Source organism: Nipponia nippon, unplaced genomic scaffold, assembly GCF_047370975.1.
Source record: "Nipponia nippon isolate SJK-2023a ecotype South Korea unplaced genomic scaffold, ASM4737097v1 scaffold_5, whole genome shotgun sequence".
In the NCBI taxonomy this organism is placed as follows: Eukaryota; Metazoa; Chordata; class Aves; order Pelecaniformes; family Threskiornithidae; genus Nipponia; species Nipponia nippon.
Window position 1 is genome coordinate 97356872 of NW_028262369.1, and position 121896 is coordinate 97478767.

The 121896-nt window shown below is 38.2% G+C and overlaps 1 long non-coding RNA gene across 1 annotated transcript; it reads right to left on the reverse strand.

Moving 5' to 3' along the window:
- Positions 1-50703: 50703 nt before the first annotated feature.
- On the reverse strand, positions 50704-98977 carry LOC148052399 (uncharacterized). The gene is made up of 3 exons (XR_015699065.1): positions 98922-98977; positions 56912-57657; positions 50704-50877 (listed from the first exon to the last, which is right to left on the reverse strand). It is a non-coding gene; the product is annotated as an uncharacterized LOC148052399 (long non-coding RNA).
- Between the last annotated feature and the right edge of the window lie 22919 nt (positions 98978-121896).

The window sequence follows — 121896 nt, forward strand, 5'->3', positions numbered from 1 at the left end:
CAACAACCACCTGACAAACTTAGTTTTCACTGGTACATACCTATTTCATTGGGATCTTTTCATTACACTGGGGTAATTTCAGATGGCAGAAATCAAAGATACAAAATTTTTAAAAAAGGGTAAATTAAAATGTGCAGCCATGCTGAAGGCTTGCACAACTTAGCAGGAACTTTTATTTCATAGAGCATTTCACGGCTAAAACTGCATTTATGTTTTGCAGTTCACCTCTATGTTTAAATAATAATTATGGTTGTGACATACAGTGACAAAAGCCAGAAAATTCAAAATTAGCGGAGACATACTCTGTCCATTGTTTGAATGTGCTCAGCTGGTTTTGCTTTACTAATACCACCAAGACAGAAATTTTCATTTCCCAAAAACACAAACTTCTGGGAAGGGGTTACAGAGTGAAATAAATCTTATTCTTGGAAGAGATTTTTGTTTGACACCTGAATCATTTCTGCTGGTTTCTCTCCTTTTTTCTTTCTTCAAATGGAGTCTTAGAACTCTAAGCCAAAATACAGAGTCTTAGAGCTATCACAACAAAAGCTCAGCATCCAATTTCTCCTTCCAAATACACTGTCCTCCTAAAATGTATCAACAAAGCCATAGCCTTATTAGCCTGCACAAAATTAAGAAGGCTTGCCACAGCTAGGACATCTCCTCAAACATTTTGATATGCAATTGTTTTCTGAGTGGGTGTGAAAGCAAAAGTGTCAAAACACATACTTTTAGAGCTTTTTATTTTTGATTTAGAAGTTTTAAGATAGATGCACTTCATTTTCATTTATAATAGAGTGGCAAATGCATCTGACATCAGCGATAATACTATGCATTAAAATGGTGAACAACGAGTTTATTCTACTGTGTACCATTTTTTTCCCACTTGTTTCCTCTCACGTATTACTCCTCTTTTCCCTCCCTTTCTGGATAAAAGTGAGAAATCCCCTTTTTATACATTTATGTATACACATTATACATCTCCTGTTTTCTTTCACATTGAGCAATACAAGAATGCCTTATTATCAATGGACTGGTTTCACATTGTTATTCTAATACACCGTGAGTTTTTAAGCAAACATTTTTTTCTCCTTCTGATATAAAAGAGCTCCAGAACTTTTTATTTGCAATCCTAGAATATTCACAAGATTTTTTCCAATCTCTTAATTAAGTCCCAATCCTATATTTACTGGAATTGACTGGAAATTTGCCATGGACTTCCGTGTATGCAGGTTTACAGCTTTGGTTTAGTGAACTAATTCCAGTATAATACTATTGTATCTGTTGGGTTATATCCCACAGGAATTTGGCCCACAGCTTCGCTAATTAGTATATGCTATGATAGGACACTGAATCCGCCAAAGCTTTGAAGTGGATCTGCTGAAGCCATCACCTACAGCGAGATCCCTAAAGACCAGAAGTCTTTTAAACACAAGAAAGCCAGGCTTTATTTGAATAAAATCAGAAATTTAACTTTCAAATAGAGAGCGCTCAAAGTGACTAGGGAAGGCAAGGCTGAAGTAGAAAGGTTTCTGCACAGCTATCTGTCCATGTCCTTGCTTGTGGGTTTTATTTTATCTGACTCAAGTCACTTGCAGAAAATTGTGCCCAATTGTCTCTCATCCCTACAACATTTCTTGCAGCATGCTTTGGGATCTGGCTGATGCTTTCTGCTCCTTGCTGCTATCTGTGAGCCTCACAGCATGAGTGGAAGGCTCCTCCATTTGCACCTGTGTCCCACCACCCCAGCAGTCCTGCTCAACTCGCTCTCCAGCCAGGCAGCCCTGCGGGAAAGGAGCTGTCCCTTCAGCGACATGGCCACCTCCACCACACTGCTGCATTGACAACTCCATTGGGTCCTCAGGTCAACTAACTTTCCCTCTACTTTTAAAACATGTCTCCACTCTGTTCTCTCTTCCTGCCTCTGCAGCTCTTAGGGTGCAGGCTTTCATTGGGAAAGTAGGAAAAATGCAATAAGCTTTTCTGTTTTCTTTCTCGTTCCTTTTCCTCCCAGAATTGTCCTCCTTATCCCATTGCAAGGTCAGAGGGAGCTCTGCAGGCCTCTAGCATCTTGTGCTAGTGGCAGATCGATATTTGTCTCTCAAATCTATAGAAATCACTTCATCTCCTCAGTCCCCTGAAACCATTCTTCCCCAAAATCTCAAATGATTTCTTCCTGGTTTTCAGTCAGAACCAGAACTTCGTCGTCATTTTGATGCATTACCTAGTCTCTTTGAGAGTGCATGCCAGTGTCTCTTTCTGAAAGCCTTATTACCTCCAACAGTTCTTTGCTGTCGTTGCCTTTCTTGTTTAATGTGGACAATATTAGTGTCACACTGTACAAGCATCATTTGAGCTTCATCTCTTGCTTCAAACCAGGCTACCCTTGAGTCTTGCACAGTCTTCCTATAAATTTTATCTAAATTACAGTTTTCTTGAAGAGGTGTAACTTCCCAGGCTGTCACCCTTTTATAGCTCTGTACCAGGAACATTATTTCCTCTGAATTTGAGAAACACAATCTTTGTGTTTTAGAATGCGATTGCAAAGCTCTGTCAGCAGCGACTGCCTGGACTACACCAGCCCCTTTTCCCTTCCTCACCTCTTCTCCTTCTGCCACCAGGTGCATTTGCAAGGCCTATTACAATCCATCATTTCTAATTCATTTTCATAACCCCAAATTTCACCTCTAGTACACAACTAAGTCCAACTTCCTTCACCTATTTGCTACAATTTCAAAGCCTTGGGATCTTTTGCCTCCCTTACTGCCCCACACTCCTCAGATGTTCTTGCAAATGTGTTATTAATAGCCAGACCATCTAGTGGGAAAACAAGAAAGCTGGCTAGTCTTTGATTGTAGGGTTGTTGGGGTTTGTTTGTTTGTTTGTTTTAATACTTCTTCCAGCCTACAGGGAAGTGTTTTTACCTTTGTTACATTATTAGTTTTAACGACTGTATTATTTATTTTTGTTGCTTTTCATTCTGTAATTGTTAAAGATCCATTAAACTATAGTAACTGAATAATTTCAGATGATTTCTTTCCCCTTCTTTACACCCAAGAATCAAGAATTAACTAACAGTTTAATTAAAACAGATAAACTCAGAGAGATGTTAGTTCCCCCGAGAGGATTACATACACATCTGATATTTTCAGAATAACTGGGGGGGGAAAAAAAAAATTGAGACTTTAATTATATGCAATGCCATAGTTAGCATTTTTCCTCTTCAATAGACAAAGTGGTCTGTCTTTCCACCTAGATCACAGGCCTAACCTCCACCCAAGGAGAGCAGTGAGGTTCTACAGTGGAGGCAAGATCAAGTTTTTTCAGAGATGACTTTAGGTATATGTGGGTTGGCTTAAGGGAGAGGTTCCCCACACTTATACCTTACAAATGTCACGCTCACACCTGAATACAGCATTACACCTCAGAAGCTCTGGGACCACTGGCGAAGTAAGGTACTAATCACTTGGCACGTGCATTTATTTCTAGACATGGTGTACCAGTAATGAAAAATTCATATTTTCCAGAGTGGGGGTACTTGCAAAGCTCACATTTCACACCAAGTGGTCTATTGTCAATGGGCAAAGAGGTCCAGCTCTTTGCTCAGTGTTTCAGACACCATTGCTATGCCCAGCGTGGCTATAGCATGTTATGGTTATTACTGATATCTATCAGGGTCAATGCTGTCGGAAGCTCTACGTAACGCACGTACTACGAACGACGGTTACAGTGACGTGTGCGCAGTGACCTAAGCATTGCAACAGTAAATTGCTAACAATAATGCACCAAGGAGAAATGAAAAGCATACAGTGCCAAATGCCAATGTTTTTGGTGCTGTTTTGTGCAGAGCAGATGCTCCTTGATGCAGGACCCACAGCCCCACAGGAGGGCAGATCCTGACGTGCTTGGGGAAAGCAGCATGTTTGAGCACATAGGCATCATGCAGCAGTGTGGCACACACTGGGAGAAAAAAACCTATTCCAAACCTGCCAATCACACATGGTCTGTTTTCAGCATCAGCCCACAAGCTCAAAAGCTTCATACCTTCCTCCTAGAAATAGCTCAGGATGGGGAAAAACAGCTCCACACCATCTCCAGCCATTTCCCCAAGACCATTAGCATAGATAGCCACAGGATCAGGATCGACATTATATCCTCTATATTTGTCAAGCCTGTGCTTGCTCAGCTGAACTTGTTTTGGTCTCTAGTAGCACTAAGATTTGAGGAAAAAGGAAAACATTCATTTTTTTAGCTGATGTTACTGTGAAACCCTGGAATCCAGAAGATGTTGGACCCACCACAACCGCTTCAGGTTGGAAGGTTGCTTTCAGAGGCTCGTTACTGCAGACACCAATGACAGCAAATTACATGTTTGCCTTGGAAGTCCACCAGAATTTAAAGCTCCGGTAACACATTGGTCTCACTCTGCTCCCTACACACCAGACGGCATTTATCTCAAACTCAAAGCTTTGGCCCCTGAGAATGTGTCAGATACTTGACAGCTCCCCCTCATCAACCCAGCATAATGTGAAGGCTGAGAGCACACTCATGCTATGTACAGCCAAAGGTATAAAACTACGTGCTAAATAACCTTTAGTATATTTTCATTTCCTTTTTTTTTTTTTAATAAAAAAATTAAAACCCCAACATAATAGAATGCACATTTGGAAATAAGAACAAGATTTCCTTTAGTCCATTTTTAAGAGGTTGCATAATAATTTTGGTCATTCTCCAATATTAATACTAGATTGAGGTAATGCAGAAAAAGCTGAAATCAATGCTGAAAGCAAGTCCTTAGTTAAACTTCCTCAAAATTTTAAACTGCAGATGAAGTAACTGTTAAAAATAACCTCAGAAATCTTCATCCATTCTTACCAATTTGTTAAATTAAAACAGATTAGAGTGGCTATGCATTTTTCTTTGCTACAAATTGCAATGGCATAATACAGAATGCAGCTGAGAAGTTAAGGAATCTATGTTCAGAACAGAAATGCATGTGTTAAATGACAAGTTGAACTTTCATGTAAAGATTAAAAGTGATGACAAACATTTTTATGTTTACTTTCTCTACAGTAATTGTAAAAAAAGCTTCTGGATCATAACTAAGGTCCTTGGTCTTAAAAAAAAAAATCTTTAATATTTCACTCTGGTGGAAAATATTCCATTATTTTAATAGGAAGAATATGACATTATTTCTATTTGTATTTTCTGATTAATTCAGGATATATTTGAAGCAAAGACTCTGTGCTCTCAGCTACTAAAAGAACCCAAAAAACAAAAAACCCACCACAAAACATTAAGAACTTACAATTTTCACACTACCTTCCATTTCTGCACCTAAAATAACTACCACCTCTGCCAGTCAGTATTTTGGTCATGCTTTTTTTTATTTTAGTGAAAAAAAAAATAAATCGGCAATTAATTTACAGTGTAAAGTTGCAGAAGCACAAAATAAAGATGCAAAAACTGTAGTCCAGTTAAGAAATCGCATACTTTAAAGTATCAGTACAAGGCACAGTAACAGGGATACTTCTTTCTTATTAGTCAGCTTAGTAACCAGGCAGGAGAAAGTGTTAACTTTAACTTGTTGAAAATGAGCGTGCATTCTAAAAACCAAAATCCAAATATCTAACACAACTATTGTCAGATTGCTTGTCCATTAAAAATTAATTGGAATCAAGTTTTGATACAGTTATGTGCAGAATAAGAACTTCTGCATATTTGGCAGCCAGCCCACTTCTGTATGCAATGCATAAAAACTGTAAGAATGGATTCTATACTAACTACAGGGTGCTTACTTTCCTTCAACGATAATTGTCTTAATGCCTGTTTTAATCAGTATTAACTACTAGCAATAACATGCTTTTAATTATGTTTTAAACGAGTCCTTTATTGGGCTGTTTTGGGAAGCAAATTAGTCAAAAGGAGCTGTTAATCAAAAACGTGTTACTGGCACAAAATAAATGTTCATTTAAGGAGCCATTTGAAATAAACCTGGCTCATTGACTCTGACAACCTACAAGGACACTGGGGCCTCCTGAGGATAACTCCTTCAGTACTCTCCTAGATACGCCTTGCTGCTCAGAAGTTATAAGTAGAAACATTAAGCAGTTTAGGTCATTCATCAGCTAACTTTTACTACTGTACTCAAGAAAATGAGCCTCCTAGGAACTTCACAGCAGATCTATTCCTTCATTAGCTAAGTAATATTGAGAGAGATGTTCCTGTCATTATGAACGGAGAAATCTATTGCAGTGAATTTTACTAGTGTCCCCTTTGTCTATGAACTGTCTTTGTAGATTCCAAGGTATTTAGGCTGAAAAACTAGCATAATTATCTTTGAACATTATTCGTATGTGTTCATTTCCTTCTGCTGAGTGATATCCATGCCCGAAAATTCAACCACACGAGATTATATATTCCGCCTAATACACAGGCTCACAACTTGGCACTCGGTACGAGTACATAATATCACCCTCACAGCACAACTTTAAATAGAAATTTCATTAAATCTGTTCCATCGCCAGGTTTGAAAACTTAATTTTGCTGTAGCTGTTTAATTTGAAGCACTTCAGCTTTAAACAAACTGAGGATTGCTTGAGTTGCAGCAATAGCTAAGAGTCTGGGTTTGAAGTCCACAGATCACGGCTTATTGGTTGATCCTTTGACTTTCAAATCTTAAACTAATCTTGCTTCATGATAAAGAAAAAAAAAACATTAAAAATTAGGTGATTTGATTTTACTTACATGGCATATCTCAGTTAATTCCTTCAAAGTTCTTAACCTTCAGCTCCAAAATATATTATATATATATATATATTAACAAAATGGGTACCCTAAAAATGTCACTGAGATACCATTCTCCCCACCACGCCTGCTAAGACAAAAAGCATGCTAAAGCAATATAAAATGAGTTCTTATAATAACAAAACTGGGTTTTCCTATATCAAGAGCCCCTTCAGGATCATATTGGAGTAAGCTCTTATTGGGGAGGCAGGTGGTTAATTAAGCATCAGTTCACAGCATGTCCTTAAGAGACTGAGCCTAGGGGTAGGAATGAACTTGCAAGAGAAGTTATCACTGGATTAACACCACCACCAAAAAACAAACAAAAAAAAACACTGGGGGAAGGGTGCCGAAAATTTATAGACTGAAAATACAGGGCATGCTGTACATCCATGTTTTGTTTTCCAAAGACTGCTGTTACTCAGAAGATCCACTGGCAATAGTCATGTCCAATATTATTGCAGGAACAATGACACTATTAGCATTCAAACTCCCATCTTCAAAAGGCAACTGGAGATAGCAGCAAGCCAGGTCTCCGGGGTATCCTTGACACACATTTTAAAGGGCCTTTAATAGGAGTTTACACACCACCCTTCCTTCCAGCCCAGCCATACCTAGAAAAATCTTTAACCTGACTAATTCCCTGCTCTTTCATACTTATTCAAAACAGAAACTCTAGTCATGACAACGTCAGCCCGGGGACAACACCAGCACTTCATCAGCACATCAGCTTGGACAAGCAGCAGGAGGTGGCAAAGAGAGGAAGAGGTACAAAGACCTGGTGGGCAGCAAATTACTCAGGAATGAAGCTGCCTTCTCCTCCCAGTTATACTCTTCTAAGAAAATAGTGCCATAGCAAACCCCGCCTGGCAAGTATATCTATGCCATAAACTACAAACAATGTGACAAAACTAGCCTGCAGACAGACCTATGGGACTTCCAAAGCACTAGGAAAAAAAATTTGGCAAGTCCTGCCCTGTGACTCTGCTTTAAAACTCAATGTCCTGGGGTGGGGCGATAGGGAAAGGTGAGCTTGTTATATCTGACCAAACACAATTCCTTCTGCATTAGCAGCATACCATGTCATGTTTGAAATAGTTTTATGGTCTAATAAACACGTCCTGATTTTATTGACTTGTCTTTAATTCTTTCAGCATGTATCTAAGAGAACAAAATGTCCTTTAAACACTTAAAATTACAGCTTTAATCCACTCAAAGAAAAAAATTGAAATAAAAATTTTACTAAGGAACAATCCAGTAAAACACCTTAAGACAATTACCCTTAATGAAATACAAAGATTACAAATAGGTACTGACTACTTCCATTACAAAATCCATTATAAATTCTCTGTCTCATGGAGAAACTTCCCCCCTTTTTGAAGATTTTAACCAGACCATAATTGCAAACCTGATTTTTATTTTATTGAATTCAAAGCTGATTGCACTTTTTGATGGACTTCATAATGTTCCAAAAATAGCATAAATGCTTTCTAAGATGTGGGTTTAAGAAAGTTATTGGGACTGGCAACTTATTTTTCAAATTATCATTCATGGATCTATTTTCAACACCCTCTTTCTCAGTCCATTAAGTGTATTTCTGCAGCCTTCATCCGCAAGCCACAGTAAAAGGTTGTGTCTGACCCTGCTCCAGAGTAGCAATACTCTCCTGCTTCCAGTTAGCAGTATAACCACAAACATGGTTTTTATTTCTTCTTTAAGTTTCTGGAAATGCAGAAATGTGGTCTTTTCAATATAGTGTAATTGCTGCTCTTCCCCCCCCCCCCCTTCTCCTTTATCACACAGTTATTCCAGTCAACACTGCATGTATTTTGGTGTTTTTTGGCTTTAGCATTTCTTGATGCAAACTGTCCTTTGGGGATCCAGTTCCCACATTTTTATTCTTATATTAAAAATAATGGGGCGTAAGAAGATAACTCTCTTGGACCTGGTGAAAACCTGCAGAGATTTATGCTTTAAGCAATCAGTTCATTCAAATTCAGCACGGGCCTGTAACTACAAAGATGTTCCCTTAAACTAAACAAAATCTAAGGTAAGTAATTAATTCATTTTCTTGGCCCCCACAACAGAAAATATTAGATTCCAGCCTGGGTTTTGCTAGAAACTTGACAGAAGCTGAGAGCTAGAGACAGAGGCTGATGGACTTCAAGGGGGGGGAGGGGGGGGGGGGCGGGAAGAGAGAGAGAGAGAAAAAAAAGTCTGTTGAAGTCAGTGGAAGATTTGAGTGTTTTACCAGTCAGCCCAACACTTGAAAACCTCCATCACAAACACATAAAAACAAAGACCGTGCAGTGACATGAGAGCCAGCCCTGTCCTTCAATCACCTTCTTCTAGCACTAAATTCACTAAGTAAACCTCTAAAGTGCAAAAGAAAGATAATGCCTAGACACAAGCAACTAGGACAGGTGGTACAGAAAAATGATGCAAAAAAACCATTACAATATATAAGATTTTAATCTCTTATTTATGATTCTTCCATAAAGTTTATTATAAGTCATTATATACATCTCAAAGTATCTCATCACAAAATGACATTTACAATGTAACCATAGCAAAATAATTCTGCACAGAACAATTTGCAAAATATCACATCAAAGGTAATGTAGGAGTACAACATAATTGTAGCAATTTCACCATATTAATACTATACTGCTTATACTTTGGGCCCCCAAGCAAAATAACTTTACACACAGAATAGGTAGGCAAAAATACTTATCTCCTTTTATATCATTTTATCTCAGTTAGATCTGCATGGAACAGAGTGTGAAATACATAAAGTACACTCAATGTGACTAGTAGGTACCACTATTTCTTCCAGTGAAATCTAGAGATTTTTTTTTACAGAATTACATAAGTGGTCCAAAACCTGCTTCACATCTAAAAATCAACTAATCTGTAAAAATCTCTAAAGAGAAATGCCTCTAAAAACACAACAGGGAAAAAATTATTACTGAAATGTCTATTATTCCTATTCCATGCTAACAAATCTTTCAACGCCATAAGAGAGACTGAAAGCAACCCTGAAAATAATTTATTTAATGACGGAACAAAAAGGAGAGTAAGGGGAAGATAAAAATAGCTTAGGACCAAATTTGCACTAAACATAACATGAAAGTTTTCTTCTAGACTTGCAGAGCTTTCTAAGTTGGTCTGTTGCAGGGACATTCATCTAACCAAATATAAGGCCCTGTGGGAACTCTGAGGAGATTAAAAAGAAATAATGAAGGCATAATTGTAGGTTAGCTGGGAATAGTTCTTTCTCCTCCTCAGCATATGGAGAAGTGTGTCAGTCAGATGGTGCACACTGGAAGGTACAATACCTAGGGGGTTTGAGCGGCTGATGCTTCTTTATCTCTTCGTTTTGCTTTCAAATTTCTTTTTTCATCTGTTATTTTAAGAGATACCGGAGCTCGAGGTATTCTCCATGGATTTGTCTTGCCTTTTTTTTTTTTTTTTCCCTCAGGGTGGGAAATTGAAGATCCACATTCATTTATACATTGAAAAATATTTTATATCCTGTCCTTACAGGTGAAACATACCTGCTCAGACAAATGGATCAGAAATTATAAACCTGCATATCTATTACTATACCTTTTTTTAAAAAAGGAGTTTAAAAGAAAAAAGCTGAAACAACACTGCAGACAAGCACTTTTGATACTATTCTTTCATCTTTTTACATCTGTTCGTTCTTCGTTATGGCCTTTGCTGGACGTGAATTGCTTCTACTTCGTTTAAACTCCAAATTTCAAATCTATTATTTTCCATCTGACAAACAAAACAGCTACTTCAGAGAATGTGGACAGAGAAATTAAACTGGCAATGTTTTTAATGCCATCTTAATTGAACCTCAGTATTCATGCAAGCAGCACTGGTAGCAGTTTGTCTTCAAATGACCTCAGATTACAATATCGAATGTATGCACTTTTCCCCACCTGGTTATAGGTGTGTATCAGGTGAAAATTATAAGAAGTAGACTATTAATACAAAGGTGCAGATTAAAGTTCTGCCTGCACATGGCACAGTAAGCTCAGTCCAACTAAAAACACCATCCTGAAAACTAAGCATCAATGCCTACATATTATCTTCTCCATTATCTGCAAAGTGAAACACCCTGCCCTGTATAATCTTCAGCTAATGTAAAAGACAAGTTTAAGTCCCATTGCAAATGTAGAAACTTAAAACAGCGTGACACATCTTAAGGCAAATTGGTTTGGAGCTAGCTTGTGTCCCCTTCTGTTCTTCTCCTTACTCCAGAGAAATTATAGCTGGCTGCTTCCGCTGTTATGAGACAGAAAACTACTACACCTCCTCACGTCAGCCAACATTTCATTCTGCCTGTGCTGCTGTAATCCAGCAACTCCTCAGCTCCTTATGACTATGCCCCAGGGATAATAATCTGTATTTTGGAACGAGTTTTTAGCTATCGCACTGTACAATGGCATACTCAGTCAAAATTACTTGCTCAGTTTACCTACATAGTGCCTCGAGGACATGACTGTTATTAACAAGCACAAAGGGTAAGAGTGGAGCCAACTCACTAAATTTTCTACATTTAAAAAACCAACTAAACAAAAAAACAACCAGACAAAATAAACATAAAATTAACCACCAAACTGCAGTCCATTTCCTTCTGCCCAGTGAACATCTCTTTAGCTAAAGCAGAATAGCCTTGTCGGGGGTGGGGGGGGGAACACAAACCAAAAACTCCCTCAACCCAGAATATGTAACAGATAAGTGTTTTCTTGAGATTTGAGAAAGAGAGGGTAGGATCTGCCTCAAATCAGGCAAAACGCAATGTCAAAACAGGTCGGTACCTCCAGGTTGACATCTCCAAACCCCAGGCATGGAGAAAAATAATGATTCAGCAGCATATAACTACCTGGTTGCCACTTAGGTAATGGTTGATAAAGAAAGATCACTTGGAAAAATCAGACAATGTAAAGGAAGGCTTCTAGGTTGAGAATATTTATGAGACTTTTGAACTAATGCTGTGGTATGAGTATGCAAGCATTTTTGTAATGCCTATAAGGAGGAAACTCAGGTACTTCCATGGATTAAGGTAGCAGATGGGGCATGGATTTAGAGGTATTCTGTGATTACTTCCTTGGCAGACACATATGTGGCTCCTTTTGTGGACACAATCATGAAATGAGGCTGCAGACCATAATACGTTCTACCCAGTTTAGAAGAAATGGGTTTTAATTTCGCCCAGGGCTGGTAGGCTTGTGTTTGACCCTACTTTCATGTTGAACGGGCATTTAGCCTGAATCATAACCCGGTCCTTCGTTTGTAGAACTTCCAAAAATATATTTGAGCCCACTTAAGAAAATTAAGCAGAGCAACAAAATTATTAATAATTGCTAGAAAGAAAGGCAGGAACTAGAGGAGATTAAAAGAAGATGATGCATTAGACTGGAAAGCGCTAGTCTCCAGAAATTATCCTCATTTTTTTTTTAAAGTTGAAATGGGTGAAAGTATTTTACAAAAGTTGTTTTTAATGAGACATTTTCTCTACATCATATCAGGACAGAACTGTGAACTTTTTTTAATGGAATTACTTGACAAACTGATCAGTGCCATATCACTGCCTCCAGACACAGTTCTTTTAATGATGTCCAAACTACTTAACTATTAAAATGAAATTGTGAGCCAGCACAGTAGGAAGTAGATTGAGCAAGCTGAAGATCAAAGAAGATACCATCACAGTGGCCTTTGTGTGCCCACTGTAGGTTTGCTCTGACTGAAGGGTAAAGTAGTAGTGAATTGAATTATATTGGGTTGGTTCTATACCAGAGCATTGAAAGCAACATAAAAGAAGGGTCAAATAAAACAGTACAAGCCTACCGACCCTGGGTAAGATTGAAACCTATTCTGTAACGCTATGAGCCATTTTATCACTTCATGTAAACAGTGCTGGTGTGCTTGTGAACACAAACCTCAGCAATTTAAATACAATTTTATTGTACTGTTTTGTACATGTACTCTGTACACACACTTGACACACAAGTTGGGTGTGATATTTGGGTACATGCTGTACAGCAGACTTTATACCTGTAGTCCTACCAGTCTGCATTCTTTGTGCATCAATAATACCGCCCGAGAGATACGTTGAGTTTGGGTTCTTTTAAAATGAGTCTACAGAAGAAAATCATTGCAAAGAGCAATATTTCTTCTCTACCTTCATATCCTGAATCACAATAAATTCTGGGTACAACTTGTTTTCTGGGGACCGCAAATTGTTTATTGAGTTGCTGAGAGAGCAGCATGCCTGTGCAGGCTTTGTGACTATTCCCACCCAAAGACCAGGACATCTGTTGGACAAATACCATCTGAAGTATTGTATCCATAAACTAGGGTGCAAATTTCCTCGCCTAAAAGAAAAGAACAGCTGGGTCTTAAAGCCCTCAACGAATTGGTTGCATTTGAAATCTCAAATGTTGTGCCTATGTAAAGCATTAAGAGAAAATACTGTCTTCCCGTGATATTTCCTCTGGTCATCTCATTTTATCTTCTGCGTGAGCTATGCGTTGGCTCACTGCTGGAGCTGATGTATAGGGAAAAGCAGTGCTAATCAACTCCACTCTGCTTGGGGAGTGCACTGGTCCTGCCCCAAGCTAGCTCAGGAATGGATGAAAAAGTTGTTTTTCTCTGGCTTTTCCTTTTAGATCACCATAACATCAGGGTCCGAGCACCCACACTTGAAGAGCTTAACTTAGCTGGTACTGGCGATAAGATTAAATCGTATGAAATGCACAGCATACCTACACAGCCGTACTTTTGAGAAAGTCAAGTGCAAAATGCAATCCAATGGATAACAACACTTGAAGACAGCAAATGTTCACTAACATACAAAGAGCTAGATTTAAGTATTTTGTATTTGCACATCCTAAAACAACACCAAAAACACTGTTACTTTTCTTTTTTTGTAGTTTTTTTGCTGGTTTACTTACTTTGAACTTGCACTATTTGGGATTATTTTCTGCTACTTTTAGACTCTTTTTAATAATCCCAGGCAAAGCAGTGACCAGACTGCAGGAGAGGCCATCAAAGTTGCAAGACAAAACTGGTTTATTTTTTACCTTTGCATTTTATTCCACAACCGTCCCTTCTACAGAAGCGGTCCGTAATACATATACACAGTACAGATATGCAAGCACACAGAGCTTGTGCTGCAATTTTAAAATTTATTTAAATGAAATGTAAATAAATTTTAAATATTAGGAAGAAGTTACAGGTGCTCAGGGAGAAGTTATTTGTATTTTATGGGATTCATTTCCCGCACAGTATGTGCAGGGAATTAGCTACAAAACTTTCCATTATTACCCAGGGAAGTTGCCTGTTTAATTCTCCTTGTGTTGTTAAGAAGATTTACCTCTCTGTGTTGTTTTAATATTTAAAATATCAGAGTTTGAGTTTGGGCAGGGGAAGAGGGATGGCAGTGGAGTCTTGGGCTGTTCTGGACGAGGTGTACTAGTGTGGCTGTAGGCCGTACCCAGCACAGGTGTGCCGGGGGTTACGAGGGGCAATCCATCCCTGCCAGGCTGTCACCTTGCAGAGGGTGAGCCTAGGCAGGTCCAACAGAGGCATAAGGGGAAGAGGATGGAGCTGTACTCTTGCAATCACATTGCATGTTAAAGAGTGACCAGAAGCCTAACCAGCCCTAACAGGAGCAGAGCATCCTCCCTGCCCTCTGCTCTGATCCATCAGCCTCCAGCTCAAACACACAACAACCCATATCTCCGTGAACAAGAACCCATTCCATCTCAATGACCTTCTTGTCCTATGTCCCAAAAGACTCAGCTCTCTCTCTTCCTTAAAATGTGTCTATAGTGAAAAACAGAACCAAACAAAATTTACTGAACATGAAGTGCCTTTGTATCTAGCATGTTCTGGGAGCAAGGTTTGTGAGCCTTATGCACTTATAGTGAAATGTGAAGTCAAATTTGCAAGCACACGCAAACAGCAAATTAGCTAAACTAGCCATTGCACCATAGACAGTTCAGCCAAAACCACAGGGGTTAACAGCACCATGTGCACTTCCAATCAACTCAGCATCTGTATGGCAGGCACATAATGACACCTGTAAGCGAGTGCAGTATTTCCTCAGTAATACAGCAGCAGATCCCCGCTTACAAATTCTTGAAGCGGACAATATCAAAATAAGCATGAGTTGGGCCTAATGCAGCAGACACTTATTAATAGGACCTGGATGATTTATCCACCACACCCTGGAAGCATCGCATTCCTTCTCTTTGCTTGCTAGTTACAGCACCTCATCTCACCCGTGAAGGAATCATAGGTTGATCCATCCCAGAAACATGCTGCACCAGCAATGCAACAAACAGCTACTGCACAAGCTCAAGAAGTGTTCTTTAAGAACACGTCACACATTTTGCTTCAGCCTAGATACACTTTTACTATAAGTATTTTTGCTAAATTCCATGGAAAATTCTTATTCTGAATTTTTTCTCACTTACAATGAGACAGAAACAATCCTCTGTTTGACACTATCCCTCCATCAAAATTCAAAGCACTGCTACAGGAAGAACTCGTCACATGAGATAAAAATGTATAAGACACAACAAGTAAAGAGAAACTACTAATATGGTAACTATTAGTTCTCCCTAAAAGAATAAAACAGCCAAGCAGCCCCAGAAACAGAACAGTCACAGAACAAAACCTGCCCATGAGCTCTATCTTTGCGGGCCCTTCTCGAAGTTTTTTTGCATGGGACATTTTTTTCTATTCCTCATTTAATTTTGGCACGTAGCCTCTCACAAACCGAGGAGAACAACTCATTTTATAGCCCTGATGAGTTTGTAGTGAATCACTTGGTTAGATCTCAAGCAACAACTCTGATCTAAGATAATACAAACTTGTATGTCAAGGAACCCTTGGATCTTTGGTGATGGAACAGAGCCCTGAGGCACACACAACATTACTAAAGCTTCTGTGTTTTCATCCACTTCATAATTACAAATGGAGATTTTTAACATATGTTTTTGTAGAAGTGAAAAAACCCACACTTTTTTTCCCCCCCTGCAAATTTTGCAGACTTTAAGTCACATCATGAATTAAAATGGTTTCATTAACAAAGACTAATTGAACAGCAGGTCACATGACCAAGTGGACTATGTTCTCAGTTTCAGTATCACAATAGGAAATCAGGGAGCAGACTCAGGCACAATCCTCTAAAGAAGAAAAGTCAACAACTTTGAACTGGAAGAACTGAAAAAGGACGATTGAATAGTTATATGCTAAACTTAACCAAGACGCTTAAAGAACTCTGATGAAATTTGATTTGCTCACATATTTTTCTACTTCCATGCTATTACAAGCTTCCCACTTTACCAGAAGATGTGAAACACAGAGAATAGTACCTGCATGCAGAGGGAAGGTAGTCCACCATACCCAAACAAAGTTTAACCAGAAAGACTTAACTTACAAAAATATTGAATATTTATAAAGCCATTTAATTAAGGCTTTCATATATATCTCAAAGTAGAAAAAGGCTGGCAGTAATTAACATAAATAAGAAACTAGATTCCATACAAATCTGGTAAGGGGAGCCAGAGACACAGAAGACGACCACTGCTGGAACAGAAGTAGTCTTTTTTTTTTTTTTTTTTTTTTTTTTAAAAGTTGTAAGTTATAATGCAGCAGAAGAAAAAGTGCTTAATATAGTTTTACTTTATTTATGAAAAGTAAAATGAGAAAGCAATACCATAAGTAGATGGTAGAACTAGAACATAGAAATAACTAGAAGAAAGCTAACGTGTTAAAATAAAATAAAGAAAAACCCCCATGCCCCTGTAAAAGAAAAATAGTTGTGTCAACCTGACCTGTATCTGGGACAAAGTAATGCAATGGCTAATACAGGACAAGATTTAATAAAGAATTAGGTGTAGTACAATTAATAGGTTTTTGGAGAACTAATTGTATCACAGGAACTTGATCTTTTTAATGAGATTATGAGCTTGGGTGATAAAGGTAATACCATGTTTATGTAATATACTTCAGTGAAGCATCTGACTTCCTTACACATGACATTTTGATTAAGAAACCACAGTAAAGAACAATCAACCCCCCACACATTAAATGGATTAAAATTTGGCTATGCCTCAAAACGCAGCTGTGAATGGGGTATCCTAATGAAGCAGTTTTAGAGAAGCCCTGCAAGAGTGAGGTCTTGACTCTGAAATATCAACCAAAAATATGGAGAGATATAATTATGATTTTATCAAATCCAAAAGTGGCGAGATTGAAGAAAGGGAAATAATGATTAGGAAATTTGACTAATACAAAGGCTGTCAGATTTTTCTGGGAAACCAGCCTTTTCAAGACAGGCAGTGCTGGGGCTAAAAAGATCCCCAGATGCGTCAAGCCTGAGCAGAGCACAGGACACACACCGACCACCGACACTGAAGTAAGTGCACATACAGCAATGGCTCAAACATTGCACACGCAGTTCTGGTGTCAGCTCCTCACAAGCAATCAGGAGAAACCGGAGAGTTTGAGAAGACTCCTGAGAATGGTCAAGTGACTAAACAAGAAAAGTTTCATAGTTGTAGGTTGAACTAACCACAATCATTAAACACCTTCCATGGGGAGAAAAAAAAACACAACAAAAAAAACAAACAAAAACCAAAAATCCACAGACTAGAAACTGTGGTCACTTTATATCAGCCAAGCAGGATACACCACCCAACAACTAGTACCCCAGACTAGATTAAGACTAAGAATATGGTGATTTTTTTAAAACATATTTCATTAATTAAACTTTCAGTGCAGACTACTGCTAGTGGACTTCCTAGCATCAAAAATAGTAACATCACAGTTCCATATCTTTCTAAAAAATATACACTACAAATAAAACCTGGTTCTTAGATTTGACACGGAAATTAATTCAGGGAATAACCTATGGCCTATAAGATGTGAAAAGACAGATACCACCCGAAGAGATGATGAATTCCTCTCCACTGATTATGGAGGTAGCCTAGTTAGATAACTAGACCAAATGCTTTTTCAGGTGGCTGAAGTTACATGAAATGAATCTCGTCCTAAACTATTATTTATCTTCCCAAAGGTCTGTGGCAAAACTAAGAAAATAGATGACATACAACTCCTAAATCTTAAGTTTAAAGCAAAAATGGTCTCCATCTTTTTATTCACTGAGGTATTTTTATATTGTGGCATACAATGGCTCCTTTCCTATATTAATGCAGAAATTGGTGTACAGCTCTACCTATAACAAATTCTTTTGATCCACCTTCAAGCCGAGACACTTCTGAACACAGCATCTACTGAGCCACAAATGCAGTTCCAAAACCTTTGCCAGGAATTTGCAGTCTCTAAGCCAATAATTTCCTTAATATGTTACAACTTTAACAAAAGCATTGGGCAACACCAACACCCTCCCCCCATTTTCCCCATCACGTCTTGTCTTTTGTGACTATGGGGGAAAATGCAAAAATGAAAAGTTTTCATTGGCTTGGATCTACCAGGAAATCACTAATATTATTTTTCTCTACAATTTAATGTTATTCATTTGAACTACATTTTCTCACTTATTGTTACCTTGGTTCCTATAATTTTAATTATCAGCCTCGACAGCACATTAAATGAAGGTGCTGTAGTATCTGCGCTCCTTCCAGGGCAGGTTCTTTCCCAAATGATAAACCTCCTAATATCCATTTCCTTAAGCTTAATATGATCCCATTGGGCAACAAGGCACAAAGACAGAGTGTTTTCCCTTTCCTCATCTCATATGGCTTTTTGGAGGATATCTACCCTGAAGTAGATTTGTATTTTCAGCAGCACAATAGCATTTAAATCAGGTTAAAAATCTGTCCTGACCTCTGTCTTTGCCCTGCTTCCACAGTTATTTCACTCACCTGATTGCCTGCTTATAATATATCTTGGCTGAACCACTAACAGGACAGAGGGATTAAACAAACATAAACCTCAGGTGCAGGAAGGAGGATTTAAAACCCTGCAAGTAGTCAGGAATTCAAAATACAGAAATCAGAGTTCCAGTTTAGAATATATTCTCCCACAGTAATTTGCTTTATTAACATTGTGCCTTCTTGTTTTCATTCCCTGTTACAACCTAATCACTATAAACACTAATACACCAACGATAATAGTGTAGATAGACATGTGCAGATGTGTACTCAAGGCCAGATTCCCTTCTTGAGTAGCATTGGATTTCACCCATTATACATCCAGTAATCCCAGTTTCAGGAATATTTCCACACTCCTGTGAAGATATCTGTTTTTCCTTAGCTCTGTAATGTCACATGCACACTAGACTTTTTTTTTTTTTTTTTAAAGTTGTAATCTTACTTGTCTCATCATTTTTGATCCAGCATTTTTAATTGTTATGGTAATATAAGAAGAAAAAAGAAAAACAATACTGTAGGGGAATTAGACTGGCTTTTCATTTGTCTTTTGGTATTTGTATACATAAATGAACAGTGGCGTTTGTCTGGTTTAAATTAATTGTGGTGGCCCAGTCACATAATCCAGATCTTTTCTGTAGAGCAGGATGAAGAAACAAGAAAGAAATAAAAGCCGAGATTAATGCAGAAAAAAAGGCCATTTTCCACTCCTTCACCTATTCCTTATGACTTCTCCTACTTTTCTACCGTGTTTATGAATCATGCAGATGATGGGCTTTTAGATGCGATGCTCAGTTTTGTAAATTGCAGAGTATCAAAAATATTGTCACAGCTCAAGAGATCTCAATAGGCATCATGACAATGTAAATAAAACATTAATTACACTGATAATAAGATTTCAGCTACCATTAGAAGTTTGGTAATTTGCCAATGGTAAAAAGTAGCCCTATCCACACTCAGGAGATACTTCAGGCTACATGCTGAAAGTGAACTGAGACTTTCCTGCACAGAAAAAAACCCAAACCTTACACCTCTCAAGTTTTATTTATCACAACATGATAGCTGGCATTATGGCACAAGGTCTATTTTTATTTTAACCTCCTTTAGCATAAGCACCTTAGCAACATGTCTTCACCTACATCTAGCTGGAGAATACATCTCATATTTTTTCCTCACCAAAATACATGAAGCATGTCTCCTTCCCAAGGCTTTCATTATAATTATTGACAGTCCAAGTCAAAGCCCAAAGATAATATTTGCCAAAGTGCTTAAATACTGAACCATGGCTTTACCCCAGACTATACCAGGTTAAAAGAGACCTTATGTTCCCCATTTCCCATATTAATTTTAGAAATAAATTCTTTGGCAGGACTACGCATCTTGAATTTGTCTTTACTACAATGGTTTCTTACTTCACAGATGTCTTCCAAGGGCGGAAGAAGACTTTTGTCTTGAACAATTCAAATAACCTTGAAAACATCATCTTTTGTGTGAAGATGAGGTGAAGATCGCTATGTAAAGATCAAGTGAGAAATGTTTTCCTTGTGGGCATTTTGAAAAGATCCTCCATTTATATAAAAAAATTTATCCTTTTCAAATAAAACAGAATTCTCAAGAAATAAACTATATCATAAAATTAATAAAAGCAATCCTTTCTCACAGTCAACTCCCCTTTTTCCTTTAAATCAAGTAAGCCCAAATTCACCACACTTAGCCATAGCCACCCCTCACCACAGGACTTACCAAGCACACCAAAACATCTGCTTTGCAACTCTCCCTGCAGAGAAAAGCCAGCTGCATGCCATGGCGGGCAGGTCTGGAAACCGGTGAGGACACCACATACCCAGAGACGTGAGTTTTGCAGAAGGGCTCCCTGAGCCTGGATTTTCAATTACTGAAAACACCTGAAGGAATGATGTTAATGAGCTATATTAAATAAAGCAAAGAGTAGCTAAAGGCTCCTTTGCCTTGTGAAACATTTCTGTTCCTCTTTTAGGGAGAAAAATGTGGAAAAACTTTTTCCTACCTATACAACAGCTGCAATTCAAGTCCCCACAATTCCCTGCATGGCTGAAATACCTTAATCAGCTTCACCTAACAGCATTTTACTCCATCCTCAGCAGATGAAGCAAAGCACAACAACCTGGGAAAAGCCACATGCCCTTCGTAAACTTCAGGGCAGGAACTTAGTGCCCTCACTACCTGACAAGTGCTGCATGTGATATTGCTCAACATCTTCTGAAGTCTTATCATCCAGCTCCCCAAAAGCAGGGCTTTAATCCTATAGCCTCTCTGTATGGCATACAATCATACTGCACGTGGTCACGTTTTATTGTTTCAAGGATAAAGATTGTTCAAGGCATCTGACACTACTACTTAAATTATTCATCCACTGGTATTATTTATTCATTAGCTCTTGAGTTATCTTGCTTTGCTAAAGTACCTGGTTTCTATTGCTCACAGAAAAAATCATGCCATTTTCTTTGTTTTAATTGAGATTTTGTGAATCTTGCAAGCAGCTGATTGCGTAGCACTAATAGCCCATAATGTGTATTGCCAAGTGTTTGAATGTAAGTGTCATTTCTGTATGCGGGTATTGAAAGGAAAGCACATGCTGCCAGGTCCTGCACTTGACTCTCAGAGGCCTGGCCAAGGTCTGAATTTCTGGGGACTCTGGGATGCCCTTCCCAGGGCCACAGTCCGTATTTGGTGCTGTACAGGGGGATTATTATCTCTGATGGCTGTGATATTTAGGCATGTGAGAGATACATCTCATCTAACCTACCACCAGAGTAACAATAATTAAAAACCTTCAGTTTGAAACAGCTCCTTGATCTGGAAGTGTAACATAGAGCACCCTGAGCTCCTTGCATGTTACACTTTATGGGAAATACTGGATGACTTTTATAGCTTATGGCTATAATATTTTCCTCTAGGCACAGCCAACCAGCAGAAGCTGTGCTGAAAGAGCAGGAGAGTTGTTTGTCAGTGCACAAAGCTGGGAATGACAAAACTTCGCAGGTTTCTTGAGCCTCACCTTCTGGAATAAAAGTGTATTTTTGGACTACAGTATTTTATTACATTTTTTTCATTCCTTGATTACACACTACTTCTGATATTTAACATCTCAAAGAAACAGAATTACTAGATGACCTTCAAAGGTCCCTTCCATCCCAAAGCATTCTACTATTCTACGAAAATGTTGACTCCCCACCTGTGAATGGAAACATTTCTGACCACAACTCTCATCTTCTATATCATTGTTCTTCTGTATGAATAAATAATGTGAAAATGGCAATCACATATTTATTCATGTTAGATGGGGAAGCAAAGAGGATAAATCCAAAATTTCTTCAAAGCATGGAAATTTTGAGATTTTTCATTATGAACATATCTAGGACTGCAGCATTAAAACTGAGACTTTCTTACTTATGGAGGTAATATGTACCGTATGATACTTTCTTGCAAAGAAGACCCCAATACCCCAAGATATATTTAAGGGGAAAGTTAAACTACAACAGGGAGATGATCCTACTTCCCAATTTTGTGAAGACGCCACACTGACAAAATCCCCACTTACTGCGGTGGTTTTTGCACCATATGACTGCGCACTAACGTTTCCAGCATCAAAAAAAGATCTGCAAGGCTTAACTCACCAGTTCAGACATTTCTCTTGCAGTTAAAAGTTGGCTTGTGATGAAGGCTTCAGTCTGGGAACAATCTTTACCCACTTGAAGGGGAAAAAAACCCAGCATCTCACTACTAGGCACTGTCGTTATGGTGATATAAATTGCATTTTATCAGTTTCAGCTGTTTTTTTCCTGGCCTGTACATAAAAATCTCTTTTTAATCTGAAGTCCTTCAAGGTTTACTAGGCAAATTTTGCTATCTGTTACACATGCAACCCTATTAATGTTAATGAGATGGTTGAATTTAAGCAAGGGTAGAAATTGATCTTTACCCTGTTATGTTGTAGGCTGTCTAGATATTTGTCTGTTTTAACTTAAAATCTATTTAGCAATTTCTTCTTTATCATGAGGAAGTCTTACAAAACCATATCACAAAATGCCAAAGATATAACAACACCAGGTCAGAACCATATCTTCTCTCCAAAAATGGCCACTGCTGGGTGTTTCCCAGAGAGAACACAAAGCCTTGAAATGAGCTATTATAAAATAGTTTGCCTAGAGAAAAATGTTCTTGACCTGACTCTCTTCTGGTTTATGCTCTGAACCATGGGTTTTTCCATTCCTTCCAGACTTTTTTAAAAAAGGTTCTTGTAATCAAACCTCTGAATGACAGTCAAATTTTGCAGCCACAAATAGGCATGTGCAGTGTGTGCACAACAGTTTCCATTAATACACAATTACTAGATATATTTACAAGCCATTTACTTTGTTAAGATTGCAATTCTTTCTGCAGTAGTTCAAAAGCAAACCCTCCTTTTCGGATCATCTCACATTACAACCCTGGCCACAGTTTTTTAATCATTTCTAATTTAAGAAAAATTAACACTCAATTACAATGAGTTTGAACTCAGGGAGAACTGCAGCAATAAGAGCCTTTTTCTTTTTTCTTTTTGCCTGTCTCTGCCTTTCTCTCAGGCCCACGTTTCTGAAAGAACACCAGCACTGAAAAATCAAGTGGTTAGACCTCAAGAACTGTAGACTGTCTTAACTCTGTACCCTGATGCTTGTTATGATGCAACGTTTATTTGCCTGATTACTTCTTTACAGGCCTTTCTTTATTCAGTTCACAACAAACATTTGCTCTGAGAAAGTATTAAGATTAGATGAAAAATAAGAATTATCAGTGATAATTGTATAATCTGTATAATTATATAATAATAATTGTATATAAATATATTTAATATCTCTGATCGCTATCAATCTCAGTTGTTGCACAAGTTGGACAGTATATAACAAATGCGGAAAGAAAATGCATCATCTCTATCATAGACTCTGGTGGGATGTGAAGCAAGTTACCTAACCCAAACTACTCCCAGTAGGCTGTTATTTCTGTGTGCCTAACTTTCTGGAGCAGTAAACACGACCTCCTTCCCAGCTGTAGCTCACGTCAATGGAAGTGTTCTCCAAACATGGTGACTACAGTGTCATGATCTGCGTGTTACCTGGAGTATTCAGGGAGCTGGTCTTTGATAACGTTCCCATGCTATAGCTCCTAATCTATTAGCAGAGAAATTGCTGTCCCCACAAGGGGGTTGTGACAATTAACTAGCATTTCTAAAGCACTCTGATATTTTACAGATATACACTGCTGAATAGCAAATGAAACAAATTAGTAATGACGTCTTCAGAGTCAGGTTTGAAGAGTGTGCAATATGCAAGACACTCAGGTATACAGTGAGCTGCGTGGATAATACATTGGCTGAAGAGCTCCTATTCTGTGCACTGATCGAAGGGAACACATTACACGATTGTGTGATTTCAGCCGGTGTCATAATGCAGAAGCAGAAAAGGCAAAGACTGCTTTAATTGTATGAGGTTGGAAGTATTTGACTTTGCAGCCTGAATGTTTTCAACATAATTTGTTTTTAATAAATTGGATCAGTGGTACACAAGTGGTTCCACAAGAAGAAGCATTTATGAACCATGGTTTTCTCCTCTCTCCAGCATGGATTCCTCACTTTGTCACAGCTGAACTGATAATGCAGCTTTTTCCTCAATAATTTGAGCCTACCTCACCTACCCAACTGTCTACTTTCATGAAATTTATAGGAAATTAATAACATTATGACTCTTCCTCTCAGTGGCTAAAATTGACCAACAGTTTTGGAAGCTATCAGGGAAGGGCAGACACATACACAGACTACACAGTTATATACATCTGGTTTCCTTAGGAATGGATTTACAAATCCTGGTCGTACAGCATCAGAACTGCTTGGCATGTTCCCTGCTCTCGTTTCTCCCACCATTTCATCACATCTTTCTCTCCTGTCACAGCCCTTTATTCATGTACTTGCTGCTCCTCTTCCCAGGCATTTCATTATGGCCTCACCAGGCCTGAACCCTTGTCCGTCCTTCCACACTGGTTCCTGTCCCAAATACTAACCCTGTTGCCAAAATCTCATTATTCCTCCGTGTACCACTCGGCCGGCTGCTGCCAAGTCCATAACTCCCTTGTTCCCACCTATTTCCAGTTATTAACCCAGCGTTCAGCCTCACCATCTTTGCCTGATCAACCTTCTCCCCCTCTCAGGTCTCAAACTTTCAGTTCTGACTCCCAACCACTTCTGCTGCTGCACTCCCAGACAGGACTTGTCTCATGAGCGCATCATCCTTAAACAGCAGATGCAATGGGCTTGGGCCCACCAAGCTTGGGCAGATCTAGGAGCTGTGCAAGTTACAAATATGCTCCCTGAGGATGGACTTTTTGGATATCCTACCTAGAAAAAGTTCCTACCTTGGACGTTCAGTAGGTTTGTGATGGTTTGGGTGAATTTTCACAAGGCCAAGAGCAGATAAATTTTAACACGTTGAGTTTTTCAAAAGTTGTGTTAGAGACTGAGTTTTGAGATGATATGACGGTAAAACTAAATTGTCCATAAATGGAAGGTATGAATGCCATTATTTTATAACTCTATGGTCAAAACTGCAGACCCATAATTTACGCATCTTGAGGATACTAAACCTGAGTTTCTATATGCCAAAAAAAAGAAGGAAACTTGGCTTCAGTCTATCGGCATAAACACTGTCATGTCTTTGTTTCTTGGAAATAAACATTATAAGCCATGATACTGTCACTAACAAAAGGAGTTCGTCAAACAAGTTCCACAGTAACTTTATTTTTTAGTTTACAAATACGTGAGAGGTGAACTCAACATAAATCTGGGAAAAGGTTGATGATTGCAAGCATACTCTCTAGAGCCTTTGGGAAAAGCAAATGAAGCAAAGTTCAGAGTTAGATTTTATAACGTATCTATGTGTATATATATGGCATATATATAAACACAGACAAAAAGAATTTATTCAACAACTGTTAAAAGAAGCTTGAGCTTTACTATATTTTGCTATAAAATTTGCAAAAAATTCCTGGTTACTATTTCCCCAGAGCAAATGCCTTCTGTATATCATTCAGGTGGTGTCAGATCAAATGTGGACAGTGATTTCCTGATTCTGGTCACAGCCCAAGAACCTGGAAAAGTTATTAAGGTTTTTAGCATTTTGCAGGGACAGAGTGTGCTCTCCATCCTACAGCAGATGGAGAACGTGTGAGCACACGCGACCAGGTAAAACACTGGGCTTTAGACAAACAGAAACACTGTGGAGACATGCGGGCTTGTTGGATATGCAAAAAAATACAAGCCCCCTTATATGAAAGAGCCAGTTTTATGGCAAAAAAAAAAGTTTTTGCAGCCATTGTCAAATTAAAGGAATAAAGCTGAGCTTGTATTGCATGAAAAGAAAAAATTAAACTGTGCAGTGATCCTGGACTGCTCTGCTCCCCTCCTGGGACGACCTGCACCTGGGCCCGAGCCTGCAAATCCACACAGCAGGGCTGGCTTGGCCATGCTGCAGCTAAGGGAGGAGCAGCCTGCAGCTGAAGATGGGTGTTGAGAAGCAAGAGGATCTCCATGGTCTCCAGTCCAAGGCATTGGTAGAAAATAGTGTGTCAATAGTAAAAGGCCTTCAGAAGTGAATGTGGTGCTTGCCTCTGGATGGTATTTAGCCCGAAGCACATGCGTCTCCGTGCTGCTGTGAATTGCCTGTACATAGAAATTCACAACTTTAAAAGGGCAGAAGTTATCATGCCATCAGATGCTCATCACATTTATATTCATTTTAGCAAATCCAGGATTGGCCACAGACTCCTTACATATTTTATGATTTACCGGAATCTGCTTTAGTCTAGGAGACCTAATTCTTCCATTACACATATCACCCATCTTTCTGGCAGCATAATTTACATCTCAAACTGGAATAATTTTGCATACTTTTCATTTTAGCATTCTGACATCTTAAAAAAAAAATGCCTTAATTCTGTGGAGTAAATTATCATCAACCTTGGAAAAAAGTCCTGGAAGTTATTAATGCTCTTTTTATGCATAGTTGTCTGTACAGTTTTGGTGTCTTTCTCTTCTCAGCTCTGTGTAGCGCTGTATTAGCAAGAGGGTCGTAGAGCATATGAAATTCAAAACAGGACCAACATCGTGAGGTTTATAAGAACATTTAACACACGACATGTAACTCAAGCGCTTTCCCAAGGGAATCGTGCAACCTTTGTTTACTCTTGAACTTTCTTCCACAGACAAGTTTCTAATCTTTCTGTATTCAAAGAATGTGTCCTTTACTGTTGAGTTCATTCACTGGACTGACACACATCGGTGCTATAACAACCTAAAAATCTTCAGAAAAAAAATAATGTACTGTTAAACAGGGACTTTGAAGGAAACCTGTGGTTCTGATCTTTTGTACTTCTGATATCACAAAAAAGAGGTCTTTATTTAAAATTTAACACTGTAACAGTTATCACATAAATACTGATGTTTCTGGAATGTTACTCTAAAATTTCAGTGACATCTTGTTTATTCCCTGTTAATACTGCCTGAGATGAATGCACTGGAAGCACTTAACCAACAACAGCAACAAACTTCTGGTATATTCAAGCAGAAAAAAACCCAGAGGTTGTCAATATACACAAGACAGCAAATTTTCAACATTTTTGAAGGTGTTGGGTTTTGAATCATTTTAAAATAAATTCCCTTCTCTTCTTCCATTTTTTAAAGCCCAAGCTTTATGAAAACTTCATATTTGTGTGTTTTGTCATTATTTTTAATATTAATTAATTACACACATAAAAAACAGAAATGAAATGGTTTTTACAAAAAATAAATCAAGCTTATACTTTTTTTTTTCTCCCAGTAAGATGTAGTTGGTGTATATACACAGAGGTGGAAAAAGTAAATCAAAATAGAACTGTATTTAGTAGTAGAAGTCAAATTCATGCTGATTTGTGACTTGTTCACACCCAGCACCAGAAAATTCCTGGAAAGATCCCATATTATTTAAACACAGGAATCAGGACACCCAACTTCTGGCAGGGCCTTGCCATAGCTGAGTGCCCCGCAGCCTGGCTGCAGCCATCCTTTCCAAAAAAACAGGCTATTTAATGATTAGCTGGGATATGCAGTAATGGCATACTGGGAGGTAGATGCCCTATATACCCTTCTGCTGGTATAGAGGGAAGGGCAGCAAAAGGGCAGGAGAAAACCATCCTGGTAGGATGATTCCCGTATGTCCCACATCCCTGCAATGTGCCATTTGCATCTAGCTAGAGCCCAATGATGCCCATGTGTGAAATAAGGTCTGCACCCGGGCTACCCCATGCCCCAGGCAGCGAGAAGGCAGAGAAAGACGCCGTCACTTCCCACAGCCTCCTCCACCCTTGCTAAGCTACAAGCTCTCACAGAGACTCATGTGTTAAGGAAAGAAAAAACAAAAAGTCTTTCTCAATGCTAGGATTTCCTCCTGATCTAAATTTCCCCCCCTGCACTTGCGAGAGGGAGAAAGTATTTGCTGCTAGTCACCGTTACGTCCTTCAGGTTTAAGGTAATGTGCACTGAAATCCCCAAAAGCCCCAAGAGAGGCTTCAGCAAAAACTCTGGGACCTTTGCAGGGTGCAGCACAACCACTTTATCAACGCTACACTGCTTTGTGTGGTGCAGGAGGCAAGAAGGAAAGTTTTGCACTCTCTAATGTACAGCCCATAGAAAGACTGCTCTAACTGTATGTATATATAAAATGCATCCTGGCTTCGTTAATCCTTTTATTCCCGGTACAGCCAGATCTGAAATTTCCTCAACGGCTGCAAACTTTTTAGGGGTAGATTTTATAATGGTAATCAGTGATTTTAGAGGAAATAAATCTATCCCGTGGCCCGTAGCTCTGTATAAAGCATCCCAAGAAATAAGTCAGGGAGACCGTCAGCAGTGAAGAGTGCTACATTTCATGTGCTGCCATAGAAATGCTTTCTGGCTGAGGTCTAATATTAATCTATTTTGTCCCTGACATCCAGTAAAACTACAGTGTAGCAATGCTTTTAAAACATACATATTCAATAGCAGACGCAATAAAGTATTTGGAACTGTTGGTATGAAGAAGGTTCACACACATACAAATATCTTTGAAACTCCAGTTAATCAAGGTGTCAAAGTAACTAAAGCAGTTTTACAGATTTTATTGAAAATAAATCACTTTATTATATACTGAAATATATATTATTGTTTCCCCATAGAGTTTTACTATCCAGTTGCCTGCATTTATTTTTTAAATAGAGTATCTCCTGCCCTCTTTAGTCCAGTTTTTATAACTACATTTACAAAGGAAATTCAGCATTAAAACATATCTTTAGCCTGCCTTCTCCTATTGCCCTATGCAAATAGCCCATTATTAGCCATTTTCTGGCAGAAGTAGCTGAGAGGAAACAGAAGAGGAAATGATATAATGGCTCCAGAGCCGTGCGTTTCCTTTCTGCCCAGCTGGTTGCAGGATGACCTTACGGTTAACTGGGAAGCTGCGAGGTGGCATTGAACCTCAAAAGATTTACACCTTTGTCTTCTCATTTTTCAGACCGAAGCTTCCATGCAAGAATACATAAAACTTCACAGAACTCAGCCTGGGGAAGGTTACAATGAGTGAAAGGAAATATTTGATTCGATCTAATGGACATCCTAATAGATATTTATAGACTTCACAGAGCAACTTTTCACTGAACATTTTTAACTCCCACTATTGAGTAACTGCTTTCTTTTTTTAAGTATGGGATCTGGTTCAGATCTAAAATAGCCAGCGCGTTGTTAGACAATGCATTTCTTTAAAATTCACTATTACATGAAGACTCCTATTATTTCATTCATTGGATAATTCTTTTTTTTTTTTTTTTCTGGCCATAATGCACTGTTTCTAACAGCTTAATGCTATAAATGCACAAATAGTCACATGTTTATAAAGATATTGCATCTACAGGAAAAGTTTCTCAATTACTTTTTTTCAGCATTTCTCCGTAAAGTTAAAGAATGTCTAATACAGTCCATGTATACAAAAGCAATGCTTTCAGCATTTTGGACTGCTTTCTAAACTGATAAATTTCACGCTGATAAATGTAAATTCAACAGCAGTTCTCTTGGAATCACACTTTTTCTCCCCAAAACTAATTTAAAGTTGAAGCACAATATCTAAAATGAATTTTAAATATTAAAAAATTGCATCTATACTCAGGAATTTTATACATTTTGCCAGTGGACAGGCATTATGAATGCAATATATTGGTACCCTAGGTCATGTAAGTGGTTGTTTTACCCATATACTATATCCTAACTACTAAAACCAAAATTGCTATACCTAAATAAGCATAAAGGTGTTTCTTATTCTCCACCCACAACATTCAATGACATTTTCTGGTCAACAGAGTGATGAGGACTCGTCCAGGGCTCTCTATCTCTACTGGTTCCCCAGTAGGGCAGTCTGTCATGGGGTGACCCCGGTGACTGAAGAGGGTCACCTGCAGCATCTTCACTTAGGTACTGAATTCAGAGTCACTGCAACTAGAATTCAGGTTCACCCCTGGGCACTTCTAGGCTGTATGTCATGTTTTAACACTGATCTTTATAGATCTTTACCTACGTAAACCCCAGTGACTTTTAACACAAAACTCAAACTCTATGGTACCTTAGCAAAGAATTTTATCTTCACTTCTTAACCTTTAAGCCATGAACATGCCAAAAAGTATCAGTTTTCCTGAGAAGGTACGAAGAGGTTTCACCTGGATTCGTTACTCATCACCAGGAAGCTCCCAGGGAATTTCCACCACAGAAAAAAAAGGTGCCACATTTGTAAGTAACATATATGTGCTTTCTTTCCAGCTGCTCAGCCCTGATAGCACATCAGATTTAAAGGATTGTGTCCAGCTATTACATTAGTTTCTAATAGCAAAATGTGAGTGTGCCTTCCACACTGTAAAAACTGACTGTAATCAAAATCTAATTAGCATTCTATTTTACTAGTGGGAAAACTGGGAGAAATTCACACAGACATACACAGTGTTAGATATTAAGCCAAAAGATGTCTCCAGAAACCAGCCATTCATCTTTTGCCTTTTTTTTCTTTATCATCAACATCTTGTCTCTTGAAATATAGACATCACTAAATCAAAAACACTTACCTTTTCACATCATTATAGAATTGCTCAGATTAAATAAAAGCTCTGTACAGCTTTTCAAATCTCAGCTATGTTTTCAAACCACCAGGGAGGGCTAGTTCTTCCTGCTCAGACAATTATCAAATTGTTGCCAATGTGAGTGTTCCTTGTATCAATCTCATTATTATTAAGTAGTCTAAATCACCTATGGATCTCATTACCATCACTTTGAAAAAAGGTCACAAGGTGGCATCTGCAATTTACTTAAAATTTATCATTAAACGTAACCCTTTTTTAAAGAAGATTCAGGCTGCTTTAGTTTATTTTTGATGTTAACAAACAGAACCCAGCCTTAGAAGTCTGCTCAATTTTGTTTGGTTGTTGCGGGTTTTATTCTTTTTTTACTTTGGAAGTAACAGGGACATCATCATCCGTCCTTTGTTTTCCTGGTAGAGCTCCTGAGGTTATTGGGTGGTTCATATTGTAAAAGAAAGCTAGGTCAAATCACTAAAGATGAAGTCCTTATTGAAAAGTTAATTAGTCACTGAAAATGCATGAGCATTAAGGGGAAAAAAAAAAAAAAAAGCAGTTTTAGCAGGACTTTCTCTTGGCAACTGCTCAGTTTTCATCATTTGATCTTGTGAAGATATTGCTTTATCAATTTTCCAGCCATAGTACTAGTATTAAGTAGTTAAGAAACAATTTTTCAATCTGAATAAAAAGTATAAAAATTCCCTTCCTTATTTTCTTGGAAGAAAAAAAAAAGACTGTCAAAAGTTGTTTATAAATTACAAGTAAATACAAAAGAGAATAATCCTTGCTGTCCATCTCCCACTCACTTTTAAATAGATCACTCCACAAAATATTATGCAGTTGGTTTGATATTTTTAGAGGGAAACATTTTTGCCCAGTAATATAGAAATAAAAATAATTGCTATCACTTCCTTCCTCTGAGAAAATGACACATAAAATTTAATATTTAAAATTCAATTGAGAAAGAAACTGTATTTTTTTACCCAAAGTCTTGTAGCTATGCATTCTATTTTTTTTTTCCTGGTCTGTACAGCTGCATTTTGGATATGAACTTAATAGAAGATGCTGCAAAAAGTAGCAACTTTGAGTAGTGACAGAGGCTTATCAGACAAATATGCAAGGGCAGAATATACAAGACGAAAGGAACAACACTTCACAAGTTCAGAATATGATTGCTCCAGATAACGATATACTCTCAGATATTTTCATTCCTGTCTCTCATTAATTCCTCTTACTCCTGAAATGATATCAAGTGTGATTTCTTTCTAAATAGCAGATAAGATCATTCAGCTTTTTGGGCACAAATCTGCTGTATTTCAGCTGTGCAAATCAGTCATAAAAACACAAAAATGATCCCTATCGACATTTTCAATTGTTGCCATTTATCACATTATTTAAAGACCATTTTAGATTTCTTCACTTGCTGTGAAGAAAGGGAAGGTGCATATTTTTATGCATCTCACAGCAGATAATGCAATACAGCTTTGCATCAGGCTCTTCTACCTGAAGACTTGCAAAGTACAGGCTCAGTTTCTGTGTCCTGTAATGACTCAACCCGTTCTTGCTACAGACAAGCAAATGCCTGAAAGAGTTCAGACCAAAATACAAAGTCTGCAAATACTTTTATGAAACAATGGATTTGTCTGTTTCAGAAATGTGAAATGTCTTTGTGTAGATACAAACATTTCCTTAACAAACCATTTATATGTCTTTTTATTTATACTTACTCATACAACTCTACATAACAGCTCATAAATGTAGGTCTTCTAGTACAAACATCCATAAATATACGACACACACACATGCTATATATGTATGTATATTAATATTTGTAATAGAAATCATATCTTTATATCTTCCAAAGGCATCCTTTGTAGCTTTCTTGCCTTTTAAATTCAGCTATTCTTGAACAGTTTGTCTTTGAAATATGTCAGGATAATGCATTATTGAAGTACTGTACTGCTTCCTTTTTGAGACTGTACATAAAATCAGTCACGTTCAACAAATTTCCATTTTACTTAGTTCTTTTTCATAATTATTCCTCACTTCTATCACAGCCCTGTCCTCAAGAGCTCTCTGGTTACGCCACTAAAATTAACCGCACACTACAGGTTATGCCTCCAAGGGACTTGCCATCAAGAGAAACCTACGGTACAGAAAGAAAGCAAAATAAAATCCTTTACTTTTTCTGAAATGGATATGACTAATACATGATCCAGGTTGCAAAATTAAGCACCAGATAGATGAACTAGATCTGAAAAAAAAGTTTCTTATTTCACCAGATCCGTCAGAAACATTTGGTTTATTTCTTAATACATAGATTTTGAAAGCTACCGGGCATAACATATCAGGTATTTAAAACCTGTCTTAAAACTTCTGGCTTAAAATGGTATCATTTTGTTCAAGAAAGAGTTAAGTCTAACAAGCAGAAAAAAAGAAATTAACTAAAGTAAGGCCCTTGTGATACAATGACACTTGCTCTATGCTCTTACAGAGAAAAACACGATGATAAAACACCACAAAGAGGAGTGTTATGAATTTTATTAATGACTAGAAGACAGTGTGCAAAACATCAAAGGTCTGTGGAAAAGATTAATGACCCCGTGTGAGACTGTTTAATTACCTCCAGCTAATTAGATTCTTGACCAAATTTTTAATATCTGCATTCCTTCTAAAGCCTAATTGAGATTCCACATTATTTATCAATCTTTCAAAAAGCCCTTAGTGTGCTGCTTTTTTTAGGGTTTTTTTTTCCCTTTGCACTTTGACTCCATTTATGGTCAATTATTAAATAAATAGCAAAGTAACTGTTCTCTCCAAACTGTATATGTGGAACACTTTATGCCTGTTTATTTTGACTAGGAGACTATCATTGGCATCTTTTATACATAATGAAGCACTCCAACTAATAAACTGACTGACTTCACTGTAAACAACGTCGATAATATTTTTGTTATCTGGGCTGTGCTCAGGAACTCCTCATGTGGTTTCTGTAAATTAGCCTTTGCTATTGTCAGTTAATCCTTATTTCAGTTTACCTTGGTCCAGTCCCAGGGCCGGAGTGGAGTGTTATCATGCAAACTGAAGAAGACAGCCCTCACCGTTTGATTATTTTCCCCCGTTCATTTAGAAGTACTTTAGTGCTATAAACCACCTGTATTAAATGACTTGCCTTTATATAAGGAAATTGATGTCAGAAGGCAAGGGACACATGCAATAATTACTTATTTTTTATACGCCTTCAGATGTCCCTCTATCCCCAGTTAGGCACTGGCATGAAAGGAGAGACCGATGTGTCAAGCACATCTAAAGACTGAACTTGCTTTAGGGTTTTCCGCAGAAGTTTTACCATTTCAGTTTGGAGTGTAGGAAATGGGGAAAAGTCAGGCGTTTCAAGGTATGAGATGGGGAACACAGTTTTTGTGTAAAGTTTTAAAACAAGATACTTCCTAGTTCAGAGGAGGTAGGGGACCCCCTGAATTCCTTGTTTGTTTTAGCTATAAAACAAAGTACATTTGCTTTGAAAATCTTTTTGTCATTTTTAATATAAATAAGAAAAATAAAGTGTGCACATGTGAAATTATATATTTATAATGCGGGTATAAAACAAAATGCTTTGGGAAAAATTCTTTGTAATTTCATATAGATTTTTTCAAATTATCCACTAGAGTTTAATTCATAAAATCATGCCACATATACAGAAATATATGAGATAGCTTAAAAAAAGAAAAAAAATATTCTCTATTAAATTTTAATAGGGTTTATGTTATTTGTATAAAACATTGTAGGCTGTACCCCTACTAAAATACATAGGATTTTTTTCTATGAGGTAGACATGAGTGTCTGTGTGTACAGCCATTGAAAAACTCTACTACATGAGGATCTATGTAACTGTAATAAATATAGAGGGGACGGGGCTTTGAGGGAGGGATCATTTTTTTCATTATCATGTTTGCAACAAGCCTTGTCCAATGGGATAAGAACATCTATGCAGTATCACAAAACACATCATTTAATAATATAAAAGTATATGCCAAAATAGCATACAATGTAAATCAATACAAAAGTATAATGAACCAGGCATTAGAGAGACACGTAATACATTATGCTTAATTTCTTGAGAGCGACAAGAGTATTTGGTTAATTACTAAATCATGCAGAGGAATACTGCAGCAATGAACTTATTTGGGATGCAGTAGCCAGAACTACTTGATCTTTCCAATGCAATAAAAAGTTTAAAGTGCCTAAAATCTATGTATCCAGATATGTATACTGTGCTCCAGTTGGTGGAGGAGTGCTTCAAACCCATTAAAGATTTTATCCTTATAGGTATGAATAATAATATAATTTGTATCGTATCAGTGCACTATAATTGAGAGTTATGTTTTTTATGTTAGGAAGTAGGTAAGCAAAGAATTAGAAAAAACAGGCCCTGTTTAACAGAGCACCCACATTTTGCAAAACTGGGGCTACACTTGACGGTTTCCAGTGGAAAAGGAACTCAGATTTCCTATGTCTCACGCTCCAGACTACCCTTATTTCTTTCTCCCATCCATCAGGCTCAGCAGGGTCAGTGGTTTCTCTCTCACAGCCTGTACGTACCTGTCTGAGAGACTCTGCCTGTGCCTTTTACATCTGATCTATGACGCGAGCCCCAAATGCATGACGGGTGACTGATGCTCCTCGGTTTCCAGAGGACCATAATGGATATTGGTACTGAAATAACTGATCTGGACAGACAAGCTGGTAATGGGATTAATTCAAAAGGCAATACAGGCCCAGTTTAATCAAATGCTGTATGGATGTGCTATAGATCAAGCATTTAAGTCTGGTGTTAAAGCCTCCGTCAACCCAGGGAGATTCTGCTTTAGTCCACATGGGCATCCCCTGCCCAGGCCACCACCAGGCATCCTCCAGCTCCAGAGATTTCCCTTCTCCTACCTGCCATAAGCACATGGTCCTCCAGGGAATGTTCACACATATCACATCATACTCTGACAAGCTGAGCAATTTTATATTTTCCAGTCCTCCATTTCTTTCCAACCGTATGGATGCTGGTGACGGTACAATAATAAAAACTAACCAAACAAACAAAAAACCAAAACAACCTAAAACCAACAAACCAAATAAGGCAAACTAAAAGCTTTGTCCAGCTTGGCTCAGTAGGAAAAATATCTGTGATGAGGAAGAAAATTTGGGCATTTGTGTAGCACCCAGAAAACATACAGCTAAGCTCTATGGGGAGGGCACGAGGCAACACAAGCATTTACTTACTTTAAAAAAGAATTTATTAGCCCAGTCTTGCCCCTGTGGCCTTTGAGAGACTCAATAACGAGCTTGTCTCCTTCTGCATCACCCTGCTCTTTCACGCAGGACAGCCAGGCAGGGGCTGGCGGATACCTCCCCTGTGCTGATCAATAACCTGCTTCCCCTGCGGGAGGGACGGTCAGCCCACAGGAGGACACATGGGCAAGAGCAGAATTTCTGCATTTTCAGTCATATTTCTTCTCAGTATTGTTCTCCGAGAATCTTTATTCCATCTCATATGGGATATTTAAAATAACAGAATAATGGAAGCCAAATAAATATACTGAAAGTATATCGTGAAACAAATTGTGTTGTTAGAGGTTTTGTTTTGTTGCATTTTTAAGTAATTTGTTTTGTCCTAATCTGCTATATTAGTGTTTGCCTCTATACCAATATGTTCTTGTATATCTGGAGCTCTTTCATAATTTTACATCTTTCTACTCCGAGCCTGCCCAGAACGAAGATCACTTCTAACTTAAAGTGCTCCTAAAAATTTGAAGTGGTCTATTAATTTTAAATTGCTCTACATCATGTCTGCTTAGAATCCCAACTGCTTTTTCACGAAAAAAATATTCAACTATAAAATGCACATCTGCAACATAACAGCTACCCAGCTTTTTTTGATTTCAAACATCAACTTTCTCTCCTTTTTCTTTATATTTGAAAGAAAAGAATGCTCTGGGAGGAAAATAATAGAACAACTCATCACACGTTTTATTGCGAGCCTCCCCCTATTGAAAACCTTTTAGGTATGTCACAGGACTAAATATATTTTATGTCTACCAATTGGTAGCACATAGCCCAGCCCATTAACCCGTTGACCTCAATAAATTATGATTTCCTAGCAAGAGCGGTATCGCTAGAAGATTGACACATCACCAATCGCACACTGAGGGTTAACAATACTCCCCAGGATTTTTACAAGACAACTTCTGATCTGAGACTTCTGTCTTGCAGGCAGTTCTTTTGAAAATGCAAACAAAAAATGTTTTTAAAGCCTTTGGTGTTTTTAGAAATCTGACTTTATCCTCAGCAATGAGAAAAAATGGCATCGTTTCCAGCTGAGCCCCGTCACATTATCTGCAGAACAACAAAGACACCGCGCAACACCAGCACAGCCTTCCCCACGGTGGACCTTTGCCAATGCAAACCTTTGCTGCAGCACTGCACACTCGTCTCCCGCTGCGAGGTCGCGCAGAGACGTCTCTCTGCTTCCCTTTGCTCACATCAGTATTTCCACGGAGCAATACTCTCACCTGACCCTTAAAGATCTATGGAATCCGGTCCTGGTTAGTGATTGCTGGCTATCTCCTGCCACCTCCGTCTTCTCTTTGATGTTTTTAAATGGATGTTGTTAAAAGGAACTTGTTGAGTGAAAGACAAAAAACTCTGTTTACTGAAAAGATAGGATTGACTCAATATAGCAGTGTACTTTGGTGACCAGGCTGGTTTTAGGAAAGATTTTCAAACTGAAGGCCTATCGTTTCTTCCACTTGCATAGCAACTCAAGTTCTAACAAGAGGATTCATTGTCAAAGTCTTTTTCCTTGCGCTATTGTATCTGAAGTATGTTATATTAATCTATCAAAGGGTCACTGATCCTTTAATGAGTGACCATAAGTATACACAAATACAAAAAAAAAAAAAAAACCCCATGCTCTGAATATCCTATGTATCAAGCACTTTCAGATCCATAGATATTTGCTACTTTGCCATGCAGGTATAAAACCATCTCAGTGATGTGATAAAGCAGTAACCCTTCCCGGCTATCACGCTTTATCACGGGAGTAACTTGGGAGGTGCTGTTTATTTACACACAGTCTATCACAATAAGCTGTTCTTGGGATATTTTCCAAGTAACAAATTCAAGCAAAGTTTCTTGACTTTGAATTAGAGCTTGGTCTCTACATACGTTCTGCTCTTCAGAGCATCTCTAGTACCAGAGAAGCCGGGATCCTTCTGGGGACACAGACTTCTTGTCCAGAGGGGCAGGTCACCTGTCTTCCAACATTAGGTGGTACATTCCCAGCTAACAGAGGAATGATGCCCCTGCCTTGACCAAAATCCAATTTCTTTTCTGATTCGGTTGGATCTCATATTCTTCCCTGTCCCATTTTACACAGCTTGGAACTGAGATAATCCCAATTGCATCTGCATGCTTCTCTGTAGGAGGGAAGCATCAGCAAACAAGACTCATACCTCGAAAAAGGATGTGATTCTGGTTTTGGTACCTGCTGTAATACCTTTTATCCATTTAAACAATTTCCTTTTTACAACATCACAATATAACTTGTATTATTGAATGCTGAATCCTATACTACTAGTGCATCCATACATGCATCATGGTGGGGTTTCTGCTCCTGAAGACTTCTTTGACATTCTCATTTTTTCTGTGTTTGAGCACTATCAGGTGAAACTTTTTCAGTCTTTAACCAGACATAGTAATCTAAAAGTTACTTAAATGTTTGTTTGTTCTACTTAAAAGACAATTTCTATGGCAAATGCATTGGAGGTTTTGTCTCAAATGAGATTAGCAAGTCATTATCCACTGGACCGCAACTTCCTATCAAGGTAGAGGCAGCAGCTATATTTACGCAATGTAACATCTTGCAAATAGTAAGCATTAGACCAGAAACACTGCAACAAATCAATAGCAACAAAACTAGAGGATGATCTTGGCTTTCAGTCTGGGAATTACATCTGCCCCAGCTGAGGAGGAGCCAGCTGCAGCCACCCATGATGCCTGCAATGGTGGAGCTGCCTCCTGCAGTGATTAACAGTCTTCTGCAAGACAAATAAATGCTCCTACCTGTAAATGTGTAACTTTTAGTTATAATTTACAGCCATATTGCATATTTCTTTTTCCTTACGTCTCAAGGAAGTTATGGGAAAGTTATGTTTTGGGAAAGTTGTATGAAATTAAGCATTTCTTTATTAGCGGCAGCAGTGTGATGTTCTCGTGAAGGCACCTTTGCTACAAAACTTGCATCAGTATTGCAATTTCTCCACTCTGCAGCTCTTTATCAGGAAGCATTGAACTCAAATTTCCCCTTTTCCCGGCTGCAAGACATTTAAAATAAAGGGACTATAGCTGCCGTATCAAACCGCCCATCTCTATCCCATCCCCTGGGAAAGCCTCCACTAACTTAAATGTTCTCAGTCAGAACCAAGGGAGGTGAAACTTTCCTGCACCAGCCATTGGTTCAATAAAATACTTGCTGGATGCAAAATGTGGTTATATCGGGTTTTGTTAAGCAGCTTCCTAATAAAGGGCAATGCATGTTCAGCCTTCATAGTAACTCAGATGTGACACAAATAATACAGCAAATAATTACAATGACCTTTCGCTCACCTCAAATTTAAACAAAGGTTAAGCTGCCCTTTAGAAAAGTAAATATTTTCTGTAGTCAAATAAGTGTAGACACCTTTAGAAACAAGGATATATTGCCAAACTAAATGAAACTGAAAATGGTGACAACAGAATAATTTCAAAATGTAAAGGATGCAGAGCTGCTCAGCAGAAGCAGCAGGCAGACATCCTGGCATCGTGGCCAGTCCCTTACCTTACAAAATTCCCAGCCTGATCTCCATATGTTTTCCAAGAACTGTTGCTTGAAATTTCTGTCCGGTCACAGCAGATAGGAGAGAGAAATATTAAAAATAAGAAAGTGCATAATCTCCTTGCCCCCTTAAGTCTGGTAAACAATTTATATTCAATTTCATACAACAGAATGAATCCAGGGACCTTTAAGTAATTAAGAAACAGACACTGAGGCTTAAAAAATAAACTTAACAGAAAATCTCACATAGTGGCCAGGAAATGGCTCCTAGGTTTTATTTAGTTCTCATAGCCCAAGGTTTAACTGTTAGCTAGATAAGAGCCAGGTGTGTTTTACACATCTAATTTGTTTAGTCTGAAGCTAATTCAAACAGCGCTTTTTAACTACAACTCTGCAACCGACTTTTAAAATCTAAATCCAGGATGAATGGGCGTCATATATATTCAGGGTCTCTAAATGAGAAGGATCACCTTTGGGGAAGGAAATTCTCACTTATTTCTGGTGTGCTTGGTTTAAGGGGCAGGGGGCGGTCAGGCATCATTCTGTGAGCTGTGTTAAGATGAGGAGCAAAAAGTCAGTGTTGCCCAACGCAGCCTCTCACACCAAAGGCAAAAGGGAAAAAAACCACACTAAAGGCCACTTCTGAGGATTTAGGGCAAAATAACATCTTTTTTCTGACCTGTCCGGCGAATGGATGAGAAATGCCCAAAGATGTCTGATTTTTTTTATTTTGACACGAACAAGCCCCTCCGGAGGCGCGAGGGGGAGGTGGCTGAGTGTGCGGAGGGAGCTGGGAGCTGCAGAGAGCTCTGTCGGGAGGAGATTCTGTCGTCTCCGGGGATGCACAGGGATGAGGGTCCATGGATGCAAAGCTTCAGCTAAACATCGCGTTGGCAGGGGTGGGTAGAGGCTATATAATGCATGCATAGATGTTAAAATCTTAATGTTTTGACCTTCAACCACCTCTGACAATAAGAGAATTGCAAAATATTTGGTCGAGAATAACTTTATACAGGAAAAACAATGGGGTAATTTATGGCAGTAACATTCATAATGCTCTAATACAGGGCAAATCGTAAGAAAACAGTCATAATATCCATCATTACCAGTATAGTGCTGACTAACCTGACTTTCAGACGCTGATTCAGACTTCCAATCCTATTGGTATAAGTAACATTCAACTTTAACTGTACTTTCATTTTGACAAGTATTAATCATGCCCTTCTCTGGTTGATCTACTAAAAAAAATAGTCAATGAATTTACACCCTGTTACTTATTCATGAACAAGTTGTGCCCCTGAATTTTAACATGCTATGCTTTAAACTATTAGCTGTATATCTGCTTTATGTGATGTTCCTACATAAGCTGGCAGTCCATCAATTTAGTGTCCATACATTTCTTTGAAAGCTATATTATAATTAGAGCTTAGGTTAATACTATTCAGTAACCATAAAACAGACATAAAATAATTATAACTCATTTAGTGAAATTAGAAAAAGAGCAATTATTAGACTCCCATTGTGAGGCTTTGCTGTGAGGGACAGATAATCTATCTGCAAGATGTACTTTAAGAACACCATTTTGAAAGAAATAAACTAGATAAATTACTGTTTTGTTTTGGTTTAAGAAAACTTAGACCAATAAATACAAGTTCAACAAACATGAAGGATGTGTGTAAGGGAAGTGAAAGTTCTACTGCAAGAAGAGAGATTAAAATATTTATATGATGTTTTCCTGACATTACCTCTCAGGATGTTGTGAAGCTAGATTTGTTAATATTTGCTAGACAGAAGATACTACAGTGATGCAGACACAGGCCTATAAACTATTACCATTAAACATGAGGACGCGCAGTGTGATCAGGAGGGAGTGGTCTCACGGATGCTAATGCTCGCCTCAGCACACTTTCAGTACGGGATTTCTGCTCACTTTATTGAAGTTTTTCTATATCAGGAAACCTGGTTTCGAAATTTTCTGTTTCTCATTCTCCAAGCTCCTGGTATGCTGAGATATCCAGTTATATGGGAAGAAATTATTTTTTGCTGGAAATACACCTCCCTGGCTGAAATACAGCCTGGGACTGTATTGAGCTGACAATTTGCCCATTTTTTCCTTCTTTTGTTAGAGACTAAGATAGCAATCTTTCTGATGAATCAGCAACTAAATAGTGTCCCTTTCTGATGGACTATTGTCCAGCTACTGTTTGCACAGATGCAAATCCACCAATATCTGTATTTCCAAGCCTTACAAGGACAGAACCTTCTTCAGATAAGAGGGATTTTTTTGCCCAAATACAGGACCTTTGCACATCTGAATTGTGACTGACTTTCTTTTTAGGTCTTTGGTCATATGGGTCTTTCTTTTTTGTACACTTTTTAGTAATAGAAACCCATATATTGGTCAATCTATGCCATTTGTAATCTAAGCCAAATGTTTCTTTGAGAGTTCCTATGAGGGGAAAAGGAGGACCTGAAAGAAAATGCTCCACGTGGTACTCGGAGCCCAACCCAAGAACGAGAGAGAGCCAAGTCACAGGGAAATTAATGGGTTCATGCTCATGTGTAGAACACATTGCTATAGCACAGCTAAACAAAACACAGCACATAAAGACTACTACTGCTAACTGCTAACTTTAAAAACCATAATGAATTAAATACCAATTGGCTTTAAAGTGTCCGTAATTTATTCAAAGCAATACTACACTGATATTTCTCATTGCTTTTAGGGTCAGCACATTTAAGTTTCATATTTTCAGTCTTATCTCTATAGTCAAGAGAGAAAGAAGTCTCTACTATCAGGCTGATTTCAAAAACTGAAGGTAAAAACATCAAATGTCACACAATATGGCAAAAATTTATCACTCCATTAAATTCTTTATTTCTTTAGAATAATTTCTCTAGAATGCTTTTGAACTTTCAAAGAATCCTATAAATTCCTCCCTACTTAATTTACAGCAATGCTAGAAATGAATCACAATTAAAATCAAGCTATTTCGTATTAACACACAAAAAAAGAAAAAGCACATACAAAGGACTTATTTTTTTTAAATGCATGTGTGATTTCATTAAGACTTTACTATATTCATGTAAAACCTTATTTATTGGTTTATATGGAAACATAATTTCTCATTAAATGAACCTTAGGAAACAGAAGTCTGATGAGAGAAATTCATCACTACCAATATTTGTAAAAGTGGAAAGGGTTATGTTATGCTTCCTGTTTAAATAGTGTAAATGTACTGTTGTAACTGTAGAAATGGGAGAATGACATGACTTCATCACTAATTTTACTTTCCAAGTGACTAGTAAATTCTCCTATGCTTCCTGTTAAACAAAACAAAAGACAAGTTCAGAGAGCTGGTACCTCTGACAGTTGTGAAAGACAGGAAAAAAATGAATGACATTCTCCAGAGAATATTTTTCTGTCACTTAAGCAGTTTACATATTTCTCTATTTTTACTGTATTTTTCTTCTTCTGATCACCAGGGATCGTATGTGAGTTTAGGGTCATTAGGGCTATGTCTAGTGCCAGACAGATTCTGCTACAGTTAGATTTTTATGATGACAGCATGAAATTTTTGGAATGCACTGGTGAGTTGTGTGACTATTGTTAGACTGTCATTAAAAAAAAAAAATATATATATATCTTTCCCTTCTTTTACTGCGAACAAGCCCTTGATTTTAAGTTTTGCAAAATATAACAGTATTTCTTAGAAGAGATGAAAAAATTAGCAAGTTAGTTTAATAATTAGTATTCCAAAATATATTGCAACTGATTTTTTCCATTTCCATCAAGAGAGAGTGAGAGAAGATAAGATTTGTTCAGCATTGAGAGACAGGGAACAATAATTGGGAAGACGCAAAATAAAGAAGCAAATGAAGAATTTGACCTTTTTATTTAATTCTTTCTTTCCTTCTGTCTCCTTCCCCTTTCTTTTCAGTGTTTCAATCTGTTCTCCCCATCCTTGGGGAACACTGCTTGAACCTGCATTTGTGAATTATAAGCTCTCTGTACTGTACATAGCAGTTGTTAAGGATCAACTGATTAACCATTTTATATAAGATTTAGAGGACTCATTCCAATTTTTACAACTCCATGTGGTTTTTAAATATTGTAATGTTTTGAACCAATATGTTTCCTGCCTCCCAGCTGTAAAACAATACCTATTGGCTTGGGGGGAGGGAATTTATTTTTATACAAATTTGTTATAATACAATTTTCTCATGCTACTAACAGAATCTTCTGGGAAAAACTAAAAAAGCCTCAAGATGAAATACTGTGCTCTTGATTCTTCGCTCACTCACTTAGGTCAGTGAATTACAATAGTCCAAACATTAAGTATCACAGTATACACTGAACAACCTAGAAAGGGACAGATTATGGGATTCATGATTTCACTTGGTTTTGTTGGTTTAGTGAAACCCTTTACATTCATTCTTATATTTAATATCCTATGTATTTTTTAATGGGGCAATAAAGGGCTCACATAAAATATGTCAAGCTCAAAAGACTTCTCTGCATAAGCACTTATAATTGTATTGTTGTACATGTGGATTTGTATCAAGACACTAGCGACAACAGACATGATCCCAATTCATCCCCTCTGCAGCTTTTAGCGACAGTATTTTCTCTTAGAGTAACTATGGACCTCTTTACCTTACAATAATTCAAAAAGCTGCAGAGCAAAAGCTGGCAATTGACCTAAACAAAGCGATAAGTAATTTTAACACTGGTGTATTGACCTGGGGAGGTGTTCAGAGCACCTTAGTCTTTGTGTTCTAATGACCCTAAAAGGAAAGCTTTTCCTTCAAGGAAGTTCAGAAGTGTTTTCCTGTGCATTTTATAGATCTAAAATTATAAGTGGTGATTTTCAGTAGTGATTTTTAGATCTTTACTCCTTCTGCTGAGCTCACTGCAATTGTTAAAGTCTTTCATCCCATCATGTTCCTACCATTGCTTCAGCTGTACAAAGAATTTACCTATTTACAGAAATGGACATGTATCACTACCACCATCACCAATAATGTTATAATATGATCATATTATCACAATATAACAGTTAATACAATGTGAACTATAATGATTGTAATTATAATTTTAGTTAATGCTATTTAATGTGGTATAATAATGCTCTAACAAGTATAATAACAAAAATAATACTTAAGGGCCTGAGAAGGAGCAAACATACCGCTTTGGCTAATGTAAAATGTATACTTAACTATTGATTTCACAATAAAATCGAAATACTATCAAAGAGTACCAATTTACCTCACATGAACTAACCAGGCAGGACAAATTTAAATTGGTTTATCCTGCTTTCTCTGTGAGCTAAGGTAAACTAAATAAATTCACATTTGCCACAGAGCACTTACGTGGACATTCACTGTAGAGCCATCGATGCCCAGTTGACTCATGCCTGAGCTCTAAATCAGGAAGGCATTTCTATGTGGCTTAATAGACCTTTCTTAATTGGCACTGGAGCACCTTCATTTCACTAAAAACAGAAGAGTGGCTAATTAAGACATGATCAAATACATGATCGGATCTGGGATTCTGCAAGACACCACCTCTCTGACTGAATATTGCTCGGAGTTACAAGCTACCGACTGAATTTACCTCCTGCCCTGATCCAGAAAAGAGAATCTCCTAAGGAACAGCCTGGAACTGGGGCCATTCAGTTAGGACGCAAAGACCCACATTCGGTTTCAAACCTGAACCGCAGCAGGTCTCCTGCAGTTTTTAGATTAGGAAGAGCCTCTCCCCTCCGGACTCTCTTTGCCGCACATACTCCATCTGGTACCTGGAAAGTTTTCCAGATGAAAATTCTTTGAAACTGGTATTAATTAATAATTTGGCTCCTGACAAAACAAAAGCCTTTACACAAATAATACCCAATAAGCTCTACAAAGTACTCCCCAGGGAGACAATGGGAGTTGTACAAGCATTGTACATGTAAGGGAAGAACTTCGATCTGATGCATGCTAGCACTTACACTTCTACGCCTGTCACTTACAGATTTTCTTTTTTCCTCTACATTAAATGATGACATTTTCTTCCTAATATATTTCTCCACATGGAACTTGGAGGTTCCTGCAGGTACCAATCCAGAGGGCACCACAGAATAGAGAAAGAATAGTAAATCATACAGAGCTGCAAATAAAAAGGACAAGACACTCTAGAGATATTAGCTTACTAATACTTGTGAATCTTATAGAATCTGTGTAAAACATTTCATGCCAGGATCTCTTCATTCTTTCTGTGATACTCTGCTACCTCTAGAATATTACTGCAGTACTTCTCCCAGCACTCGCCAACTTAAACTTCCCATTACAGAAACACAGATTGCACATTTAATACATTCTTAATTTTTAGTTGATGATATTGTAAGCACCTGCTGTACCTTTCAGAGAAAATCACCAAAAGCTGTTTTCTTAGGCAACAATTTTTCTTATGCAGTTTTCTTTTGCAACAAATTTCTTCTGTGTGAAATACCACAAATAATTTCTATCACACAATTTTTTACTGATACGTTGTTCCTAATATTTTTACACTGCTAGGAATTCAACAATATTTAAACTTTTTGACTGCTGCATTTGCATATGTGCTAAAAAGAAGTTAACATGACTCTTAACTGAAAAACATGAAAACTTCCAGATACAATCCCATGAGCTTTTGATTCAAAGCATCACCCACTCTGCTACAAAGATTTTCACAATAGATTTGGTGGGTTTGAGCCTTCAGCTCCCTTGAGGTAAGTAAAAGAAAACATCTTGTAAGGTGTACATCAATTTCACACAAGCCAACTGCTACCAGGAACAGGTAAATCTGCCTTGGTCTTGGAAGTGTACTCGCAATCCAAGTCATCTGCTTGATGGCTCCATTACTGCTTATTTATAAAGTATTTGCCGCATATTTACAAAGGAGTTACATGATTATAGGGATCTTGAAATAGGAAGCACTGCCAAATTATATAGCTATAAAAGTGAAATGAGAATCCAAACTAAGGTCGGGATGTCCGTGTCTAAATATAACAAATACTGCACGGGACTGGACGACACAAGTGGTACTTTCACAGTCAAAGGCATTGTCTGTCCTGTTTCTACCAGATAAATCACTCTTGTATTTCCCCTCTTCAAAACTGATCTATTGTGGTTTGCATAAAACTGAGCTCAGTGTTATATCTTGCAGTTACTCTATCTCCAACGTCAAACTTATATTAATCCGCTTATTAGACGTGGCTTAGATTATACTTCAACTTCAAATTTATTCACAATTTTCCTTGACTTTATCTGGAAGACTTGGTCCAATCCATATTATGTCTTACCTTTTGGCTGTTAACATTGATAGCATCTCTTTTTATTGGACTCTTGATGCTCACTGATGTTTTATGCATAATGATGCTCAAGTTTAATTGAGCTGTAAGCTTCAGTTTAATTATGAGCCTTCATGATACCTTCAGCACTTTTTGTTCTCTGATTACTGTAACTGGTTCTTTCTAACCCCTTTAAAATCCTTAATCTATTAAACCACCAGTAGACAAGTCATTTTTAGGAGAAAGTCTAATTAGACTATTGCAATTATCTTAATGCATCCTCAGTATTTAGGAAAAAAAAAAAAAAACAACCTGAGTGAAATGCACTTTGTGGAATATTCCAAACATTCACATTTAATGATCTGATTCACACTGCATGTGTCTTGTACTTGAAATGAATTTATGTGGAGAAAGAGAAGTGAGACTCAAAGAAGTCATCTCTTTGGGTAAATTTCTGTTCATTAAATTTCCTACAGATTTTATAGCTGTGACTTTCAGACTTACTGTGTAATTCTGATTTTTTCCGTGTATGAAATTCTGCTTCTTTCAGTTTCAGAGTAAAAGGGAGAACTAAAAAATGAAAAAAATCATGGCAGATACATACAGATACATAAATTGCATTTCTTTTACATAAATAGTTTACATGTGCCACTAATGTAATTTCAAAACAAACCCCAACCATGAAGTATTCAATAAATCAGCTTCACCAAAAGTCTGGTGGTTTTTCAAGGAGTTGGAATGATGGAAACTAAAATGATCCATATTTCAAGAAAAATAATGAAGTAAAATAAGCCTGGACTCATATTAACTGCTTTTGTATAACCAGATATATCTCAAAAAATGGCACATTTGATCCAGTCCATTCTTTCAAGTACAAATTCTTTCTATACTTTTTATACTTATAATTTTATGTATTATATGCAGAGCCTCTTCTTACTCACTATGAATAACTAGTACACACATAAAATATTTTTCCCAAAGTTTTGAGCAGGAACCTGGATGTCATTTGACTATCATACACTGTGAACTGTTAATGGTAAGAAGTGTTACTCATATTGGGATCCATAAACACTTTCTGGGATCAAGTTACTGCATTTACAATAAAAAACATCCAAAAAGAGACATGGACCACTGGAGGTACGATTTTCCTGGCTCCATGCCAACTGAAGGCAGCAGCTTATTTATTGCAGAGTATGTCACTCAGCAAAAAAATTATATTTGTTAAGTATACAGGCAATATTTAATCAATTTTGAATTATCTATAAAAATTAACACTTTACAATAAATTTCTTACAAAAAAAGAAAATAAGCAAATTAAGTAGAAAATGCTATCACCTAAGTCCTTTTGGATCCAAATCCTATGGACTGTTACTGAAACTGAGATTCCTAGTTAGTCAACATACTTTAAAATGCTTCCTGAAAGTTTGAGTATAAGTAACAAAATAAGCCAATTACATATTATTCAAAAACCCAAAGAAGAGATATCTGACCTTGAAATTCTTTTGGTAAACCTTTTCTTTTTTTCTTCCTTTTTCTCCTTTTAAAAATATCTAAGGAATTTTGTAAGTTTTATAGCTATGCATCTAGTAATTAAACCCTAAAATAAAAAAGATGTCACACTAAGAAAAAAAAAAAAACACAACAGCCTAACAAATGGGGGGGGGGGGGGAGAGAGAGAGAGAAGAGGGAGCTCTACATTTTCTGGTTTTGTTCAGTCAGACTTGAAAATCAAATAAAGTCTAAGCTCTCTATTTTTCTATGTTTTAATGTTGCTTGTGTTAATAATGCACTGTGATTTATATTGACACATGCATTGTGAATGTGGAAAATAAAAATAAATTAATTTTAAAAATTAGAAGAGCAAGGTTCAGCATTAATGCGACTTCTCTCTTTAGTTCCAATATCCTTACTTCTCACTGTATAAGCATAACCTTAATGTTACACAAGTTGCATGCATGAAATAGTACTTTATTTAGTATATTGCTTTCCTCTTCAGGATTCGTCACTTGTTCCCTAATTTATATACTTGTTTTCTGCAACAGGGATCTTGATGGTTTTTTTTTTTTCCCATTTTTTCACTTGATGGCCATGTAATTATCTGCCTGTTTGGTTAAATTCCTGAATTTGGGATCAAATAAATTTCTTGCATATAAATGAACATATCAAGTACAAGGAACATATCAATTCCAAATCAGTGATTTGTCTTCTTGCATTATAGGCTACTTTCTCTAAAGGCATCACTTTACATTATGCACTTCACCAAGTGCAAGACTGAGCTTGCAGTTCTGGAGATTGCTAAAATTTTCTGCTATGCCTATCCAAACAGCATGATTTGCTGAAACAATCCTTATGGAGGACAATTGTGGTTGCCTAAGGAAATGCAGTATACAAAAGTTTACAGCTTATCAGCAAGTCATGATTATGGTTTTTTTCTTTATTAGAGAAAAGGGCTGATACATTTCCTTGTCTCTTTCTGCTTCTGTTTTCTTTTTTCATTTAAGCTTTCTGCAACTTCAACACTGTAATTCAAAGTACCGACCAAACGTGCCCAGAGTATATTCATATTTTCATAAGAAACATATTTAAAATATTTAAAATCTATATGACCCCTCTTAACTGGCAATCTGATTTTATATCTGAGAAAGAGATATAATTTCTCATTTACAAAAGAAATGTTCCCCGTTTTTCTTTATTCCTTCAAAACAGTGTATATGACTTTCCATAATATATTTATAGTGTTTGTATCATACCACAATTTTTTAGGCAGGAGGCCTGTTTTTGTTTCTTCCAGATCCACAACACAGAACACTAAATCTTACCATGGGGCTACTGAGAGTGAGTTTCAGCACTGCTCAAACTGAGCCCAGACCAAGAGGAGAGTGAACAACGGTGGGCTGACAATTCTCAAAAGCAGAAGCACTTTCCTGCCAAAAGCATTCACAGCTGCCTTCTCATTTCCTGGGAAAGTCAAGGTGTTCCCCTGGACCTACTTTACAGATTTGTGATTGTGCAAGTATTCTGGTCTTCCTTTGTAATATATGCAGATCAATTCAGTCTTGTTAGTATTACCCCATCGTCATTCCTGCAGTCTCGTGCCAGCCTCATCTGCGAGGGTCGGCAGCTCTTAGCAGCTAAATATGCCAGCATTCACAGCTGCTCTCACTTTGCACGTCTCTCTCTCTGCAGCAGGGTAGTCCTTGTTTAGTGCTGTCTGCTGCTCGCTGGATGCCTACGCCCGTGCATACCAAATGCCAGGCAAAGAGGGACATCAGCAGTTGTCTTTCCTTCTGCATGCTCGTTGTGCTTTGGGACGCCAAAGAATTTGCCTTACTCACTGGCATCACTACTAATCCTGACAAAACCTAATTAATAAGCCTCCCCCACTGTGCTGATAATGCTTTTGCACTCTCCATTAATGTTGTTCACCAAAATTTGCCCCTTTACCACTTTCACATTGACTATGCTCCAAAATCCAGCCCCGGAGTAACCAATGTAATTTCCATTCTGTAGCCATTCTGGTTTTTAGTACTTAAAGCATCAGCTCAGACAATGCATAAAGAAGAGCTACAATCTGAATATTGCAACTTCCAGCACACAAAAAAGCAGTATTCAGGTACTGAAATGTTATCATAGCTCAAATTAACCACTTGCAGGCTGCCAAATGGTTCTCATGCCTTTTTGTCTGTCCCAGGTCTTCCCTTCTTGTATATGTAGTTCACTTCCATCATCATTCCGTCTTTGGAAGAATCAGGCAGGAAAACATGCATCATCTTCTGCCCCTTTCTACTACTTCCATGTCACAAACCTGCGAAGGGTTTAAAAAGGTGTTTCTGAATTTTTTTTCAGATACGTCTTCCTGGAGAGAGACTTACTAAGTTAAATCCTTCTTAGTTATCCCTAGTAAAGGTTAAAATGTGCCTTGACCAGAAGGAAAATACAAAGTTCAGTCACTATTAGAGAAAATGGCATAAGTAGCTCCAAAGTTTGGCAAATGCAAATATACGCTCTCAAATCCAGAGTAGAAACACAACACAGTTCTCTAATAATTAATCACAGGAACAATTCATGCGGGTCTCCTTAACTCAAGGTCTTTAAATCAATTCACAATATTTTTCTAAGAGGTTATGCTCTAGTTCAGCAGAAGATACATGCATGATGTAGAAATGGCTGAGATCTACAATTTGTATGGTACAGAAAATCAACCTAGATATTTGCAAAAGTTTATTGTGTTATTAGAGGTATGATATTCTGTGCATAAGAAAATATTTCACTCTTCTAAGCTATAGTGAGCAAAAGGTAAATGTTCCCATCTATGTATAGTATATATTGGGGAAAAGATTCAAAAATTATATTTGCAGTTGACCATAGTTGTTCAAAGAAGTGTGTTAGAGGAGATCAGTTCACACCATCAGCATGAGTGATGGTTGATATACCTGGAATGTGTGCACTTTCCCAAATGTTCTTATAACTCCATTAATATTTTGATAAAAATGTGGGTTTTGACTAGGAACATAAATCTGTAGGAATGAAACCAACTACCAATAATTCATAATTTTGATGGAATATGAGTTGTTGTATCTAAAACCTGGAGAAAAATAAGATCAATAAGTTGCACATTTATTATAAATTACTTTTCTTCTGGACAATGACCGAATCTGATGTGTTTACCCTTTACACTGTCAATGCACTGAGAAGCAGAAAACAGTTCTCATTTGACCAACACCAAAAACTGAGATTCAGTTACCAAAACCAGGGTTTTTCTTCTTGCTTGATTCAGTGTTTTTGTAATAAACTCTTCTACGCTTCAGTGAAGAGTCCTAGTGACCTGTTGGAGCATTTATGTCAAGTGGTCAATGCTAATGGCACCAAAGACCAATAAGGCAAACGATTTAAAACCTAAGAGCTGAAACACTAACTTGTTGCAGTTAACATTTATTGGTCAAACACAATAGCAGAGATTCAACAGGAGAGACAGAATAGTTCACCTATGACTGCTCTCCATGGTGTTCTACATCTCTACGTCTGTATCTATACAGATGGTAGGAAACACAGACACTAGGCGCACCGGCAAAGAACGGAATTGCATTCAACCTTCTAATATTTTGGCTGAGCTTGACCGTTATATTTTCTTCTCAGCTAGAAGTATTTTGCACACTCACAAGTTTGGGGATGACTACAACTGCATTTCTCTACCTCCAACTATAGAGTACCCTCCTGCAATCTGCTTTATACTTGCTGTGCCCCAGAGCACCTCTTCCTGTGTGAATGTTTCTCATGGCTTGTATGAAGCACAGACTTTAAATATAATAGATGCTAATATTGTATCAGATCAAAGTAAAATTAAATAATATTTCTCTGTTTCCATATCAAACCTGTGAAAACTGGTAATTTGGCAAAACCCAATACATTTGTATATTTTAAGGTCAACAGAGACTAATACTGCGCCCTTTCTAACATGCTAATGGCGTGGCTAAATGCATTTTATTCAAGATTAGATTTTCCTAAGCAATATACACTTCATAATTTCCCAAGAAAATATTTACTTAAAAACTCATAGGGAAAATATATTTCATGGGGAAAAAGGCTGCTGAATTTAAGTAGCATGGCAAAATACCATGTTTTGACTGGCATTCTACAGTTATTAAGACACTGTATTTTTTCATAACTTTTAATAATGTGTTTCACTTCTCGTTTATACAATAAACCTCTCAATCACTTGATACTGAAAACACCCTCAAAATTTATGTCCTTCCATCAGGCCTATGAACCAGTTTGTTATTTATAGGATAAACGTTATTATCGTAGGGTTTTCCACGGATGTTGACTGCCCACTACTGACTGATTGGCTGACTTTGGGAATACAAGATTACTATGATTTATTTTAAGACAGTATATTAAGAAATCCATAATCTTTATAAAGAAAATGTGAGAAAACACATCTAAATGAGTGGGTTTCACTTAAGAACTCATTTCAGTCCATTTCATCTTGTTTCTTTTTTTTTTTTTCTTACAAGTGGTCAGAAGCATTTAAAAACTACTAAATTTTATACCTCTTTCTGCCCATATACATGAATGACCTCTGACAAAGGTTCCCTGGAGATCTCCAGTGTCTATCCTGCTATCCTGCAGCCCAGGATCTTGCGGCATGCCCAAGTCCTCTTGGTCCACTAGTCAACGAAAGACACTTCTGCTTCTCTTACTGCCTTACTGTCCTCTCCTGGCAGTCAGGATCTCCTCAGTGTATACCTTCTGCCTCGTCAGAAAAAGTTCACTTTCAGAGACCCTCTACCAAAGGATGCACCCACCCATTAAAGTGAGCTTGCCTTTGAAAATCTTACATCATGTAACAGCTCCAAACCCTCATTTCAGCTGCATGAGACAAATGGAAAAGAAAGGCAGAAGTTTTTGTCCAGGGACAATCAGGATGTGTCTCTGACCCACAGCAAGATACTGAGATATATGCCTGACCTCCCAGGGGAATCCAGAAACTATGACATGATCCCACTTAGAGTAAATGCTCTGTCTTTGCATAACTACTCTTGTATTGGGGGGGCTATTTCAGACCCATACTTTTATTTTTAGGACATGTAAAGTTACATATGTCATACATGCATAATGACTGTAACTATGAATATATTTACAGTAAATTCATGCCAAAGAATGGATGCAATAAGAGAAACTGATCCCACACAGCCAGAAGAAAGAAGAAAAAAAACTACAAGAAAATTAAATAATATTGTTGTTGGAGGAAAAAAGAAAAAAAAAATGACAAGACCCTTGCAGAATTATATTGTTTCTCTTTTTCTGCTAGAAATACTTCTCTTGCTAGGGTCTAAGATTGCATTTTCTTTTTCATAACAGTTTTGTATTGGTAGATCTCAATCATTTTGTAATACCCATGTGCAATCAACTCCTTTTTTTTCCTCTTTTGTTCTCTTTTGAGAACTTCCAGTTCATAGAAAATTTATTTCGCAAGTAGCTGAATTTCCACAGTGCTAAATTTAATCCCATATAAACTTCTTCATGGTGCATTCAGCATGGTCTAGTTCTTCCTGTATATCTCAAATCAGTTTTGAACTGGTGATGTTTCCAAACTTTGTGCTAAAAAAAATACCAATTTTTTTTTCCCAAAGATCATTCATGAAAATATTATATAAAATACGTTTTAAGGCTGATCTTTGGTACCCTCTAATTTTCTTCCAGTATGTCTCTCCACCTTTTACCACTCCCCAACATGTATTTGCTATAGCTGGTCCTAAAGCTATATCATAATTTGCCCAATTCTTCTTACCACTTTCCAAATGGTACCAACTCAAATTATTCACTGAAACAGTTCAAGTTGTAAATATTAGGTTTTGCCTTAGAGGTCCTACTATTTTCTGTTTGACTGTTTGCATATGTTAGATGTATAGAGGTACACCTTCCACCTCTTTCTGGTTATTTAGTATTTTGGCTATTGGAAAGATGGTCTTAAAACGGGTTGTTGGAGCTGAGCCTGTATTGCTCCTCCAATTTCTCACACTGAAGTACCTAAGCTGAGGGACTTAAAGTATCACAGATTAAAGGTTTAGGGAATGGATCCTGAAAAACATAACTGTTAGACTACAAAGTCCAGACCACAGGTTATACGTATTATAAATAAACTGAATAGATACAACCAAATGTACTAAATTTTAACAAATTAACATCTGAGTTAATGCAATCAGAGTTTCTAAAAAGATTATTCAATTCACAGAGGAAAAGACTGAAATGTCTTAGTGCCAACCTCCAAAAGCTATGGAACTACATTGAACTTTGTATTATAAACATTTCAGACACTAGTTAAAAACTTACATGTTATGTGTACAACTCTTTTAAAGTCTAATTGCTGCAGTTTACATTTAGAAAATGCAAAAACACTCCTGATCTCCAAAGCTAAACCTAATCACCTCTTCTAGCAGTTACAGGCTCCAGCTTCAGAGGCTGAGCTTCTAAACAAGGCTCAATTTTTAACTACCATCCACACAAAGACAGAGGTGTTTCGTGACTGCAGCACCAGCACACAGCGTTTTCTAGTCTACAATTTGGCCACCTAAGTTAATTTTTGGTCTCAGTCCCATATACAATGGAAATTTCCCCATGTACAACAACAGGTAGAGCAGATATTAGCTGGTACACTGAGAGCATTGCTTTCCAGGCTGACCACATTTGGTCCCATTGATGGATACTGTTATGGGATGAATGTCATTAATAATTCTTAAGATCACTCGAGTTCATTGTCAGAGTGCATGCCATCAGTTTACTCTTCAAATTCTGAAACGTTAAAAATATACATAAACCTATCATACACTGGGACTTTTTTTTTTTTTATTTCTATTCTACAGATCACTATTATAGAAACAGACTGCTGACTAATGAAGTTGTGACTTCAGCAGCAGACTTCCAGATAAAGAAGGATTCTGTATGTGGAAATCAAAACCTTTAGTCTCTAACATTATATAGACTGCTCAACATTTGCCAAATTCTTTTCTAAATCAATTTATACCAGCATAAAACAGACGGCTAATAATATTGAGTAGCAAGTCATTTCTGTCATTCATTTCACCTTATGGTAAAGGAATATCTGAAAACAGCAGATTTTTCACAAAATGCACCATAAAGCTATAAAGTCAACAAATTCACCAATTATTCACTATTTTCCCTATTTTATTATCTTACTTTAGCTGCCCCATTTTAAACAGAGTAATATCTAATATCTTTCCCTTTTCAGTAAGAAAATGATGAAGCCTCTTTCCATTGGGACCATTTCAGTAGCTGGTGTTTAGAGCATATTGACCAAGAAGGAGGACTTTCTGGACTAGAAAACTGTTAATTTTTTACAAAGTAAGAAAATTTTAAATTCTCTGCTTTGGAAAATGACAATTTCTGCCACCAAGGTTAGTGACAGAAATCTTCAAATCACGTCTGATGCAAACAGGAAAGGCATCCTGCAAAAAGAAAAAACAAAAACAAAACAAAACAAAAAAAGACACATTTGGGCAAGTTTGCCTTGTTAGTTCCAACCGCACAGAGACGCACGATGCCTAATCTTTGGCTATGCATGAGCTTCATAAACTGCCTGAGGGACTGGCAGAAAGGGACAGAAAAAACAACAGCTACAACCATTTTCACATAAGAACACAGCTGGAGAGAGAGATAATAATGATGCCCTCTTTATGCATAGCGTTCCTGTGTTCGGAGCACTTAGGAAAGAGTTTACTGCTTCTCTGGAGACTACCCACAAAGTCAAGCTACAGATTAAGTTGGGAAGGGGATGTCTACTCTTTCAAATGAACTATGGACCTCTTCCTCTTCCAGATGAACAAATGTGGATAAAGAAAAAGGACACGCACAGGACAAGAAACAGAGTATGCAAGAGGAAGTCAAGCTTTGTGTCCTAACAATGAGGGCATTCAACCTTTGGGGGACAGATAAGGGATCTTTTCTGTACTCTTCTGTTATCGATGGTTTCACTCTAGTGACTGAGCAATGGAGAACTGGCTAAATCACACTCCAGGAGGCACATCCTCAGTGCTCTGACACAAGATTCATCCATCACTGCAAACCCTAACAGGTCAAAGCTTGTTTGTCTTGCAGGAAGTCAAAAGGCTTTATCAATAACACAGCGCTATTCCATTCTTTATCTCCAGAAAATTAAAATTACACCCAGTCTGTCAGGTTCGTCTGAGTTCTCTTTTACAGACTATTCCACTTTAAAAGGCCAGCAGTTAGTTTTTTAAATTGAAATCCAGAGGGAAAATTCAAGATAAAATTATGGAAATAGAGTAATGCAGAGATCAGTCTCTTATTCTAGTTATCACCTGGGCAGCTTCTGTAGGTCACAGCAAAGAGTGCTGAATCCACACCCTGAGTGCTCCATTTCAAGAAACAATCTGGGATTTCGGAGCCAGGAAGGCAACAAAAATCACATTCATCCTGGATGAATCCACTCCAGTGGTACAGTGTGGTCTTCGGCAGCAGGTGCTTCTCCCAGCAGGTCCACTCCCACCACGTTGCACCACTTCTTCATAGCCCAAGCTAGGAGAGCTGGGGGGTCCCACACCCCCAGCGCTAGTGTGCCATTAGGTTTCTGTGAATACAAATTTACCCAAAAGTTCTCGCAGGTGAAGTGACCTTGTTAAACAGCACTTACAAGAAATACAGAGGCCCTCGTAAAATTGCCCTTTACAGATAGGATGGAAACTATCCCTCAGTCACTAATTACACACCTCGGATAACCGGTTCTATTTCAAGTCTCCCAGCGGATATTCTTGTGGTACCTCAGGCTACAATTTTATTTTTCTTTTTTTCTGACGACTCTAACATTCTTCATTAATCATTTGGATGCATTTGGCATCAACACAATAGAAAGACTATGTTGACCAAAATATAAGCCATTTATGCCTATGAATAGAACTTCCTGGATTTCCTTAGCTCATTCTTTAATTGTTGGTTGTTTGTTTCTTCTCATGTAACTATTGTTGGTTTTCGGAGCAAAGCTGGTCACTGCATTCTGCATTGAGTAAACACAAGTCTATCTGCTGTTTCAAAATGCTTGAGATTTCTTCTGAAAAAAAAAACAAAACAAAACAAAAAAAAACAACACCAAGTTTAACTTCATTTTTTTAATAAAAAACAGTTTCTTCTGATCTTCATATGATAATAAACTTTCCTAATATTTTCCACTGAAGATTAATACACTTCTCTAGAAAGTTATATCTAATTTATGTGACTTTAAGGGTCATGCTTTAATAACAATGATGAAACACGATTATTACTTCCTAATGCTGAAATTACAGTTTTTACATTGTAAATTTTTCCTGCTATGCGCCCTGTGGCACTAACATTTTTATCACTCCATGTGTTTCTAGTTTTAAAACCTTTACCCCTGCTGTTTGAAAAATATTTCTCATTTTCGTCCCCTATGGAGTACAGAAATCCCTAAAGGCAAACCATTAGTGATCTTTCTGCCTTTTCCCAAACACTTATTATGATCACCAGTGTTGCTTCCACTGCCTCATTGGCTTTTGGTAAAGTATGCAAATGAGATGTTCAAAATACACACTTTTTGCAACTGTGCAAGTTCATACTGATTTATAAAATGGGAAGGCTATTAAAGTGACTGAAAATGTCAGCAAGATTTATGCATGGGTGACGAATTGTATTGGAAATGCTCATTTTTATCATGCTGGCCTGGGTTCCTTCTCTTTTTTAAAAAGTATTGTATGTGATACATTTGCTTTAAGGCCATTTGCCCCTCCCATCTCCCCATTTGTTTTGAATATACTCTGACAGTGACTTTTTGACCAGGAAAATAAACAAAACTATTCACATTGATTGGTTTTATCATGGAAAGCAGAAATTATTTTTCTTCTTACTTGTGCTTTTCCATGAAGCTATTTAAAAAATGACTTTCACCTTTGCTTTGTGGTGAAACACTTGTGGACCACACAGCTACTTTCCTGGAAAAAATATGCACGCTATCTGAAACAGCACAATTCTTCAGATACTGGCATAGCCATTTGGGTACACACACACACACGAGTAACACTCCATTTGAGAACGCAAAGCTTGTATTTCAAGGCAGAAACTGCCCTGACATATGTAGGACCCAATCTATGAGAGCAATTCCATATCCAAATATCATAAAGGCCATTTAAAAAAATCAACATGTGCCACGTACAAACATTATAGCTCTTAAATTTGCCAAACATGGATAAAGCAGACATGGAATCATGCAAACACTAGTAAAGAAACCTTATTTTATAATTGTATGATAAAGAAATATATTATGACTCAATGAAAACACTATAGTACATTTCACAATAGCAAGGAAATGATGGAGAAATTCATGAGGGTTCATTTCAATTCCAGCACCGAAGGCAAAAGGAACCTTGTCATTGATGTTAAAGAGAAAAGGTTTAGGCCCATAATCACACATCATATTATCAACATATGTAAAGGCAGAAATGTTGTAAAGAAAGAAAATCAACAAACTATTGAATGTCTTGAAACACTCATACATAATCTCAGATGTATAATGAGAAATGCTGGTCTGATAGCAATATATTTACAATTTCTGTCAACATGTACAGTATTATGTGAGGTTTTTTAAATAGTTTAAAGCATAGCGTGTTCTACGATACTAATATTAAGGAAGAGAAGCTGTGCTTTTGTGATTACTTTCTTCTATTCCTGTGCATTCAGTCTGGTGCAAATCCCACTTTAAAGCTTAAACCACTGTTTGGGTTTATGCAGCAACCCCAGTGTACAAGGTTTCATGTCACCAGCCTGCAGGATCAACCACCTAAGCTGTCTGCTCAAGGTATTTAAGCACCTACTGACCACAGATATCAGTAGTTCAACAGTATTCAGGGGCACATAAATGCAAATGAAGCTTTTAATGATCTGGTCCTTACTTCTTGGTTTTTTTTAAATCGGTACACGTGAGTGTACTTATACAGCGAGTTCAGCACATGAAATAGCAGATCATTTGGGTACCCACAGCAACTACAGATGCAATCCTCCTTCTCCCCAAATTCAAACTGCTTTAAAAGTTATTATATAATCCTGTGTATTGAAAAATTCAATACTGAGAACTTAATTCTACTTTTTATATTCAGATCAGTCTGTACCAGTACCATTATTGCTCTGATTTTCCTAATTAGTTCATTAAGTTGCATAATAATTGGTTTACTGCCACCCACTTTTTATGATGCTAGAACTGTGAAAATAAAATTGATTTAGGGCCTTATTCTGATCTATTATGCTTACTCACTCACATATCCTGGTGCTTGCTGCAGGTTTTTTTCCCTTTCATGTCTCAAAGTTTGCATATTTTTCCCTGGTTTCACTTAAAATGCAACCCATATTCCAGTTTTATATAGGTGGATTTCAGATGTGCATTTTACAAAAATAAACAAATAACCATAGCATTGCCAATGGAAAACATCTGTCTCTCACCTTAGGAGGTCAAGATAAAACGCAGTGTGTGAAATACAACGTATGAGTTTGAATTTATTTCCATTGTGTTAATGACATACATCAATGCCTTGACATAAGTATCTGGCATATTATAATAATGGGGTACCATCCTAGAAGAGATGGCTCATCGCTGAAATATCTAAAGAAAAACACAATGCACTAAATGGAAAAGAATAGGGCAACTATCTGTTGCTACCCTGTCTGAGTAGCATGGTGTACGGTAGCAGTACAACAGAGAAGGCAGCATGTGAAACCCAGCACGTTTCTCTCTGGAAGACAAAACGATGTGGTTGTACAGAGTGTCCATTCAATGCAGATGCCTCGTGCAATAAGAAACATAGAAAATTCAGGTCAGCAAGGTGGTTTGGATTTGGAAACAATTTAACAGGAACCCAGATTTAATCAACACTGACCTTGTATGGATGACTGGAAGAACACTCATTTCTTTCCAGTATATAATAAAGTCACAGCGCCCTTGTTCTGGGTGGTCACAGCTAGACCAGAGCAGCAACACCACACCAAAGGATGCAGAAAATATGCTGAGATACAACATACAGTCAGCTGCAGATGTCACTATTTTAGAATAGAACAGAATAGAACAGAACAGAAGTGAAGTGAACAGGTGAAGTAAATTGCTCTTATGTCAATTCTGTTGCTTTTCCAAAAGCTACCTTGCCAAAAGAGAACAAGGAATGCTTCATCTCTTCATCCACCATGTGAAGCAAGCACAGCAAAAGAAAAAAAAAGAAGGAAAAACTCTGAAAAGTTATATATTTGCTTACGACTTGAGGCAGTTATTGGTTGGAGGCACTTCTGTACACTCTCAACACCAAAGTTTCAAAAAGAACTCCTGCCATCTCCTCCTGTGGAAAAAAACAAGTGAGGTCCACACCTTGCAGCTCCCAGTGGCCCGATCCAGAAGCCCAACCCCAAGCTGTAGTGATAAAATGAGTAAAATGGAACTGAAAAACAGTGAGCAGAGATTTGCATGAGTTTTTGCTGGTCTTGGCCTGCTTTTATTTTTGGCTGTTGACTTTGCAGCTTTTGGAAATGGAAGTATACAGACACTATGTAAATCTGATGTTCCCTCCAACAGCAGCAAGGAACTGTCCTCTGTGCATGTGTTTCAAAAGTTAAAAGTTTATTGAGATTGCAAACAGTTTAAAATGTTATTGGGAGTGCAATATGGTGCATTATACTCTCATGTTTACCAGATGGCTGCCTTAAACAAATGCCATCAGTTGTGCCACTAACGCTTCCAAATGAAGAGACACTGGTTTAGAGGTGGCTAAGACCTTTCTGTCCTCCCTGCCAGAAACACCTTTTTCCTCCCAGGTTCCAATACACAATCACTGCATTAATTGCTCTGGACCATCGAGCCCCCAAACTTTGTTCCAACTGTCTGCTGTCCACCCTCAAAATTTCTCTCAGACGACAAAACACTCATCTCATCAGAAATTTAGTTAAAAACACTTCTGAAGACACAGTTGACTGATTCTGACTGTAACCAGTGGTTAAAGCGTCTAGATAAGTGTCTTCAGACTACAATTTGAGAACCACTGTCAATCCCATTTAATACGATCATGACAATCCTGAAGCACAAGTTTAAAAAGAAAAAGCTTCATCTACCAATACTATGCTGCATAACAAGTTCTGGAACTTCTCTCTATGCTGATACATATTCATCTTACTGTACTGATACTACCATTTTCCAAAAAAGGGCTATCGAGTCAAGGGCCAGTTCTCACCATGTAATATTTCACTTACGTTACTCCAGTTTCCCTGTTCTCCCAGAATATGGCCTCAATTGATGAACATTTTTTCTTGCTGATGTAAATATTTTCAAACACTGCAATAAAAATTTCATTACAAAAGTGATTGAGATGTTTTGGGTAGTTTTGCTAAAAAGAGATGATTTGCACATTTTTTCAAATATACACTTGAAGGGAACTGATGTGAAGTTAGTGCTATAATAAAAATGTAAATAAAATTCATTATAGTTCATAGATTTCCTGATATCATCTTTATTGACTCAATATTATTGAAATACGTAAAAATAAATATAAAATTATTTTGAGAATGCATCAGTATACCTTATTTTATCATCATAAAATAATAATGGAAAATTCCTTCAGGAAAAAAGATGACATTTACAATACATGAATTTTCCTGTGTTTTCCACAAGTGTAATGTTACATAAAATTAAATGTATATAATTAATGTTCCTCTGTTTATGAGCAGTATTGCTTTATTCTTACTGCATACAATGTCTCAATGCCAAGATATAATATAGACCCATTGGAGCCAATTTCCTTGCAATATCACAACATTTTTATGGTTTCTTGTAACCATCTAAATCGTACTACTTGAATGATGTTTGTCAATGAATCTTTTAGCTTAATTGCAAGATGTCGTATGTGCTTCATGACCTGTTTTTGAGGTCAAGTAACATTTATATCTCACTGGAGCAAATATAAGTGTTAGCATTAAATTGCGGTATTCAGTGGGTTATATGCTGGAGCTGACAGACGTCAGAGATGATTTTGGATTCTCATTACATATTGTAATTTACTCTTAGCATGTAACTCAGAGCTGACAAAGTGTGGCTCAGATTTACAGATTTGGATTTTTTTAAACATTTCCTCACATCCATGGGATCACAGAGTAATTTGGGAGGTTTAAGGGAGGTTTCTGCCCTGATCTCCTGCCCCAGCAGGGTCAGCTCTGGAGTCCAACCTGGTTGATCAGGGCTTGATCCACTCGAGCCCTGCAAACCTCCAAGGATGGAAATGGCACAACATCTCTAGACAAGCTGCTCCCCTGCTTGACTGCCCTAATGGGGAAAAAGTTCCTCCTTGTATGCAGTGTGGATCTCTACCTTTCCAACTTATGCCTGTTGTCCCTCATCCTCCTGCCCCACACCAAGTGCTGAGTAAAGGGACATAATCACAGCCCTCAGCCTCTGGCCACATCCCTGCTCCTACAGCTCAGGATGCTGCTGGCTCCTGCACAGCTTGCTGCCCACCAGCACCTGGGCGTTTTCCCTGGACCTGCTCACTAACCAGATGGTCTCCAGCAGAATTGCTCACAGGAATTATTCCTTTCTAGGGCAGAATTTTCCTGTAGTTCCTACTGAACCACTCCCCCAACCTGTCTCGGTCCCTCTGAAAGGAAGCCCTGACCTTGAGTGTATCACCTAGATCCCTAGTCTGGTGTCATCTGCAAACGTCTTAAGAGTGCATCCCATTGCCTCCTCCAGGTCATTGATAAAGATGTTAGCACACAATAAGTCTCAAAGCACCATGCGGGTTCTATCACTTCTCACAGACATCCAGGGGTTAGGATTTAATCCACTCATTAACTACTGCCCTCTCTGAGCCTGCTCATCCAACCAGGTTTTGGTTGGTTGGGTGGGTGGTTTGGTTTGTTTCCAGCTTCTGTTGAAACCACCTGAATTCCTTCCTAGCCCATATCCTTCAAATATTGCCCTATGTGCTGAACTCTGCTAGCACAATAGGTTACCAAATTTTATGAAATTTCAGTGAGAAAGAAAAGCTGAAGTTTTAATGTCTCCACAAACGGAATAAGAGGCTTCTACTGCTTGGATAAATTTAAGAGCCTGACTAGGAGTACTGTAAAGCCCTATAGTCTCTTAGTCATTCTGTGGTTTACGTCATATGGGAGAAGTGTGGTCTTGCGAGCGCCAACTGAGCACAAGTTTGGAAACTGGGGAATTGAATTCCAGTTCCTTTTTTAACATCAATTCGTCATATGCGTGGCCAAGTGAGAAACTAATCTCTGACGAGGGTTCAAGAATATAATACATAGACTTAAGGAGTTGTAGTGCCAGATGAGAAATGCCATGACTGCACAGCACAAAGCCCTGATCCAGTAAAACGTCTTTCTGCTGCTTGAAAACTGTTCAATGCGTGGCAATGGGTCAGCAACCCCTTAACAAGCTTTGTGCCAGAGCAGGTACCATCAGCCCTCCTCCAACCAGTATAAAACCAACAGAAATTTCTCTGAACTATACAGTTCACCAGCAGTCAATAATATGTACACGCCGATTGAGAACAAATTGATATTGCTGGGTAACCTGGCCATGGCCACCACCAGTATTCATAGTCACATCACTGCTCCGCAGCCTCTGTCTCCCCAGTCATAACGAAACGAGTCACCAAACAAAAGTCACCGCTTTGAGATTGCCAGTGAAAAATGAGAATACTTCGTTTCTGAAGAATTATTTTAAATAAGCTCTGAATATCAAGAATGACACTCTTCCCATTGCTAAAAACTCCATACAGCTGTAACATTTTACCCAGCCCTGTAATCAGCTCTGGGTAGAATTGAAGAAGTATGACACCAAATCCAGGGATAAACATTTTGTTTTTGTACAATGGATAAACAGGCATCCTTCCCTGTGCATTCCTCACTGGATCTTCAAGCCTTTGCCAACTTGATTACACAATTCTTAACTAAATATTTGCCAACTGCAGCTGCAGTACTAAGTGGTGCTGCTTGAAAATTCCTTTAGCAAAAAGAAGAAAAACATTAGTACAGCACTTTTATTTTTAACATTTTTTCTTTTAATGAAAAAAATCCTTTTAAGAGTATTAGATGGCATGTTGAAATGAACAAGAACTTAAAAAAATATATATCTACTAATAATTTTATATTTATTGCACTTAATTTAACAAATTATTGCACAAACTACATAGACAGCATTTTTCCTGTGAAATTATTATACTTAAATGAACTTTTGACAATGTATTAATTACAAGGACATGACCACATTTATTCTGCTGATCCGGTAATTACATGCATTAAAGAAATATTTATTCAGAAACCATGTAGTGTACTTCAAAACAGGCTTTTATTGCCAAGTTACATTTCCTGTATACAACAGCCTTTTTGCCATTTATGAGCCTTTTTCAAACTTTTGCAGAGGGCAGAAAGGGGAACAGAAATGCTTATTAAACTCTGGGCTGACAATTTTCTCTGCACACTTGAAAGGACCAGCAGTCTCTCAGTCAGACCTAAATCTCAGGCTGGATGGAGAGGTTGGGGCATCTCTGTACAGATGTGTCCTACCTGGGTTTTACACTGCTGTTTTATAAGAAAAAGACTAGAAATAGGTTCAATAATTTGCATTCTAGCTGGCACAAAATTAATTTTTGTTCTCTAGACATTGAATTTATGCAACCCAGCATACCTGTTATTTCAATACTAAAATCGCATAAGATTTGCTTTGCTAGGTATGCAGATAGCCCTGATAATAAAGTCTTCTGCCATCATAGCATGCTTGACCACTCAATATGCACAGGAGAAATGCAAAAGCATTTCAGACCCTGCCCTTGTTACAGAGAGAGATACCGAGGGATAACCAAATTGACCACCAGGCTTATTCTGCAGTTTGTGGTGCAGCCTTTGAGTTTCACTCAACATTAAAACCTGTGAATGACTAAAATAAGAAAGTCAAAGGCTGAAAACCATAAGTCTCATCTCCAAAACTGAATCTAATTTTTTTCCTTTTAGCCAGTGTACATAAGCATTCAAATTTTCAATTATTTTCTTATTTTCTTTTAAGGCCATCTAGTTCTGCTGTATTTGATAGCCAGTGTAAAAAATTGAAATATTCTCACTTGCATCACAGTCTTTCCATTAAGCAAAGGAGAACATCTTTACAAAAGTAGAACATTTGTCTAAATAAAAATAACACATTTCTGTCCTTTTCTCTAAAAGACTGTTTCATAATGCCAGGAAACATATTTATGGAGTCCTCTAGTAATGAGCTGTTCTTGACTATCAACAACAGCCAAAGGTTAGAGCCACCTGAGAAAACCACTGCATGTTGAAATAACTTAATTCTGCTATATAGTTGTTCTTAGCTGTTACTATATAGACATGGGTTTGGATTCTTCTTACCATATCATTATTTTTATTTTAAGGAAAACTTATAATACAAGTGAGGAAAGAGTAAAATTTGGAATTCTGAAGGAACAGTCTTAATTATCATACCCAAGCCAGCCAAAAGAAACAATTTGTTATAAAAGAAGGGACGTCACCTACTATAAGTGGTCTCCCACTAAGAAAATACAAAAGAAAGCACTAAGGAAAACGGGCATGGTGGTCCAAATATTCTGAATGGAAAAACAAGGGTTTATGTTCATTCATGGTTTAAGTCTCTAAATTAATACATAGGGACATTTCCTACCCACGTGAAAAGATTTACTCATGCAACTTTTTGTGCAGAATGTTATTCTAAGGCAATTAGGACGGTTCCATTCTATTTCTGCCTTAACTATTTTAATGAATATTTTTTTCTTTGACTGACTGAGAAATCCTTTGAATTGAAGTGTAATGGATCAAACAGTTAGATGGAGTTACTGTACTCAAAGCAAATGAATATTGACATAAATAATCCTCGTTTACTTTCAACTAGTCCATTTTGATAAACTGACTGCCACCATAGCATGGTTACTTCATAACCTCTATAAACCAGTTTAGAGGAAAAATACAGGCACTTTTGTTTTAAAATGTAGACTTATTTAATTATTTATTTTACTCATTACTAGCATATAAATACATATATATATTCCACAAAAATAAAATCACTAAAATAGTGGGTTATTTGCTAGAGCTGACATCGAAAGAACTCTCTGGTGGAAAATACATCAAGCTGATCGTAACTTTACAAGCTCTTTTCCAAAACAAATTTCAATTTTTATGGTTTCCATGAGTTCTGGCAATTGATTTTCATAGCTGGCTAAACTCGACTGCTATTTTTTTATAAATAATTTTCTGGATAACATTTAAAACAGTGACATAAATGTCAAACTACTACTCCTCTCCATGCCCAAGCAACAGTTTCTGAAAAAATACAATTATGCAAAACCCAGGTGGAAGAAAGCTAATGAAACTTCTCACCAAGGTCTTGACTGGCTGATTTACCTCTCCTTTGCGATGCATGGTTAACCTGCAATCCTTTCCAGCAAAAGCGCTGTCTAGGCCACGTGCACTATATTGCCACCAGGGAAGGAACCATTTTCCACCCATTGCTATTGCCAGTCATAACCGTTTGTTAGAAAACTGTTACTTCTTCTAACCACTTGCCCTGAAGGCTTTCCTTTTAGAAGCATTGGCAATGAAGAAGAGTAAGTAGAAGACAGTAAAAGGCAATAGAAGTAGGCACAGTAAAAATATTGTTCGACTTTTGTTTTCTCAAGAACCTGTTTTGTTTGATTAAAACCTTTCTGTTTTGCCCCAACACCTCACAAAGATAATTGTTCAAGCTATGGTACTTCACAGTTCCACTACTACTAATCCCTATTTCTTCTTTGATTTTACAGCCACTCCTCAAATAGCATTCCTGATAGCATTCTGTCCTTGAAGCAATATCATCCCAACACTCCACTTAAACTAACCACCTCTTCTGCGTACAACTAGAGTATCTCTGCCCAAGACTGCACGCTGCTGCAAAGACATAGCTGAGCACTTGCAGGCCAAGACAGTGAAGACACGATAAAGAGAGGGGTGCAGATAGGAGTTGAAAGAGGCTGCCAAGAAGGGTAAAGTAAGTTCTCAGGGAGATCTCGGTAGGAAGGCTCTCAAGAAGAGGTGTTTCTGAAGGAGTTCAGAGCAATGGAAAAGATCAGTGAGCAAAAAATGAATGGATATGAGACTTTTTTTTAAAAAAATTGAATCTGATGAGAAAAAAAACTGTGTAAAATAAATATGTAAAAGAGAAAATGACTAAAATCTACTTGGAAGCTGTGATATTGGCACTGGGGAAAGAAAAGCAGAGCAGCCTGCCATGGTAGTTTCAGGATGGGAAAGGAAAACATTTTGGGGAAAAAGTTCTGTATTTTGTTTATTTGACTTTATCCTTATTCAAAGCATGGAAGTTTACTATGTGTGCTGAGACTGCATGGGCTGTTCTGGCGCAGGACCGTGAGCCATCCTGGGGGTAGTCACAATCTGGCAATCAGCTCTTTCCCTAAGGAAGGAGCCCCACAGACGTCCCACTGGCTGCCACAACTTTAGGCACCTTGCGCCTTTCCTGCTCGGCATTATAAATTAAAAGTGAGCTGGAGTCATCAACCTGGAGCAGCAGCAGCTCCACACACCTCTCAGAATAAAGAAAATATAATGTATAACTTCGATGAATTCTTCACTTATATTCACTTATATTTATCTGGCAACTGTGTTATACATAGCTGACTGAAACCTTTCATTTCTCATAAGGTTTTCCCAATAATGTACACACTTAGGCTCAAAAATACCTCATTAGTGGATTTGCATATGTTAAATAACTCATTCATCCTTGCTCTAACTCCAACTTCTTTTGTGACCTTGAGAAAGTGACTTTTTGGAAATGATGGCCCTCTCTTGTTCATCCACAGGTTATCTGACCTTGATGGAGATACTACTTAGTGATGCGTGATGGTCTGTGCCAGAACATGTGACCAAAAGGTCTCTTTAGGCCTTAAATAACATACTAACTCATGCCACTTTTTCCTTGTTTTTAAATATTTCGGCAGTAAAGTGCCTGTTACATACCTGACAATAAAAGGTATGGTACCTGTGGATGAGGTTAACCTTTGCTTTTCATCACTTTGCAAGAGCAATAACCACAACTGTCAGACTGGACAGATTTTATTTCCCTCTCTTAAGAAGAACCAACAAAGTCGAACAGACGTATGTTTGGTTTAAGGAAAACAGGCCATTTGACTGGAAAACAATGTCATTGTGTGATTTTAGACCCTTTTACTACCATAACAAACATCAATTTTGAATATAGAATAACCACTGCAAGGTGGATCTAAAGTGGATGCTGCTAAAGGTTATGCAAATGTAGGAAATTATAATTCTATCTCAATGTCATTACATGTGTCTACTTAGATGCACATTTTCTGCTATGTTTAAGTTAAACAAAACACTAAATGACTGTGTAGTATGACATCTCATTAATATGTTTCCATTCACATCTGTGCCTTTAGTATAAAAAAATAAGCTGTTCTAGTGATAAGAGATTAAGTCCTTTAATTAGAAACAAATGACAAATCACTGTTAACCCCATGTGATGCTTTCTAAAACTTCCATCAAATATTCCCCTTAAAACATTATTAAGCACAAGTTCGGCAGATCTACTTCCTAGAAAGTGCTATTTAACAAAACCTAGGCAGGATGTTAATACTGAGGCTGAATTACAGGTTGCCAATGCATTTCCTGCAAGGGGATTGACAGGGGATCATTTTGTTATGGGGCCACCTCCAGCGTGTTGTGACAACCAGTCATTACACCTCTGAGCACAGCACTCAGCTGTAGGTTTCTACAGGATGCAAATAGCTCCAAATGGGTTCAATTTAGAGATAGCAGATAATGTATCATTCACTTCTTTAAGGTAGAAGCTTTTAATTTTCAAGGAAAAAGAAAGAGGAGTACATTTCAGTCTCTGGAAATAAAGATCTGCTTAACAAAGCATGCCAGAGAAATTGAGAATAGAAATAACTATTATAAAAATAAAAAGCTTAACTTGTTTTTTCCACTTGTCTTAGAGACATACAGCCTTTGTTAGCCAGCATCCCTGTTTATTCAGGATGCCATACAATTGTTCAGTTAAAATCCGTGCTTTTGCAACTAGTAACAAATACTAGGGAATAAGATTTCATATTTGCATAGCAACCCTTTCATCTTGAGTAATCCCAACAGATTTTGCAAAGTACCCCTACATAAGATCAAAATGGAGAGTAATAAGTAGTAATGACAACTAATTCATGGCATAGGCACAGTAAGAGTTAAAAAAATAGTTTAACCAAAAGAAACAGGGTTAAGAAATGTCCAGCCTGTTTAAAAATGGCCATGTTCATGAAACACAAGAAAGAATTTGCTAGTCCAAAACACAGACATACTCCCAGGTATTGTAAGCTTATATATTTTTAAAATAAGTGCTAAACATGTAATAAACAGACAGAAAACACTAGGGATGTAACAGGCAACAGGTTCACACAGTTTTTATTGTAACTTTTGTACTTCTGTTATCTTACTGCTGCCGGTAAGCTCCAAACACATACTTTAAACAGTGCTATAGTTTCTCAAAGTCCACTTCTTTAGGAAATATTCCACAGCTGATAAATCAAGAGGCCTTAAATGTCTGTGATTAACAGATCTACTCTCTCTTTCTTTTCTACATGTATATATATAGATACATGTATAGCTATATCCACCTAACTATCTGTGTGTGTGATATACTTTTAAGTATCATATATATAATAACAGGGGAGTTTGATTTGTTTTGGGGGAGTGGTTGAATGAAATAAGGGTACCTACAGAAGGACACTTCAGTGGCTAATGAAAACTGTTTTCCACAACTACCTGTCCATCACAGCTTTTAGCAAGCACTACATACAACTTCAGGAGTTTGTGTGTTTATTCGTTTTTGGTTTGCTTTGGGTTTTTTCTGATCATCCTCAACACTGATTTAACAAAAATGGAAGTTCGCATCTGACAAAGCCAGAGAGAAGAGGTTTGTGTACTGAAAAATGCTGACCAAAGATGCAAATGTGGGTGCACTTCTGTAATCTTACTGTAAATACAGTCCACAAGGGAGGTACTTGCTATTACATGATATATTAGAGAGCTGGAGATTTGGTATCAAGTATATTTCTCTTTGTCTTCAAAGTAAAGGAAGGAATATGCAAATCAAAAGCCAAAGCAAATTAAAGGTACTTTGTAACTGACATTTTAATTATCTTGTTTGGATATTATTCATTTTATTTATTCTTCTAAATGCAAACAATTCTGGACGACTGTATAAATATTATCTCTATTGGAAGTCTTCAGTACCTCTAATAAAAACGTACAATTGCTTGGCTACCAAATCCAGTGAAACTTATTCTAAACATACTGTATTCATTATAACAATGTATTTCTGAATAACACACAAAAGACTTTGGAAAGAGGGGACAGTTTAAAACAGGCCAGTGAAAAGATGTAATTAGAGCTGTGTGGGCTTGGCAAAACCGTCTCAACAAACAAGCTTGAGGTTACTTTTGCCAAAGCACTCCAGGCTTACTGAGGTTTTATTACGGTGAAGAGAGCTTAATTCTGGTAACTATCAGATACAATACGATGTAATCAAATATAAAATAATAATAAAAAAAAAGCCAGATGGGAAAGAAGAAACTAAACCCTACTCAATAAGAGAGTTAAAATACAACCAGCATATTAACTGGCTGCGTTACAAGTGATTTCAGTTGATGCAGGTTTGTTTGGAAAGAGGAAAACCTGCAGATGAATTAGTAGGTTTATCATGAGCAATTTATTTTCTGAAAACACTGTCAGGGCCCTTGTCTGTACTTGGACTTTGCCCACAAATACACAGAGAGTTTTGTATCTTTTGATCACCGCGCACACAGCGTGCACACACAAACACATACTCATGACTTGCTCACGTGGCAGCCATAAGTTATTCGGGGTTGTTTCATCTTCAAGGGGGAATGAACCTTTCCAAAAAGGAGCACATAAACAACTCATCCAGCTTTGATTGCCGTTGGATGAGAGAGAGACCAGAGCATGTATTTGAAGTATTTCAAAAGCTTTAGAGCTTCAGAGGGAAGCATGCAACTCTTGGTGCTCAGGCACAGCAGACAAGGACCTTCCTGTCCTCCACCAAGCACCCTGCTTTCTGCAGGAATATTCCCACCCATGCACAAGCAACATCCTCAACACTGAGTAGCAGCATTGGAAGCTGGCTTGTCCTTGTAAAAGCTGGCTTCCAGCAGTTATTCTTTAGAAATGCCCCAAGCTGGATCCTATACATCTGGTGAAAATGCACAGCTGTCCAAACCAGGATCCTTTGTCTCTCATTTGGTCCATGTAGCTAAATCAATTCCCCCCCAAACGAAACGCAAGGTGCCATAATTGGATCTCCCCCTGTCCCCAGCTGTAGGTACACAGCTGTCGTGTTCTCTTGTCTTGCTCCCACTGGTGTCCTGAGCAAAATGGTCCCTGTTAGGAAAGCAGCCTCTGCACAACCCGTCGGTCTTTGCAGCAGGCCTTGCCCTGCTCTACCTGGGCTGGAGAAGGACCAGCCGTGGCAGTACCCTCTGCCACTTGGAAAAGGAGCATTTTCCGGCATCTGACAGAGCATAAAAGCAACTGTAATAGCTGTTGGTCCCCCTCTGCCTCGCCATTATTACCAGGAGCTCTGAAATACTGCATCCAGGCAATAACCCATGAATACGCCAACAGGTAAGCCCTATGTCAGACATCCATCTCTTGCAGACAAATTCTCCATTAAATGAAACTGAATTTAATTTCTCAGAGAACAGACTTTTTCCACATCAACTATTAGCAAGAAACAACTAAAATTCTCCAACTCAGTCTGCTATAATTAGGCTTGAAACCCTATATTCTGAATGTAAGTGAGACATGAGCTGGAAACGTGCAGTGTGCTCGCACACCTGCTCATTTTGGTGGCCACTGTGTGCAGCTCATCAGGGTGCCGGTGGGGGCATCATACCACTTCAATTTGGATGCCTAAATATAGACCTGGGAACCTAAATTTACCTTCATGGCCCTAAGTTTTGGCTTAGACTTCATTTGCAAATGAAACAGCTAAACCAGTTGTTAAACCACAACCTCCCACCCCGGGGAAAAAAAAAAAAGAAGAAAAAAAAGCAAAGTCCTGTATGATGTTACTGCATTACACCTTTCCACAGGAATCTGTGCAGTTTTAGCAATTTCCTTGATTCACTCCGCATTTCTGCATCACTGGAGAAAGGCTTGGGCAGCCACCGGTGCAACAGCGTGACAAGTGCCAGCCCACAGCCTTGTTGCACCGCCGCTCTGACACCCCATAGCCCCGCACCATGGACAATCTGGCAAACAGATGGGCAAAAACACCCAGGGATTTCCATCCTCCCAAATGCCGTTGGGGAAAGCAGGGCTGTGGCCAGCCCAGCACCACCAACCCCGCACCATGGCTTGATTTGCCCCAAACCAGGTCCTATATGCATGTTCCTGTGGGGCAGAGGAATTGCTTTCAACCCTTCACAGCCCACAAGATATTTTGTCATTAGGGACATGTCAGGAAGGTGCTGTATAATCACAGTAATCACCTTGGACAGCTGTAATAATAACAGTAATGAGAATATTTAGATATTTTCATCTTCAAATCACTTTTAAAACATCTGCTAACAGATCTCCCCAGCTGCTGTTTAAAGACCACAATAATTATAACCCTGCCAACACTCGGGGGTGGCAGAGATTTCTGTGGGGGTGAACGAAGCCGTTCTCATCACAGCCAGGCTGCCTTGCTGCCATTTTACAGATATGAAAACCAAGGTTCAATGGAAATGGGCGGTTCTACCTGTCATACCAGGAAGATGTGTGGGGACCCACATTTTGGTGCTCTCAGACCTGTTCCATCCTCCAGCCCACTAGGAAACACTGCATTTGCTAAAAGGTCATAATTTAGGAAAGACAGAGGAAAATTCAAGAATCTATGTTTTGTGATTTTTTTATTTTTTTTTTTTTAAATCTGATTTAGCATTTGCTGTACCCCAGGATTTTATTTCCCATGCACTCTCACCTAGGGGCCAGGTGGGACATCTCAGGGAGAAACAAACCATCACTACAGCTCATAACTTCTTTACCTCTGGTCCAGGAATGCCTCCTGCTTCTGGTGGGAAATCTGCAAATTGAACCCAAAAGGAGAGTCGTAACCTGCCTTTGAATGGACTTTCAAGTTTATTACAATGGCTTCCTACAGGTCTAGTCTTCCCTTTAAATTTAATTAATAGTTTAGAGTTTGCAAGGTCTTTTATTTGCCTATCCAAAACCCAGCCATTTATTTCTAAGGAAACTCTTGCCAGTGTTCAAAATCTGCAAGGATGTCTCCAAAGCAAGCCAATTTAAGGTTGACAAAATGGCTGTGGGTGCATACAGCAACATACCAAATTACCTTCTGGGCATACAAGTTGATTTTAATTCTAATCATTAGGTTTTTGGACCTGAATCTTAAAACACTTGAATCTACATGAACTGCATCCCTGGAAACTGAGTCTCAACCAGGTGGATTGCTCGCAGCCATCATCTTCCCTAGCCCTGACTTGGCTCCACCATGTCCCCTGATAGTTAAGTTCCCATTCTAGCAGGCAAAATAACCTGATTTAAAAAAAAAATAATTATTTATTAAATGTTAATAAATAAAATTGTTCAATTAACTCAGGTTCTGGAGAGGCTTTTCTTTTGTAGAAGGTTGTAGTCCAAAGCCACAGCCTGATAAGAACCTGAGATCCCAGGGGGAAAACACTATTTAACCCCTAGTTCAACTTCTAATGAAAGGAAACATAGAAATGTAGCTATAATTCAAGATATTGTATGGAAGTCTGTTCAAAGTTTTTTCAAAAATATAAATTACAAGAGATTATTGATTTTTAAAAAGCTTACTTCAACAATCAGCTTTCTATCTCATTCTATTTCACTCTCTCTCGTTTATTCATTTCCTTATGTAAAAGAATTTAACCAAAGGAAACTAGCATTTTAATTCAATTTCTCCTATAAAATATATAATTTTATTTTGTCATAATGGCTGCTTTTATTTCCAGAGTCAGATTTTATTTAAATTTCAGTCCATTAGGAACAAAACTTGCCATTTTCTGATAAACAAAATCAGCAGGGAAGCCTCTTCAAACTAGGAATGTATTTTCTATCAACCTTTGTTCTAGCTGGTCTAAATGACAGGTATGTTCCATTTTTCCTGCGTTTAGTTTTAAAGATTCTATGGGGAGGAGGGCAAATACAGAGAGTGACATTTTTAACAACAAAACTAGCAATCAAAAAAGCAGACCCATGACAGGCATATGGAAGAAATGGGGAGAAAGAAAAAAAAAAATATATATATATAATCCATCGCTTTGGACCACCAAAGAGGACTAATATGAGTCATTAACAGAAAACCGCTAATTTTCCTCCCTGTGACTGTTGTTTGTAGAAGTACTAAAACCTTTGAGATTCAGTCATTTAACTGTTTCTTGGTAGGCTGGAAAATAGACTCGAAGGAACTCATTAAAAAAAAAAAAAAACACACAAAACTAAAATAAATGTAAATGTAGAGTTTGTTAAAAAATAAAGATTATTGCTTAAAGCTGCACTTAGTTTAGCCAAAAATCAAATGGTGAGATGACAGCTTTCACGAGCGAAAATAACATCCTGCGGTGTCATGTTCTGTTTTAGTCAAACCAGCATCGCCAAAGTCAGCATTCAACCCGATGTGCTGAAATTTAGGTCCCTGGCCCACTCTGACAATTGGTTTTCCCTCAGAACTACCTTTCAGCTTGGTGTTTGCCTTGGAAGGAGGCAGTAATCTCAAGCACAAGGGTAAAGTGAGCAGCTGCAGTAAATGCACATAAACCCAACCGCTCCAACAAGCCAGGCAGAGCTTTGGAGTTCACATTAAAATGTTTATTGGGTCCATGGGGTCCCCCATTCAAGCATGAGGCCATGCAGCTACTTTTGGGGATTTTTAAAAGTTGTTTTCTTAATTTTCAACTTTGGCACACATCCCACAGCACAGAGGTGACTCTCTGACCGCCTCAGAAACAGCAAACACTGTACAGCCTGAAGAGTTTCACCATTTCTTGCAATGCCCAAACTGGAGGGGAAGATGTTACTGAAACCTTTGCTGGAGAGCAAAGGCACAACCTCGTGGAGGGAACGGCTGTCCCGAGGATGCTCTGCACTGGGGTCCAGCATCCCCCTTCCATAGTGACAAGGCATTTCGGAGCAATGACTCGACAGATGCTGAGCGGTTGCATGGCAAGGACTGAGAGGAACGACTGCGTGTGACTGTTATCATCAGCACTTCCCACAGTTGCTCGATGACTGCAATTTTAAAAATCCTTAATCCACATGTTGGGGGAGCAAATAAATTAGGCATGCTTTGAGCAAATCTAAGAAATTGGGTGATGCAGGCAGAAGGACCCTCCCTCTGCAAACCTGAGCAGTTTAGGGCAGCAGCATCCAATGGTTTGGAAATAGAAAACTACTGCAGGAGCTAAGGAGAGCAGCAGTGAGTGGGTATTTCGGTGCATCGAGCTCTAAAATGTTTCCTGACCTCTGAGCAGCACTCCTCCTGGGCAATATTAATGATCAAAATTATAGATTGAGCCTGTGGGCCATAAGCCAGTTTCTTTCAGGTTTTGTGCAACCAATATAGTTCCTCTGCAGGTCATTACTCCACGTTTTCACTACGGGAAAGGAGAAAGCCATCTGGACATATCCAGACTGTACTCAGCACCTAGAATATAACTCTGCAAAATCCAAGCACCGGCAGTCAGTGTGGGAGGGAGGCATCCCAGCAGCTCAGTGTCCGACTGCACGGGGGGTTTTTTTGGTCACTGCTGGAACATTTTCTGCAATCTCTTTTCTAGCACTGACATTTCTGGTTGAAAAAGTCCAGATTCTTCTGATCTTTAGTTTTTTTACTAATTCTGACATGAGGATTCACAGGGTATTCCAAAAGGGGAGAAAAACTAAGGCGTTATTTCAGTCCTAAGAGACTTAAAGGATTATTTCCTTGTAAAATACAAATGACAGTTTTCCTGTAATGTTTCTCCTACATAACACAAATGTTAATCCTTAATTTCCTTTGCCAGATGCAGTGTAATCCTTCTCCTGCAGACACCACAGCACAACTGCTGTTGAGAAAACAGCAGCAAGAGAAGTTCATCCATTCAAAGGCATCTTCACTGACCAACTTTTTGGGTTATCCTTGACGGCAGGCATGCAGCCCTAATACAGAAAGACACAATTCTCTGCATTCATATTTCACTCCTCTTTAGAAAATAGCTAAATTGCTTTTGGTAGCTGATTTCAACCAAACTCCTTCTTTAAAGTGTGAGACAAGTCAGCCAAAGAGCTGTTATTACTTCAGCCACTGCAACAAACTGCAACAAAAACTACATCAATATATAGAAGGGGTTTTCCATGAATGTGCCACAATCCACCTGTTTAGCAGTTGCTTTTTGTCACTTGTTAATGATTTGTCATGCAAAGAGACCATGCTATTCATCTTATGCAGGTTCAGTAAATTAGTTTGTAGACAACATTTTAAAAGTCTTTAAGTAGAAAAGGAAACCCAACACATTTAGAAACAAATCTATCGCATCCCATTAAAAAAAGGGGGGGGGGGGAGGGAACGGGACGGACACTGGATGAGTTTGTAGAAAGGACAGAGAAATGACTGGTAAATGACACAAAAGTCCATTTTCAATTTATTGTGGTCTGTTTTCATTAAGCCTCTGTATATGATTGGGTTCCTCAAAATAATTATTCCTCAGCCACTCTGGTACATCGAGTCTTTCTCCCAGCTATGACTGAAGGGATAATTACCTTCCTCATTAGTTCTACCTACAGCATGAGTGCCCATTAATCTGGTAATGATATTAAGAGTGTAACCAGTTTGGGGGATTTGGGCTATTACAGAGAGTGAACATCCCGAGCTGTGTCCGTGCACTTCAGCCTTGCTTTTGTTGCACTGAAGTGTTCAAAGTCAGGTAGGACAGGGCTTTGAACAACCTCATCTAGTGAAAGATGTCCCTGCCCATGGCAGGGGGGTCGGACTAGATGATCTTTAATAGATTATATCCCTTCCAACCCAAACCATTCTGTGATTCTATAAGAGTAGTTTCTAAGCAAGGAGTTAATGCACCCATACCAGCCTGCTGCTGGAGATTTAGAGAAGAGAAACATCAGTTTCACAACCACATATGGGAAAAAGAAACATGTTCCCTTACATATTTCCCATGAAGACCAAAATTTCTTGTACACACAGTGCAATATCTTGTATATTTTGTATCCATAAATGCATGCTCTGTTTTTCTAAAGACACCTTACAGAAAACAGAATGACCCATCTCCTGACTCTCCCTTTGTATATACAGTAGAAAGTTTTCTAGTTCATTTTATGGTTCTTTGCAGATTTCCTCTGTGTCTTTGTTTGTTTCCTTTTTGATCACTATAGAGAGAAAAGCATAAAGATCTCCGTAGCAATCATCCTGTCCAGCTTATTCATTTATCCTCTGCTGAAGTCAGAGGGAAATTTTCTGGGCAGCACAAAGCATGGGGCAAGTTGCCTGTTGCTGCTCTGGTCTGTCCTTGGGACGGACCCTGTGCTGGGAGGGAGCTGCAGTCCCTTCCCCTGCCCTGCAGCGGGTGCACCCCTTCGCAGTCCCAGAGGCCAACAGGTTTTTCCCTGTTATGGGTGGTTATTGTGTCCAGGGCAATTGGCCTGGCTTTCATTGCATTCTCACTGTATGTGTCTTTCAGTGGTAATCACCCTTTTCACATACACTGTGAAGAACTTAAATCTCATCTGCTTTTCCTAAAAATTTTCAGAGAGATTGAACAGTGAAGTTTCAAAGTTCTGCTTTCTCCTGCTCCATCTTCTTTTTTTCCCTCTACATCTTTCTATATGAAGTGACCAGCAAACACCCAGTGCTAACAGAACTGAGAACGCCTGTACTGCAAAGTGCTTTAAAGTCATCCGGGTATTTGTGTCCACTCAGAAAAGGAGTTAATCAAGAAGCAACATAAATTAGGCTACAAGTGCTAAGTCTAGCAGTGCTTGTCCCACCTCTCCAACTCTAGGACCCCAGAGGCTGCAGAAGAGAAACTCCAGAAGTTTGATTTCATCAGGCTCTTTGCAAATGGTTCCCAATGGACTCCCTAAAGCCTCTGTTTCCCCACAGGTTACAGAGACCCAGAGGCAACACTGAGCTTTAAATTTTAAAGCGTGTGATTATTTAAGCCATGTGGAAGAGTTACAATAGAGACACAGGGGCAGCGTGGCACCAAACCCTGCAAGAAGCAAGCATTCAGCATCTCCCTCTCCCCCCAAATGCAGTTCTGGTGTGCGTACACACACCCCACGCACACCCCCAGACCTGGAGGCAAAGTCAGGGAGATCTGCACAGAAGCTCATTGGACTTTGTGCATTCAACAGCTGAAGCTTATAGACAATAAATAATGTAGTTATGTGCATACAATCGGTCCACCCAGTTATCCAAGAGATCCTGGTGATATCTATATTCCCACTCCATCTTTACAAAATATACTCAAGCAATACGTATTGCAAAATAGTTGTCTCGAGTAATTAAAGTGTAAGTGGTAATGCTCAGACACTGTATTGTCTAAAGCATGAAATTCAAGAGTTCTCTAAGATTAATGTCCTGTTCCTGTAACTTGGTTGTTCTTGGCTTAAGTATTCAACATAATGCTACTCATTACAGAGAGCAGTGACATCTATATCCAAGGGGGAAATATGGTTCAAGTCAGCTTTCGTGTTTAAATATTAGTAGTAAATTCAAATTCAATTTCACATGATCAGTGTATGTGACACTAACTACATCAAGGTAGACTTGGGGATTTCTCAACTCTATATTGAAGAGAATTACATGACTGAAAACTAATTAGGGAAGCACATAAAGTGAATTTATTTAGTATTCTCTTGTATGTAGTTAACTTAAAGTAATGTATCAAATTTCCTACAGAAAAATGTGGCTACATAACACTGAACAAAATGCATCAGAAATCAGATCAAGCAAATTATCTTTTTTTTCTTTTAAAACTGAAAATGTTTAAGCTGTAATGAAAAAAATTATAATAGCGGGGATTTTTCCTCTGGAGGAGGGTTTTGGTACCATGTCTCACAGAGGGAATAAGAAACAGCTGCAGTGCAAATAAGAAAAAGCAGTCAAATGTTATTTGTCTCTCCTGACCAAATAGCACCTGAATTTTGCTCCCTGAAGCTCCCGGGTGCATCTCTGTGACAGCAGTGCCCTACGCACAGCCAGAGCAAAGCCCGGCGGCTGCTGTGCAAGCAGGAGCGCTGCGCTGGCATCCTGCGCAGAGCAGGATTGTTCCACAACAAAGTAAACAGTCAACAAACGTGTGCGTCATGCTAAAAAACATACTTAAATCTTTTATCTCATCCCTCACACAGGCCTTCCCTCCTGTCTAGATCATATTTTAAGATGAACCCAGCTCCCCCCGCCTCTCCTTCTCCCCTCCGCAATGCTGCCCCATGATGCCGCGCTATCACAGTTGGGCTCTCTGTCTTCTCCCTCTTCCCCCGGTCCCTCTGCAGCAGGCAGGTTACCTGCCAGCACGCCAGAGATGAACGCTGCATCCCGAATGCATGGCGCTAGTGACAAAATGCTACCTACAAATGCATAATAAATGTTTTATAATGCTTTTGCTGCATGTTATAAATGATAAATAGATGACAATACATGTCTTATAAAGTATTTATATCCTATTGTTGTTATTGTTACGCTACAGCTTTGCACAAAGCATTAAAGCAAATGCAAGTCTAAGTGCTGGTGATGATATGTATTAACAAAGCCATTTATGATAAATGGACAAACCTTTGAGGGTCACTGACACTTTGACAAGCATTACATAGGCATTTTTGCCCGTAATGTTTTTGCTCCATTTTTACCGCCCAACTGAAGTAATTGCATTTTAACAACAATAACAAAATATTTTATTAACTGGGAATAAACAAATAAACCTGACTCTCCTGAAGGCGACGGCACTGAAATAAGAGGATGATGTGCCTGCAATGGCAAAAGGATTCATCCCATTCACTACCTGCAATATGGTCCTGAGGAGCAGAACAGAGGACCACATCATGTCTAAGAAGTTTCTGCACAGCAAGAGGGTATTTCATTTAGCTTCAGCCTGGGTTTGTGGTTGCTCTTCTTAAGGCAAAACACTTTTGGCAGCCTATCAGATATTATATCTACAATAGGCACTCTGCTGAACTTCAGTTATTGACACATTCCAGTGGCATTTGCAGTTAAAAGATGCCTGTTATGTACAAGGACATGGGAAAAGGAATATTGTACTTTTTTTTTTTTTTGGGGGGGGGGGGGGGGGAACCCCAACATGCAGCTGTTGGCCCCTGGATCAAGACACTGTTGCTCCAAATTTTTGTTCTGCCTATACATTCAACAGAAACATTCAGGTTCAGATGTTGATCAAGTCAGATGAACCAGACCAGGTCAGCACCTATCTGCAAATCTGCTTTAAAACAAGTAAGGAAAACCCCAAACTTATCTCCCCATATCATAACCATAGCTGGGAGTATAAGAGGAAACCTCAGCAAAAGTTGATGGGAAGAGTGCTCGGGGTGCGCCCATTTCTCTCCCTGACTCAGAGGGCAGTTGGGTGATTAGCTCCGCTGTAGAAGTCTGCGTTGCAAACACCAGAAGTCAGATAAGGCAAATCCTATCCTGGGGAATAATCTATTTTTTACTTAGGCATGCTCAAGGAAGACTAAAGTGATGAGTAAACAGATTTTTGAGGACGCAGTTGTAAGCTGTGTTGACTGTGGAGCGGGGAGACCATCCTCTTGCATCAGAAGATGAATTTGCCCACGGTTGGGAGGTCAAACTCTGTTCCCTGCCAGTCTGGGAGTGTACTGCAGGGCATGTGTGTCCCAGAAGCTGGGTTTCCTTACTCAACTAGCACATTTCTTGAGGGACACAAGGCTAAAGTTTGCAAAATAAAATAGAGTAACTTTCCAGTTTCTTACATGCACTTTTGGTAGATGTAATGCTGCTAATTACTCGGGATTTTCCAGAAATGGGACACTATCAGTCTTACATGCCCACTCATTTGGTACGAGAGGCAGTGATACAACTTTTAGACTCAATAAAAATAGCAAAACCTAAATTTAAATAGAAAAACAATGGCGAAAAATAGATGGTGAATGGAACAGGGAACTTTGAAAAGAAAACCAAAACAAAACAAAGTCCTATTTTAAGTACAATTATTTAACAAAACTCTCAAAAATCGTCTCAACATCTAAGAGCTTGTCTGATAATTTAAATGCGTGTGCCTGTGTTAAATAGTCAAAAATGAATGGACCTTATTTTCTCTCTAGGACTGGAAATGTACATGAGATTATTTTTTCTGGTTCTGACAAATTAATTTTCCTGGGATTTCTTTTGTCTCAGATCATAGCTTTCACTGCATCACTGTGATTAATATGTGTGAAGTAATATTTAACCATTATTTTTCCTTAAATATGCAAAAATATTGCAACTTTTCTTTTTTTTTAGTTCATAGTCTGTCATATATATGAAAGTGCAAAACAAATTTTCTGCCATGAAGTTCTCTGCTTTCTTTTTTAAACAAAGTTGTCAGATCCTAAAAATTATGGGCCTCCATAGCTTTTAGGACATGGGTCTCAGCCACTATGGTTTCCTATACAAAGTGGCAGGAGAGGGGAAAGCAAGAGACAGAGGGCAAGTGTCCTGCATTCTACTCCTCCAGCTCTGCTGTGAAGGTCCTCTTGCCTTCCACAAAACAAGTTTACATTAAAAATATTTTTTTTCAAAATATTTTCAGAGAGATGTTTCGAATGCTACGCGATTCAACATTGAGTTTGTTGACAGAATCAACAAGTTTAAGGACAAAAGCTTGTCCCCAATTTCAAAATACTCCATCCTCATCCCACATAACCAAAGGATAGATTGGGGTATGATGTTGGACCTTATAAATTCAGGGAAAAGGCTAATAAAAATAAACAAACCCACCCACAAAAACAAACCCCAAATATCAGCACTCATTTCTAATTATTATATTTGACTGCTTGTGGCTTGAATATTTACCTACTCATTTTTTCATAATTTTTCACCCAGTAATTGTTCCCTTGCCTTAACTCTTGAGATAAGAAACAAAACACTGGTTGGCCTGGAAAATATGATCTGTATAAAAATGATAATAATTGAGGTGGTTTAACCTAAAGTGAAGAATAAGCAGTGATAAGTTGGTACGTAGATGGTTGGTAGCTGCAAAGAAATTGCTCTGTGTGTTAACTTCAGAAAGAATAACTAGTAACAGGCTTGAACTGCTGAGAAGGAGATTTTGATTGGACATTAGGAAAAAGGAGCCTATAGAGACTGTGGAAACTCCATCACCAAAGATTTAAAGAGCAAGTTAGACAAGTATCTGTCATGAAAGATTTAGGTATAGTTGATCCTGCCTCCCAGCTCTATTTCCTATAATATCTATGCTCTTCCATCTCTACTTGTACTGTTAATTCATACCTTGTTTTACTGTGACTAAAGTGAAAGTATTTTTGTGTTCTTATGTAACCTGTAAATGAAACACATTCAATATTCCTATTTTTCATATTGTTTGCTGAAACTTTAGGCGTCTAAGAATTCACTAAGTATTTTAAAACAATCTTCAGTAAAGCAAAATAGTGGTTACTCTTTATGTATATATTTCATTTAGCTAATAGCACACAAGTTAAATATTTTTCAATGTGACACACAAAAGACAAATTAAAAACTGGATAAAACCTGAATGGAATGAGTAAACGACACTTGCTAAAAGCACTATAATACAAAATCAAACTGACATCAAAGATCTCAATGCCTGAAGAGTAGACTTTCCTTCCTCCGATTTTTCAGATGATGCTGGGGAAAAAAAGAAAAAGAAAAAAAAAATCTTGCTAAGGAATGTTCCCTCTATCCTAACTTAAACCAAGGATTAAAATGAAGATGCAAACACGTAGATGAAGTAGTTTTGGTCAAAGGACAGAGCTATTCGTTTCCATAAAGATTACACATGAATTTATCTACAAGATCTATTGCTTTTCATCAGAGATGGCTAAACCAGTCTCGGAAGTAAGAGACAAGTGAAACTGCAATGCAAACTGAAAACTACCCAGAAAATTTTCCTGAGTTTTGAAATAGTTTGAATGACCTTCTTGGGGCATTTCCAGAAATAGAAGTGCCCAGTACTCAAGTACAGCAAAGAAAGCAAATATTCCTGCTGCAGCAAAATCAAAAATAGTCATGGAGCTTTCAAAACCTCCTATCATCATTTCTTTAACCTTGTCCCTGTTGCCTGTGTGAATTCTCAGTCTGTGTTCCTCCAATCCACCCAAAGTGTTGGCATCAAGCAAAATTACTGGCACTTTAATGATGCAGTCCTAGCCACACAGACCTCCTTCAGCTGGAACTACTTCAAATCAAGCTCTCCATCCTTCCTTTCTAGGCTTTTTGAAGCCTGTCTCACTTTCAGATTTTTTCTGCTTACCTAACACATTCCATTTTGCAGTCAGTGCTGCACATTGTTTCCTTCCTATTTTTTTCTGCCTATGTAAAAATAATAATTTTTTTAAAATTGGCTTTTGTCTATACAGCCCATTATACTTAGATTTCTTCTGTTATTTCTATATACCATTTAATCTGTCTCCTTCTTCCTACCTACCCCATCCTTCCTCAAACTAGCTGGCTACTGCAAACACTCCAATCTATTGGAACAAAAGCAATAAATTTAAGCAATGTATTTCTCCTAATTTTTGTAACATGGTCTACCATAGAAGTTACACGTCAGAAGTGACTATTAAAAAATGTGAATTTGATGGATAAATCAGTAAAACACTTTTAAAATTCCTCTTTCTACTGATACTTCCAATTCCAGCATTTGCTTCAGGAACTGCTTGTTGGAGCCTACTACTCATGGTATTTAAAGTCATATAGATCAACCTGAAGTTCAGAAAAAGTTAAGCTGATAATTTGGTCTCTAATCACCTAATATAAAAATCCCAGTGTTTTGTAATGACATCATACATAATCATAAGGCAAAATGGAATATCGTATATCTGTTTTGCACCATTTCCCTTTGTCTTATTAATCAGAACATATTTCTGTATCTCAATTTTTCTACTCTATAGATAATTCAATACATGTAGCCCCTTTTACAATTCGTGATTTATCTCAGCTTCAGTTTTTCACTATTCTGTCAGCTCATCAATAAATTCAGCATAAAATTAGTTTTTCTTATTTGTTATACTACTTTAAATGTGTGACTGGGTCGTAATTAATTCCAAGAACCCACAAGACATTTCAGCTATGGTGCAATTATACTTCGACCATATGTACTGAAGACAAATTTTTTTTTTTACATTCCTCTCCTTTTGCCCAAAATTTTTAAGGATCAAAATGTTTCTCATGATCAAAATTTACTTCATACACATGTACAGAACTTATTACATCATTGGCTATCAGTATTGCTTTACTTCAACTGCTCTTAATGACTTCTTCAGCCAGATCATATAGGCATATTGTTAGTCCTAAACATTTCTGGGAAGTAAACCACCCTGATTTCAGTCCAGCCTAGACAGTTTTTAGGATATCTGGGTTAGCAGTCCTGACATTTTCTTACAGCTCCCATCAGCTCCCCTGTTTGTGCCCAAACACCTTACAGCATCTGTAGAGACTCACATCCTTTCTAGTAGATGGGGGCTGACCGTTAGCATGCAAAAATATTCAATATGAGGTTTCTAAACTAAACTGCTCTTCCTGTCCGAAAAATAAGTTTATTTTTCATAAGTCTGTTTCTGTTGAATGTATACCCACCTCGCCCCCCAACCATGAATAGGAATATTCCTCCCAGCATAAACTCTTCGGGGTACAAACTGTGCCTGCATCTATATTTGAAATTACCTAGCACATTGCAGCTTTCCCCAAAACAAAATAATAATATGCAGACTGCAGAATGTGCTTCTCCAGCATAAAGCATCTGGTTTCACAGTTCATTAGAAGTTTCTTTTTCTCTTATGGCTTTGTGGATAACTTTATACATACTATTTAGAGCCAACAGTACATTGACATTTCCAAAGTCACAGTTTGAACACTTTTCAAAAGCTAAGGCAGACACACGTCGTGTTGGCTTTATCAACTTCTGCCCTACTCTCCTTATTCTCCCGATAGAGTTTCCGACATACAAGAAACTGATGTTTTCAGTAAGCTTGTGTGGTTGCTTTTCAGTCTACCTTGTTAACTATTTCTTTTATATGCTCTGTTACAGGCGGTTCAGCTTTCTGTGCAGGGCAATGTTATTTATGCAGATGACTGAGCTAGGCATTCCTGGAGTTTCACGAGTTCAGGCCTGCCTTCTCTCCTTTATTTTGGGAGACAAATAACGTAGGGAATCCCTAAGCTTGGGGATAGATCTGATTTATCCGTTAGCTCTTAGGTATACTATATTTCCTCCAGTCTTGATGCTTTTAGCAGAAGATCTCTCTTGCTGTTAATGAAGTTTTACAAATCCCTCTTAGCAGCTCTCTCCCTGGCACTCTGCAAACATGACCACGGCCTTGCAAAATGCAGACGACAGGACTGAACAGTTTTTCGGTAGTGATCGCATACGTGCTGTGCTATCTCCCACTTACCCGCTCACTTGTGTAACATGGTATTAATTAATTGGGGTGGGAGTTAATTCCAGGCTGGGAGTTCACATTCACTGTAAGCCTCATACTCTCCACACTGCCTCCTGCCCCACAATCTCACATTTGACTCTGGTAGAGCTAGAACTGATCCGAATTCTTAAACCAAATTCAAAACAGCCTTTACAAACATGCGGGTTTTAAACAAGGCTTTAACACAAAACAGCTTGAAGTGTAAAAGCCCACATGGCAGGCTGCCAGGACGCCCGGGCTGTTCAGCCAGATGAGGACATGCTGAGGACCTGGACCAGCTTGGCAATAGCACAAAGTCCCCAAGCATCCCCGATTCGAAGCTCCAGAGCAGTGGCCCCACTGCTGCTCCAGGCTGGAGCCTCTCACCACCCTGAAAAACTGAGATGGATAAATTCTTGCTCCATAAGAAAGCTTCAGAGCCTGATTTTGTCTTGGTTTTGCAGCATTACCACCTTCTCCACTGGTTTCTTAATGTTTCCCGGTGAAGCACAAAGTCAGCTTTGAAGATCTATCTGATAACAAGGCTCTTTCTTCCAAAATAATCTAGATTATTACAGAAATGACTATTCCCTTTCTTTATTTATCACTCTTAATTCTTGTGTGATCTGCAAGCTTTAAGAGGAAAGGGTTTTTTCCAGAGCATTACTCATATTGTGGAAATGTGTTAGGCCATGACTATGAGATGCTGCTGAAAACATCCCAATTACTTTTTGCAATTAGTTTACCAGTTTTAAATCTGTTTAATATGGCCTATGCTAATTTTTTATGTCTTAATTTCTTGTATTGAAATGTCATGCTGTACTAAGTATAGGACTTTAAGTATATTATGACAGCTCAGTAAGCTTTATCAGTCCCTTTAGCTCAGACCTTTGCTCCCAAAGTCTGAAATCTTGGAGCTAGCTGGCTGTCAAACTTTTGCTTATATCTGTAATTTTTGCCATGACCAGTGCCAAGACTCATCCTTATTTGAAAGCGGTTTAACCAGTGTCTTATACACAAATCAAATGAGGGATGATTAAATAAAATAAGTTAGGATTTACTAAAATTCAAGCGTGGGGTGAGCTGTTGGTTTGTTTTTTTCTTTTTTATTGTTTTTGGTTGGTTTGTTTGTTTCTAAATACATCGTCCTGGCAGAAACTATTCTCTCATGGGAGAAGACCCTTCCTTCAAGAAGATAATTTAAGCTCTTTTCTTACAACAAAACTGCTTCCAGTTTCAAAGGAGTCCACCTTTGAAAACAGACATCATCAAGCTCATAACTGTTTCTAACTTAGTCAAGGAATAGGAAGGTCTCTGCTCAGATTTGTAAATGTAATTAGACATCTAAAGAGAAGATTTCTCTCTCCTAGGACTCTCTAAAGGGTCACATAATTTCTTTCAACAAATCTCTAACTAGCAAGGAAAGCCTTTCTGTTGCAATTTTTTGGTTTGTCTATCACTAAATCATAGCAGCTTCCAATAAAGGTCAGAGTAGGGATATGCTGGGAACCTCTGACCAGGCAGCCTTTCATAACCACATCTTCCTACTTTTTTGTCCCTTGTATTATTAATTACATATTAAATCTGTCCTTACTTATTTTAGTACCAAGGATCACATGATGCTTTAACACCACCAGAGATGCTGTAGCCTGAAAGTCTGACCATCTGACAGCACATGATGGCAAGCATCCCCTATGGGAAGGAATGGGTCTATGGCAGGGTCAACAAATTTATATGGCAATGAGCAGTTAAAATTTACATTTTTCTATGTATTTAAATGGCTTTGTTCGAATTAATGACTTCTAGCTTCCAGTGTTTGAGAGCTGCACATTAGTTTTGGTAGTGGTGTGCTTGTGGAGCTGCAAAAGCACAGGAGCACTCAGATCTATTAATTCCATTTATGCATATTTTTATATATGTTTAAAATATATATATGTGTGTGTGTGTATGTGCACAGCTTTCTATACCAATTTTCATTATTCTATTTTTTCCCTATATTTCTATGAGTATAGTTTGCTCATCTAAGGAAAAAAATTGAAATCACATGGTTTAACTAAGAAAGGTAGATATTTTCACCAACAGTCTGTATATCTGGGTGTGCTATACTAACAGTAATATATGTTTCCAACAAGCAGTAAGTGTCCCCATTCACTCCAGGTTCAGTATTTCCATGGTGCTGTCCACCCTGTACAATATTTGTGCATGGTTTGTGTTCTAGTGCCTCTACATGCTCAGCCAAGGATGTATCATTATACTTCTAGCAATTAGATTTGACTTTAAATCAGCAAAACGGAGATTTCTCCCAATCCCATTTACAATATTCTTGGGGAAAATAGGTATGCTTTCCCATCTCAGCCTCCCTTATGCTCCATTATTATATAAAATGGGCACGAGAAGCTATGCATAACTGTAAAATGATTATGATTTATCTGGGTATTTTGTTCCTTTAATATATTATGCCAATTGTCCTAATTTAATGAAGTAATTCTGTTAATTTAACTTTGGGGTTAATCTTGCTTTAAGAACACTTTTTGCTGAACAGCAAGAAGGCACTCAGTTGACACATTTTCTTTCTTTTTTAGACCTGAATGTAACCTTTTTAAAAAAAACAACAAAAGTTTCTAGTATATCATGTGATCAATAGATACAAGTACCTTCATTTTTTAAATTAGTCTAAGGCTATTTTCCTTTTACTGTTGTATAAACAGGGAATTGAAGGGTAAAATAGTTAAAACTTAATGCTATAGTGCTAATGTGGCTTTTAAATCACGTCAGCAGCAATCACTGCATTATAATTAACAATTTATTGAACCAGCAATAAAATGAACATCACATTACTTCTTAAAGCAGCAGAATAAAATGGCTAATAAATAGCATAAGCCAGACAAATTGCAGAGTAATAGAAATTTTCTTAAGATTTATAGTGTGCAGAAAGATGGATGTGCTATTAGTAGGAGCTCCAATACTTGACAAAATTCTTTTGCAAAGACATAGTTACCATGCATGTCAGAGTTCACAAGTCTAAGTGGTTTATCCAAATTTCAACTCACTGCTATTACAGTGGAAAATACTCATTACAAGGTTTTGTAACTGCAAGCAATGTGTACATTTGCCAACATTCAAACTGCTACTGCCAAAAAGATACTAAAATATTTTCTAAACTGTCAAATAACAAGTCTGCTAGCTTAATCTGAGTCTATTTTATACTTCACAGGCGGTAAAAACTCCTGGGCCCGATCCTGAGGTCTTCACTCAGGCAAAACTTTCCTTGGCATCAACAGTTAAAAGTTACCAGGAGCTTCTGCCTATCAGAACGGCTGGATTGGGCCCGACGTTACAAGGAAAATTCATTAGGGAGGAAACACAGATTCAGTGAAGCTGGAAGCTCAGCTAAGTACCTCATCTCTATCAGGGCTGAGGTTACTGACAACAAAACCGTGTTGTGTTTTAAATGTTCCTGCTGTTAAGTTGTGTTGTGATTCGTCATGTCAAAGTGTCTCTCTTATGTTCTTATTTCAACATAACAGATGCAGTTTTACATGACATGTCACAACATGGAGCATCAACTGGAAAGAGTCTAAGAGCTCTTTTCTTCCCCCCCCCCCCGCTTTGGGGGAAAAAAAAAAAAAACAACAAAAAAAAACCAAAACCAAACCACAAACCAAACCACTCTGCTTTTCACTGAAATGTATGGCAAGGGAACTTGCCATGCAAATTTTGTGAGCAGACAGTACATTTAGACACTGCTGTAAGGAAAGGACTTCCAACCTTCAGTTTTAAATTGAAATATATCCATCAACTAGCTCATGTTCAAATTTTAAATTTATTTTACATACAAATTTTAATACGAAATCTGGAGTTAATCTCTGCAGTAATTAGCTGCTAAGACAAGAGACACTGATAAGAACATGCATGACTATAACAATGCATTTCTCTTTGAATCTTGAAGATAAATTACAATTAACTTACTGGTTAAAGGTATTGTTGATTACGTGATGAGATTACTATTCTACCATTCGCCAAAAAAGCAGTTCTCCTAATGACGATGCATTTCCAACAGAGTATTGTACTGAGGAGTGTCTTCAACCCATTCTGCTGGAGACCATGGGTTGAAGTTGAATGGACACCATGAACACACACTCACATGCACAGGAGGAAATTACTGGCTATGATCACTCTACAGTCATGGTGCCCATATACATTGGATACACTAAAACAATAATAAAAAAAGCTGGACCAACACAGCTGTCTGATTAAATAGGTAAGCATCGGTCTAGCTGCACTGAAGTCATTATTTACACTAACTGAGCCTCGGGAGTTTGGTCTCCAGAGACTAAGCAGGATTTTACTAAGCCTACATTCAAACAGAGCCATGAATAGAAGGAGGTATTTTTGCCTTTATTAATTAACTCCCCTAACAGGGAGCCTCCAAAGAAACAACAGCAATTGCCTCCTTGAGACCTGTAAACTTTTGTCTGTCCCCCATCCCTGCTGAGCATGTTCAACAGCTGCATTTCTAGTTCATCCCACAACCGGATCTTTGGTAGTTGAAGCACATCACTTGAACAGCAGCAACCACATCTCTCACCTGAAGATCTAGAGGAACTCAAATGAATCTGAAAATGCCAAAGATGTAGATGCAGCCTCAGGTACCAACAGGAATAATGATCATTAAACCGATACCAAACATGCTGGTGTTTAGTTCATTTGACAAAACGCCACCGCACATAATTCAGTATGTCACGTTAATATTTGTAATTTCTGCAGTGTAGTGGGGTACAGTTCTTCCTTAAAAAGAGAAGAATGTATTGCCAACCCCAACTGAAAGTTCATATATTGCAGAGCACTTCATTCACCCTGAAAATCAGACAAGGTACAGAGAGGCAGAACCCCCTCTGGCAGTAGACAGGAATAAACCAAAGCCATGGGGATGTTTTTTTCCCTAACATTAGTTCAGCTGTAATTCATTGCTGGCAGCAGCTCTTTTCATTTGCACAAAGATACAAATTCTTCTATATCAGCTAAAAGAGCTACCAAAGCATTCAAAGATCTATTGAACTTTAAAAAAATGCTTCGTTAAGAAGGTATTTAAATTGTATGCCCTTCCCTTGTTTATATTTAAAGGATTTGCGATCAAGGTACATTTCATGAAACTGGGAATAACAATGGTATAACGAATTAAAAATATTTCAAAAGAAGGTCTGTTCTCCTAATATTTTGAGGGTAACTGTTATTAAGATCTACTGAGAAACTCGCACAAGTCTTTCATGCCATGTCTAAACCACGCTCTCTAGTCGATTAGGTGTGTTATTGAGTAAGCCTCTAGGCTTTGGATGGTTGCCCAACTTGAATTTAAGAAACTGTGGCTGTTTACCACAAAAATAAATACTATCATTTAGTGTGAAAGGAAGGGAGGAGTGATACAAGGAATCTCAAAAAAAGTAAAAAATAAAAATATGTCATAAAAAACCTAAAAATTCCATAATTCCAACTTATGAAATCAGTGTCTGTGTTTCATACCATGCTGAAGATATGGCTTGGCAGACCAAAGTTACTTTTTGCTGTATAGGTCTTAAAATGAACAAACATCCCAAAAAAGATGTCTGATGCAGTTTTGCTAAAGATGGGCACCTTCAGGTCAGTCAAGTTAGCTGGAAAGTCATGCATATGAAAACAGATCTCTCTGAAATTCCAGTACTGCCTACCGTTAGCTGTACCAAACGTAGCAAAACGTCAAGGTATCTCAGCATGGGAAATGTAGATCTGCATAGAAATTAATTAATTCCTTACATCAGCTGAACCACACCAAGCTCTGCACTATACTCAGCTTGGTTCAGGTTTTAATAAACTACTCACAACAGCTCAGCCTTCCCTGAGCTTAAACAAAATTTTAGAGCTTTTAGGTCTGGAGGAGTATCATTTGTATATGTGTATACACACAGACACACACACTTATTTTTTTGAGATATTTCTAGATAAAGAAAAACCGGTAGTACATGAAGTGTAAATACTAATTGACACAGATAACTGCATAGTCTCATCTCTGATCTATGTACATTCTCATCACTGTTACAGCTCCTTTGCTGGCTATGCTGCCAACACCCAGCTAAATCCATAGGTAGTGCCTGGTTTATGCCTTCAAACCGGGGAGGAAAAAAAAAAAAACCAATAACAAGAAAAGGTGGGGTGGGATATGCTTAATTAAAAATAAAAAGTTTTGCTATCTGTATCTCCCATAAATATGTGCAGATACCTACACTATTATACATTACATCTAAAGAACATTGTCAGGTTCTCATTTTAACAGGTCTAAGTGGCAGGTGAGAAGGAACAGGACAATCGTGACCTGCTGTGTAAAGAACAAGATGCCTCAGTTCACCTCTAAAGTTACCTCTGGGACTGTGATGTGCTCCTGACCTTGTACAGCAAGGAGCAAAGCAAAGGACAGTGGGGAAGTTGTTTTTCCTGATTAGCTCTGCAACTACAAAGGTGAACTAAGAACTCTGGGTCCACAAAAGTCATCCAAAAGAGAGAAGGGGACAAATGTTGCTGCAAGTTGACAACCACCTGATCGCAGGTGGGCATAAGACTTCTACACGAACCATGGATGTACTTGGATCATTTGATTGCTGTCTATGCATGTAGATCATAATGTACAGAAACTATTCTAATTAAACCATTCTTTTAATCAAAGTCTGTTTGGAATCAGTGTATTCACCTGAACCTATATGCTCTGTTTCTTTGAAATGTGGATCGCTGCATGCAGCCAGAGCTGCGGAGGTGTCTGTATCGGCATGCAGCAGGGTAGAGCCTAAAAGTTACAGGGGGCTCCCCAGCGAGGTTTGCTTTTGGGGTTTTTTTTGTTGGTTGCTTTCCCTCCAAAAAAAAAAACTTGCATATACAGGCAGTAGACAGGGCTCAAGGGTGACAAAGCTCAATATCCATGAATTAGATCTTCTTTCTTCATTCTGAACCTTTAAAATACATTCAAGTCACATTTCCAGATTTTGGTTGGAAGCTTCCTCTTTTACATTAGTCATAATGAATATATATGTTCATTGAATCGTTCTGAAATTAAGAGATGCCAAACATCAGAAGACTTGCAGTATAATCAGGAGAATCATAGAATGCTTTGGGATGGAAGGGACCTTTAAAGGCCATCTAGTCCATTCCCCCTGCAATGGGCAGGGACATCTACAACCAGACCGGTTTGCTCAGAGCCCCATCCAGCCTGGCCTTGAATGTTTCCAAGGATGGGGCATCTACCACCTGTCTGGGCAACCCCTTCCAGTGTTTCACTACCCTCACTGTAAAAAATTTCTTCCTTATATCCAGTCTGAATCTACCCTCTTTTAGTTTAAAACCTTCTGGGCTGTGAGAGCACATTGCCGGCTCATGTCCAGCGTTTCATCTATCAGTACCCCTAAGTCCTTCTCAGCAGGGCTGCACACAATCCTTTCATCCCCCAGCCTGTACTGATACTGGGGATTGCCCCGACCCAAGTGCAGGACCCTGCACTTGGCCCTGTTGAACCTCATAAGGTTCACACAGGCCCACCTCTCCAGCCTGTCCAGATCCCTCTGGATGGCATCCCTTCCCTCAGGTGTGTTGACTACACCACTCAGCTTGGTGTCATCTGCAAAGGAGAGGCTAACAATGTTTTCCCAAACTTATTTCCTAAACAGAAAAAGCAGCATCCTTTGGGTTAAGGAAAAGACAATAAATAAAAGCCCCAGTGGTGCATCGAAACACCAGTGCAATTCTCCTGCATTTGTGCAGACAGTGGAAAAATACATATAACTATCTAGAATTTCATAGCAAACTGGATCTGACTTCCTTTCAGGCTCTCCATTACTACATGGGCAATTTCTTTAACATATTTTTGTTGGTAAACTAGAAAGCAACCTGAATTAAAGCATGCCCAGGAATATGCCAAGTCTGTTTATCAATGGAACAGATTCCATTTTCAGAAGACAGAATTAGAAATACTTAGGTACTTGTATAAATAAATGTGAACGTGGATCACCTTCTTTGTTGGGGTTTGTTTTGTTTTTTATTAGAAGAATATGTTCTATGTGGAAAAAACTATAGCCTAACAAGTTGGCAGACAGATATTGGAGGCACGAAAAGGTACAGTAAAGAACTGTATTTTAGATCATAGCTAGGAAGCCAAAAGAAATGAAGCAAAATGAGAGTTTTGTGTGAGCTTATACTAAAGAATTTTGTTATCCTGTGATATGTTCTATAAAACTCTAACAAACTGTACAAACTAATAGCAACACTTCTAGTGTCACAAGTGGCTTATAACAATATTAAAGTGTTTACAGCCATGGCCCTCAGTGGCTGACATTCATGCACAGAGCTGTCTCTTTGGCCACTGCAGTATTTATTTTTTGAGCCATTGTAGATGGTTACGGGCTGGCTGTGTAGTAAAACCAAAGGAAATATAGAACTTTTGTGTCTGGCTTTTACATAGCTCATTGTTGCCACAACTGCATGGATGGGCATCACAAACCGCGGAGAAACAGCACATGTTTTCCAAAGACTCCAAACTCCCCTAGGATCAATTGGACTTTGTTGGTTAGCTCTAGAAAGCAGAGTCGATGCAAAATAATTTCCACAAGAGAACACCTTGCAATTTCGCTTACAGAGAGCATCTCTGGTACCACATTAGCATAGCCAGAAAGACCTCTGAGTACAGACTCTCAAGCTAAATGACTATACAGAGCATCATTTCTCCAAAGCATAGAATAACAAATACCAAAGATATCTTTAAATTGTCTTACAAAGTACGCAAATCAAAGACATACCAAAGGAGTACACTGGGGAGATGAAAGTATAAGCCTCAACTGAGGGTTTTCTAATACCCGCTGTGGTACCACAACCAGTGTAATACGGGGTGGGGGGGGGGGGGGGGGGGGGAAGTGTTGAACATTTCTTATTTTGGATCCTAAAGAGCTACGATTTCTTACCTGGTAAAGTCAAAGGCTCTATCAAAGATGCAATTTCTAGTGAAACGAAGTCAGACTAGAATCTCCAAATTCAGCATGGAAGTGCTTAATTTGCTATAACTTAGCTTTCTGTTTGAAACAGCACAGCATACCTACTAAAGGGGCATTCAGGGGACATTTTATAACAAAAAAAAAAAACTATTGGGTAAGTGGCTTATAAAGTCTAAGTCCCCTGTTGATCTTACTCCAGCTGAAAATAAATAACTGGGGGGGGCGGGGAGGGGGGAGGAGGGAGGAAGACAATCCAGCAAAAATGTTTATTAAAAAAAGAACTTTGAGTTAAGAAAGCAAATTTTTTATAAGATATGAGTTCACCAAGGCTTTGAAAGAGGGAGGGGATTTTTTTAAGATGATCAAGTGATAGATGGTCTTAGTAAGAAGTTTCATTAAATTGTATTAACTCTGCTCAAATCATTTTAAAAACTTAACCAGGGCTCTCACATTTTTGCAGCTTAGACAAGTCAGCTATTTCTGATGTTAGCAAATTTTCCTTCTGCTGCCATCTTGTGCCTCAGACTCTCAGCTGACTCTAATAGAAAAGAAAAAAAAAGAAAAAAGAAAAAAGAAAAACCCCACCTTATATATCTCTCACCCTCAGAGCTCTAAAAATACCCTTCAAAATATAAGCAGGGCATACAGGGTAGAAAAAAAAAGTTTGCCAGTGCCTATAGATAGGTTGAAATAACAGTTCAGATACTCATGAATCAAGTCAATGTTACGAGAAGGGGGAGGTTAATCTAAAATAGCATCACACTTTTGTTGTCATCTTGCAATGTTTTCATTTTTTAGATGCTTTTATTGCTAATAAAATTCAGTCTGCCAGAACCACAGAAAAGAGCGGTGCCCCAGGAGGAGGCAGCAGGAGACGTGTCCCCATCCACTGCCCCATCTCAAGTCAACAGAGTTCAGTTCACAAGTGAAGTTCAGCAAAGCTCTGCTGTTATTTAGCGGCTTTTATTTTCATTTCGGTGTTTATCCATAGCCAACTAGATTCAAAAGTTGTTTCAATTATGTTTTTCCCTTGACACTTACCTTGGCTTTCCAATTCCTATATTTTAATAAGTCATATCAGCTATTTCACTACCTCCTTATCTATGTTTCCAAAAGGAAACTATTCAACTTAAACTACTGAAAACAAAATTGCATCACTGAATTCACCTAATGCATTTAAATAGTGGCTATAGTAATATTTAATAGATAGAGCTATTTAGCTACTTTGAATACATTTCATATTTCATGGATAATAATTTGTCTGACCAAGGCCCCCAAGGCTTTGCACAAGGACTAGTGCTCCATTATATTGGGTGCCATAGATATACAGTGTAAAATACAGTCCCTATTTCAAAATACAAGAGAGGGTTATGCACAGCTGGATGCGAGCCAGTAAACTATACTGAGCCATCAGTAGTGCACATGCGACTGACTTAACCTTTATTAAATTTCCCTAGCCCTTTCAGAAAGGTAGGAAAAGGACTGTTTTAAGAAAGAATTTGAAGGAAAATACCGAGGTAAATCACAAAGTTAAGGGATGCTACTCCCAAGCATGATAGGACATAAGCAGCACTAGTTAATTTATTACGTAGAGAAACAACATCAGGCTTTGTGTTCCCATGCTTTAGATCAATAAAAACCAAGCTGTCCTATTTGGAGAACAGTAACAAAAATGTGACCAGAGTGCTATAACACAGCATTAATGATCAGCCTGACTAGCTGCAGTAGTACAAGTAAAAGGAAAGATGGCTCCACAGCATTATTGCCTCTTCCTCCTCCTACCTGTCTCCTGTGATATTACCCTTTTCTTTCCCTGTCTTGGCAGAAATGATATAAAATTATATCTCTTATGAAAGAAACTTTTTTTTTTTTCTAGCTAAACTACAGGAATTTAATCTTGCTCTCTGCACTCCATCGGTGTGCCAAAAATTCCAGGCAGCTTCCTTTTTCTGCTTAAGTTCCCCCTTTAAAGAACAGGCACACGCACGCGCCTCACTGTCCACCTTGCATAACTTCCTCACCCCAAAAAACTAAAAATCTCCCAAATGCTCCATGCTCAGAACCTAGGCCAGATGATTTTTGAAAGCCCGCAAGGATGGATAACCTCTGAGAAGAGCCTCCATGCACTTGATGCCACCATCCAGGTGGTGGCAACACGTGCAGAATTGCATGGGCTCCGGCAGCAGCCCTGGAGGAGCACTGCTAAGTCCTTGGCTGCGGGTTACACCTTGAACAGCCAGCTGCTATGATTTTTGCTCAGCAATTCAGCCAGTTTCCTATCCACCTGGCAGGCTACCCACCCAAGCTAGCTTTAATGTCCCGCTTTCCCACCTCTAGGTTGCCAGAAAGCTGGCCTATGGGTTTTGGAGTTGTTCAAAACAGTTGTGCAGAATCTGAAGTACATACTCAGCCCTTGCTATGTAAAGGGTGTACAAGCTTCCACAACCCTTCCCTGTGCTCCTGATTAATGCCAGGAAATAAAGATGATTTTTCTAGCAATACATATACTTACATATCATGTTTAATGTCTAACAGGAGATACTCTAAGAAAAATTAAGTAAAAAAAAGATGCTACAAGATTCCCTCATTTCCAAATGAAATTTGGAAAGAAATGCACAAAGTGGACACAGAGCTACAAAGTTTTCCCAGACCCATTTCTACTAAAAAGGAACGGGAAAGGATAACATTCTCCCCTCTACTCCTATTGCTTATCATCTCTGACCTTCATAGCACTGACTTTTGGTACAGAATAAAGCTAAATCAAAGGAGTTAAGAAATAAACTCTTTCGTAGACTGTACAGACGCCTGGAGCACTACCCTTCCTGAACCAGATTTTACTCCACCGTAAATTCGCAACATTTACACTTGCTTGAAAAGCCAGCAAGCTGACAGAAATAGCTTGATATTTACTAACATAAACCAGTTTATTAGGAATATAAAGAATTTGTATTGGTTCTGGGCCCCAGTTATTGTACAATAATATCAGACCGCTAAATCTAATCCGTAGTTCACACCCGAGAAGCGTAAGGCAAGATGTCTTGTTCTAGCCAAGCATGAATAAAGTCACTGGGGAAACATACCCAAACCAACAGAACTTCAAATCATTTTCCCGATTGCCTATACGCACATATGACACAAAAGGAAAAAAATTGCCTTGGATTGGCAATATTATTACTTATATTAATTTAAACTATTGAACAACACATCTAGTGTCAAAAGCATGAAATGTGCTGTTTACTTCTCATAGGATTTCACAGGAGGTTATACTGGAAAAGTGACTTGCAAAGCATGGTGAGTTTTCATTTAGGCAACTTCAATTCAGATAACTGCATCAGGAAAGCATTACGCACAGTGAAATGGACTACAACACACATAAAGAATTTGGCAAAGTTATTCACAGTACATAAGAAGAACCTAGATTTCATAAGCGACAAAAGGAATGGCAAGCACCCATACCCATTCAGCACTGCAGGTGCAGAACATCCTCAAAATTCCAGAAAAAAAGAAAAGGAAGAAAAAAATATTTTTTTTAAAAAAAAGCAACGTTATCCTCATTTATGATCCTGATTACACCTACCTCTGTGGTACATAAAAGAGGACATATCATTAAATCCAACCCAGAGAGCATACTAATCCCATGCCTTAATGCAGAAAAAACACCATGGGTAAAGTGGCTATCTTAAAAGCAATAGCACAAATGCCTTCCTGGCAGGACTCGTTTAGCTCAGCAGGTGAAACCAATACTGCTTCCAGGTGGTGGTAGTGGTGGTGGTGCCTTCTCAGTGCGTGAATAAAGGATGACAGGGAAAAAAATTGGCTTAAACAATAAAGAGATGGGGGATCAGAAATCCACAATGTTTCAGAAATTTTTGTTAATGATATTTCACAATAAGGCCAGATGTTGTTCACCCTTATCAAAGAATCCAGGCCAGTAGCTACATCTTGGATTCAGGATTTTCATCTGTTCTAATTAACTGTCTGCATGACTTTCTGTTTACTGGGTGTACTACATTGAGAGCTGACTTTTTTTTTTAAAGGAAGGAAGCATCAGCTCTTGGAGATGGACAATTCCTGCAATGGTTTCATATTTACAGCCCATACAAAGGTCAGCAAGCTGGGAACCACCAACTAAACTGGTCCTCTGCACTTGTTCACAGTGTTCCCGTGGTAGGGACAGCTTTATGGAAGCAAAGGAAGGAGTTGATGTGTGTTCCTCAAAGGCAGAGATGGGTAATTCCCTTCCTATGGCCTTCACCCACCACAGGGAAATAGAGGGAGTTTTTTTCCTTTAAGATATATAGAAACGTGGGAGTGAGAAGTCATTCAGAGAGCACATGTGGCTTCCAGGTGAACTGCAGAGCCCTCCTAAAACCACCTTCAAATGAAACAACTTTTCACGTAGAACCAGAAGACTTATAGCATGCTAAATGTCACAATTTCTTCAGATGGACAGAGCTGTGGCGCACAAGCAGCATGGCAATTTGGGGATAACTATGGCATCTTCTGAACCACAGCCAAACCTACACACCCAGCAGGTCGGCGGGTACGGGTGTGCATGGCGGGGATGGGGTCCAGCATGAGGCTGGCCTATGAGCTATGAAGATAAACGTCCTGAGTCAGCTGCCACTAAATAAAGATGGGACTCCACTGATTTAAGTGGACATAGGACTGGAAGCTATGGCACTTCATGTCCAGACATGGCTTTGGCACAGTCCAGAAAGGCTTCAGGGTCTGCACTACAGGCACCTCCACCGGCTCCTCCCACGGAGCTGCAGCATCCGACAAGGCCATCCATCCTGCAATGCATTAGGGAACAAACTGATACTTCGGGAGGGTATCTGTGAGCATTTTAATTCTGTTAAGACCAAAATAATGATAAACAAGGATAATAGTCACAAAAAATTCCCCTTCCCAAAAGAGTCCTAGAAATCCTAATTTACTGACTGGTAGCTAGTTTCACTAAATAGAAATACAGTAATTTAATAATCTTAGCATAGCAGTTTTCAGTAAGGAAAATTAACTAATTCATTATCACTTATAATTTGCTGAGGCATAGCTGCCATATTTGTAAAATCAGCAGGTTCAGAAAAAAGCAAGTTTTTAATGAATGTTCTTTTTTTTTTCCTTCCTAGATACATAAATGATACAATTACTTAGCTCCCTCTAGTGCCAATTTCTAAAATAAATTTCCCACTAATGACTGTATTCACCAATGTAATCATAGGAGCAAATTAAAAATTCACTTGGCAATAATTAACTAGTGAACTCTCAAAGGATTTAGTAAATTGCCATAAACTAAAGCAGAATTCAACTAGTGTCACACTTACAAAGAAAGGTCAAATGTAGGCTTTTTGCAATAACAAAAATATGACATCAATGTTCAGACATTGTGTAGTTTGAACAATCGAGGCACACATGCCAATAAAGAATAGCAGTCAGGGAGCAGTCACAGCAAATGCAGTAGCTCTATCATTCCTCTGACATTTCCAATGCCATTATTAAAGTTGCATTCATTTTTTTTCATTTGCAGTCTCCTTTTCTAAGGCTCAGTAATTTGGCTTGTGAAAGATACTCCAGGTTGAAATAGGACACAAACCTAAAAATATATTCTTTTTTTTTTTTAATCTTAAATAGTAAAAAAAAAAAAAAAAAGCTCTCTTTTTTTTGTTCTGGATTTTAAGAATGGGCACAAAACAGTATCATACACAGATGCCCTCATCTTAGATTCTTCCCTTGGTGTCTTCTTTCGGCCAGAGAAGATGCTGAGCTAGGTCGAACTTTGGAATAACCCTATATAAGTACTCTAAATTAATTAATAATAACAACAATAATAGACACTAGCAGTAATAATAACACGCAGACATGTGTACGTCCAGAGGAATGCTTGTGCTTATCCAGATGTTGGAGGAAAGAGGCACTGCAGGGGCAGGAAGGGTCCTTAGTTTGTATTACTGGTATGGATCCTATGAGTTACACTATAAATAAAAATAACCATAAACACAGCCATATGAAACAATTTATTTGTAAGAATATTTGGGGGTTTCTTATAATTGTGGCATGGTTGTTCTATGCCCCGTTTCTAGATTTCTTTCCTTTGCTATACAACACACTTTGAGACAAAATAAATATTCTCTGTGCAGAACATATGTTGTAATTCCTTTTTATTTGGAGTTTCAATATAGTAGCCATTCTGCAAATACAGGTCTATAAAGCAGTCCACGCTTAACTTGGAAGAGATGCCACAGCCCACCAGAAAAATGTGTGTAGATGCTGCAGTAAAAGTTCTCATTTAATATATATTGAGATAAAACTGAGGACGGAGGTGGGTTGAGCTTCCATCAGGATGAGTTTGCTGTGCCCCATTGCTGAGAGTCACCAGATTACACATCAGTCTGGATCAGGCAGTTGATTTATGGTAGAGAAACTTCTAAAAAGCTACTGATTTCCAAGAAAATTCATCTCTCTCTTTTGAGTTACAAAGAATATAATCTAACAGCTCTTTACAAGGCCTGCTAGACACCATATGCAGCAGCACTGCAAAAAAAAAGGTTTTCCAATATAAATACAAAATTTCTGTTAGTTTCCTTTTTTTCTTAATCCCTCCTTGGATTTGCTTATTAAACACCTGCTCCACATACTAAAGCAATGACAGTAACCAACTGATGGAGTTGTGACAGCCCACATAAACGATCCAGAGAGCTGTGTTTCCTTGGGAGGCTCAGCAGTGCCTTAGAGGCACAGAAGTGGGCTCTTGGGCAGCCCCACCACCCCTGCCAGCAGCCACAGGAAGGTCAATCTCATATCAGCAACACCGAGATCCCATCAAAATGGTCATCTTTGGGGAAAAGCATCTCATTAAAACCTTTCCCATCCAGTGCCTCCTACCACACTGTCCTATACCTTTTTCCAAGCTGTTCCAGCTGCATTTCCTCCGCTATTTGGGCAGAGTAGCCCATGTGAAAGTACTTGTGAGGGCTTATGAAAGGACAACTAGCTTTCTGCAAATGCCAACCTTAGGGTGTTCTGTAGAAACTGAACTAAACTTATATATATATTTAAAAAAAAAACTAAGTTCTTTTTAAGGATGTGAAGGAAAGGGTAGTCCACTGCCTCCCAGTGATTTGATCCAGACTTCGATCACCCTTTCCGCAGGAAAGCCGGGTTTTAATTCCAGGCTGAGGTGGCCTAACTTCAACTTCCAAATGTTACTGCCTGCAAAGTTAAAAAACAAACAAAACCTCCAAAGAGCAGCCAGCGTCTTTCCATTCCAAAGCAGCTCAGAAGGCACTCAGATCACCTCTGAACCATCAACGACATGAAGGCTGACCTCCTTAAACTTCACACCGTAAGGCTCATTTTCAAACAAAACTGTTTGTATTTGTAGTCATCCTGTGAACTCTTGTCAGCAAGTTCATGTTCCTCCTTGAAGCGCAGACACTGGAAATAAAAAAGGAGCCCTGAAGCCCTCTTACCAGAGCTCACCGTCTCTGGGTGATAGTCCCCTTTTGTAATTCGGGGATTGCATTAAGCTTCTCGCGAGGGCTCATGTGAACCAGCTGGCTGGACGGGTCCCCAGCAGAGCTGAAGGTCCGTGTGTCACTGAGCCAGGGCAATGCTCCAGCCTGCTGCCTTTGCTCTCAGACATATTTCCTTGTTGTTCTTGGCTTTACTGAAAAATATTTGAAACATGCCAAGATATCTTAAAAAATAACCATAGAGGCTCATAGAGTTCCTCACCTGGTTCCTTGAAGACTCCTGAATAGAAGTCGCCTGGTAATATGGAAATATGCAGTTTAAACAGATGTTGTCTCATAGACGTGAAACTTTCACATTTCATCCATACCTGTCTTCTTTTTTTTTTTTTCTTCTCCCATTCCTTTTAATGAAATGGGTAGCAGCAATTGATTTTAATATTCCAGTCATACAACCTATCCCACAAAATGTCAGTAGTTCTATCAATACTAATAATCAACAGCATCTCCACCTCCTCTGTTATTGCCTCTTCACTGAGAGGAGACCTAAATAGGGAGACACCTAAATTAGCTGTATGACATAAGTTATAGTCTACACTGAATCTTTCCCATAAGCATCCCATATTGTTTCTGTTCCTTTAAAAAAAAAAAAAAAAAAAAAAAAAGACTTAAATACATATTATTTCAGATGAAGAACATATCTTTATTACCTGTAGAGCAAAAGAATCTGAAACACTCATATAGAGATAGACATTAAAAGCTACAGGCAACCAGTAGTGTGATATGGTCCCTCAACACTTTGCTTTATGCAAAGGACTAACAAAAAAATGCCAGAATTATATCAAATAAAGTGAGGAGCACATTTATTGGTTTCCTGCAAACATACACAGTCAAAATATTTTAAAAGCAGTGTGAACATCTGCAAATTTTTAAGCCATGTTAAGTTTAGAATAGAATAGAATAGAATAGAATAGAATAGAATAGAATAGAATAGAATAGAATAGAATAATAGAATAGTTAGGAAAAGGTAAAATATATAATGTACGGCAAAACATAAAAATTCAACCAGGATAAAATTTTAGATAAATTCCATTTTCTTAAAAAAACACAGAAATGTTTTTTCAATCTTCAGAGAAAGATCTCACCCAAAACTGGTTGCAATTGAACTATAACTTATAAAAAATTTAAATTTTCCATTTCAGGGCCAAACCTTAGGCTTCCATATCTATTTTTATTATCAAAATTATCTAGTTGGGATTTTTTCAGAAATGCCTGAACCCCACCTGCAGCTGGTATCCACTAACAGTATCTCAGAAATTAAGTTATTCTCAAAATGTACCAAGCTACTAGTCACAATTTTCTGTTACAATTTTTTTCTATGCAAAACTGTATTTTACTGAAGATTAATATTGATCAGACAGTATCACTTTCCTGGAAACTTTTTTTCTCATTCAAAAAAAATCCTTTAAAATAAGAAATTTTAAAAAATCATTTTTATCTACTTTTGTGTTATTTTTCAATTTAGATAAACAGTATTTTAATTACAACTGAAATTTTCTAGTCAGAATGATTAAACAACATTCACTAAGATTTTTTCTAACCTGTTCAGTTTTTTTGGCAGGTTCTTCTGAATACAACTGCATTTGTCCAACTTTCATCAATAAAAACTGAATCGTTTAACTCCAGGTACTCAGTTTTGAAGGCTGCATGCTTTATGCAGACTTTGCACATTTTCTTGCATATGTGTGCAACAGGCCTAAATAGGTCTTTTAATGAGAGTTAAAAAATATTTTGCCGATAGCTTTCCTTAAAATAATTTTAAACTCATAGTATGTCCATTGCTTTTCCCTTCCTTCTCTTCTTTTAAACTTTTTATTAATCTTCTTTTATCTTTTCCTTTTTGTATTCTCCTTCCTTCTTCAACTCTAGCCAAAGCTCTGTTACTCATTACTCAAAATCATTGGATATTTTCTTTTATTATTTCAATTTTGCTGTATATTTCCATTTTCTAGTGTCTTTATGGTTTTTATCCACGCCTTCCCATTCACTTCTCAAACATTTTTTTCTTTCATATTTTTTCCTTTCATCATATGTGCTGATGCTCACGTTAAATTTAATTTGTCTCTTACCGTCTTCTTGGAGAAGAAAGCATGGACGAAGTGAAGGCAGCATTTACATTAAGAGGAAAGGCATTAGTCATAATTCCGGCAACATCAGAAATTTCAGTTGTATGGCAGTTGTTCAAATTTTTTTTCCAGAGTGGTTACTGCAGGTACTAAAAGAACATGTGGGAAAAAAAATCACGTATAACCTCTGTGGCTTCATTAAACCTGTCCACTAGCTTTTGGACTAGACGATCATTGTAGGTCCCTTCCAACCGACCAAATGTTCTATTCTATTCTGTTTTGAAGAGACAATTCCTCTAATCTTCCCTTTTCCAAATTCTTCCAAGCAACAGCAGTTCAGTGATCAGGTCCATTTCCCTATGAGCCTATTTTTATTGCCTCATTTTTTTCCTAAGCAAACCATATAGGCTTTAAATGACAAACTTATTTCCCACACACATAATCAGTGTGATCTGGAACTGTTTCATTTATATTTTCTTTCTAATCTAAAATGCAGAACAGCCTGTAGGTGCTACTGACTCTGTTCACATATTTCAATGGCTCCTTTCTCTGGACAATGTTTCCATTTAAAAAACAAAACAAAACAAAAAACACTGGCATTTGGTAATATAATACTGCTAAAGCCTACACGCCAATATCACAGTAGTGTTCTCCATGAGCTAAACTGATGAACTGTTGAACATAATTTTATTAAAAAGAAAGGTGCATTATAGATAAATTGTACAGCAGTAATTTCTAAAATGCATGATACTTTTTCCAATGCTGCCACAGCACCTGCTGCTATGTATAAAGATGATTAGCCACAAACTAACCCACTACAGAATTATTATCAGTATATATTTGCACGATGAAGAACTAATGGGAATTATGCAGATTGCATTTCCTTTCCTGCTGAAGGCAACCAACCTTCACCATCAACAGCAAAATGAAAACAGAACTCAGCTGTGGAAGAACAACGCAGGTTTTATTTTATTTTCAAATATGTATTGTTGATTATTTCAAGACTTTAAGACACATGTTTCTTTTTCACATAATTATATGACAAGCAGTCCAGTATCATTTTTAAAGGCATACAAAATTTCCCGTGCATTTTAATGGCTTTAAATACGTAATAACTCTACTGCTGTATGTAGAAACCGGTAAACACACATCAAAGCGGCTTTTAAGAATTATAACGTAATCAGTAGGTAGTGCAAATCAGTAGCGATTGGCTTCCTTAATCTGATTAGAAGTGCTGCTTTAAACGCTCTGCCTCCAGTCACAGGGTGAAAGCCGGTTCTCAGTCTCACTCCTCTTGCTGATGCCCCGTCCCTGGGTCAGGGGGGCTTCCCAGGGACCCCCCGCCTGCCGCCGTCCCCGCAGACCGAAATTCAAGGCCAGGCAGGGTCTCCTGTGCAAAGGGGCTCCTGAGGCTGCCCGGTCTCAGGGGCCGCTGTCGTTCGAATAAATAAAGAGCTGTTGATTTAATAGACCTCTGTCTGTACTTTGTTCAACTTGAATACATCACCTTAAAAATGAACAGTTAGGAACGCTATAAAATTAGTAGTTGGTAATCTATGGGCAGGAACAAAAACAGGACTACTGAGAAAAGCGTTTGAATTTTTTTAAGGCAGCTTCTTCAGGCACGGGGAAGTGGCTGCAGGATTTAATTTGCTGTGCTTTGATTTCTTGTTTCTTTAAACTTCTGCCAAAGGTGATGGGGATGCCAGATGCACATTTTTTGGTATACTTTAAAATCCAAATAAATACAAATAATGTATGCTTGGGTTTGGTGTTTCCTTCACCCCCCCCCACCCAGTGGAAAAAGCAGTCAGTAGAAATGTAGGTATTTCTAGTCTGTCATAAGAGGAGCCACAATGAGGACTCAGTAAATCTTTCTTAAAGAATCATTTACAGAGGGATTACAAGATGAAGAAATATTTTTATGCACATAGAGAGATGTGTAATCAGTGGTTTTCTTTTGTACTGTAATTGATGCTTCAAAAAATACATTTACTTGAGTACCGGTATTTAATGTTTCAGACTGGAAAAACAAATAGGAATGAGCAAAACCAAACAGAGTTAAATTCTCAGATGATCAGCTTCGTTGCATCGGTCCTCTATGGTTCACTTGAATCAACCAAATACTCAAAACAACTTCTCTCATTCTAAAATGCTTTGTGACAGTAGTCTGAAGTTTTACGTTCATTGTATGGGAAAAATGAGATTATTTAAACATAGCCTTAATGAAAACTGACCAGGATACCTTTAAAAGAATTTTTGCAAAGCAGAATATTTAAAAACAGCAGATAATAATTTACTGTATTATAGTTAGCGCGTAAGTTCATTATATCTGCATGTACAATTTAAGTTCCTTAAACACGTGGAATATTCTTCAGCATAGCCTGAAGTATTCAAGGGCTTAGATCACTAGAAATTTCTTTGCACATGCTGAAAATATGGACTGCTTACCGGAAAGGAAATCAAATGTGTATTTGATTAATTGATGTAGTCACATATTAAAAACTTTTGCTTCTTATCCCATTAAAAGTAACACTAATGAGCAATGGCTGTGACCTTCAAGTAGAAAGCCACATGTGCTTCAACCCCTCGATATTTACCACCCAAATTTAATCTTTATAATGGACACCTTAAAAGGAATCTGATAGAAAATACTAAGAGCTGCTCCAAAACTAAAACACTTAAGGAAGATTTTGATTAATGCCTCATGATTAATCAATTGATTAATATAGTTTTCAATACAGATGTTAGGACACTGTCTACTTTAATCAACCATCCTGAAAACGGTGAAGACAAATGATCTATTTTTTTGTCGATTGAAAAAAGAAAGCCTATTTTAGCAGTTATGTAAATTATAAGACAAGCCTTCCTTACGGTGCCCAGAATTTCCCTTTTATAAAAACCTTACACACTGGAGCCGTTAATTAGGTAAGTGTCATCCTTTTGGGCAGGAACTTGGTATAAAGTCACACATTCAGCCAAACGAGTGCACTTTTTTAAAGAAATTGTTTTAGAATTGCACTATAATCCATATTTAAAGTCCCTCTCCCTGATATTTTTTTATTCTGAGACTGTTTCTAATTTGTGATTATGCTTTCTACCATACTAAAACTGAAATCTTTATTCCAGTCAAAAATAATCACCCCGTAATTACTGTGACAAACTGCCCAAGCTGTATCATTGTGGCCATTTCGACTAATGATATTGTATTAGAATGCCTAGCAATAGACTTCAAATGGAAAATATAATTATGTGCATTAGTTTGTCTAAGCATTTATAAGATCACATATCCATCAGTTATCAGGTCTCATAAAAAAAGCCATATATCACTGTCACTGCTAGTTTTGTTATTGGAAATGTGGGCCGTTATGAACTCAGCTTAAGATGTGTGTCTTAAATTTCACTTATTCTGTTGTCCAGTAAATCCGTGTAAGCTGAACTCCTATAAAATGAGCAGGATTTTGAGCTGATGGCATGGGAACAAATTATTTGACAGTCTCACCAAACATAAACTAAATATTTAAGGTACTATTTAAAGCTGAAGGCCTTAATCTTGAAGATACGGAGGCTCCTGTTTAACTTTACACACTAGACTACTCACTGTGCATAAAGTTAAGTGGTTCCATACATCTTTGCTGAACTGAATCTGTACGTTCTCCTGTTTCGCAAAGCTACGGCAACATCTGAGCAACCTCTTCGTATCCCGAGCAAACCGAGCATCCGACCCAGCTTCACCTTGCCAAAATTGCCGTTCTGCAGTAACAACTGCCTTAATTTCTCTCATGCTCTTTCCCTATATGCTTTGCTTTTCTTTGGAAAACCTAAACTGAATATTTTGCATTTCAAAAGTAAATGCCACTTTGATTTGTGATCCCTGATATCCAAAGGCTCTAATGGAAGAGCTACCAAAACCCCCAAATGAAATTATTAAAGTCAAAACCGAAGAAGAAAGGTGTGCCTATCTACTGGGTTACTGACACTTGCTTTGTCTTTTAAACCAGGCCAGAGGAGAAGCAATCCTTTTGCTGCTAAGAGTTACCACAGTGATAGCAACAGCACCTGAAAATGCCTGGCTGTGGTATATGTCAAGGCAAGATACATCTCCCAACATCTGATGTCATATTATTGCACAACAAGGATAAGTTATTACATCAGCTATTATTACATAACAATGATGAGTTACTCTCGGAAAATATAACTAACATTTTTCTTCCACTTTTTGGGTCATCTGAGATGCAGATCTGTGGTTTCAACACCACGCTTAAATAATATCGCTTGCTGTACTTTGGTGCCAGTATAAATTTAAGCCATCCAAATAAGATTGTATATTTGAACTGACAAAGAATAAATTATTTGCATCTGGCATAACTGATGGTTGTGTCAAAGCCCTGGCCTATAATTCTTAATCTTATAGATGCCTGTTTACTTGTGCATAAGATAGCTGTGCTGAGGCTCTTCCCAGAACAATTATCAAGTTATTGCTATGGGCTAGCCTGGAACTTCCAGGGGAAGCCACGTATAAATGCAGCCATCCTGGAGCAGTCTGAAAGGGCTATTTTGAATTAGAGATCACTGTTCTGCTTTTTCCTCTGTGCTCCGAGTAAAACGGGAATGGGAGCGTGCCGGGCGGGCACAGAGCTGCAGGTATGTCTTTTGCTTCCACGTGCTTCCCAGCACAAGTATCCCCAAATACCATGCAATCAGAGGAGAAACGCTCCTCCGTGGCTGAAAATATTCTGTGATAATCTAGCCTGTGTAACACAATATATTTTTTAAATGAAAACTATCTTTCAATGGGCTAGGAGATTTTTTATGGTTGGTTTTAATTAATATTGATTTTACATGTTCAGAAAGAAAATGCACCAATTCAGACCTGGGAAATATTTAAGATATGTTGTTTTTCTAGGAGAATTTTCATTGATTTTTATTAATCCTGTAGTTTGCGATGGCTGGGTTTTATCTGCTGTTAATCTGTTATTAGTATGCTAAAATAATCTATTGTATTTGATATTCAAATATGTAGCAGAAGACATGTGAACTGCAAATCCTCAAGGGAACCTTCCTAGGATCTACCTGTTTCACCCCAATAAAGGGCCAGGGCTCTGCTTTGAAAGATCAATAGGCTATAAAATTTCTGCCTCCTTATTAGCAGAATTAATTTTAAAGTGGCAATATACATCCTAGAAAATTTGTTTCAGATTAAGAAGTCCAGATGTTTTTGGTCTCTCTGTCTGACATTCTCACCATCAGAATAAATTGTATTTCCAGACTAATGTAATAGATAAGAGATATGAATAAATCTCGTACAGTTCAGTTGATAAAATTAACATGCTGATGATATTTTAATGTTTCCATATAATCAAGGGGGCATGGATCATGCCTCCACCAGTTCCAATGTAATTCTGTTCTTTAATCTTTTCTCAAGAAAAAAAAAAAATAGAGCATGAGAGGGGATTATACAGTAAACAGTGTGTGCTCCAGTCTTAAAGCAAGTTGTTTGCGATACGGTTGAACGGCTTTGCCCAAAGGTATTGCAGCAAAGCAACTAATATACTGGAGACTTGGGGTCAGAACCAGCATTCCTGCAGTGCAAGTGTGTCACTTACACATCGTAGCTTCTGGTGGAGAAGATCCACTGATCTGGAGAATAGTATTAACATATCAGAACCACTCATCATCACGATGACCTTATACAGAGGACACAAAATCAGGCTTGCCTTATGCATAGGAAATCTAACTGACTTTAAACCTAAGGCAGTCAGAATTTGGCCCAAAATGCATATGTGGGTTTGCTGGAGCAGGGCACTAGTATAAGGCAACTTGAAATAAAATGACATTTGATGACCAAAGACAATCTAAAGGCAAAGACATCAAAGGCAAAAGAGAAAAAAAAAAAAGGCAAGACAAGTCCAAGTATTGAACCTAAGAAGTATTCCTATTCAGCAGAAATGATAGGTACGTGGTGGAATTCATCAGGCAAAAGTCTCAAGTGTAGTTGAAGGGGTTTAAAGACCCAATTCCCACTACATTTTGCTGCTGCTTGGGTATCTAACTGACTTACATGGCTTTAGATGCCAAGCTTTATTCTTTAATGTGAGAAACATCAGAATGCATCCCCTTCAAATATTTGCAAGAGAAATATTAATCAGCTCCAGGACTAAGTGGTATGCTTTGAGATTGGTAATGCTTAATCTACATCACTCTTTATCCCCCTGTGATTTTTTAAAAGTATAGAAGAAACCATTGGTTTTGAAGCTAAAAATGGACACAATTAAGTGTGAATATAATTAAATTATGTTGATGGAAAAGAAGCAGGTGATCATGCACTACAGTGAAGATCAACATCATGAGTGTAAAATTCAGGAGGGAACAACCTTATATTTGCATGTTGAATCCTCATCTTGCCTTCTAAAGGCATTTTAATGCCAAGTCCTAATATATATTTGAATTTTCACATGAAAAGAATATTGCCATCCTGTTTACCATCATTTTTATGAAGAATCTTAACATTCCTTTAAAACCGACAATTAGCTGGTGACATTCTGAGGCCTAAAAATTCACATGTAAATAATCTGAAGAGATGTAATGAAGGTGAAGTTAATGAAGATCGGCCATCAACTGTGTGCACAACCCTTATGTCGGGCGACGCTGACGGGAGAAAGAAGCAGGCTCGAACAGCCAGAGGTTCCTCAGGAAACTAATCTTAAAGTCTTATCCAGAATCAACACGTTCCCTGGGGAACCTGCAGAACATTAATATGCAACATGCTAAAAGCACACACACACCGAGACTACGAACACAGCAAAGAAAACTGTGTTAGGAGAAAAGGAACCCATCAGAACTGTCTCTCTGCGAATGAAAGGAACGCTCTCTCCATGGTAGTTTCACCAGCATCTCTTTAGCTCTTTTCCCAGCATACCTGTACAATTCCCTATGGGAATGTCTCCTTACCGTGCCAATTTCTCCATGGGTGAGTGTCCAGTGCCAATGGATGGTAGCTCTGAGTCCCTGAGATGCTCTTAGCAGTCCCTAGTCTCTCAAGAGCTGGAACTGTGTTTCTGGTTCCTGGCTTGGTCATGACAATTTTACTTTTATCTAAAGGTAAGGAGCAGCTAACACAGCTCATCTCCTTTCTGCTCAGACTCATGAGATAGATCTTTTTATCCCCTGTGCCATTAGGAAAACAGTTCTGCAGCAGCTCCCCTCAAATATCTCCCAGCAGTTTTCATGCAAAAGCCTCAGTGTGTGGCCCTCTGTCATGCCACAAAGAGGGGAACTTTAGGCAGCAACGTTTCTCCTTCAACCAAAACATTACTGCAGGACAGAAGCCCCATTTCATCTAACACCATTTCAATCAAGCAACCAATTTTGACATGGGATTGATTTATAAAGCTGGCAACCACACTGACCTGAAGAAATCACGGATAGAATTCCATGCAAGTCAGTTCTTTCTATTGCCATGAGCTCCATGTCTGCCGGGAGACCACCGAAGGATCTTGCTCCTAGAAGATGCAGGACACTGGCCTTTCCTATGTAAGGAATACCACGTGTCACAGACTTTATTTGGTGGAAAAATTATCAGTCTATTCCCTCTTATAGCAAATAATCTTTGAAGAAGAAGCAATATTGTCTTTACATAAACACACACACACATTTACATATATAAAAAGGAAAGTATTTCACACCAGGAATGAAAGTACCTGGAGGTCTTTCACTATTACTGGGAAAGCAACTGGCACCTTAGTTTGACACCTACCACAGAAAAAAAGCAGTGATTAACATGTAACAAACAAACAAAAAAATCTTGTGCGTATACATAAATATTTTTTTTATAGCTGGGTGCACTAACAAGAATCATCAGTAGATTCCTCTAGGAGGGCAACTTAAAACAAATTAAATACTTTGCTATATGAAAAAGGATAAGCTCTGAATGAACACCTGTTCCTATTACCCTGAAAAGACCGATGCCATATGCTAGAGACACAAAAGAATAAGAGATATATAAACCTTTACAGAACACATCCTGCTACCTTTTTAATTCACCCACATATGAAGATCAGCAATCACAATATATTCATATAATCTCTCTACTGTGAGCACCTGTACACAACTTCCTTTGGCATAGCTAAAAATAGTGATATGATATGAGGAATTTATTGTAATTAAGAACGTTGTTTAAAATTATTTTAGCAAAACAACAAAAGAGAAACCAACTGAAAAATACAGAAACTTTTTATTCCAAAGAAATCCCTGTAGCTCCACAAGTGCTCTGGGAGTTTAGCAAAAACCAGCTCAGGAGGAAGGGAAAAGCAGATCTGGCAAGGAAATCGTAACGCTGAAGACATACAGCTCAGATCTGGCCAATACAAGACCCAGAGACAATCCATAGGAATAGTTTCAAACCATCTCAAAATATTTCCACATCAGGAAAATTACAATGCTGAAACCGTTCCTGGGGATGTAGGAGTATCAGAAAGAGGATGCACAGGTTTGGAGCTAGGTTTACATTCTACAAATTCTTAACAATTATTTCCATTTTTCTACTGGTGACCAGTGCACTTTCATCCTCCAATCTAGCATTTCCTGACCTTGGAGAGATGGACAAGAATCTCTGCAGGTCTCCTGAACGTGGCACATTGGGACCACGCACGCAGTGCTACCAAAGACACGCGTAAGGTGCTGCAGGAACGGAAAGCTCAACCTTTCGCCTCGTAAGTCATCTCTTTCAAAGTGATCTAAGAACACTACACTCTTTGAGCAGCGCAGCACATTTTAGACACTACAGAACCACTCTGAGCTGTCAGCATATTTCCAACAGATTGATGACTTTGAAGACCTCCAGTGTAGAGGGTAATGTTAAGGATCTGCAGTTACTCAGCTAAAGTGGAGATGAGGGATGCCTTCTTTCCAGTCTTGGTTATTGAATTTGAAAACCCTCATAGGTTTTGCTGTCAGAGTTGTTGCTTAAAACGGACTATTATAGGAATGAGTTAAAAAGGAATGATTGGAAAAAGTTTAAAGGAAAACGAAGATATATCTTTATCTTTTTCAGGTTAACGTAGTGACAAGAAATGGAGTTTCACAGTAAAGTAAAAAAAATAATCCTTATATTAGATTCTTGTCCTTAGAATAGCTTTTTTTACAGCCAAAAACTCCTTAATGTAGAAGTAAGCTCAGGGCCAACACATTTTATTATACAAAAGTTTACCATAAGCAGAGGCCCATCGTGACCTGAAATGCAACTTACATATTGTATTTTGCTGATTTTATTCTATTTCACAATGAATAGCCTTCAACACAAGAAAAAAAAACCTCAAGACAGAAGGTACACTGTAAATAAATGTTAAGTCAAGGAAACGTTAGAAATCAGAACAACAAAAAATAGATAAAGATTTTCTAATCTTTTCTATTTGAAAGGTAAAGATATATAGCTCTATCACTGTCATTCTTTTTCATTTTCTGCATAAAATCATTTATATTACAGAAGTAAGCCACTATACTAACTATCTGCCTTCCTGGTCCCTCACATTCCTTCCCTTACCCACCTACAACTCCATGAACTAATCACCCTGTAAATGTGGCCTTCATTATTCAAGGTATCTTCATGTAATCAGCACTCTGTGCAATGTCTGCTAGAGTTTAATGAGTATAAAATGGCAAAAATGTTAATTCAGACATATGAGAAATACTGGAATAGCCGACAAATTTAATGCTTATGTGGTGAAGCTGGCTGTACATCTGGAATTTTGGGAGAAAGGTAGTTCTAAAAAATAAAATAATCCTGAATATCTATATCTCTCTAGAGAGTGGTTTCATTGCACTAGGAAACTACATATTTGTTAAACATAAATAACAAGTACCCTTTTTATTAAGTATCAGGAAGGAAGCCAAAATAGTCTAGCATAGCTGGAATGGAAAGCTTCACACCAAAAGTTTGAGAACTGCTTCTTCTATTGAACTTTCATCTGTGACCTAAAATTGAGGGTTGTCATATTCTGACATTGCTGACTGGGAGGTCCACAGGAAAAGCAGGACTTTGTGGATCTTCTTGAGAATTAAGTGCTTAAATTTCTCCTTCAGAGGCATTACCCTTTGCAAATGAAGGCTGCCTTTCTTTTCTTCCAGCCTCTTGGAGATACTTTATTTCTTCACCCCTAATCAAGCTTCCAGTATCTTTTATGAAATCACCAGCAGGATTTTGGATAGTTCCAGCAGGAGCATTAATTATCTGCAAAGTGGGCTCATAAATTCAGGAAGCGATATATTGCTCTGACGTCCCTCTTTCCCTCTCCAGCCCTATCTGAAGGGCAGCCCATCCCTGCCTACAGTGGTCAGGCACGGTCCTGGCAGCCAGCTGATGTGGGCAGTGCCCACCACTTATCCAAGACATTTAGTAGAGCTTTTACTTCTTCAGTGAAACATTGGTGTAAAACTTTACATATAAAACAAAAGGCAAAGCTGCTCACAAGGGTTTTTTCACTGATCTTCATATGACAATGCAATATTTAATGAATCAATCAATGTAAAGTCTCTAGGCAGGAGGGTTCTAAATTTACTGTCATAAGTAGGCATTTAATTTTGATTTACTGAGGTAGTTATTGCTTATTAATCGGATAACATTATGAAAGCTGAGTACGTGCAAGTCAGTTACACGTTAATTAGTTAGTATAGTAAGAGATACTAAATAGCACTAGAAGCTGCTTACACATCCCTTGAATAAATTTAATTGCAAGGGAAGAAGTTCAGGAGCACGTTCTCCTATATGGGTAACCATTCCTGTGAAAAACAAATCATCCTGCTAAGGTCTTCAGACAAAAAATGGCTTCTGGAATTCACATAAATAATAGATATATGATAAAACCATACACAGAACAAATTTCAAGTGAATATTGTTTGTCAGCAAATTCATCAAGTATGTACAGGAGAATCAGAATTTCCTTAGTTTTCAGAATTAGCCATATGTTATAGTTGTGATTTAAGAACAGTTTGATTGTAAAGCTGGGTATCCCATGTGAAAGCAGGACCACATCAGGAATTTCTAATTCCCAATAACTTTTAGTGGCCTCTATGTAATTTCACTTTCGGTTTCAATGCTTCTCTAAAATACTCATTGGATGCAGGGCAGATGGAAACCTGAACATTGTCAGTATTTAACCTGCCTTCTACTCTAGCCAGCCACCCCACGCTGCTTCTGTGGCAGGGAAATGGCCTAAGACTCATGGATTTATTCCCAGTAGTGAGAAATGCACCTCTTGCCTCGATTTGCCCACCACTCTGGGGCTAAAATAAACTTTCTTAGTTTGATAATAGTTTTGCAAAGGGCCTTTGGAAATTTGACTTATGTAAGAATATTATTTCTTAGAAGGTAATCACATATTTTCACTTAGACATCATGTTTAACATATTTGCTGCAGCTGAATGTTAATCCCAAGGACTGATTTCCATTATTTTCCTGGTGCTACCTCAATGCAACCAGGTAATGACTCTGTGAAAGAGCAGCCATCCCACCTGGTCAGCATTAGTTCTCCTTCGACATCTCCTCGTCAGCTAGCCCATTGTTCGGCGAGAAAGTCAGCACCTCAACGCACACAGGTCCCGGAGAATGTAAAAACAAGTAATAGTCTGTGTCATATGGTGACAAATACAGTTCAAAGTGCCATTATCACTTGTTCTCATGGTGATAATTAATCCCATCATCATTATCATAATGAGAAACCATGTTCAGAAAATGCTGATTGAAAAACTCCAATATAAAAAATACAAGTCATTCACTGCCCTATCAACCTGATTCTTACATTTACTGTTGATTAGCACACAGTCTTCCAAATAATTTTTATACCCCAATCCAAACTTTTCTAGTGTTCTTATGTTTCACTTCATGATTTTTTAAAATGTTCCACTCTAGCATGAAGTGCTAGAATTGCACTTTTGTTCATTAATTTATGATGGATCTTTAATCAGAATCTCTTCCTGATTTTTCTCCTCTCCCAGTGATGTGGTGACAAAGAAAGAGAGTGAAAGAAATTGAGAGAGATATAAGTAAAAAGAGAGAGAGAGAAAGAAAGGAAGAGAGGAGAGGAGAGGAGAGGAGAGGAGAGGAGAGGAGAGGAGAGGAGAGGAGAGGAGAGGAGAGGAGAGTAGAGGAGAGGAGAGGAGAGGAGAGGAGAGGAGAGGAGAGGAGAGGAGAGGAGAGGAGAGGAGAGGAGAGGAGAGGAGAGGAGAGGAGAGGAGGCAAAGAAAAGCATAGAAAAGCAAAGAGAGAAGAAAAAATGAGCTTCAGCCTATGAACTGCCATAACTATAAAAAAGGCATGGTTTTAAGAAATGAATTGGTGTAATACCATGGACTGGCCCCTTGTTTCCAGCCCTGCCCCTTCCCACCAGGCAGAAGTTCAGAGTCTGCCTGCGGCTGCTGAGCACCCCTCAAACACGAGCAACCTGGGCCCCCGATGCCTGAGAACATCCCCTGGAGCCTCCTCGGTGCCGGGCTGGAGTCAGACACGGCTCAGGGACACGCTGGGGTGGGACACAGGCTGGGAGGCTTCAAGATGGAGCTGTCAAGCACGTCAGTGCTTAGACGCCTCCGTAATCTCCACGCGTCCTCCAGGCTCAGCCATGCAGAAGGCTGCAAAGGCAATTAAAAAAACTTCAGCCCTTTACTGCACTTTTGAAATGCAATACAGACTCTCTTTTCAACTTTTTATACATCTTTGTGTATTAACAGTCTGAACCTAATAAATAATCCAAGCCTATCACACAGAGACTACTCTTCAGCCAGGCTGATAAGGCAAATCTAAGCTACATTAAATAAGCATTACATTTTTATAGGCCTCAATTTTTTCTCCAGTTTTAAGCTCACAGTTAGACTGCGTAAACATAAAATGAGGTGTATGAAGTCACAGGATGTTATACACCACTGGGAATATGGCCCTATTTATATTTGGCCATATGCACACACAAAAATCTATGTAATATTATACAGTGCTACTTTTTAAAATCTTGTACATCAAGAACGTTTCTGAAATATGTGCTGCACATACCATATATCTATTTTCTATAGCAATATATGTATATGGAATGACCTGATACTGGTTGAAATGAAAGGGTTGCACTGAAAACAAAGGTAGATCAGGTGATCAGAGTGGCTTCTTCTAGCGTTTTATCTGTTCTGAATATAGGAATTCACTCGCAGCATGGCTGTATATGTATGCACAATCATTATGTGACAAATTAAAAAGGGCCACATAATAAGCTTAAGTCATCATAAATCATATAATAAACATCTGAAAGAGAAAATCTAATAAACTATATGTTCTCACAACAACTTCATCCCCTTCCATTAAATCCATATCCCCCTAGGACTTGTTCTAATATTCTCAATTCCTAAGTACGCATCATCTGTTAAAAGAAAAAAAAAAAAGGCAGCATGACTCACCCTGCCAGGATATGTTTCTTCCTCTCACTTTTTGGTCTGGCATTTTCTCTTCTGTGGCCAGAATTCAGCCTCCAGCCTGTGGCTATTTTGGATGGAAAATGGTTTCCCGCTCCATGAAAACTTTCTTCATTTCAAGAACGTTTCTAATCTGCATCAGCAAGAAACCAGGCCAATGGGGGAACAGGACAGTCACAGGGAAAGTCCTCCAGGTACATGGGTACTGTGCCTTCCTGAGACCAATAGCTTGGACGTACAATTCCTGCATCCTATACGAGCACCTTACACACTGAATTTTCGGCCAGTGAAACAGGCTGAGAGTTTCCTTTAGCATGAGCAGAAACTCCAGCCTAAACCCAAGCTTCTCCTATAATAACTGATGAGTATATTGCAAAAAGAACTTTCTTTTCTGCAAAGAGTTTTGTTGCAGCAAGCTCTGTGTTTGCTAGAAAGAAACCTTTTCCTAGCTTACATTTTTCTAGTACATGTTTCCCAGTAAATTTTTCTTTAGAAAGAAAATAAATGTTTCTCTAATACAGAAAACACGTTGGGATTCAGACCGTCTTCTTCACAGTACTCCAATGTGACTTTGGACAAATCGCTTTTAATCCCATGTTGCCTAGGTGTCAGAACTGATCTTATTTAACAGTTTTTATAATTAATTTGACAGAGAATGCTCGTATACCAATTATATATTTTTCACGACATGAATTTGGAAGGCATTGCCAACCCAAAGGAATATCGGACTACAGGTAAATTAAATGATCTGGGGACTGCAATGAGAGAAGTAGGATAACATTTACTAGTATAAAACTGCAAGTTCAGGAATTTAGGGGTGAATAATCAGTATTTTTGCTGACAGCTTGAACTTATTGACAGCTTGAACTTATTGCTTGGGAATGGAAGAGGAAGGCAAAGGTTTCACTGATTTTCACTGCTGACTATAAACCACCGATACAACGCACCCATGAACACAAATGGTAGGTAGAGCTTAGGATAGGGAAGGAATAACGTTTTCTTTAGAAAGAGGAAAATATTCGTACTGTTGTACAAGCCCATGCTAGCACCAGGCTGGGTTTACCTAGTGCTTCAAATTGTTCACACACAGGAGGAAAAATCATCAAAATATGGAAAAGGGATACTCAGGTGAAAGACCAACCTCTCTTAAGTGATGAGAATGAAACAAAGTCATTAATTTAGCCCAGTAAAATGAATAAAGGCTGGGGTTAAAATGATTTTAAATGATGAGACAATGTTGGTGCAAATGTGAACAGGCATTCAGTGGCTACGGATAAATTCGGACTATTAGAAGAATATGTCTAAATAACATCTTCAGACAGGAGAGAGGTTCTCCCACAGTGGTAGTGGAGGCAAACAAATGACTTGACTTTAAATTAGAGTGGTCACTTTATGAACCCAATTCCATCATATGCTTGCCTGGAAAAGCTGGGGACTGAATTTGATAGCCCATGCTGTCACTTCAAATATGTTGAGTATTTCTAGTCTATTCGACGACATCGGAGCCGAGAGCCTGGCATCTTTAGAGTCGCTTGAAAATCCCAGGCAGAAACAAAAGCTGTGACTGCAGGAGTGTATTGGCTTTATTAGCACTTGTTTGAATCAGATCTGTCACCCAGGAGAGATGTCTACATTCCGTATGGATCCTCATGAAGAGCAATTATAGCACTTCACATCTCTATAAATATAGATACATCATAGCTATTACATACATGCACCCATATACATTACAGATATGCACGTGCTCAGTATACAAGAATGGACTTCAAAATGACGTATAAATGTATGTTTGAGATTCATAATGTTATTATCACATTAAACAATAAACATGTGTGTAAAAGATCATGTTTCTCTATTTCCAGTAGTTCTAAATACAAGTTACAGCGTCCCTCCATTTCGCTATCCAGCCAAACAGCATAGAGAAACCAGGATGTTAAACTAATTTTTCTTATACTAAAACCTTCCATCTTTTGCAACTAACTCATCTGATTTCCATGATCATAAAGAACTGTATAATATTAAATTATAACAACAGCAATCAAAGGCATGGGGAGCAAGAGGATTCTCGATTGCAGCCCATGCATCACTCAATTTCACCACAGAAGAAGAGATTGAAAAGCACATCAATTCACATAACTTCCTCCCAGTGCCCATTGTCTTTTTCAGTTCCTAATGATGCTGAAGTGTCTCCATGATTAAAATTTAAAGGTTTCCCAGTAACCAAGTAATTTGCCCAAAACTCCTTATCTAGCACTCACCATGAAGACTCTGATTTTAATATACCATTAATCAAGCTCCAGCCAAGTTTACTACTGATACTTTCAATTACAGAGGAACTAACTTCATTCTTCTCAGTGTGTCAGTGAGAGACCACTTCCTTGATTAGCCACAGACCCTAAAAACAGATGGATAACAGGGCTGGGCTTGATGCGCTTTACTGAAGCAACTATTTGTTGTGAGTTACCAGTCAGTAAACAGAATTGGATCTCTCTGCTGCAGGATATACACTTCAGCCAAATTTTGAGCCATACGTATCCTATGATAATAAAAAACATTAACTGATTTCCAGTTTTACAGTGTAATAATAATATGTGATTTGATTAAATGCAAATTAATGCAATGGTGAATCTAACAGGCAAGTTCTAAATATCAGCATATTTTACAACACAAACATTTACACAAATGCGCATGATGCATGCTTAATTTAAGCATATGAATAGATCCACACTCTTCAATAGGACATCTCATGCTCTAAGTGATGCACGTGCGTAAGTGATTGCAGGATCAGTTATCAGAAAATGATCGCCGGTACAATTTATAAGAATTCCAACAGATTGCAAATAGCTATGATTTGTCACACAACATCTGGTCTCTTCTCTCCGCAATCAAATGGACAAATGGAAATAACAATACAGACTGTGAAATCGCAGCTTGTAAAAAACAATTAGAGGGAAAGGGACCCATACCTTACCCTGCCAGAGTGATGGAATTTGCACAGGACTGTCTGGCTCAGCTAACAAAGAGTCAGCATTTGTTTGAGCTTGAGTGTGATTTCCCCAAAACAAGGATTTAATTCCCAAGTTATTCCCCCAGCTACAGCCAACACTTCAGGAAAGCCTCTGGCAAAATAGGATCACAAGTCCTGTTAGTGCCTCAGCAGGCCCCAAGAGCTTTACCTGTTCTGCAGGACCGGCTTGCTGCGTGGCAGCAGCAACAACACCCCATCATCATGTCGAGACGGGTGAGGAGGAGAAGCGGGTAACAAAATTGTGAGGTTTTACTTAAATATATCAGTAAGATCATTCCAATGCACTTGGTTCTGAACGCAACCAACCATTAGGTAAGGATTTTTTTTTTCTTCAACTAGAGAACATCACAGCACTTCCAGTTACGTTACAACATTGCAAGAACTGTCTCAACGGTGAAATTGAAGGGACAGGGAAAAATTAATTCGGCGATGATGCCATGGTCATATAGTAAAAGCTACCCGAGAGTAACATGTAGG